Source organism: Synchiropus splendidus, chromosome 15 (assembly GCF_027744825.2).
Source record: "Synchiropus splendidus isolate RoL2022-P1 chromosome 15, RoL_Sspl_1.0, whole genome shotgun sequence".
Taxonomy (NCBI): Eukaryota; Metazoa; Chordata; class Actinopteri; order Syngnathiformes; family Callionymidae; genus Synchiropus; species Synchiropus splendidus.
This window is the reverse complement of record NC_071348.1, coordinates 8,812,229-8,953,728: the sequence shown is the minus strand read 5'-3', so window position 1 is coordinate 8,953,728 and position 141,500 is coordinate 8,812,229. Positions and strand designations below refer to the sequence as shown.

The following is a 141,500-nucleotide window of genomic DNA, read 5'->3' as shown; positions in this document are numbered from 1 at the left end:
TTTAAGGGACAAAGAATACAAACAAAAGGAAGAGAGAATGAAATATTTTATTTTTTTTTTTTTTTGCTGTGACTCCAGGAGGGATGATCTGCAAAAGACTCAATTTTAAGACGAAGTCTCACTTCCTAAAAGTCATTAAACTGGCAGAAAAAGTTATTTAGATGGTTACGTCTCTCCACTAGGAAACCTTGCTGATTTTCAATGAATAGCTTTGTACACAAAAGCATATTTAATAAGTACTAACAAGTGCTTGTCACAGGTGTGTGTCGTTCATCACCCTCAACTTGAAGATTTGCATGGAAAAGCTGCAGCTCCAGGACCAACCAGAGATTATCTGGTGGCAACACGTGTGTCTGCTGGGCAGGACATAACAACAACAACATCAATCATAAAGTCATCTACAACTTCCAGTGTTCACTGCAGAATAAGAGTCTTGAGGAGCAACCTTTCTTTTGGTGGCAGGCGGGTGAGACAGTCTATCTCCACCCAGGTGCATCATGGGAAAGCCAGGGCAACACCTCCAGATAAAGAGAATAATAAACAGGTAAAAGACCAAGAATGTGCTGTGAAATGATTTAAGAGACTTTTCAGCGCCAACATATCTGCTGAGTTACCTCAGCCGGGGGTCTCTAAAGCAAGACATGACTAATCTGTTTCCTCCTTAACCCTGCCTGGCTCTGACCCGTCAAGCGTCCCGGTGCTCAGATATGCTGATGAACTTGAAAGGGCAACGTTCAGGTGACTTGTCTCACTCATGTTGGTCCACTATAAAGCTCTGTTGGGTGTTTGTGGCTCCCCTGCATCCACCTGCTGGCCCTCTCTGCCAGCTCTGCTCATAAGATGAGGTGCTACTTGGCCCAGGTGACGATGTTTTGGGGACAAAAATAGTTTGTTGACGTTGGGATTTCATCAAACTGGTCCCTAAAGTTGAGTCTGAAGTTGCAGCCTTACAGAGATGCCCAGTGGAGGGTTGACTCTCCTTTGCCAAAGTCTCTTGAACACGTCCAGATTCTGACTGATAAACTGTTGTAATATTCATGGTGGAGGACATGGTGAACCACAGTATTTTGACAGCTCCATCCACTCAATGTAACAGGTGTTGTTGCCCTTAACCTGTGTCTGGAGCTGAGCACATACAGGGAACATATATTGGTGTGTTCCTCAAGCAAGCGCTCCACCAAGCAACTCCACTTGAGAAGAATGAAAAGGGGTATAAACTAAAAAGTGCTGCCGTTCATTTACTCTAATCTTGTGGGGGTATATTGCCTATTTATTTTTATTTTATTTTTGGTTAAAACACTTTTCAAAAATCATTGATAGCATGGAGCCTAATGGGACAGTAGGTGGCAGTAGCGTTCTTGCTTGCTCAACACACAGAGCAGGAGTGAAGGAAGAACCAATGTTAGATGAAGTTAAAAAATAAAAACTCCTGTGTTGGCAGTTTTCTGGACTGTGTGCCATGTTGACTAGGAAATTGGATTAGGACCTGCCACGCAAAGCTTCCGTCACAAGGTCGTGGGCTGCCTCAAAATTCACCGCTCAGTCATGAAAGATAACTCGGTGTCATCGCCGATCATCACTCTGTCTGTCTTCTCAAAGCCTGTAACTCCATTTATGCAACACAGAAGCCTGTGTCATGTGCTCAAAGCCCCGGCAGCGGCTTGGTTCCGACCTCAAACTGATTAGCACGGCTTTTCATTCTATCCTTAGCTTCCCGTGCAGCTGATTAGCAGCGGGGCCCGCTTCTGCAGCGAGACTTCTGGACCGGCCGCTTGTTCCTGCTCCTGCAGCAGGAGCTCCATCCTTCTATCTCTGGCTGGACTTTTCTGTCTTTCTCTGGAATATGGCTGCGGATCATGTGAGTATACAGGAACTCTTAAGCCCAGTTACAGTGTTTGAAATGTTCCGACTAAATATGACTTTATACTCACCTGTACCTGCACCTGTAGAAATACACATATTTGTATTACATTTAATTCCTCAAAATGTGTTCTGTGAAGTCAAATAATGTATGTGGCCCTAACCCAGAGCCAGATAAGTTACTGGGACTGTTGTCAGGGTAATCTTTTTCATGATAATAGATACCTTTCTGAGGAATAATGTGAGTCATAGATTTATAAATATTAGAAATACCTGTACATGGAATAAAGAACTACTTGCAGTGAATGCAGGGAACAAACTAAAAATAAAAATAAAATAAATAAATAAATAATATAATATATAATAATATAATAATATAATAATAAATAAATATAAAAAAAATAAAATCTTGCTCAAAGATCAATAAATCAAAATATAAAAATATTGGGAAAATAAAATGTAAATTCTCAAGTTTCTACAAGTAAAATTCCAACACATTTTTATATGGCAGAAACGGGGAGCGAAAAGTGGAATTTACACTAAACATTGGTGAATGAAGTATAATACTATTTATTTGTTACACTGGCCAGTGAATCTCACCCTAATATTATTAATATCTCAAACACGTATATTTTAATCCGCATGAACAGTTACTAAACAACAAAAATACAACAAGCCAGGTTCCCCACAAAATATATAAATATTCCGGTCAGAAAGGTTAAAATTATGTTGACAAAAACATCACATTTTTGGCCATTTTTGTTTTAATGCTATTATGCAAGTACTGTTTACTGGCAACAACATATATAATCCATAAGTAAATTGGACAATACTCTGGGAAAGTGTTCTTAAAATAACTAAAGTGCTTACCAGGAAGAGAAAGCACACCATGTGTTTTCTATCCCTCACGTGGATGTAGATCAAAATCCCAAACTCCATCAGACAGAATGCAGCGTGACACATCATGATAATCTGAGTTTAGACTGAATTAACAAAGAAAAAAGGTTTAATCTTGGAGAAGAATTAAGTCCTAACACCTTGGTGTGTTCCCAGCAGTGTTTAGAGGACGAAACATTGGCTGTAGCCAAACATGTTCTTTATATGTGTCAGTCAGGATTATCCTGTTTTACCTCCAAATTTGCTCCAACCTGGATCTGCTCAGTCTGAGAAGCAAATGTGCTTATTGCACAGGTTTCCTCTCTTTTGGAGCTAATCCCGGCATCATTGATTACACCGACAGTGTCCACTTTTACTTGGAGCAGAGTCTTAAGCTTGTTATTTACAGACATGTGCAGGGTTTCATTGTCACCGTATCTTTGGGATTCTGTCTTCATGTACTGTTCCATCCCTGCAGTGGTCTCTCTGGAGACTGAGGGGCGTTCCATCACATCTCACCAACTCAAGTGTTGGGTTTATGAGCACAGCTCGCAAAACATACATGCTGAAAACATGACTTTTAAGACCAAAATAGCAATAAAATTATTGTCCAAAAATCAAATTAAACCTGCTTTCGTTTCAGATTTGCCGACATGGCGATGCCCTCGGCCAAACTGCACCCAGAGACCCGTGAGGGAAACATGGCTGCCCTATGTCAATATTTGCTGAGCGGACCCCCTCTGAGGCTCAACTGTTGAACCAACAGGGAGGCCGTCACAGCACCTGAAGATGACGTCCTACAAGCAGAACTTCCAGTGCTTCAATTGCATCGCGAGCGACTGCTCCTTTCTGCCGCAAAAGTTGCACCCCATTCGGCTGCCCCACATCCCCCAGCACGGCCTGGTGGGGCACCATGACCCCGTGGAGCAGTGCTGTCTTTGCGCTGAGTATCGACACGCGCAGCTCTTGGAGTCGCATGTTTCGTCCATGTGCCACCCACCGTGTCACCAGCACCTTCACCATGTCCCCAGGAGACCCTCGGGGGCTGAGGAGCGTGTGGTGCACGGGAGGCACCAGCACAGGCACAACAAGAGGCTGGTGCTGGTGAAGAACAGTGACCCCTCATTCAGGAAGACCATCTCCTTGCACAGCAGGGGTCTGCCCAGTTTGAGCTTCTTTCTTGAGGAAGTGTCTGAGCTAATGGAGTACAACGTCAGGAAACTGTACACAGTGGAGGGCCACAAGGTAACTACAATGTAATGATAATGCGTGGAAATATTAAGGGAAGTTTAGTTCAACAGTTATGTATGTGTGGTAGTACGAGAAGAAGCATAAAGGTGAATGGTAGAGCAAAGTTGTGACCGCCAGCTTGAGGAACAAAGTAGTCCCAGCAAGATTATTGTCAGTGGATATTGAAGTGTAAGCAACACTGAACAAATTTGGCAATACTATGCATCACTATGCTTTTCTCACTGTGTGGTAGTACTAGCCCTCTATTTTTCCTTTTGCTCTCGCTGCACATGGGGTGACCGTTGATGTTGCAAGAAGTTCAAAAAGTGTGTAATACTTGGAGCGTATCAACAGGGCTAGCTGCAACTATAGCAGCAATAAATCAGAAAATATCCTCCTTTTTTTTCTCATTATATTTCAAGAGGAATTAATATGAATATATGAAATAAATATATATGCATATTTTCCCCGTGATCTTTATTATTGTTGACTACTTGAATTATTGCATTACATTTTGGGGAACTGAATGATCTAAGTTGTCTTCATAAAATGATGAAACTTGCTTTGAACCTCCAATTAATTGCAATAGTAGTGAATATATAATTTCGTCAAATTCAATAGCTGAGCGTTGCGTCGTTGAAGAGGTTAAAAAAAAAGTTTCAAATGAGAAAAGAGCGGGCGGCTTGAAATAGAGGACTCTAGTGGCCAAGGAGGGTCACTGCAGACCTAACGCCACGTGATTCAGCAATGTTGCAGCAAACTTTTATGTTGGGGTGAAAAATGACTGAACGCATTGACAATAAGAGTGAAACAAGATAAATCACTACATCAAATACATTTATCGCAGCAAGGATGAGAGCAGGGATTGTAAACCACTGCAAAATTAAATCAAAACGTGGCTGTTAAACTCAAATAAAACGAAATTCTGTTGCACAAAAACAGGAAACAACTTCATCTTGACACCTACATATAGCAATGATAGACTACTCATACAGTAAACTTGCAGGATGACCAGTTTAAATACACTAGCTCCTATCTTAAATTTCTAATTCTAGCTTCATTTCTAATAAAATAACCGAAGAACAAATGATATCTATCTTGTCAGCGAGACTATATGTTATAACAAATTGTTATTATATTGTTCCCAAACAGAGCAGGTTTAAGTTTATTTCTGCTCGGCAACAGCCCTTGGATCTTATGGATGACCGTGGTAGCTCACGGTTCAGGAGAATGCACCGTCATCTGCTGGAGTTGTCAGAGATTATCCCAGATTAGGACATTTATCTCGTTCCTGAGTCACTGCTTGGCCCTCGGCCTTCTGTTGGAGGGATTTAAGATGCACACAGGAGGGAATGCCCTGACCTCTTTCTGCGTTTTAGTGCATCTGTTGCTCGTTCAGACTTTCTCATCACTGGTGAAATGCTTTTCCTCTTTATAAATTCTGACTTTTTCAAGGGTTGTTGCTTCATCGTGCTAGAAACCAGTTGATCTAAGTAGCCACTGCTAGTTCCAGTTTAGAGCAATGCAATTGAGGTAACTTTTCTTTGGATATAGTCACTTTTTAATCCTCAATTTATGCCAAACCTGAAGTAAAACATTTTTATATCCACTGAGGGATGACTCTCCAACCCTTCATCATTTACTAAACTCAAGACATTTTGTAAAATATTTTCTTCCATATGACAAGGTAGACATTTATCAGTGATCTATGGGAAGGTGGGAAAGAAGGGGCAGAAAGAGCTGCTTCACTCCTTTGGAAAGGTCACACAAATGTCAAGTGTACAATGTAATAGAGATTAAAATAAAAAATGTATTCATTCATCACTTAAGGAGAGACCCAAACCCGACCTGAAACATGCACCATCAATTTGGGATGCAGTTTGATCAGCTTTGAAAGGAAATATGTGCCATTGTTTGACCCACTTAAGCTGTTTTGAATGATTTCAGATTGAAAGCCTCCAGAGTCTGATGCAGTGTCCTGGTGTCCTCATCTGCATGGGACGTGAACCTTCTCACCCATCTATCATCAGTAAACTGAGAAAAACAACAGAGGACAGACTGCCAAAGCTGCATGTGAAGACTTTCCGGGCGGACTGCAGTGATAGACAAGGAGGTAAAGAAACACACGTGAAAATGGTTGTTGCATAAAGTTGAACTTATTCCTCCTCCTGAAGGTCGTATGTACTTCAGTGGACTTGGAAGTTGTGCAGCCATCATGCCTGAGCTGACAGCTTGCTTCTTTATTTCCAGCTGCCAAGCCTGACACCGAGTTGAAATCCAGATCCAACAACCAACCTCAAGACAACCCAGTGTCTGATGGAAACAATTCTCCAGAGGTCACCTCTTGCACACCGAGTCAGGAAGACATCACAAGGGACGACATTGAGAAAATAGTGCGTGTCAACAAGGACGGCAGCTTGTCCATGGAAATGAAAGTTCGCTTTCTGCTGCAAAATGACGAAACACTGCACTGGTCAACGAAAGTCAGAAAGACCTCGGACAGGCTCGACGAACTCCGACCAGGACCTCAGTACTTCTCAGAGGTCAACGACAGAAGCTGCTCCCATATGGGAAGAGTTTCGCCCTTTGAGGCGGAAGATGTCACTCAGCGCTCGCGGGAATATTTTCACTGTCCACACTGCTGCAGTCATTGCAAGGAGTTTGATCTCTGGAAGCCTGGTACACACTGGGCCAGTCGAAACATTCACACCTCCAGCTCCAGCGCGTCAGCACACACACTTGTCTCCAGGAGAACCATCACGGAAAGCAGACAAACCACCTTAAAGTCGAGCGACGCAGAACAAGTCGAGCAAGAACTATGTGTCAAGGCATCAGAAACCCTCGAGTGTTGCACCTTCATGAGTGAGACTTGCACTCCGAACAGCTGTTCAAAAGACCAGGAAGAACCAAATGATCAACAGGAAGGAGTGCCTATAACTTCCTCTCAACAGGTCCAAAATGAAAGGCATGAAAGTGCCACACAAAGTGCTTCTAGATCTTCATCTGTGAGTTGCAAAGTAGACATGGAGACTACAGAACCTGTTAGAGAAGAGTCATCGACGAGCCTTACGGAGAGCGTATCAAGTTCAGGCAAGTCCAGGAAGTCCAAGAAATCCTACAAGTGTCAATGTGGAGATGAGACCAAAGGTCAAGACCAGGAGGAGCTTATAAGAGAATCAAGTGCCATGTCTGTTAACTCAAACAAGTCAGCGAGGTCGGCTAAATCTGGGAACGCAGAGGATGCAGTAGATAAAGGATCTAATGGTGCCATGTCAGTTGCTTCAGATGCCTTAGATGTTCCTGCTGAAGAGATAGGGAAGGATGAAGAACCAGACAGCAGACCTCCGAGTCATTTATCGGTCAAGTCCAACAAATCAATAGGGTCAAACGTGACTGAGGAACTGGCTGAGGAGGTAAATAAGCCAAGAACTAGGAGTGCCATGTCATCGATGTCTAGAGGAGCCGCTGCTGAGCCAAATGAAGAGGGAAATGACCAAATCTCTGACGAAGAAATAGATTCAGTGGTTGAGTCAGTCGCGTCGAATAAATCTGATAAGTCTTCTAATTCAAAAGCCTCAAACAATTCCAAGCACAACGCACTGGCTGGTCAAAAAAGGTCCGGCAGCGGGATGTCAGTGAAGTCTAGGGCCACTGAAAATGAAGATTCTGTGAGAGACGCGGACACGAGTGCAGCATGTGCTGAGGAAAGTGCCACTGAAAATAATGAGGCAAGGCTGTTGAGCCCATCCTCTGGAAAGTCAGTCAAGTCAAAATCCTCCACTCGTTCTAAAGCTTCTCGAGATCATTCCAAAGTAACTGATGATGAAACAACAGATGTAGAAACCAGCCAGCGATCGCCCAGCTGCACGTCTTCCAGAACAAGCCTATCAAATTGCCAAGAAGGATCGGAAGCTGCTGAGGCCGATGAAAAGGGAAGAGCCAGTGTGCTGTCCGTAAAATCGGCAAGGTCAAATATGTCGGTCAAATCTAACGCCTCCAATCCAAGTCATGTTTCCGCTCAGGAGAACGCTACTGACCATGAGGACGTTGAAGAGTCTCAATCTGTGAAATCTCAGGAATCAGGGGCTAAAGAGAGGTCCACCTCCTCGATGTCAGTGCAGTCCGTAAGGTCTAGTGTCTCCGCAAGATCTAGTAAATCCACATTGAACTGTCCCGCTCAAGAGACTCAGACCGAGGCTGAAGAAGAATCGAAAGAAAGAGCAAAAAGCCGCTCATCGATAAGATCAGGAAAGTCCAGTGTTTCTACGAAATCTGCAAAAACAGTCACGTCTGAAATTCCTGGTGAAGAAGGAAACGTAGCTAGAACCATCAGTTCAATGTCAACCAAGTCAGCTGTTTCTCAAAGGTCCAGAAAGTCAGCTCCGAATGGTTCAGACCAAGAGGCGGACATCAGAGCAGTGAGCAGAACTTCCATTCAGTCCGAGAAGTCATCTAAAACAAATGCGTCTACCACTTCAAAACGGTCCAAGATGTCAGAAGTTGAAGAACAAAGGACCCCCAGCTCCATGTCAGTCCAGTCAGTACGATCAAGCGTCTCTGGAAGATCAAACGCTCCCGATCAAGAGACATCCGATGTTCAGGCTGAGAACGACGACAACCAACCAGGTCGAGCAAATAGCTGCGTGTCAGTGAGATCAGCAAAGTCTCATGTCTCTGCCAGGTCAACAAAGACCGTCACCTCTGACGTTTGTCCTGACATAAACACCACAACGTCAGGTGATGGGGACGATCACAGAGAAGGAGGTAGCAGACCAACTTCCGCTAAATCCTCTGCCATATCGGAGAAGTCAGAGGTCAAAGTAGAGGAACAGGATCTAGATCAGGAGGTCAGAGCTGTGAGCAGCTTGTCGAGACAATCTGGAAAATCTTCAAAAACAAATGCTTCTACAACATCGCAGAGAACGAAAGTCTCTGAGGTTCCTTCCCAAGGAGAACCTCGTGTCGCCAGCTCAATGTCAGTCCAGTCGGTAAGGTCAAGTGTTTCGGCCAAATCCAGTCAGTCAAAGGCAAATGACTCCTGCAAGGTTGGCAAGGAGAATGATGATGGTGAGCAACCAGCGAGAGCAACCAGCTGCATGTCGGTTACATCTGAGGATCAAGTGTCTGTTTCAGATAAGACATCACTGACGGAAGAAGAGACAAACACTGTAGACCAGGAGGTTGATGTCAGAACTCATAGTAGCATGTCGAGTCGATCTGAAAAATCTTCCAGAACAAATGTTTCAGCAATGTCCAAGCGGTCAAAGATCAGTGAAGCTCCATCAGAAGACAAGTCAGAACATCGAACCGCCAGCTCAATGTCAGTGCAGTCAGTCAGGTCAAGTGTCTCCGCAAGATCTAGTCAGTCAAAAGTAAATGACCTTGAGCAAGAGCGCCATAGTGAGGTTCAGAAGGAGAACGACGATGACCGACTGGAAGAAGGAGCGAAAAGTTGCATGTCCACAAAATCGGGAAAATCTTATGTTTCCGCCAAGTCAGCAAAAACAGTCACCTCGGATGTCGGCCCAGACCAAAATGGACTCGGTTCAGAACATCGGCCTCCCAGTTCCGTGTCTGTTCAATCGGTGAGGTCAAATGTCTCTGCAAGATCCAATCCCTCGGACCACAGGACACCAAGTGTGAAATCACGTGCTTCAACGAAATCCAACATAACTGATTTATCAGAAATGTCTAGTGCAGTGGTTCACACAGGAGATGGAGGAGATGAAGCGGAGGAGAGAAGTGTGATCTCAGTCAAGTCTGAAATATCTGGAGTCTCAGAACAATCGGCAGAGGTCACTGAAGGCCACGTGCAGAGAGCACCAAGCAATCTGTCAGTGAGCTCCGTGAAATCCACCGTGACCAATGTGTCGACAACATCCAAAAGATCTAAAGCTGTGGAGAGCAACGACCGCAGATCCAAAAGCTCTATGTCTGTCCAGTCCATTCAGTCAAGCATTTCTGCAAGGTCAAACAAAGCAAAGGAGAATGTCCAAACAGCTGAGGAGGAGCCAGTTGAAGAGCGAGTCATAAGCAGCATGTCAACAAAGTCACACGTTTCAGAAATATCTGTCAAGTCTTCTGAGAGACCTGCAAGCGCCTTGTCCACAAAATCAGCAAGGTCGCATGTTTCAACCCAGTCGAATAGAAGCAACGTCACTGAGAACTGTGCCATGACAGATGAAGGATTCCGTGGAAACGAAACTGAGGAGATAGAAAGTTCCGTTCTGTCAGTCAAATCTGAAACATCTGAGAAAGTCTCAGAAATAGGAGAAGAGAGAGCGCCCTCTTCAAGGTCGGACGTGTCAGCGTCCTCTATGACCATCCCCGGCAGTGTCCACACTCATGAGGAGGCAGATGAAGTCCAGGATGGGAAATCAATCAGCTCACTGTCAGTGGCGTCTCATAGATCCTATGTCTCAGAAACGTCAAGTGATGCCAAGTTTTTAGCCGAAGAAAGCTCCATCAGAGCCAAGTCCCAAGCTTCAACGTCCTCTGTGAAATCCAGTGTTTCAAGAGCCAGGTCCAACAATCACAAAGAAAGTTCAGACAAGGCTGAGAGTGTCATTTCTGTCAAATCGTCCAGCTCAAGAATTTCCAAAAAATCCAATCTGACAGAACTAGAACCTGCAGAAGACACGGCACTTTGTGACGCACAAAGATCAGGAAGTAAGATGTCCCAAAAATCTTCAAGATCAGCAAAGTCCTCCAAGACCTCTGAGCTCTCAGAAATAACTTCAGTGCACAGTACTGAAGTTATGACAGAGGAGAGAGCCAGTGTAGTCGAAGATGATAAAACTGAGGTATCAAGGAGCTCCTCTGTAAGATCCGTGGGGTCACAATCCAAAACCAGGAGTCGGGCATCAGTCAGGAACTCAGTCACTCCTGAGGAAAACACAGAGGTAACTGAAGGAAATGAGGTGCAAAGTGTGATATCAACCATGTCAGAGGTCATTGCAGAAGAACTAGAAGCCTCCTCTGAAAATGGTAATGAAGAGGGAAGTGAACGCACCCTGCCACAGAAGGACTTGCTACAGAGACCTCAAAGCACCTCCTCAGCAGCGTCTGCCAGGTCACTGAACAGGAACAGAACCAACAAGACCGAAAGACTACAGAGTCCGGACGTGACTACATTTAATGGAACAGACATTCCTGCCGTGACCGTTGAAGGAAGTGAGTCGCCACGATCGGCAACGGCTTTGTCATCTAAATCGACAAACTCAAACAAATCGGCAAAATCTGACGTGAAAGAGGGATCGAAAAGCTCCCTGTCCGTGAAGTCAAACCAGTCGGTAAAATCGAGTAAATCCAGAAACACTGATAAGAAGTCTGGCAGGACTGAGCTGACAACACCAGCGCCTTCCGAAGTCGAGGTCAAGACAAGCGAAGACAAGAGTGAAACCGAGTGTAGCTTGCAAAGCAATGACAACAAACAAGAAAACTGCACTGATCCATCCATGACGACCATCACAGCGGAGGGAGAGGAACAGACAACAGAAGAAGCGGCACAAACTCAGGGAGAAAAGCCTGTGGTATCGTCTGCTGAATCGAATGACACCGATCTGTCCCAGGCTTTATCCAGTTCAGACAACGTCCAAGCACAGTGTGAGATGAACAGAGAACCAACAGACATCGACAATGCTGAAGACAGAAGCTGCACGTGCAGCATCGCAGATGAGGTTGAGCTGGTTCCCTCCAGTCTCCCAAATGCCTCCCCCACCGAGGTGGTCAACGAGTGGCTGAAGACCATCCCAGCTGACAGTGAACCATACGATATGGAGGATTTTAGCGATCACACTGAAGGACATATGCAAGGCAACGGGTTGGATTTTGTCGAGAACAGCTCCGCTGCTGAGCAGAGAGATGAAGCCTTGAAAAGTGTCGATAGAACAAGCGATGAAAATAAGATCAAAGACGACAAGGAATCCAAAGTGTTCCATTCCTCGGTTCAGGTTATGAAAGTCCTTCTCAATCCAAAGCCTGACAGATGCCACAGTTTACCAGAAGTCTCCCCGGTTTACGGACGGAAACTCAGCAACTCCGCCCGAGGGTTTCTGGATTGCCTGGTTAAGCTTCAGTTGATTGACCACAATCCCAAAAAAGCGAATGAAAAAGATGAACGATACAAAGAGTTGATGAATATTCTTCAATCCCTTTGGTTCTCTGGTCCAATAGTAAACCAGCGCCTCTTGAGGAAGAGGGAGAATGACATGGACGATGAATACAATCATGGGTCGTCCTCAGGTGTGGATGTCAACAGTGGATCCTCCGGGAAAAGCAGTGACGGTCTTAACGGTGAGACCTCTCAACCCGAGAACACTGAAAAAGAAACAAGTAAGGACGAGGAGGTCCCAAACGGAGATGAGCCAGCCACAGATGAGACCATCAGGAGCAATGGCAGTCATAGAGAGCTACCTGAAACCCCACCGTCTCCAAACAAGGCCTCAGAAAATGAGAACAGTGGACAAAACCCACAAGAAGCTCCAAAAAGATTCAGCGAAGAGAGCGGCGGTGACAATCCGGAAAGGTTTGGCGCAAAGATTTCACAAGACCCGGACCCGATATGGGTCTTGTCTTTGTTAACCAAAATTGAAAGGCAGTTCATGGCACATTATGTGGACGCCATGAAGGAGCTGAAAGTTCGCTGGAACATAGAGGACAATGAACAGCTTAACACCATGATACATGAACTTAAAAATGAGGTCCACGCAAGAATCCAGAAGAGTGTCTCCAGGGAAATGAGGAAAATACAATACAGAGCCGGCGTGCCAAGGCCTCCACAGGAGCCGAATCGGCAAACCGAAGAACGGAGAAAGATTCTCAAAGCAATATTCCAACAATCCCAGGCAGAAAGTAGCTACGACTCTGCGACAGGAACATCTTACAGTGATCAACGCAGCCAAAATGACGACGAATACTGCCCCTGCGAAACATGCGTGAGGAAGAAGATGAGTGCGGCGCCACCTGTCCCAGCCAAAGCCCACAACGTTGCTCCAATCGTCATGGACTTTGACTTAAAGAGGGTTCTTCAGATGAAAAACACAGATGCTGTTGATGCCCTGAAAGAAGCAGCTGCAGAGGGTGGCGAGTCAGTTGCAGCCGACGACGAAGAAACGTTGGTGGGCAGTGAAGAACTGTCAGAGAGAGAAGAAGCTCCCGGACACGTGAATGATGGAGTTGTGGAGGAGGATGCTGAATGTGGAGAAAGTGAAGGTGTTGAGACACTGGAAGGTCACCCGATGGCTACAAAAGGAAATACAGAGCTGACCATGGTAGAAGTAAGAAAAGAGGGGTGGTCAAAGTTAAAAAGGCGACTGCTACCAACAGTGAGAATTGCTGTGCAGACAAAACTGGCAATGAGGCAACTTATTAAAGCTGGAGATAGAGGTGAAGAAGAGGGTTCGAATGAGCCAAGTGTGGAAGCCGAGAAAGAGGAGCCTGAAGGTGCGACCGCAGAAACCTTTGAGGAGGAGGAAACGTCCACCCAATGTGTTGATGAGTTGGCGGAAAAGGCCACTGAGGCTGAGTCAAAGGAAGACAGTCTTGAGGTTGAAGCCACGGATGTGGTGTCTGAGTCTACACATGCATCTGTCGAACAGGAGGAAGTAAAAAGTAGCAGCCCTGTTGAGCAACCGGATGAGGAGGAAGAGATGGAAGTGACTGCCAGTCATGAGTCAGCAGAAGAAAGAGCAAGTGAGACGGAGGAGAGCAAAGACGCTGGAGACGTCACTGAAGTTGAGGCTGCAGCTGCAGAGCAAGGGGGTGATGAGGTGACTGATCTCCAGGAAGGCTGCATCTCCTGTCCTGAGGAGTCGACTGAAGAAAACACAGGTGATACTGCATTAGATAAAGAAGCTGGTGAGGAAGCAGATGAGAACAAAGAAGAAGACATTGAAGAGGCTGTGGCTGTCTCTGCTGAACAATCTGAAGAGGATAAGTCAGAGCAAGATCATGAGTCAGCAGTAGAAGAGCCAAGCGAGACGGTGGTTAAAAAAGACACTTGTGAAGACAAGGAGACAGCAGAGCAAGCTGAAGAGGAAGCTGCAGGTCCTGCAGATGAAACGCCAGAGGAAGATGCAAGTGAAGCTGCGGGGACAAATGGAAGTGTTGAATCGGCAGAGCAGTCTGATGAGGAAGTGACAAACAGCCAGGTGGATGAAGACCCAACTGACTGTGCTGAGGAGGAGGAGGAGGAAGAAAGTGAGAAGCATGAAGTCGCACATGAAGAAGATGCAGCAGCTGTGGAGCAATCTGAGGAAGAGGAGGAGGTTGAAATGATTCATCATCAGGATGATCAAAGTCATGAGCCAACTGGTGAAGAAGAAGCAAATCCTGAAGAGGAGACCGTTGACCAGGAAGAAGAGGAAAGCCTTTCTCCATTTGAGGACGAGTCTGCAGCTGAAAATGTAGACGACGTGCAGCAATGTGCAGAGCAATCTGAAGGAGAGTTGGAGAAGACAGATGATAAAAGCGGCAGCATCCCTGAGGAACAATCGGAGGAGGAATGTGACAGGACTGCCATGTGTGATGAGGAGTCAGCGCCAGAACAAGCTAGTGAGACTGAGTCAAGGAAAGACAGCGTTGATGCTGAAGGTGAAGTCACACCAGCACCTGAAGAACAATCTGAAGAGGAAGAGGAGCAAGCAAGTATTGATGCCGCAGATGCTGAAGATGAGATGGCAGCTCCACCTGAAGAGCATGAAGATGATGAGGAGGAGGAGGATGAAGAGCAAGAAAACAAGACTGATGCCATAGATGGTGAAGATGAGGCAGCAGCTGCACCTGAAGAGCATGAAGATGATGAGGAGGAGGAGGATGAAGAGCAAGAAAACAAGACTGATGCCATAGATGGTGAAGATGAGGCAGCAGCTGCACCTGAGGAGCAGTCCGATGAGGAAGAGGAGGTAGAGATGAATCATCATGAGGACGAAGAGCAAGTAAGCAAGACTGATGCTACAGATGCTGAAGATGAGGCTCGATCTGAGGAGCAGTCCGATGAGGAAGAGGAGGTAGAGATGAATCATCATGAGGACGAAGAGCAAGTAAGCAAGACTGATGCTACAGATGCAGAAGATGAGGCTCGATCTGAGGAGCAGTCCGATGAGGAAGAGGAGGTAGAGATGAATCATCATGAGGACGAAGAGCAAGTAAGCAAGACTGATGCTACAGATGCTGAAGATGAGGCTCGATCTGAGGAGCAGTCCGATGAGGAAGAGGAGGTAGAGATGAATCATCATGAGGACGAAGAGCAAGTAAGCAAGACTGATGCTACAGATGCTGAAGATGAGGCTCGATCTGAGGAGCAGTCCGATGAGGAAGAGGAGGTAGAGATGAATCATCATGAGGACGAAGAGCAAGTAAGCAAGACTGATGCTACAGATGCTGAAGATGAGGCTCGATCTGAGGAGCAGTCCGATGAGGAAGAGGAGGTAGAGATGAATCATCATGAGGACGAAGAGCAAGTAAGCAAGACTGATGCTACAGATACTGAAGATGAGGCTCGATCTGAGGAGAAGTCCGATGAGGAAGAGGAGGTAGAGATGAATCATCATGAGGACGAAGAGCAAGTAAACAAGACTGATGCCATAGATGCTGAAGATGAGGCTCGATCTGAGGAGCAGTCCGATGAGGAAGAGGAGGTAGAGATTAATCATCATGAGGATGAAGAGCAAGTTAACAAGACTGATGCCGCTGAGGAGGAAGATGAGACAGCAGCTGCATCTGAAGAACATGAAGATGAGGATGAAGACCAAGAACAAAAGAGTGATGCTGCTGAGGCTGAAGATGAGACAGCAGCTGCATCTGAAGAACATGAAGATGAGGATGAAGACCAAGAACAAAAGAGTGATGCTGCTGAGGCTGAAGATGAGACTGCAGCTGTGTCTGAAGAGCATGAAGATGAGGAAGAGGAGGTAGAGATGACCCATCATGAGGATGAAGAGCAAGTAAACAAGACTGATGCCATAGATGCTGAAGATGAGGCTGCATCTGAGGAGCAGTCTGGTGAGGAAGAGGAGGTAGAGATGAATCATCATGAGGACGAAGAGCAAGAACACAAGACTGATGCCACCGAGGCGGAAGATGAGACAGAAGCTGGGTGTGAAGAACATGAAGATGATGAAGATGATGAGGTGACTGATAATCAAGTAGATGATCCCGAGTCACTGAAGAACAGCGTTGAGGCCACAGATCCTGAGATGGAGGCAGCAGATGAGTGTGCAAACCAAGAGGAAGTGGAGTGTGAAAGTCCTCACCTACAAGCTGATGAGTCAGCAGGAGATGACAAAGCTAGTGTGTCTGAGTTAGAGGAAGATGGTGATGAAGCTGTAGAAGGGGAGACGCAGGACGTGTCAGCAGAGCCATGGGACAAGGAAGAGGAAGTGTCTGATGATCAACCAACAAGTGAGACTGAGGTGAAGGCAGATGGTGGTGCTGCAGCTGCAGATGGTGAAGAGGAGATAGATGGAAATGCTGAGGAAAAAAGTCATGTGGATGATGAAGATGTCCATGATGATGAAGCCAATGATATGACCTGCACAGATGCTGGTGATGGAGAGGACAATGACGTCACCAAAGACGAGATGTTGAATGATGAAGTGGCAGCGACTGAAGATGAGTCGGTGGTTAAAAACGGCATGTATGCGACCAGTGAAGATGAATCAGAGGATCACGATGAGGAGTCTGACAGTGAAGCTTCCAGTCAAGAGCAATCGAGCAAAGATGAGTCAGTGAAAGGAGGAACCATTGATGAAGGAGATGGAACTGCAGACGACGAAGAAGAAGAAAAACCTGGTGCAGGTGATGTGTCAGATGAGACAGACAGAGAGGAAACAGCAAAGGAAGAGGGTTTTGTAGATCAGGAAAATGAGCAGAGTGAAAAAGAAGAAAGAGAAGAGGAAAGCTTTGAAGGACCTGCAGGAGAAGATGAGGATTCAAACGTTGATGAAGACGAGGGAAACGCGGTGGAAACTGAAGATGATGGTGGCAGCAGGGAAGTTCCTTCTGAAGCAGACGCCTCGGAAGATGCAGCCATTGATGACAGTAATGACAACAAGCATGCAAGTGACGATGAGGAACATGAAACTGCTGGAGATCAAGAGGCGTTGGAGGAATCTAAAGATGAGTGTGTCAAAGAGGAATCAGAAGAAGAGCTCTCTGAGGCTGAGCCTGAAACTGCCAGCGCAGAGGAAGAAGCTGACTGTAGCTCTACTGAAGACAACACATCATCGAGAGAAGAAGCAGGTGAAGATGAGGATCGTTCAGAGGCAGAGAAGACAGGTGAGGATGAGGAACATGTCTCAGATGACGACGGGTCAACACTGAAAGAAATCGCTGAAAGTGACGGTGGAGACCCAGAGGGAGGAGATGTTGAAAGTGGTGAGACAGGCGGACTAAGTGAACAAGATGATGGACAAGATGAAGCCACGGAAGAGGAAAGAAATCCTGAGACGGATGAGACTCAGGAGACGCTGAGACATGATCAGTCAGGAGGCACTGATGAAGTTGTGGAGCTGGAGAAAGAAGAGAGTGAAGAAAAAACAGACCATGACGATCAAAAGTCAGAGAAAGATGTAACCCATGGCGACTCCATCAACGTCACGAACGAATCCCTCGTGAAAGAGGAGGAGGAAACAAAGTGGAGCGGAGACCAAGGGGAGTCCGCGGATGGAGAAGATGAGGCTGAGGAAGAGTCATCCGAGGAAGAGGTCGACGACACAGAGAAGCAGTCTCTGCCAAGCAAGACGACCAGTGCCGTGCCGAACGATCCCGCCACCGTCAACAAAACAACGTTGATTCCCATTATCAAAATAGCTGGGAAATCAGAGGACAGCAACTTTGCCGATGTCGAAGACTCCGAGACTGAGGCGACCAAAGATCAGGTTTAAGTGAAAATGGCTGAAATGGAATGAAAAGGATTAACGCTTATTGTGCTCATCCACAGGTGACTTTTTGCAACAAAGCTAGTGTTTCGCCTCCAGTTACAATAACAAAAACCCACTCGACAACTTTGAAATAGAGGTGCTAAACAAGATACCAACAAATTCTGGCCAAGACCTGCCGCTGGATCATGAATCGTCCAGCCAAAAAGTCACCTTGGCTGTGTACCATGGTGTACGGAACACAGAGAAGACTTGGCAGCTAATACCTCCTCAGACTGAAGTCCACCTGCTCACAATATTGGTTTTCTTTGACTGGAAAGGAAGTGAAACTTGAAAAGTGAATGTACTGTATATCTAACTTGTCTGCAGTAAACCCTATTGAAGTATTGAACTACTAAATGCCACTTTAAAATGCACTGTAGATTTACTGGCTGTGCTGCAATGCAATGACACCAAAATCCCTGTGCAATATTTATTGTACATAATTTAATAGTTATATTTTTCTAGTATATATACACATATTATATGACTTATTTTATTATAAATTTTCCTCATAGATTTAGTGCAACTGTGCAGAGAAGCTGTATGACAGCGACATCTTCACCATTTCATATTAATGCATATTTTAGAATAGCTGTCGAGTTTAGGAACAAGCGCTTGTTGTTGTATTTATGAAAGTCTTTTATTTTCTGTGTTACACAGTTAAAAATATTTCTTGCTCATTTTGTTTCCAAAAATAAATGATGTTGAAAAATTGATGGGGTTCTTTTTGTGTAGAGGATTTCTCACAGCTAAATGGTTGTCATATATGCAATAATATACACATACAAACAATTGATCAAACAGAATATAAAGTGAACTTATAAACAAATGCGAGATAAATAAAGGTTTGCTAACCATCTAGAAAATAAGTATTTTCAATCACTAAAACTCTGGCAACCACCCGTGCGACAAAAACATTCCCCTAAACTCTGGTTCCTCTCTAAAATACAGATTACAGTTCTTTTTATTTACAGTTATTTAGTTACCACTTTACTTTAAGCGCTCATCTGTAATGCATTACTATCACATTCATAAGCGATCATAATGCATTTATAGGGTTAGGAGTGTTTAGGAGGGATGGAAATCTATGACAAGGTTTAGAAAAAAGACTTTATCCAAATCTTTAACACTTGAAGTAGCTACACAGTATGATGTTATTGCAGTAACCACATTCTCTCAAATTTTGCACATTATAATATAACTTTTCTAATATTGCATTTAAGATGTGACCTCAATACAAAGCGTAACCATTTTTTATCTATTCATTCTAATTTTTAGTACCATTTTTAATTATATTTAACTGTGCACCTTTCATGACAATGCTGACAAGCAAGAGGTGGAAATTTCAAAACATGACTCCAATTCCATGGTGTTTTTTGGAAGTATTAGCTAACACTAAGAAGAAGAAAAAACACCCAAATTAGTCTGTACTATAAATAAAACCCAGAGGTCTCCTCCATACAACCAGCTTCTTTGAAACTCAGAGAAGCTGGTCTTCAGTCTTCATCTACATGGAGCCCATTAGCAGCAGCTGATGGATGTGGCCCTGTCATGAGAGAGTGGCTCCAGCCTTCCAGGGGGCAAGTGACACGTATAATTGGTGTCACTCTGATCGACTGCATGACACCCCTGTGAGCTCAGGGCCTCTGTCCATGAGGAGGACATGCAGCCTGAAGACCATCTCGATGGATAGGCTACAGGCTTCACACAAGGCAGGACACATTGTGAAGGTAAAATGTATTGTCCTGTCATGTCATCTGACTAGTTTCTCAGGGTCCAAATGACCCATTCTCTCCTGCATCTCATAATCCATGTGTGACTTAAAAAAAAGTTAGACAAAATATATACACTTAATGGCACTTGCCTCCTCAAACACTCCTCTCAGCCCGTCTTTCCATCTGCATTAGAGTTCGAGGAAGCACCTGCTCCCTGGCACTGAGTTATTTCCATGAAAAACAGTGGAGGAGTGGGAACGTCATCCGGAGCACAATAATCAAGGGGCTTCCCCTCAGAGCAGCTGTGCTGATACCATCGTTGAACTTCGATGTACGTAAGCAAACAAGGCGAGTGACAGGTAGCATGTCATGTGAGAGGCTACTGGTGCTGCCTATTGTGGCTGAGACATTCTTAAACTGACGGAATAAGAGGCACCTTTATCCAGCCAACTGCATGCTTTTATTTAGTGCAACTGCGCAGTGCTAGTAGAGACAAGTTCATTCTGTACGACAACAGTTACCGCAGTAAAGTAAAGTCAGAAAAAGTACAAATCCTAGGCACAAAAAGGAGTCATTGGAGACATCATGACCCAAGTGTAGTTCCAGGAAGGAATAACTTTACTCACTCCTGCACTGTATATTCAACTGAAGTAAACAAAGGGTCACTTTTCCAGTGACATAACAAGGTGATGAATGAGATGAAAAATGGAATGGAGGATGAGAGTGTGTAGTTTGAATGGAAACTGGTAAGTCAGCTGCCGAGGAGCATAGAGGAACCACAGTGGTGTCCTCTAAATACATCAGGGAGCTCAATTGTTCCCTGTTTATTGACAGAATCTGTATCTTTTTGAAGGTGAATGCAGGAGCCACAAGGACAGAGAGGTTCCCACACAGACAGGAAGCTGGCCAGGGGCCTCTGGTGATGAGGAGGGGGCTCAGGACTTAAAGGTTCTAGTCAGTGGATGTGTGTGGTGCTTCTGCTGTGTTATATTAGTCTAAGGAAATGATGAGTTGCACATAAAGTACATTTAAGTGCATTACATTATGTTGTCCACCCTCTGGTGACAAGATGCACCTTTTTCATTATTAAATGCTGCTTCAGATCATTCCTTCAAACTCAGTTTTACTGTACAACTTTCTGGGTAACTTGCTGTGACTGCAGTAAGAGGCCATCAAGCCAAAAGAAGGAAACTGGAGAAGATGTGATGGGAAAACTTAACTGAAGCAGAATGTGCATTATTTAATTGGTTATTGTGCATTAAAAAGCCATAAAATCTTGGCAAAAAATATGACTTTGAAGGGATAAGAAGTAGTGTCAAAATGGACAAATGAAAAAAGACAAAATATAAAAATAATTCTTAAATTTAAGACCGTTAAAAATCTATATTTGTACTTCACCTGGGAATGAAATATAGTTGTCGGTCAGAAACATTTTTATAGTTTTGCTCTGAAGTACAAATAAATGCAGGCAAAGGGCCGCACTTTTTAGATCCACAAAAAGATTAACGCTGAGAGAGAAAGCATGTACAGACTACTGCTTGTGATAGTATCGCCAGTGCATCCTAGTCATAAAACTACTCATTGAACGCAACGATGAAGACTTGAAAGTATACCGTTCCCTGGATACTTCCGTTTATGTGACGTAATATATGAAGGGAGCGTTCAGGCCGTCCATACTTGCTACCGAGCCTCCGGTGAAAAGCTTTCAGCCATAAGCTAAAGTGGAACAACATGAGCACTCACCTCCACTTCACTGGCTTCTTTGGCCGACTAGCTCAGGACAGTGGTGAGTTTGGTGCTCAGATGTGGTAAACACTGGGTGATTCCTCAGAATGAAAGGCGTTTTATTAACCTGTCATTTTGCTTGAAATTATGTTGTATTGTATTGAAGGTTGTTTATTGTATAAAAGACACCTTATTGTCTGGTCATAAAATGAGTAAATAAGTGCCGTGTTGCCAAAGGAGACCCACCGTTGTTGAGGTTTATCCTGTGGGTCCACTTATGACCCTCCAGCAGGCAGGATGCAGCGCCTGGGGACCCCGGCAGAGCCGTACACAAGCATCCGCCCCGGCCTTGGGAAGAAAAGAAGAGGCTGATGGAAAACCAGGAGAAGGGAGCGCAGAGAGAAAAGGCAGCCGGCAACCAGGACGCCCGAAATAACACTCACTGTGCACCTGCAGCCAGTGTGAGTGTGTGTGTGTGCGTGTGGTTTTTCCTTCAGAGGACTGAAGCACAATCCCAACCCTCTCACAAACACAGGTGGTCCAAACAAAAACCTGTGAAGTGTTGCCCAGAGACTAATATCACACGTAGTGTGTTGTATAAACCCCCCCATAGGAAGCAAACACTTCCGCTGCTGTAAGATGGATTGTTGCCTGCGCCTACAGGTTACCACACACTGAATTATTTCTTCCTCCTAGATTCTTTTCAATCTGTCACTATTGGAGGACGCAAACCACAAACAAAAGCCTCATAGTGAGAAACGTTCAACTTCTGAGTATATTGTGAGTTTGAAGTGCTTCATTTCCTTTGTGTGGGGAAGAGAGTGAAGCGGAGTTTCACTACGTGATGTGAAGTGAAAACAAAGCAGCGTGTCTTTAAAAATAGTAAGAAAAATAGTCCACTCGATTTGCAACCGAGTCACATTTAAGCAAGATATATATGTATTGTGGATGTAAAATAAAGTAAAACAAAATTATAAACTCCTGAAACAATAAATAAAGTTGTTGAAAACATAAAAACCGCAGATGCCAAATGAGCTGTCAATCATCCAGAGTGCATACGGTGTGATTGACAGCTGAAATGAGACGAAAGTAAAGGTTTAACGGCAGAGCGGCGGATTGAAAGTATCTTTAGTGGGACTTTACTCCCCTCTAGTGCCCACTTGGGGTACGTCATCCGAGAGAACTTTTTTTGGAATATGCATGGGGTGCACCATGAATGTCTTTCTTTTTGAAGTAAGACGAACAACAGTCTGAAGATGAGGACAACGTGAATTTTCTGGCTTAAATCGAGTTTGCTGAACTAGTCGAGCAGTGTGAGCTCAGGAGAACCTGGTGCTTTCACTGGGTGAGGGGGGGTGATAGTGTCACCCTCCTCTGAAACTCTCATGGCATGACTGCAAGCCGCAGACGCACTGTCGGGTGAGAACCACATCTCACACCACCAAGGAAGTATAAACACAAAGTAACATGGTTTTTTTTCTTCTCTCACTCGTGATCTAAGCATTTCTTCTCTCCGCGCCACAGTCAAGAAAGAAGGAGAGGGTGAGGGAGTGAGAGTGAGATAGAGGAAATTCGAGACATTTTTTCATCTGGGATATTTCAAAGAAAGGCTCGTCTCATGAGTATGTATTTTTTCAATTTTACAAAAATAGACAAATGACATCAGGCGATGAGTATGCGGCATTGCCGGAATTGTTAACTTAAAATTTGAGATTTATTGCTGAGCTAGGAACCACTTCATTTTACTATTATTGTTACTACTATTATGTTTATCTACTTAACTGCTGTGAAAACAAGAACAGACTGAAATGCCTGTTACAACAAAAGCCTTTTTTTTTTTGTTAATTTCCTCTTTCTCGCATGTATTTCTCAGAAAACATAAATGAGAACTTGAAGATAAAAATAACTTCAGCGCTGGGCATGAGATCGACTCGCCTTTCCAGCAGCAGGAGCAGCTGAACTTATCAGGTAATTCAATTGTAAACCAACATACCTGTGAGCCTCTCATATGCATCCTACTCAGATTATGTTGAATTTTGTTGTCATATATCGAATCTTTACAGACGTAAACCTACCCTTGAGTACTATCACGCAGTTGTCACACACTACATATCTACAGTGATTATATCTAGCATGTGCGACAAGTGGATTAAAAGCGAAAGCCATTATCATTTCAGTGAAAATGAAAACATCTTACCGTTATATTTAACCCTTTTTAATAGAAAATGGTCTAATGGTCTCTAATGATCTACTCAAATCATTGTACAAATCAGTCTACATTTGAGAAATTTTGTTTTGTTTATTTTGTTATTTTATTACAGCCGTTTTTCTCCTGTTGTTTTGGCCTTTTTTTCCAATTTCCCTGTGTTTTTTATCCATAACAATCTGCACCTATTGCCTATCTACACCTTTTAGTCTTTAAAATACTTGTTATTACTATGATTTTTGGAAGAGAGTGGGAAACCTTTTTTTTTTTTAATGCTCAGGATGGGCTGCAACTGCAGTGGTCAAAAAGACGACGTCAGCTCAAACACAAACACAGTGAGTGGACTCTACAGTCAGTTTCTAAACACTCTGCTTGCTTTATTTCGACATGTAATTGTGTATTCTTTGTTTGAAGGGAAGAACTGGAAACACCTACTCCGGTGACGGTAAATGTACTTCCCTCATGAATGTTGTACATCAGATTGATTGGATAACATTTTAGCTTCTAGTATTTGGATTTCCAAGTGCTAGTGTGTGGTGTGATGGCTAGGGACTTGACAAACAAGAGAACTCGGTTAAGCAGGTGGCAAAGCAGATGACGTGAACCACAGAGATGATTTAATTCAACCTCCAGTACACACCTGCACACACATATGCAGTACATAATATCACATATCCTTTCAGCCCTCAACATTGTGCTAAAATCTTTGGCCCCCAGCCTAAGTTTGACATTATCAAAGGAGTATTTCGAAACGTAGAAAAACCCGAGACCTGCGTCGCTTTTCAACTTTTTACAGCAGAGGTTATTTTATAGAATATTATTTAAGGACAATTTCCAACTCCAAAACAATTTATTTTAATAACATTGACCGAATGAGGAACCGCAGTTGTATTTCAGTTCATGTTTTGATGCCGTGGTTTTAGTTTTGTTGCTGTGTAAATCTTTTGAAGTGAGGCATCTTGTTAGCATTTAAAAGTGCCCCACCTTTTGCTATCTGTGGCTGCAGCCGCCCATGACCCTGTTGAGGGAATAAGCAGATGGAAGTTAAGTCAAAATATCGCTCTATTGCTTCAATTACATTGAGTTCATTCATGCTTTTCCCTTTCCACAGAGCTGTAACTTGACGTAAAGAAGACATGTAAGATTTCTCCTTGTGCCTCTTGCAAGTGGATTGCGTGCACAAAGAGAAATTTAGACCATTCAACAAGATCTGGCGTGTTTGAAAAGCAATGATAAGAAGAGGAGGAGGCCTCATTCGCAGATAGAAATCTGACTTCCTCTGTTCACTTCTGAGAACAGTCTGAGAGAAATCTGTTACCAAAATGTGTTTCTCCAAAACCTAGTGATTCGACCATTAAAGGGCTTTTTTATTGTGATCGTGATGTTAGTCTTCAGGAACGCACTCAGGAAAGCAACCTATCAGAGCAGGAGACAAGGGGTGAGGCTTTCAGGGGCTTTGCTGTGACCTTGTAAGCAACGTCTTACTAAATATGTGCTGCGTTTGAAAGTAGAAAACCTGTAAGATTAAATTCATTGACTGTTCTACTTCCTGTTAACGTTCGAGGGAAGCCATCTTGGATTGGGTGCTCATGGCGGTGAGAACTCTTTGAACTTTGCAAGTTGAAAATAATAACTGGGAATTCCCGAAACGCACCATTTGAGGTGATGAATGAATTGTTTCCCTCACTGTCAGCATCAGATGGAGACATCTTGTTTTGAATCAGGGAGTGGCGGAGGTGATACTCTAGGACTCTCTTCCTTTGTTGACAGAATAACTCCAAAACAGACACAGTTCAATAAAACATGAGGGGCAGTGGTGGCCGATAGCGTGAGCTTGACTTATAAACACAACATAATAAGCTGCCTACCTGTCTATGTGTGTTGTGGGAGCTCCATGCGAACACTGCCACCTGTTGTCTGGCTCAGCTCATTGCACTCTGAATATTTTTGACGCGAATTATGTAGATAAAAGCAATAATATTGGGGCACCCTTAGAGAAATTACATCCTCACACCATGCTAGCGTGTTGCGAGCATACTGACAAGTGTGACTTGGCTCCTTCATTGTTGCCTGTGTGTGCTTGTGTTTAGACGAAGGCGTGTTTGTGGCCCAGTGTGACTTCAAGTCCACCAACAGCAGGGAGCTGTCCTTCAAAAAAGGAGAGCGATTCAAGGTTTTGCACGAGTATGTGCTCTAAATAGCGGCAGTATTTCCAGATTGTATCTCTTTGCTAAACAGTGTCTGTTCTGCGTTGCCCTCCAGAGATGGAGAATGGTCGCTGGCTCGAGGGCTGGCTGAAGGGCGCGAGGGTTTCATTCCCAGTAATTACGTTGTCAGAGCCAACACACTGGAAGAGGAGAAGTAAGGAACAGCGACAAGTGCGACTGCTTTAGTTATCGCTGGTCGTGTTTGAGGCTCTTGTGTTTCCATCCGCAGGTGGTTTTTCAAAGATGTGACGAGGAAAGAAACTGAGCGGCTTCTTTTAGCACCGGGAAACAAAGTGGGGGCTTTCATTGTCAGAGAGAGTGAGACCAGTAAAGGTTTGTCAGCGGGAACATCAGCTTCATCCCAAAATTCTGTTGTCAAAACCAGGAAGCTGGGCTTGCCATGAATAACTGAAAGTGTTTTGGTCGACTCAGGGTCCTACTCGCTGTCCATCAGAGACGGTGACCCAGAAAGGGGAGACATAGTCAAACACTACAAGATCCGATCTATGGACAAAGGTGGCTACTACATCTCCCCATCCACTCCCTTCTCCACTTTGCAGGAGCTGGTGAAGTACTACTCACGTAAGTGCCACCAGAATACCGGGACGAGTAACTATTTTCCTAAATCAACCGATATTTTCAGTGAAAAATTTTATTCATAAATTGAGGTGGTTATATTGCAGTCTTGCTGATGTTATCAGGATTTGCGTTCATTTGACCTTGAGATGGTCAAGGTCAAATGTTATCAATAATAATAACAACAACAACAACAATAATAATAATAATAATGAAAGTGTTATGTAAATATTATTATTATTATTATTATTATTATTATTATTATTATTATTATTATTATTATTATTATTATTATTATTATTATTATTATTGTTATTATTATGACTAAAATACTGCATCTTTTTTTTGTCAATTATTGTTTACTTTTTTAAATTCTGGATCTTGTAAGGTAATAAAATACATCTGAACATCAAGTAGTTACCCCTCGACAATGCTAAAATGATTGATTTCATTGCAAATACATTTTGATTTATGTGCAGTAAAACATACTGATCAACATCTAGTTTATGTTTAAATTATAATTCTGTCATTAAAAGTGTTGTTTCATTTAGAGGACAAATATACTTGTTACTTTTTCAAAAGTCTATTCTATATTAAGTTAAATGTCATTTCTATGCATTTTAAACTAAAGTTAAACACATAAAAAATGAATATATGAACTGTCACATTTTTTATTTAAAAAAATTTTTTATTTAACTTTTTTTAATCTCTCTAAGATCTTTTTTCTGGATCTTATAAGCCAATAAAATGTGTGGATTTTGATGATGATCACACACATTTGTTTTGCATTTTTATGATTCATTTTTTTTATTTTCATTTTCCCTATATTTATGACGCAAGATGCAAACATGGTAGTTCATATATATGTTTGTGCAATAAAAAAATGAAATTAATTTACAAATGAATATAAAAAATGGATTTAAGCCCAAAATTCCATTGCTATTCTTTCAAAATCCCATGTCGTATTTTGTATTAGATATGACCTCAACTAACTAACTACTGTTGCACGACTGATGGTGTTTTCCTCCTCTGTTTCACTGATTCAGTGCTGAGAGCTGAGTGGCTGGCAAATTTAGCTTTATAGTTTTTGTCCCGCTCAGGTACTGCGGACGGTTTGTGTCAGTGCCTCGCCACCCCCTGTAAACCTAAAGCGCCCCAGAAACCCTGGTCACATGACGAGTGGGAGATTCCAAGAGACATGCTGAAGATGGTGAAGAGGCTGGGAGCCGGCCAGTTTGGAGAGGTTTGGATGGGTAAGGCAAAGATAACCGGGTTGGCTCGGTCAGTCCAGATGAAACAGACTCTGGCCGTCAGGTTACTACAAGAACACGCAGAAGGTTGCCATCAAAACGCTGAAGGAGGGGACCATGGAGCCCGAGGCCTTTCTGCAGGAGGCCAACCTGATGAAGAAGCTGCAGCACGAGCGACTGGTGAAACTCCACGCCGTGGTCACCAAGCCGCCCATTCTCATCGTCACCGAGTTCATGATCAACGGTAACAGATTTGTTTATCTCTCTGGAGAAAATGATTGAAAACACTATTTGGGTGACAGGAATGTTTGTGGGACTCCTTTTCATAAGAAACGATGCAAAACTTCCTCTGCAAAATCTAACTAATAAACTCAACCATAAGTTTTCACTATTACTTGCTACAAAGTCTGTGTTTTCTTGCATCAAAGGATGTCTCCTCGACTTCCTGAAGACTGAGGACGGGACGACGTTAAAGCTGAACAAGCTGATCGACATGTCGGCTCAGGTGGGACCCTTCAGCTTTACTAGCACAAAGTTCACCTTGGCATGTTGCTGGAGCATTTCATTTCTGCTGTGATGACTGATGTCTTTTCACACACTAACATTTTCACATGCTCAAACACATGAGTCGTGTCGCTAGCTGCTCTGTGGCTTCAGGCTAGCACCCAAAATTATTCACATCCGGTCAGGAAATGGCGTGTTATTTTCCATCCACAGTGAGTTTCCGCCACAACCTCTCTCACTTCCTGATCAGTGACACACTTTGTTTCAAACCTTTCCCTTATTATCAAACACACATAAACACAAACACTTCTTCAACTGAATTGAATTATGATTTATTTATTTTTCTCAAATATATTTACATTTATTTTATGGGATTTTTAATTCAATTCCATTTTTTTTCAAACAAAAAACAAAAAACAAAAACAAAAAATGGATCAAATGGAATTTAAGCTAGTCAATCCAAAATTCTTGGTTTACTTTATATTTTTTGTCACAATGACATTATTATGTTGACACAGAACCACAGTTAATTTCCCATTATATTAATCTTTCTCTAATAATAATAATAATAAGTAAATTGTCATTCCATAATATATATATTTATTTATATTGGTGACACTTGATCAGATTGAATCCATCACTGACAAACTGGAATTGGAGTTCTCCATGTGCATTTAAAAGTGTTGCTTTCTTGCGACAGATTGCAGAGGGGATGGCGTTTATCGAGTACAAGAACTCCATCCACCGAGACCTGCGGGCTGCGAACATCCTAGTGAACGAGACGTTACACTGCAAGATAGCAGACTTCGGCCTGGCTCGACTTGTCGAGTCGGAATACATTGCACAAGAAGGTTCTTCTCTTTTGTCTCTTAAAGCACTTTTCATTTTAACTTTATATCAGAGTTCGCTCAGTACTGAAGGATCAGTTTTCTCCACACGGGGGCTCTCTCTCTCTCTCTCGCTCTCTCTCACGGCTCACCTTCTGTCTTGCCACCAGGAGCCAAGTTTCCCATCAAGTGGACAGCACCTGAAGCGATCAACTTTGGCACGTTCAGTATCAAGTCTGACGTCTGGTCGTTCGGCATCCTCCTGACGGAAATAGTTACCTATGGAAGAATACCGTACCCAGGTGAGGACACTCAAAGCCGAAAGATATCTCCATATTTTCCACATTCAAGATGTGATTTTATTTTATTTTATTTTTAATAAAAACATATTCTCAGGGATGACCAACCCAGAGGTGATCCAGAGTCTGGACAGGTTCTACAGAATGCCCCGCCCAGATGGTTGTCCAGAAGAACTCTATAACATCATGACCCTTTGCTGGAAGCAGAGACCTGAGGAGCGGCCCACGTTTGACTTCCTGCAGAACATCCTCAACGACTTCTTCATCGCCACAGAGGGACAGTATGAGATGCAGCCCTGATTCAGACCAACATGGATGGATCTTTTTTCATCACTTTTAAGTCATTTTCAGTTTAAATGGAATATTAATAACCAAGTATGGAGTGCAGAAACAACGACTGACTTGAAGCATGCCTGAGTGTGTCTCGAACTTCCTCTGTGAGTTTAATCTGGAAGAAAACATCCTCCAAATGACATTTTCCCCAAAGACCGACCGATCGAGGTATAGCATCTTCACGTTCTCAGCCCCAACTTCAACTGTTCAGTAGTCACACATGGAACTTGGTCTAAAAATATATATTCTTCTGAACATGAATTCCATCTCACTTACAAGAGAAACCATAATGTCCACATTAGACGTTTGTAAACATTGGTATCTCTCAGTTACTATCTATTATGGAATGCTATTAAATGACAAAATAAACATGTATCAATAGGCCAGTCTTCATTTTTACATGTAGAAGTGGATAGAAATATCATGGTGCATTACTGTAATTATATTATAGTTTATAAATATAGATATTTATTATTTATGTCATCTTTGTGGTGTTGATATGAGTGTACAAATTTCAAAACAAATGCACAAATTAAATCATTCTTTTACTGTAAATTAAGTGAGTAGAAAATTTGTATTTTTTAAATTGCATTTGTGCTGACACAGCAACAATGCCATGGTTATTATTAAAAATAAAGGAATATGTTTTTCGTGATGCAGGATGTTCGCAAGCTCTTTTTTTTCTGTGAATTTCTATGTAATGACCTTGAATCAAGGTCATAATCCCTCAATGATACCTTGCACTATATTCACACTATTTTAATTGGATGGAAGACGCAACATGTTTTTTTTATACCTGTTGCCCTTCACTTGGTCTCAGAGCTTGTGTTGTCTCATACCTTTTGACCTGCAGAAACAGATTTCCATCCAGTTTTACGAGTGTCTGTCAAAGGCTCCAGAGAGGAGGTGAGTGTTCCTGTGTGCATGCAATGGTTGTTTCAGAATAAGAGTCATACATAAACAGACTCATGGTCTTCTGGGCCATTATTTTGATGTTTATCGCTGCCTTTATGACGTGAAGAAGTCAACATCTTAGTTTCACTGCAGGAAGGTGCTCAAACATGAGCCACAGGGACTGTTTGGGACTGACTCACGTCTTGTTGAGGCAACTGAAACCACCTTCCTTCTGAGGCCATTTAGTTTGCTGAACACCTCGGTTTTACTAAATACGTTATATCTATCTATCAAGCCCCCTAAGAATAAACGGGGCGTCTCCTGGGAAACAGAGGGACCCACCCTTCTCGAAACGCTTCCTGGTCCCAGAGCGTGGCAGATAACGAAGCTGGCCGTGTGAGAGGTTCAACGCTGTCTCTTCCTGAATGAACAGGAAACAGGAAGTGTTGGTCAGCATTCCTGGAATGTCTGACGTTTGTAAACACCACAAATGACCAAAATTTGTCGCTATAATTTTCCATATTTTTGCTTCGAAAGACAATCCTGCGCACACCCACGTACACACAAACAATACCCCCAATGTCCTGCAGAGGTCGGTGTCTCTTAATTTAAAAAGAAACTGATCCTAAGTGCAGCAACAGCAAGACAGTCGGGGGAGTGCAGTCAGGAATGGTAAGTAAAAAGCGAAACAAACAAACAAAAATGCAGCAACAAAGTGAGACCAATGTTTATCACATCCTGTCATATGTGTCATTTCCCCCAGTTGTATTTTATATAAACATGAACAGACAGTGACAGTCAATCAGTAATAATAGAAGGATAGGAAAACTTACTGTAAACATTTGGTTATTACGGAGGCCTGGATGTGACATGCATGACTTTATTTTTTTTTTTGCCCGAGATGAAAATTATCTCGAGATACAAATTATCTGGAGATAACTGTTATGTCAGGAGAAAAAAAAATAAAGTCATGCATGCCACATGTGTACAGAGCCCTGGAAATGACATGCATTTGTTTATTTTTTTTTGGATGTGACATGCATGACTCTATTTAGATAATTCTTATATCGTGATAATGTGTATCTTGAGATCACAGTTATCTCGGGATAATTTTTATCTCAAGATACAATCGTAAATGTCAGCGCATGCGTAACTGCCTCTCTGGCAAAGCATTTTGTATACGTTCTCCTGGAACCACTATATCTCCCATGGCTTTGTAACTGTTAGTCAACGTTGTCAGTCACTGTCTGCAAGTCTGTGCCTTTTTAACAGTCTGATCAAGTGCCTTCTACTCAAAATAATACCATGTGTGGCTAAGCTACACATATTACGCGTCCCTGGAAGCGACATGCATGACTTTATTTTTTCTATCCCGAGATAAAAATTATCTTGAGATACAAATAATCTCGTGATAACTGTTATCTCGGGAGAAAAAAATAAAGTCACGCATGCCACATGTGGTATTATTTTGAGTAGAAGCCACTTGAGCAGAGTGTTAAAAGCGCACAGACTTGGCCGTCGGCAATATTCTGACTTGCAGGAGGTGAATGACAACGTTGAAGAACAGTTACAAAGCCATGGGACACAAAGTGGTTACAGGAAGTCATCGTTTCTTGAGATAAAAATGATCTCGAGATAGTTGGTATCTCGGGCAAAAAAAAAATAAAGTCATGCATGTCACATCCAAAAAAAATAAACCTATGCATGTCACTTCCAGGGCTCCGTACACATGTGGCATGCATGTCTTTATTTTTTTTCTCCCGACATAACAGTTATCTCCAGACAATTTGTATCTCGAGATAATTTTTATCTCGGGCAAAAAAAAAAAAAACCCATGCATGTCACCTCCAGGCCTCTGTAGGTTATTGACCCACAACGTTTCATATGATTGATGGAACAGTGCCACCTTGTTCCACAGATGTGATTAAACATCTCGCGTCTCTTGTTTTGTCCCTCAGGAATCTCATCGGCGGACGATTCTCTCATTAGCATGTTTGGTGGAGAAGACTGAAATGGAGGCAAAGCAGGGAGCGGCTTTCATCTCCTGCTAATGTCCCGGCCCTCGCTGGCTTCATGCTGCTAATAAACTCATATTCCCTCCCTGAGCTTTCACGTCTATAAATTAATGGGCTCCATCCATCACCTGTGTTTGTTCTACTAGATGGTGCAGCTCCCAAAAGTGCGACAATAGAGGGATATTTTTAAAGACAGAATCTTTGTTGCTGTGTTCTGGCTCTAACAGCTTTACCTCACAATACATCGCTCATATATAGACCTCCCTGGTCAGAAACACCGTCCTCCTTGAAGTGAACAAGATGCCCTGATGGAACCTCATTCTGAACTTGTCATATTGTTATATGAATATAAGTGATAGAACCCAATGGGACGCTCAGTTTAATGCATCAGTCAGATGGATTCACCAAGTTTAATGGTGGGAATATTCGTCAACAATACAATGACATGAATTGGAAGACACTGATCATAGCAGTTGCTGGAATGGATAGCACCTCTGGAAGATCAGGTGGGTCCAGAAATGTTGATGTCCTAAACTTCTGTAACAGACAAAAGTCTGCAATTTCACCTCCCCGATCTGACGTGTTAGCATTCTGCTAACTTCTGATAACCACCTCCTGGAAAATGAACCAACTTTTTTGATGGAACTTTAGACTCGCTTTGCTGAAACCAGCAGCCACTCTGGCGCGGGAAGCAGAACAAGTGTTGCCAAGTTGGATCGTAAATTCAGAGGAGCAGATCCTTTCCTTGATATTTTAGCACCTGTAGCATGTCATGTTTCCTCACAGAGACGGCGAAACCTAGTGCTCAGTGTTCAGAGGCGAATGTGTATTTCACTTTGTGCCTCTAACTAAAGCAGAATTTAGTGTCAGCGTTTGTTTTTCCGCAAAGAAAAACGGGCATGCCTTCTCTTTCAATTGAGTTCTAGCTCCACCTCGCCTACAGCCACGATCCCTCGGCTGGAATTGACTGAGATGACTGAGCGGAGGCGAGTCTGGCCCCGACCCAACACTAGATAAGTGGTCCGTTTCCTCGACATCATCCTTCTGAACGATGACATGAAAAAAAATAGAAGTTTCTATAAAAAGATCATCATGGAGAGTTTATCTCAAGCTACCAAGCAGCATATTAGATTAGTTCCAAAACGCAGCCTACAAAAGCCACTTCTCCTAATGGAGGTTTCCGCGGTGAAGCCAGCGACAGAGATGTGCACAGATGCTCTCGATTTATGGCTTCCTGCTCTCTTCCCATGAAAGATTTAGGCGACCATCTGCGAGATTAATATTTGACTCTTGATATATGAGTCAATGTCAATTCATTTAGCGCAGGAAGTCATGACGTCGCCAGTCCCTGTGTCTGGTTGATGGGCAGCGGAGGCGCTCAATGGTGAGTGAAGGACAGCGGTAACTAGCAGGAAACACGATTACATATGTGCTGGTGCGGCAGAAAAATCCTGGGGATAACATGGTCCGGTGTCAGGAGGGATGAAAAGCACGTCACGTGAAAGTGGAGATTCATGTGGATGAATGGTTGAAGCGCCTCATGAACCCTTCATTCAAGAGTGAAGTACTGAACGTCAAACAGAGACACGCTTTTACGTGAAGGTGATATCCTGTCCGGTGGATTCTTTATTTATTCCTCAGTTATCTACAGAAACGTCACCGCAACGTAGCATGGAATATGAGAAAGAATGAGAGCATCTTTTAGTTCAAAGTTCAACCAGTAGTACGAGGTGAGTTCATGCAAAGGATGGTGGGAACAATGGTCTGGTCATGAAGCTCAGAACATTTTCAAGGTTATTAGTCCTAGAAAGTAAAATGAAATGCTTATTGTTTGTGTATTTCCGTTAAAAAATGCATTTCCAAAATGCTTCAAATGAATTATGAACTGACTGCTCAAATCTCACTGACTGCAGCAGCAGAGTGTCTTACAGTCTCCAAGTACGTGAGAGATTTTGTACATGCTCGGTCACATATTCACCTCTCCACCTATTTTCTACTTTCTTATTACTTCTTTGGTTCCCCAGTGCGCCGCACTGTGCAATTAACTTTGAGAATCTCTTCCCCGCCGCAGGGGCTATTTTTAGATTTGTCCGTGGAGATATCCTGAAGAGGCACTTTCACATTTTATTAAAGTTTATTGCGTTTATCAAGCAGGCATATCGCCTCACCACTGGAGACCCTGAAGAAACCAATGTACAGTCTGTCAACTGTCTCTACTGATGAATGCAAATATGAATTTATCATCAGGACTGAAGCATAACACTTGAATTTTGTTTTTTTTTTAATCCTGACACAGCATTTGATGCATGTTTCGTTGTTGAAGATGAACAGATGACAGACAGCATAACATATCTCTCCGATTTAATGCTAGTGTTGTCGTTGAGACCACCTGACCGAATACAACTGAATACAGAAGCACAAGCTAGTGATATAGACACATACAGTTTTCATTTAACAGTAGTCACTTCTCTAGAATAAAGAACTGAAGTGGTTCCTTCGTGTACATCATTTGGTCTCGGTCTTGGTCACACTGGTCTCTCTGGCCCTCAAAGTATTGTCTGGATGCTTTGGTGTCGGTTTCAGACCAGTCTCGGGTTTGGTGGTCACCACCACAACACAAATTTCCGCTTTCTTTGAAAGAGCGTAGGTGCCGCAAGTGAAGCGCAGCATGGAGACACTAGCTACTGCCCCCTGGTGGAGACGCAACACATGCAGCGTTTCAGGGCTGTGTGCCACTTTGCCTTGCTGTATACAGGAGCGGATTCTTTTTATGACTCAAATCATTTCCGGCATTATAATGCATTGTAAATTGTTCCACACAGCCTGAGGCATTTCCTGCACTGTAAGTAAACTATCAATAACAATGCTGTTTTGTAAATTACTGGGAATGTTTTTTGACATTGACACGATATATTTGCTTCCTAATTTATCAAAATGTGGTTTTCACAGGAAAATATTTTTTTCATACTCAGATTTAATTTATTATTATACAATGTGTTGATTCAGTACGTCAAAAACTCACTGTAAATTCACATGGCTGAGGTTGTGAGGCCGTTTTTAAAGAGAGATTTGAAAGTAAAATCATAAAAGGAACAGTAAGTGAAGTTACTTTTTAAGGGAGTGATGAGTAATCCGTGTATGTCAAGCTGCTATGAGTTAAAGACAGCATTTAAGACTATTTAAAAGTGTGACAAGCGCTGGCCACTCAGATGATGCAGATGTGCTCTTGGCAGTTTTGCACAATGTTTGTTTTTAACTTAATTGCTTGGCTCCACCACGATGTCGGGTCGGCGCGGTGTCACAGGAGGGAGGGAGGTGATTCATCTCACAGTCTAACTAAGATGTATGAGCTTAAACACCGGCGTCCCAAGGCAAATCAGGAGCGGATCTATTGTTTCTGCGCTTCACTGACAGTGGAGCGGGAGCGAACGCTGAATGAGTCGCTAATGTGGTGGCGGTGTGAGTTTATAAACTTAAGTTTCAAACTGGTTTTAGGACGTGTTCCTCTTCCACTCTGAGTGGAAGGATGCTTCTAACTTGAGGGTCGTGCCCCCGAGCCTTGCGTTTTTCACCTCTTGAAAGGAAAAGATTTTCACAAACATGTAAAAATAAGACGCCAGTTTGGCTTTGACCTCTGTCAGTGCTGCTCTGGCCTCCCTCCCAGGCCTTTATTCTCACCTTTTCTCTTTACATAATTCTGTCAAGCTTGCAATCTTTCAGAGTAAATTATGGAGTGACTCGAGTCGATGAGAAACAGACAATTTACGACTCATAAAAACTTCATTATTCTACAATTTGCTCACCAATTAATGACACTGAGAGGAGACGATTTAAGAGTTTCATTGCTCAGTGACTTTTGCTGACTTTCACGAGTCACATCAAGCTACACAGAACTTCCTCCTTCAGATTAAGAGTTCAAGAAAACGTCTTAAAATTAAATAAATAAATAGAAATAATAAATTACATGCATGGAGAGTGATAAGTGTTGTCTCATGCATCGCATCCTTTGGGATGTCAACAGATTGTAACACAATTATCTGATTTTTCGAGTCAGATTGTGTTTGTTGATTGACTTTCTCGAACTTTATAAGGGGGAAAAAATTATGTTCGCTTGTGAACATTATATATCAGTGTTATGAATCTATTCGCCAAAGCAATACTCAAAATATAATGAAATAAAGTGCGCAATAATGTGAGCTGGTTGTTTGATCGCTCGTTTGTGACCGGTGCAACAGCTTCATCGTTTGCCCACGTGACCGGCAGCAACTTATCAAAGTGACGCAGATAACTGGCTGCAGTCATCTGTATTATAGATCGAGGTGATTCTCCGTGAACACATGGGCATTGGACCCGGACACTGCGGTAAATAGGGGAACCAGGTGAGCCGCTGCCCATCTGCTGTCACGTGACCGAGACGGCCTCCCGCTGATTGGTCGCGGGAAAAAAAAAGACGTGAACGAACAAACACGCTGAGGTTCGAGGATCCGAGCTGGAGCTGGACCCGACTCACATCGCGCACCATGAGAGAACCGCCGGCCGTGCTTTCAGAGTCATGAAGGACGATGGACGGATCCTCTCTCTCCGGAGCGTGACCGTGAAGGCATCACCGCTCACAGACTGATACATGAATGGAAGCAGCGCGCAGCAACATGTCGCACAGATGAGCGGTTCCTACTTCTAGTGATTCTCGACATCAACCATGGCCCGACTGCTGCTTCTGATCAACTCCGTGCTCCTGTTGCTTTTCGGCAGCGACGTCTTCTTAGTGGGAGCAAGTAAGTGAACGTCGCATTACAGGTGTTTCTTCTGTCAACCACACGTGCGTCAACCGCGGGATTCTCAACTCTCACTTTTGCAACATTTTTGCTTTTAAAACAGCTGCTTTACTGTTCTGTGAATTCAATCCATCCTGTAATCCAGTGGACATCTAAAAAATAATTTGTAATTGAGTGAAGGAATGACAAATTTAACAAACAAAAAAACTCATTTAAGAACCATGTTATAAATATAAACGTCTATCTACTTTAAATATTGGTGTTATCTTTAGTTAAAGGTGGAAACTGGTATTATATACTGCTGCATAATAGAGTATTTCAATTTGAGGGTGACAGAAAGGACATTCTGAGTTGTGCAAATTATATACAACCGCCATGCTTCAGCAATTTATCATTTTGTTTGGTGGCTGTGATTGTATTTATTATTAATGAATAACTAGATGAGCCATGAATTGAAGGAACGCTAGTATGACTGAAGCTAGAGTTGTTGTGGAGGAAGTGTGATGGCATCAGGGATGTGTGGCGTGTCCTCTGTGAAGGACAGAGCGTTCAACTTATCTTCCGTTCTGCCCTTCAACTTCCCAATCTTGGATTACAGTGGCAAAAGAGTGTGAAGGCACTGCAACTCAAAACTTATCTGCCCATTTAAATCCCCCAAAAATATGTTCAGATGCTGAAAGATTATTATTTAACATGCTATATATACAAATGCTTCCCACTGTAAAGCGATTCTCAGGTCTTAGGTGGTAAAGCAGTTCATTTAGATTGAAAACACTAGAAGTTTCATTGGAAAACTTTAATTCTTCTAGGACAATACATGTATTTCAGCGTGAAAAATGGCTCCCTTTTTATATGCCAAGTTTTGCATTTCAACCTTTTGTATAACAATTGGGAAGGCTACCTAGGACTTTAAATACAAGCCTTGTCCATGGAATTTCACTTGTCTGTGGAGGAAATTTAATATATTTCCCTCAAGTTTTGAAATTTTAGGTGGACCAGTGATTTGAGGGGCGAGATTTCGTTGCAAAAAATGGTTGAGGCACTGCTAAATATCAATCACATGCTGACATCAGATAAATACTTCACACTTGTCAGTGGTTGCCACAGTCAGTCAGCATCCTCCATCTTCATCCTCCTCCTCCTCAGTCATGTCCTTATTTACTTCATCCTTCACTATATGTGAGCATATGTGTCACGATCTGGCGACTAAATTTAATGTCTGAAAATATGATTTTCTGAAGGTTTTCAGTTTTAATTTAACATGAATGAACTAATGGTAAAGTGATTTTGATACCAGTGTGATTAAAAAAAAATAATAATAATAAGGATGCGCTTTGATGACTCAGCAAAACATTTGAGTACAAGATGACTACAGGACTACAACTGTAGTTGAGGTTTCTATGGCACATTTTGCCCACATGGTAAGTATCTGAAATATATTTAACAATATAATAATAATATAGTAATCTGTGTGAGGAGCAGGTTGCTTACCTAAAGAATTTGAATGAATAATTGAATTCTTATTTTTAAATCAAGTTGCATTTTTAGAACTCCTCAAAAATGTTCATTGCTGAAATGTTATGATTCAGAATTAAACTAGAAATTTTCATACTAAAACGCTAAAATAAAGTTTTATATTGTAATTTGAGTGCTATATAATAAATATAATTATTTCACCACAAGAAATTTTGTTATCTCAAGCTTCTACATAGGCTCCAAGGTTCAATTCTGAAGGGCTCTATCATCATAAGAGCAAGTGAGACATCTGCTGGGGAGATTCTTAAAATAACTGCCTACATGGACTTTGCTGGCTAATTTAATCAATGCAGATCTATGGTAATCCCATTTCCAGCAGCGACTATAATCCCCAGGTCTTCTCCTCCAGTCCATCCATCACACTTCCTGCTGAAACCATCTTCCCTTTCAGCACCTGCCGTCCTCCATCACATCCTGGCACAGCCTCCTGGGAGCTGCTTCCAACGTGTCACGTTGCCTTCAGAGAGCGGTGCGGCGCGGGGGCGCCTGCGTCAGTGTTGGTGTAAAACAAAACATCCGCAGCTTTTTGCCTTGTTCTCTTCTGACATTTCTCTGCAGAGGGGTTTGAGTGGCTGTCAAAACCAGAGGCGCTACTGGTGTTAAATTACAGCTGTGTCAGAAAATCACATGAAAGATTGCATTATTTGATGCGTTCAATTCATCAGACTGGAAGGTTTGTCCCTAAAAATGCCTCTTTTTATTTTAATTTCTCTTTTATTCATCATTCATTTTGGAACTTCTTTCCAGTCTCCTGTTGACTGAGAGTGGCCTTGTCGATTTTAATATGGTCACTGGTATAAAAAATAATGGTGGTGGTACTCTGAACCTGTCATACTGGGTTGTGGCCAGTGAGTTTTTACGGCTAGAATATAGTGTATCATTGTTGGCCTACCCAAAACATTTACAATCACTCGTAGCACTTGCTAGCTCGATGAGATGCTACTGTACCAACCACCCTGTGCTGGATGGATGAAGAAAACTGTATTGCTCTTTAATGTATTTTGAATCATCGTAGTTATGGTTTTAAATGATTAGCATTATACCCCTGGAATGCTACTATTCACAATGAAGATGCCATTTGGATTACATGCAAAGTGCCTGAACAATGGTGAGCTAGCCAGATTTACTGAAGAAGACAGTCAAGTGATGTGTCCTTGTGGCGTGCAACTGCAATTCCTTGCTCTTCTTGTGAGCGAAATCTAATTTAGGCTCCTGTAAAAGAGAATCTGAAACCTGGAGGGAATATTTCTTTTCCCGCTGAGCATGGGCAAGTGCCTCCATCCTCATGCCTAATGTGTTAGCCGCCGCGGCTGACAGAAAGCGAGCGGTGTGTGTGAGCTGAATCCAGGATTGCAGCCAGGACTGCCGAGCCACTCCAGCACGCGACGGTCTGCGAAAGGTCGAGGAATTAAGCGCTTGTCGGAGGGGAATCGAGTTAAGCGATGGAACAAGGGCGAGCTGTATTTTCACCCGAGGAATATTTGTTTTCATGTCCAAAACATTTTTCAAAGTGTCACTGAGTGTCCACCTCACAAGTGGTTAGAGTGATTAAGGAGGATTACTTGACAAGTGGCCCTACAAAGTGTCGCCCTCCTGAGAGTGATCAAGGCTGAAGGATGATCAATAACACGACGGTTCTTCACCTCGCTCTGCCACTGTGTTTATGCTGTCAGCGTTCAGAGTGATATGAATCACAGCCTGATGGGAGTCTAGATGTGTTTAATCTGTGGTTGCCATGAATGTTGATGTTGATCGTGGATCGATCCGTGGTGCTGTGTGCGGCCACGTAACAAGCTGGCACAGTATGGCGTTATATTTGTGTCAAAAAACTGAGCGTGTAGTTTGAGATTTTGAGTAGTATGAAGATGTTTTGCACCAGAAAGCAGAAACCTCTTTGGTGCCCAAGAACTTTGCCTTTTGCGCACTTGAAAAATGATCTGCGATCGCTCAGCCTCATCTCTGGGTTGCGCAGGTTTTCTTTTTAACACCTGCTCAACTTCTGGCACAGCGTTATGGTTGTGCCAAAAAGGCAACGAATCACATCGTTGTTCCTGACTGGCTGTTTGGTCTCCAACGGCAACCTGCGACGTTACGTGACGAAAATTGTTGCCTTCAAGTGCACCGAAACACTGAACAACAAGCAGTCTTATTGTGAAATATGTCGAATGTACAACAGCAGCAGTGTGTTAGCGTGCTGTGGAAAGACATTATAGCTCCTCAGCTGCGACGCTCAAGTGCTACATCTACCCGCAAACTAGTGTCTTGTTAAGTATGTTGCCAACTTTAGCCTTTGTGACATTTGACAAATGTAGTACTTGAATGCCGACTTCAATGTTCCGGTGCACTTGAATGCAACAGTTTTCCCGCAGGTTGCCGTTGGAGACCAAACAGCCAATTACCAACAATCTTTGTCTGAGCGCTGTGATTCGTTGTCTTTTTGGCTAAACATAAAGCTGTGCCAGCAGTTGAGCAAGTGTAAAAAGAAAACCCGAGTGCGCACACAGAGATGAGGTTGAGCGCTTACAGATCATTGTTCAAGCACGCAAAAGGTTTATTGAGCACAAAAGAGGTTTCTGCTTGCTGGTGGAAATGTTATATTCAAACTCACACTTATGTGTGTGCAAAACATCTTCATACTACTCAAAATCTGAATCTACATGGTCTGTTTTTTGACACAAATATAACGCCAAACTTTTCAGTCCCCCTTTTTAAAACCTATCCCACATGGCTGGACCTTTTAAACACCACTTCCCACTTTCTCTTAACACAAACTGCAACTAACTATATATATATATATATATATATATATATATATATATATATATATATATATACACACACACACACACACACACCAACTACCATCTCCTTTCATGTGTACAACATTGTTTTGAGTGGACCTCTAAAACGGCTTTTTCTTTTTTAATCACAAAAACATCTGGTGGCATCTCAAGGTCTACAAACTGTTTTGTAGCTTCTGAATTTCTTCTTTGCAGTGACCTTCAGTTGCTGCCTAACTGACACCATTTTGTCCTTCCTTTTTCAAGCGGGCAGCAGGCGGCTCAAGCTGGCCACTTGGGATGTGGATTATACTTCTTTCTGTCAAAACTTTCAATGTGTCCTTGTATTTAAAAGAGATTTCATCCTTCAATAGCAATGATTTACCAAATAGCCGAGACATCAGGCAGCTTTAAACACATGAATGGGAATTAAGACCTTCTTTACTGGGGCGGGGGGCGGATCAGCTGCTGGTACAGAGTGACTGGTCTGATCACATGCATATTCCACTGACCTTGAGCTGCAAGAGTCTAGTTCTCCATGTTGTTCCCAGCACGGCATTTGGTCGAGCAACGCTGTAGTGTCAAACTACGCTGTTTGGTTCATTGTCCGAAACACAAAAATAAAATTATTATTATTATTGTTATTATTAATGGGATTATTGGTCATGTTCAACAAAGCTTTCAACTTTCATGTTGAAAATACACAATAGATTATTTCTATTCTACTTCCTGCTTGCAGCATCAACAGGCCTAGCAATCCATCTCTATCTAGAGAGGCATGGCCACAAAACAAATCTCATGGTTTGGCAGCCGTGACAGCAGCCCAGTATGCTGAACTGCTGCCTCCAGATACTTGACTTGCAGACTGAATGGTTCAGCAGCATGTTGTCATCATTCCAGATAAGTGTTGCGCTGAATGTGCGAGCTGCCTGAATATCAACTATTCTCATTGTCTTTTCAACGATCAAGCTGGATTCATAGCATCAAGATATTCGTGTTATTCTCAAACTCTCATCGCAGAAAGGGTTTTCTTGTAAATAGCTGAAAGGAGAGCAACCATGAGGTGTTAGTGGTGACTGTCAAATGAAAATGGAAGCAGCTCTAAGCTTCCAGCAGTAGCTTGTGGTAATAAAAAGACGTGTGGACAGCCTCCACTCACATCACTTCAGCAGTGATAGGAAGTGCCAAGGATTCTTCCGCTATATAATAGACATACAAACACGCCTGAATGTGTCTAAATGAGTCTTCCAGGTTTATACCAAACGTCGGAGCTGAGATGCCGTCTACCTCCGGAGGGTCTCCCCGCTCTCCGACCTGCCATTTCAGCTCAGTCATTACATAACAAGCGTTGGTGGCGGCGGGGGTGACAAGCGTGTGCGTCGGGGGGGGCGGGCACGTGGCCGGCTGGAATATTGAAGTGTCTGCACTGACATTTATCATAGCAGACGGGAACATTGCAAGCAAGACTTTGTTTAGCACATCAATAAATAATGGTGCAAGCTGAGCAGTAAACACCAGCAGGTATCTGCCTCAGACTACACGATGAAATTTAAAAACCAGCTGTTCAATATCGACATTTTATGTTGATGAAACCTTTTAACTCCTTGGTGTATCCTGGGTTTCTAACTTTTCTACATGAGGGGCCTCTAATGTTCTAGAACCTTTTCGATCTCAAAGCCCAACTTTTCCAGAGCAAATGGGGCCGGGGCCCATTATAGGAATAGAACTCATTTCAAATAAGTAACCTTATTTAATCTACTTGCACGTGAACAAACCAAAACCTTGTGAAATGACATGAAACCATGTGATCATTGCATTCATTTGTCATCTGCAGAATCAGGTGCAAGTCATATAATTTACAAAGGAAAAACAGAAAAAAAAGCTGTTGTGAGAATTGGAAAAACTGTAAGACATGAATAAAATTCTGAGTAAAATAAATATTAAAAGAATGTATGAATATTGTGAAATAAGGATCATATATTTTTTTCAAAATATAATCTAAAGAAGATACGAGCAAAGTGTAAATCAAAGTATGAGCAACAAAAGTGCTTTCATGAACAGTATTTACAGTTAGGGGGCACCATCACTTCTTCACTTCACTACCATTTTTTCTTTTCAAAAACCTCTTCATAGTTGTTTACATCACAGATTTGCAGCTGTCAAGTCAATTCAATGACACACTGCTGCCACCATACCATAAATGAAAAGTGTATTAAAACTGAGCATCTCACGGCCCAGAGGTGTAAAACAAGAAACTTTAAGCGCCCCTCTAGGAGGTGCTCGGGGCCCAACCATGGGCTTCGGCCCTATGGTTAAGAGTCACTGGTCTAGAAGGAACCAGCAGCCAGAGCTCCTCTTCCCAGTGACTTGATGGGATTTTCCTCTTCAGAACTACTGTTTTCATAAGCTTCAGGGTGAAGTGGCCCCCATTCTTCCAAAGCCCTGTGGTCAGAGGAAACTGGTCAGGCGAAGCACACCTTAAAACTGATTCATGTCTTGGCTCAGCAGGAGAGTCACTCGCTCCATAATCAGAAGGAAAGCCGCAGGCAATGAATCATGCCCCTGGTTTCTGTTTTTGGAGCCAGTGTGGAGATTCGTAACCTCCATTACTGAAAGGACAATGACTCCCGGCCTCACGAGAGGGTAATGTGTTTTAGATTGATGTCTCAGTGCGTGTTGACGTGTACTGACGGACCTGCGGGCAGTAGCTATTGAGAGGTTTCTTTGGTGCAGTGGATGCCCAAGAGTGGAAGTGAAGTTTATTTGTAATAGACCAAAAATGTCTCAAACGGAATGCACATTTTAAAAGCAAGTGAAATCAACAGGGTTTAAATTTGGGATTGCTCACCAATGAAGGCAGTGGCATGGGTACCTCCCCCTGCTCCTTGAAGCCACGCCCCCTACAGGTTGACGTTACATATTTTATTGTTTATAGTATAGCTCTGAAGGAAACCCACCCTCATCTTGGCAAACTTGGCCAAATGCCTTCAGTGGCTCACAGGTGATTCCGCCTCCTATCTCTACCCTGTCCGTCAACGTGACCAGCCATCCTCTTAAAAGCTGGCCATGTCTATTTCCTGTCCACCTCTGGTGCCCTCTGTCTCTCAGCAGCGATCCCTCTCCACTTGCTGGATTGTGCAGCGACACAAAAGCCCGGACAGAGGCACAACAGGTCGAACAGAATGCTTTTTACAACCACATTCAAGTCAGCGGAAGCAGTGGGATTGCTTTTCTGTGCGGCGTTTTATTCCTTCAGGTTTGATATCTCTGGAATCAAAATAGACGTCCTTCCAGTCATGACAGCATCATAGAGTCAGGTATTTGCCCAAGTCAAATCTTCTTGGTTTTTAGAGGTCAAAGAGAGCAATGTACTTTTTAGACTTCAATTCCCAAACTACGCCTCCCATTTAAATGTCGCACTCTAATTCCCATTTGCCCCTGGCAAAGCTCTTTTTCCCAGAAAAAAAGTCACTCACTCTTCTCGCCAAATTGCCATGTGACTTCGTAATCACCCGCTAAATATCCCTCTAACTCAGTGGCATATTCAGAGCGTGACATTTTGTCCTCTGTTTCCCTTTAGAAAAGGGCACTTCACCGAGCCATTTTCTCCACTAAGTTATTCTCCTTTTATCTCCTTTGTATATCTCAGATAGAAATCACGCTGCCCTCTGTGTTTGGGGGCCAGAGGTGCTGCAGGTCAGGTGTACTGAGCAACGCGGTCTTATAAATGAGAATATGAAAAGTGGCGTTGGATTTCTCGAGCAGAATGGAAGAATTATTTTGAATTCTGTTTCAATTTATTCCTTTGTAAACAGCTTTCATTTGCATTCAAGGCGCCAGCTGCGGGAAGTTTGTTATGTTATGAAGTTATTTTGTTTTGCTGACACAGCATCTTCACAACTGCAGTGATGTCTGGAAACACAATCACTAGAATGGCAACAAACTGTTCAAAACAGTAACAGTCGAATATGAATGATATAAATGACCGTAACTTGAATGGGAGAGACGCAGACTTGCTGTCGAGCAACTGCACTGATGATGATGGTTTCTGCTTGTGCTTCCATCCAGACCGACCGCCCGCTCCCGTCAACGTGTCCGTGAAACATCCACGGGCCGACTCCGCCACTGTGTCCTGGGACGTCCCCGAGGGTGACATCATTATCGGCTTCTCCATCTTACAACAAGTAAGTCTTGAGATTGGCAGTCGATTCATCTCCATTTACACTGCGGATGTCCACACGTGCTTCGGTTTAACAAAGAGGAACGCTTCCCCCAGAGTCAGAATCGCAGTCAGAATCACACCCGATGACCTGAAGTGTTCACGCGCATGAATGCAGCCAGTTCTGACATTATACTGTAGTTACCAGGCTGCACAATCTCAACTGAAGATTTACTGTCCTTACTTTCCTCCCCCTTCTACTCTACATTGTTTTCTTTTTGACATTATTTTCTTGAGGAAATAGTAGATCACAAACTCACTGATATAGGGTCATCAAAGTAGAAATATGATTTGGACTTTTGGAGTGACGCAAATCTCGAGGTGGCAGGAAGTCAATGTCAAACAGGACAAGAGAGCACCTGCAAACTTCTTCACGGCGCTGGCGAAACTCCTCCAAAGTATGTTAATATTTTCATAACTTTACCGGCGGAAGGTGATGAATGCAATTACGGAGGGTTTATATAAATGGCAGTTTAATAGCAGTCCTAATTAAAATGCATCGCTGGACTTAAATCTTGGCGATGACTCTCATCGCCACGGTAATTACAATGAGTGGAAACTTGGGATTGTGAGGAAGCGTTCCAGGGGAGATGTGAGCCACAGAGGACGGTGTAGTACACATGCCATTCCTGCTGGTGGCGCTCTATAAGAAACAACGTAGATGATAGTCAAGCTTGCGCTGTGTTGTCGTCGTAGATATGTCTCAGAATATGTCTCAGAATATGTTCTGCCAGTTTTATTTTGGGGTTAATTTTGGGGGTGTGAGTGAGAATGACCCAGTAATGCTCTTAGATGTTTGTAGCTTCATGCTAACATTGGGAGCAGCTACAGTACAAGGCTTATTCTAGATGCTGGTAAACAGTTGAAGTTCTTGTTTGATTCTGAAAAGTTATTATTATTATATTTAACGTGTTTTCAATTGACTTCCCTTTGCATGTGCCTCCTAACTCATTGTCATAACTCATTGAATTTGTGATCAGCCTTTGTTGTTTGTGGGTTATTTTATTTTATTTCATTTATTTATTTATTGTATTTTATTTTGTTTTATTTATTTTATTTTTATTTTATTTTGTTCGCAGCACTTTATTCTTTCCTAGTTGGTGGGATCCCCACTGACCATGGCAACAACACATTTGATTCTGATTCTGATTTTGCCATGCTTCCGTATTGTTATTATCAAGCAATTGCCAGTCATTATAACAAAAGAGGTAGCAAATATGTTGCGTTAATATTTCCAAAAACATCAGCAAACAATGCAGTGATGCCCATTTTTTTGCGATTAACAACGAAAACAATGGCATCACATTGAATACAATTAAAACTGCAATACATAAATATATATATATTAGCTCAAACAGAATCACTATGAATAACACAATTTTAAAAATATAGATTCCAATGTAAAACTTTTACTTTCATCCTAATTCTGTTTTTCTTGCTGTAAAAATAACTTGGTCTTTGATCAGAAAAACCATTTATTTCCAAATCTTTTGAATGATATCGTGTTCGTATCTTAATCCATATTGTCCACATTAAATCTGTGATATCATCTGTATTCTAGATGTGCGACAGTCACTGAATGGAAAACATTGCTGAAATGAGTCTTTATTTTAGACTCTGCTAGAAATGTTTTCTCGGGTGATGATGTCTGACACTCGACGTTTCTCTCCTAATCTGATGAAAATTCCTGAACACAGTGTGTGTTTCGGTGTCCACCATTTGTGTTTAAGTCTCAGTTCAGAAGCAGAAAATGTGAGGAAGAAGAAACTAGCGCTAACATTGTCACATTCATTTGGGGAGTCCTCCGTCTCTGCTCCGGGCTGCAGGGAGTAAACAATGCAGCGATGAGACAGCTCATCTTCCTGCCAGGATGCATGGTATTTCTACAGCAGGCTAAAAATAGAAACCAGAAAGTGCGTTGATTGCTGGTTTATGCAACAGCGAGGTGTAGCTGCTGCTGACAGGCCGGAGAACAACGTGTTCATGTTCATGAGGAATCGCGACGCGTCAGCTAATGTGGCAAGTGATTCTGTAATCATCACATTACTTGCTGCGCCAGAAGGAAATGCGGTGTTTTAATCAAATTCGGTGTCGCGAACACACATCTGCAGATCCAGAGGAGTTTGAAAGGAGCCTCAGCCAGAACCTCCCGGGGGAACTGCGAGTCTCAGTACCTTTGAAAGAGGTCAAAAACAAAGATTGACTCCAAATTGTGCCCAGGACGACTCTGTGAATTTTAAACAAGGATCCGCGTTTGGACCCTGCAGCTTTTCGCTTTCCACTCTGGACTCCATATGGCGGAAACAAGGCTCCAACTGCTAGCACAATAAAAAGCGCTGCATGCCGCTCAAGCACCTGGCTCTCTCACCTTCGCCTGACCTTCACTCCATCACAGGAACCTGGCAGGTCTCGCACCCGTGTCCAGTTTGCCAGAATATTTGAGTGTCATAATTACATTTTAAATTTCCAAACACATGTCCTGAGGCACAAACAAATCCATAATCGTGATCAAACTTCCACTGAAAATCGAAGGGAAAAAAAGTACAAACCAGGTAGTTTCATCATTGACTAGTCAGCAACCACCTAGACGACTAGTTGACCAGCATTTAGCATGTTACCTTAAAATTGCTCAAAAAGTGCTTTGTAAGGTTGTGGCCTTTGATGTGTCCTTGGTGAAAAGATCACATCCTTTGATGTTATGGGTCGCGATAGTCCAGTAGCATTAGCTTTATGAATTGGTCAGTGATTGATTTAAACATCAATTTCACTGTAGTCGACAAATCGCTTCCTGAATTTTTTGCATCTGTATATCTCGTAATGAGTTCAGTCAGACTACAGATGGCAGTGTCACGGCGCTCCAACAACACATGCAGGAGGTTTGCTTAGAAGAGCGATGCAAAACTGTTGCACTTATCTTTCACTGATAATTGCAAATGTTAAGGACCTTAGCTGTGACCGCAAGCTCTCGCTTCCTACAAGATCAAAGGTGAGAGAAAGAATGCATGGAGTGGTTTTGTTTTTGTTAGCATCTGTCTGCTAGCAAAAGCACTCAACTCATTCCTACTGTTCAAATGAAAACTACAGCGAAAATAAGAGAGACAAAAGTCAGATATGAATTTAAGAAGGTTTTTGAAGAATCATCGTCGTGGGACGTCAAACTGTTTTTATGTCTTTGTACATTCATGTTACGTAGAAGGTGACTTTTGGTACCAAATACTTCGTCCTCACACAGAGACAAGATGGACACATGCAGCGCTTCATCCGGGAAGTGAACACCACCAGTCGCTCTTGTGTTCTGTGGGACCTGGAGGAGGAGACGGACTACGTCATCCAGGTCCAGTCGATCGGTCTTTATGGAGAAAGCCAAGCCAGCAAGAAAGTCCACTTCCGAACCCTGAAGAAGTCCGACCGGTTGCCCTCCAACAGCTCCAACCAGGGTAGGAAGCTCTTATCACACGAATGGTGCCATCAATGTGTCGCATATTGACCTCCAAAATTGACTCCAAAAATTCTCCAGTATTGGGGATCAATTGAGTGGTCTGTCCCTGAGTGCTATTTTGAGACTTCCTAGCATCTCATCTCACACCCTGCCTGCATTTAAGACGTCCATCTGAAATGAAGCGCTGCTATATTTAGCACTGGAGGTGAAATGTCAAACAAAGAGAGATTGTGTTTTTCTTGACATTCACAGCTTCAAAACAACACAAACAGCAGGTCCGACAAGTTCGCTACAGCGCAGGGTGCATTTCCTGCATCGCTGCTTTTGTGAAGACTTGACAGGTCAAACCTGCCATATATTTAGAGCCACTCTTTTCTGTATCGACTTTGATAATAGCCTTTTACATTTCCCTTGGACAGTTTGAGTGACATTGTTCCAGAGTAAATTCACTCATTCATCCTTGGATAACAGGAGTGAACAACTTTGTCGTGAACAATGTGCAGGAGAAATGCATTGATCATTGAATGAGAAGTGTGTGTACGCTACATGCTACGTACGGATGTCTGGCCTGTGTGTGACGTGCCGGTGTATAGAGGGGGTCCAGTCTCACCACTTGGTGAATAGATTGAGATTAGATCCAAAATGTAGTCCGCTATGCAAACAAAAAGAACACAGAATGTTCAGAAGCCTGAGACAAGAGGCGGGGCTAGTCAGGACCTAGCTATGGATGCGATAGTCTGGCGATGACCTTCGTTTCCAGCCTTTATTGGACATTAAAAAGAGAAGAGGAAAAGGGAAAAAAAAGATATAAAAGAGGTGGAGGCGGTTTCAGGAAAGAAGAAAGTCTGGGTCTGTTAGCTTCAGCTGCTGCCCTCGGGACCCAAAGTGCAAATGCAGCTGGTGCAGGGATGATCATGTTTGAAAAAGGTTTCTTAAGATAGTGGTTCTTGTTTTCCCACCTTGCTTTTGGGCAGCACACCAGTCATGAATAGGTCAGATTCAATTCTAAATAGCTTTAACCATCACACCCTCTATTTACCTCTCAAAGCAGTCTTAAGTGTCAACTTCCACAAAACCCTCTTCAGACTCTTTGGAGCTTTAAATACTCTCACATGGCCAATGAGGACGGAGCAGAAGAGCAACTAACAGGACGCCATCTGAGAGGCTCACTGGAGTCTCACGCTGCTCCTTCAGAGGTCTATCTTCTCCCAGACACCTTATTTCTTATTGACATACTCCTCAAGTGTAGGAGTCTGGCAAATTTATGCATCTCCATATCAATCTGGAGCCTTATCGGGATTCCCGGGCACACTCTGGCGCTCAGCTCGCAGCAGGAGAGCGTAGCAAGCACGTTCCCAGCTGGTACCAGCATTGTAGCATCTCTGCTCTGAAAGGAAGAGTTTCATTTAACACTTAAAAACTATTGAACATATGTCAAAATCTTCAGTTCACAGTGGAAAAAAAGGTATATTACGTACTCAAAAGCACATGAGAAATGATCTGTATTTCAGTAATTCCATTAAGGGGAAAAAAGTTTTCCGTCTAAACTATGAATTCGATTTTATGAAGTCCGTAAATAATGGAGGGGCACTTTGTGATACAACACTGCTATTCATTCACCTCTGGCACCACTAAACTGTCCCCCCATCCAAAGGAAGAGAAGCTGTGTATTACACTGGTTCAAGTTTGTCACTCTAAGGTCAAGTCCTGGTGAGAACAGTGACTGTAATATTCATATTTGGGAGGTAAAAACATCATTGCCCAGAAGCACCGCTCGAACAGCTGCCAGGAGCAAACCTTTAAGTTCTCCCAACATACCATACAGAGTCCGTGGATGGGACTCAGGTGTGCGTGCGTGTGTGTGGTGGTCTGTCTACTGTGATGGCCGAGTGACCTGTCCACAGTGTCCCCTGCCTCCCTGTTATAATGGGACGATAATGAATGAATGTTTATGTGTTGTGTGATTCTGTATATTTTTTAGCTATTAAGGTTAGAGATAAGATTATCACTCAACTTGTATTTCATTATTTATGTTATATTGTATGTGATATTATTCATACTAATGTTATAACACATTATGTATATATTGTATATTATATGTAATATTATAAAATATATTATAATAATATAATATTTTTCACACACGTATGTATACACACACACACACATACATAGATATGTGTTTTTAAAATATTACAGGAATCCTAAATCAAAGTGACCAGCGAATCCCAAAAATCAATCGCGGTGCTTAATATTCAACGAAGCAGGCAGCTAAAAGAATGGAACTGCATTAACGTATAGAAGGTACATGTCGAGTAATTTGCCATTGGTTTCCTTTGTAGCGTGCGCCGCAGATCGATGCTACCCGTGTATTAGAATTTAACCGTCTCTGGGGGTTTCGTCACAGATCAATATTCCCTTTTAAATGTTCAACTTCATCAGTTCTTTGGAACCCTTTTAATCAGAAGGAGCGAGAGCTTCTATTCGCCATGCTTTCATGTGCTCAGAAGGAATCTGTGGGCTGAGAAATATGGATTTTTCTTTCCTTCCTTCAAAGAATATCGGAGGAGTCAAATGGAACGCTGAAGTCAAGAAACAAAATGTGACTGTTAAAGCAAGAAGCATACGACGTGAAAACAGGAAAAGGCTTTTTTTCTGCCGTGGTCAGAGCGAGGCACTAAACATGCGAAACAACAAAGGTAGAGAAGAGGAACAGCAAATGAATTTCATGATCATCACAGCCAAGGTCTCCTGGCTTATTAAGCACATGGGTGATGTTCTGGTCGGAGGGAGAAAATAATTATTTTCGTTTTTTTAGTTCGTTCTGCTTTCACAGCCCACTGTTCTTTTCAGTATGTTACTCAAAATGACTGAGTTTATGGCTGTTAAAAAACTGTTTGGGGCCACTTTGAGCCACTTTACATATTCATAAAAAAAGTTCAGGGGATTTTAATTATTCTGTTTTCCTGCCATTTCATGAGAGCAACATCCAGGTGTTTCTCTAGTGTGGCTGGGTCTGAGCAGCCTGGTGGTCTCACTTTCAATGACAGTTATAGTACGGTTATGAGCGAGGCTGTCACGTTAAAAAAAAACAGAAACAACACCCCCAAACTTCCTTTACGAACTGAAAAAAATAGCTTTCCCACTCACTTTTCATACTTTCAGGAACTATTTTATTTATTTCAAGAGCCAACAATTCAGTAGTTATTGTAGTGAGGAGCCCACAAAACTCTTAAACCGTGAGGCTAGGCGCACAGGCGGACTACCGTAACCGTGATCACAGTCTTATCCAAGCCTTTCCCAGTCGAGTTAAAAATAGGAGCAGAAAGGACTTTTTTTTTTGCCCTCAGCATTAAAATCTGACGAGGTAGGCGATCCCTTGAGACTCAATTAGCGTTTGATACTTCAAACAGCTGAATCTGAACTCCCCCTTTAACGGTGCTCAGTCACAGACACACAGCAAACCACTCTCTTTGTGGAGCCATTATTTCCTTAAGAAAGTTTCACTCTCTATTATTCATCTGCTCTTTGCATTATTAAACCGTTTAAAGTCACATGGTTGCGGACATGGTGGAACCATATCTCAGCCGAAGACTGTCCCACTATTCTCTGCCTCTCTTTGCTCCCCGGAACAGTCTTTGCCTGGTGGACATCTTCAGTTCTGAATGACAACCATGGCCTCTGCTATTATTGCGGGCGGTTTCACACTGCCGGTTCTGTCTTGGAGTCCGATTCGCCCCCTGCTGTGCAGCCTTGCACCTCTTCGCCTCAGCCGATTTTTTTTTCCTCAGCTGGTGGCGCTCTGCGCAAAATAGCTGGTTTGTGACCCACGATAAAGCACGTCTAAAGGAAGTCACCATAAGCCAGGCGACAACCTATTTACCACCACCGGCTTAACTTCCTTATTTTTCTGTCAGTTCTTAACATTATGAGTCGTCCTCGCCTCAGAACTGAACTGATGACGGAGCTCCGCCACGGCTGTAACAGAATGTGGCGTTTCACAAACTAACCAAAAACTAAACATGAAAGAGTCTTGTCGTGTTTATTTTACAAGGAAATAGCGGAAACAAGCTGCGTAATACGGAGCATCTTGACTGATCCGTGCTGCCCTCACAACACGTGGAGCGATGTGATCGAGAAGGTTTTAGTCAGTGAAGTCCAGATACAGACATCAGAAATGATCAATGAATAGTCTGGTGGTCTTCAGAAACTTTGTAACATTTTGCTACATTGGGAAAAATCTGCGTCTTTCCTCTTCGCTGTTCTCCTCATGCAGACAGCAGCAAGATCACAGCAGTGAAAACAGTTACTGAACAGCAGAGCATTATTCATTTAAGCAAATCTGTCTGTCAATAAAATCAGGTGTTTACCTGCCCTATAAAGGCGAAAACACGTCGGCTATCAAACACCCGCACACATCACGAGTCCCGGACTGCTGCGCTCCCGGTCCCGAGCGCAATTTTCCTGCAGCTCCCAGCTGCACACCTCAGTGTTCTGAGAGTTTGTGAAGTTGTTTTTGCCCTGCATTTATCATGTCTGCGTGCAGTCGCGCTTTACTCGTAGTTTTCCAGCATCTAGCACAGAGTCGCCAGAGGTGAAAAGCTCACCCCCCCCTTTTGAGCCAAACGCACTTTGTCTCGAGACAGTCCGCAGTTGGAAACCGCCCAAAAGCAACAAGCCTCTGGTGGACTCAGCGCCACCCGCCCTCACGAGTCCTGCAACGCTTGTAACGTCCCGTGGAGAAACGGTGTAAGACTAAATTCATCTTTGACGGGGCAACAGCCTCCCCGGTGGTTAATACACAGTTCACCGCCATAAACAACGCAACAAGAGACTTACTACGAGCAGACGGGAGGTCACTAATTATCTCAGTCACCTCCATGAGCTGAGAATGAAAACTGTGTCTGCACTCACTGGTGTCGGCGAGACGGCAGCCGGAGTCGGTGGTGAAGAATTTCAAATGGATTTGTTGAATAATGAATCCCCTCATCAAATATGCATCTTCATTTACGTAATATCACAAGCACATCTGTCTGTCCAGCCCTTATATGACTGTGATGGAATACATGTAGTTTACAGTAAATCTGAAAATGATCTTTGATAGTACTGAAGTGACTCAGATGTAGTGAGAAGTGACCCAGTCACACTTAAGTTAACAGTCTCGTGGTGACCAAGATGTGAAGTGCCAGTGAGGAAGGCTGACTGGTGCACATCTGGTGCAGTTTCTTAATAACCTGACTCACTATAAGAGCCAATTGGGAAAAGTGCATTTCTGGAAGAGGTCCATGTCTTTATGAGACGGTCCGGAGAGTGGGAACTGAACCCTCCTCAATCCACTTAAATAAAGATTAATGCTGTGAGATTGGTATTTGGTGAAGCATCACCGCCGACAGAAGTTTGGTTGGAAAAGTCGCGAGTGATGGATGGATGGCTGAGTCCGGTCATTCTCTAATGCTGAAGTAGAAAACATTTGAAGGTGACGTCAGAGGGATGGAAATGGCTTTTGCGTCGTGTGTGAATGACATTGCGCGTCTGTCCGCAGATGACCCGGCTGTGCAGGGCCTGGACAAAGCTCGACATCTACAGACCGGAGAAATGATCATTATCGTGGTGGTCTTGGTCATGTGGGCAGGTGCGTTGACGACTCACTCACCAAACATAATCTACACGACAAATCCAGCCGATTTGCTTGCAAAGCCAGTGTATTGCCACGAATACTTGCAACATACTTTCCCTTCGGTGGCCAAAAGTGAAGTCGTGTTTCGCTGTGAGCGTATCCAGATTCAGGCATGGAGGTTCCACTTTACTGTCTTCGTTCAGTGGCACAGCAAGCGATTTGGGGTCACCAAGTATGTCATTCTTGGGTGAGGTTTCATTAAACAGTGTCCTCCACGTCAATTCTAGACCAAGAGCGCCATCTAGTGGCCTCTGAAAATAAGGACACCGTTTCATCAACCCTGCGAACCTGTTTCATGATACCTCACCTATCGCTACATCTTGCTGTTCAAAGCAGATGAGTCCGAGACAAGACCGAGAGATAGAGACTACACAAACATGACAAGTCACTTGTTACGCGATTTTTCAAACCATTTTTGGTTTATATCTAATTCTGGAACTTTAAAATTCCTGAGTCCAGTTCGTTGGGAGACCAAATGCACTGAAGTCTGAGACCTTGAAAATGAGCACTATAACACTAGTATAGCGTTGTGATGCAAGTACAGATAATAAAACGTGAATGTATTACTACGTACTTTACGATCAGTAAGGAGAAACGTTTCTGCAGTTCCCAGCCAGACACTGTGGATCGATAACATCTTAACATGCCAACAGCTATTGTTTATTGTTCTCACGACAGAAGACTTGCTGATGGACGGACTCATCTTTAGCTTTGCTGACAAATTACATAGCCATTAATCATTTAAAAAAGGGCCTAGAAATGATCAGATTCATCCAGAAGTCATGAGGATCGAACTCGGATAGTGCAGTTGACCTGCTAACCCAGGTCTCTCATGACTGATTAAAACATTCTGGCATCAATACGAGGTCGCAGCGGTCAGTGACACGGTGATGGAAGTGAAGAGCAGAACAGTGGCCTTTGTGGCTTAAAGTCCAACCAGAGAAGAAAGAGTTTATCCCTCACTTCTGGAGATCAAAGGCGAAAGATGAGATCGAGGAGACAGTCGGTGAGTCCAAGGGCGGACGTTCCAGAGAACAGTCCCAGTTCTGTCCCTTCGGTAAATAATAAATTCCCCTGGTTCACTAGGTAAATCCAAAATAGAGTCCACTTGTTTAAAGTTAAGTTCAAATAGGTAGCTCTTGATAAATCACATGCCAAAAACTAGATCAAAGACAGTGAACTCAGAGGCACCACTGAAGTGACTTCACATCAAAGTCGGGTGGTGTGGTCCTATGCATGAACCCTTATGAACTAGTGCTTCTGTCTCAAGCACTGAATTCTTGAATTATGCCTAGTCGTCTTTTTGCTGTGTTCCCATCCCCACCTGCAGCCGTCATTGCCCTGTTCTGCCGGCAGTATGACATCATCAAGGACAATGACTCGAGCAACAACAAGGAGAAGGTGAAGCCGTCGTCGGAGAGGAGCACGCCCGAGCACCACGGTGGAGGTCTGCTCAGGAGCAAGGTGAGGGGCGGGTCAAAAATACTGGAAACCATGAACTTAAAATAATAACAGAAATAATGCGAAGTCGTCTGATCCGTTGTGATGCGTTTGTTGTGCGGGACATTTGACTCAAACTACGTTCACAGCAAACATGACTGTCTTGTTGTGCTACTCGCTCATGAGTTAGTCCTTGGTTTCAAGCTACCAAAGTGACATCCCCTTGCCTCTAAACTGGTGTTGGCAATTGTGTAGTGAAAACCATCCCTGAACAAAAGCAAACGGATGCTTTTGTTTGCTTTTGTTCAGCGATTCCTCATGTTTGTTGTTGTTGTTCTCATCCTAGCTGCCACGTGTCTTGTGCATCAGCGTGATCAGAGGACCAGGAACTCCTGCACTTACAAAGGTTCCCTGTTGTCTGGAGAGCAAACTGTTCAATTAAATTATGTTTTTGTTGTTGTAGTTAGTTAAGCATAATAATGTTGTAATTAATTAATTGTAATTAAAGTAACTAAAGTCCCACCACTACTTTTTACGTCTTTGCATTTGTCAACGTAAATTCTGGGCTCCAATCGGTTGACATGCGTCAACTTTGTCGCCGGTATTTCTGTTGAAGACGCACCAAAGCTGCGACCGCAAGTGTCTCACTTCCCTAGGTACATACTGTATGGTGTTATGACACTTTGTTGCACATAGTGTAAAGCGGTTCATCGCATTTGGTATGAACATACAAAAGACAAACACCAGATAAGAGCAACAAAAGGCCAGATCCCCTGAATGATGCAGAGGAAACCATCTTTATAACAGTGGGAAAGATTGTACCTTCAAAAGGCTGGATGTGTAGCTATTGCTAATAAAGAACGGCTCAACAGAGATGCACTTTTAGGTCCTACCACCCTTGTTCTTTTTATCTACCGAGTCCCTTGTCACTGAAGAGATTTGTGATTAAAACCGCAGTAAATCAATAACCAAGGTCATCCTGATTGTGCTGGTCGACCTCGGGCTGCAGTTACCGTCACTGCGTATTGAGTTCTCTTGTTTAAAGAAGACGAGCAGCTGATGGATTGAAGTGTTTCTCACCTCTTCCTGTCCTCATTAGTGGCGTGTTGAGTTGATGCATTTGTCACGACAACAATGACACATGACTGTGTGAAGCAGAAAACAGGTCCTGATTCTCTGTCTGTGTGGTCTCTTTTTCAGTACCACCCTTCGGTGCCGTCCATCAACATCATAGACGTTTAAGAGGAAGAAAGATGCTCTCTCTTCAGCCATCAGTGACTTCATCACGGACGCACCAACTTCGGAGTATTGATTCTGACGACCAAAAGACACCTCATACAGGGTCATACAGGGTCTTTTTTTTTTTTTTAAGGTCGTCATTTCTGTTTCAAAAATAGCACAGTTATGTGCTAGAATAACCTCCATTAGGTGCAGCCCAATTCAGGGAGTCAGGTTCAAGCCTGAGAGCCAAGTCCCATGTAGAAATTTTCATTTCTAAACTTCATTTGGAAAAACAAACAGAGGTTGACACAAAACTCGCCACCATTTCAGAATGAAGTAGAGTGACCAGAGTGTGGGAATTGATTCCCTGTCCATGGTGCTGAACGCCATGTTGTGGCTTGTGTCTCTCTGAACTCACTGTTCTGCTAACCAGGAAACACACTGTCTCTCATTTAAATATGCCCAGTCCGCAGTGGTGTTTAAACCATGCTAGATGTTACCTAGCTTTAACTGTACAACACATTATGGTATTGACGGGAGCTCAGCCTGCCCAAGTGGTCGGCCATATTTGTAGTTCTTCTTTCTTGGAAATCCGAAACATGTTGGTGTCCATTTTAAAACAGTACATTGAAAGACTCTTCATGATGCTAAAAACTATATAATACTATATAAAAAAATACTTTAATTTGACATTGTGTAGTTTCCTCGTCACTGTGAATAAGTTGAAATATGTAACTCAATTATTACATGGTACAGGAGGAGATCTAACATTACACACCACGCATTTCCATGAAAGGACGTCTTTCTTTCTCATGATGAAAATTATTTTTGTCATACTACAGATTTTTCTTTTGGATGGTAATGTTATTTTTTTCTTGGGAAAAAATTTGCCTTTCATCGCCTTCAATTTTTTTTTTTCAATTTTTTACCTGTTAAATATGTTTTTAAGCTTCAGAATGTCAACTGCATCATATAGGTTTTATTGTGTACAGTGTAAACTTTCCCTGAAATATCAATGTCAGTCCTTGCAAAGCCATCTTTAACTCGTGTATTTTTCCAAAGATACAGTACTTTTGAGTACTACCTTGACCCCTGCTAGAGTCGAAGCTCCTAGGACAACTGAAACGCTCTACTCCGCTAGCATATGCTAAGACTATTCAAACTGCTGATAAGCTTCTCATCTTCACTCATCATTGATCTTCTCGAAGGAAGCTAGACATGAACAACGGAGAAGCTCATGAACATCAGATGGACATTCATGAATGCAAGTGTCCTCGTGAGCCACAAGAATGAGTCGACATGTGGAATATTGAGCTGAACAGCTAGCCTGGTTGATGTTGACTCTGCAGGTGCTTGGTAAATGGCAATAGACGTCATGTTCAACATGCTTTTGACCTCTTGCCTCCAGCTGACTGGCTTCACTCCAACAGCCTTACATCACATCGCCAAAATGCATATTAATGGTATCATTTCCGACATAGTTCCTTATACTGGCAAACTAACAAATGAAATATTTTAACTGCATGTGTGGACTTGTTAGTCGTGCTCTTTAAGTTCATTAAAAATATTGTTTTTCTGCCTCTATTTTACCTGTTTCAGTATCGATTTTAACATTTGCTTAACCGGACAAAAATAAACCTGTCTTTTGAATGTTCCAAATAAAGTTGCAATAACAAACCCCCCTGTGTCTGGATTCTTTAAAACAGCTGCTTCCTGAATGGCTGAACTAGTGTCACTGAGGCACCATAAACGGAGGTCAAGTCTGGGAGAACAGTGCCGCGTCGGCAGGAATGAACCGCCAAGGTCCTCTGAGAAAGTGCCTTTAATTCTGGTATATATTAGTTCGAGGATCTGGGCAGGACTCCGGACCGAACTTTCGATGGAACCGTCAGTGTAACCACACAGACTGAGTGATTCCATGAATTAAAGACAAAACTGCCTTCATAACTGCACATTTGTTCAAAAAAAGCTTTGGTAGCTCATTCAGATTCCTTCTTCAACAGAATACCTGCCACAGTTTCAGTGCAGATCAAACAGACATGCTTGAATTCTCTGAAGAAATACTCACTCTCCCACCTTGTCTGAAATTTTCTGCACTCACTTTCTACCTCTCGCTTCTTTGGTTCTGCCATTTTGAGTCATTTGAGGTACATTTCTTCTCCGATTTGCTGGAGCAACTGCCTTGATCAACAGTCCCCCTGGTGTTAAAACTAAGAAGTGACTGCACTCAGGCAAAGCTTAAGTGTGGGCCACATTCTATTTTTTTTTTTTAATTCTGGGGCCGCAGTTGGCCCGTGGGCCATAGTTTGGACATCCCTGAGTATAGATAATTTTTTAAGGTGATTAATATCACTCAATATCAGCTAAAACGCATGAGCATTTGATTGTTAATGGGGCTGAGGTTCTCGCTTCTTTAGACGGGTAGAAGATGAAGAATGCTGGGAGCGACTCCTCAGCGGTCCCCGAGTGTAATTCATGGCTGATCATTTATGTCACACGGACTCAAAATACATGAGGGGTAATAATGCTCAAGCGGCCGTGTCTCTACACAGTCACAAAAGTCTTGTGCTTATTTAGGGCCTGCCTCTGATATATGTCGCTCATAAACGCAGCTGAAGCAGGGAGTGAGGGAGAGGCTGTGAGCGTCACGCATCTGTTGTTGCCGTCAGGCTGTCACAGTGCAATGGGAGAGTTTAAGCAACTGCTGTAGCAGAGCACAGTGCTGTTATACATTGGATGATGGTCTCTCAGGGGCTTTAAAATATTACAGTACAAATCTGTAATAATCATGATCAACAGTGAGGTGACACAAAATATAGTTTTTCAAAAACTAGAATATTAGATTCCGTCTGTTTCTACTGCTTAGTAGCCACTTTGAAGACCACAAAGTAGTAGACATACTGCATTAGAATATAATATATAGACTCCAAGAAAATAAACTCATATGTAGGTTTAAGAGAGAATAACAAAAGAGCATGAGCTATTATATCGTGAGCGCGACATATGATGCACTAAGTGTGACATATTACAGTACAGGTGGGAGCATACGCTTAAGATACTTGAGATACTATGCATGCCTCAAATAGTGAGAACAATATATTGTGCCGTGAGCATGAAGTACTACATAGATAGCACTACATAGAAGATACTGCATAATACTAGTGAGCATGAGACACTACTACTGTGTATTTAGATATAAATAATATAAATATAAATATACCTATGTAGCAACTGCAAGTTGGAAACTGAGTATACATTGAATGCAAGATACTATGCGGTAAGCACTGTGTACACAAGTGAGCATAAGAGTGAGATATTATCAAGTTAATACAATGAATATACCGCAAAATAGTAGTAAGCATGAGTATCTACATAATTGGAGTGACATGCTACTGTATGTGGTGAGAATGAGATACTGTCTCGTGAGTGTGAGCTATTTAGTGAGCGCAAGATCTTGTGAGATACTACTGAGGCTGAGAAACTGCTTCATGTAGTGCATGCAATACATTATGGTGTGGCTATGACATTGAGATACTACTCTAAAATTTGAACGCGCAATACCATGCGAGATTCCATGTTGTGGTCATGAGAATGAGATACTATCCAGTGAGGTAGATACAATACTGTATAGTGAATGTGAAGATCTTACTGTATGAACTTAACTGTAATGAGAACAAGACTGACTAGTGGTGGTGAAGTCTCTGGTGAACGCAAGATATTTTATAGTGAGCATGACATGCTATGGCATTAGTCCAACAAGCCATGTACATATTATGTAGCATGAGATTGAGATACTGTATGTTGTGAGCACAGCCACTGTTACACATCAACAACAAAAGGACAAGACTTTGTACAAAGTAATTTTATTGTACAGAAATATGAAACAAACGGAAGCGGGAACAAAGTTTGAGGAGGGCGTCTAGTGTTTTAATGCTTTTACATTGCAAGGTGGCGGGAGACCCAAGATTATTGCATAGTTGATAAATCAGCACCATTTTTCGATGGGTATTAAACATAATAATCTTCAGTTACAGGTTGAGGAAGAGGCTGACGTGAAGAGCGCGGCAACATGAGCAGGGCCGTTTAACAGGTCGATTTATTTCAAATTAAAAGCACAAGTGAATTACTTTCACGGCTATAAACATCCCTCACGTGAGCGTCACTCCACTCCAACTCGACACACCTCTTCTTCAAGATGATGGAAATTCTATCCAGGCAGTAGTGAAGTTCCAGTTGGCAGCGGTTTGTGTAGTGTCTCTAGTTTGATGGGCTTATACGTCCTCTCTTTGTCCATTGGTCTCGCTCGAGCAAGCATCCGTTCAGATCATTTCAGAGCGATGCAAATGGCTCTAAATTGAGAATCATTTTCCTGCTGCTACTGTATGAAAACTGTCATGATTGAGATGGAAAAATCCCTCCGCATTGAAGATTGATTCCTCACCTGACCTCCGAAGTAAAATATTACCAGATAAATCCAGTGTTGGCAAGGTGGCGCTGCAGCTGTTGACCTTTACTGTCACTAATAAAACCTGCACATCTGATAGCCTCTAGATGAGATGGTGGAGCAGATCTTCAGGGATGACAGCATCATCACGCTTTACAAGATAAGATAACCAAGTTATTCTGCAGCGGGTGTCATGACAACAAGACACCAGCATGAAGTGAGACTCAATTTCTCTCTCGGCAGCGACTAAAAGTCACTGAGCTGAAGGCTGGTGACATTTCTTACTTGGAATCCCACTGAAATATCCAAGTTATTCATAAAAAAGACAGCGTTCAAGCACTTCCTTCCTGCTCAGCCTGTGTGAAGCGAGTAATGTGGAAAAGGGCAATAAAATAGGAGACAGAAAATGACAGATTTAGTTCACGCTTAAAAATGTTTGTGCTCGAGGTTTAATTCACTCAATTCTGTCAGAATAGGACGGCATTGTAAATATCTGAAAGCCGATCTTAACAGCTGAACGTCAGAATTTTTTTGCTTTCAATAGAATCACTTTTGATTGAAGGAAACTGGACAGTTCTAGACCAGCATTTTTTTTGTAAGTGTGAGGCCTCCCCTAGGGGGCGCCAGCGAGAAAAGATTAACGTGGGGAATAAAACGTAACCAAAACGATGTTTGAAGCCACAGAAAGATACTTAATAAATGTCAAACACATACACAGATGTTGAAAATAATCTTAAAAAAACACATCAAAACCATTAAAAAATGTATCTGGGCACATACTCATGATGGAAATGGTTCCTAAAACGTCCGCCTGAAGCGCTAACATTAATAATACATGAATAATTATCATGAGTTCTCTCAGGTCAGACTCGCCACACTTTCATAATAACATATCTAGGTGCAGTGAGGCCAGTTTAGGTTCAAAAGTCACGCATAATGAAGCAAGAAGATACATATAAGGCGGCTCTTTGAGAGTCCGTCAGAAGTGTTCCTTTGATTTGTCCTCACATGTGATTTTCTGACACCTTTCTGACACATTTCCCCTTTGAAAATGGAGCTCGTGACTCTTTGGTGAGACCAACGTCGTAGTTTTAAACACTTCTGTGCCCTCGTTCTGCAAGACGCGCTATCATGGAAACTTGTGGAACACCACCGCCCCCTGGTGGCAGTAGGTCTAGTAAACACGGCCCTACTTGCTTTACTCAGACCTGCCGTTATAGAGACAAGGACGTTTAAGTAGTCAGTTGCCATGTTGGAAAACAACTGAAACCCCGTTGTTAACAGTGGTTGTTAGCTAATGTTTTGCTTTGTAGACACAACGGTGTTTGATTTAACAATTATTTCTGGGCTAGTGTTCATGACCTGACAAGTCAGCTTTGAAGGTCTTCCAGCAACATTCCTTCACTTTCATCTCCTGCCTTCTTCTGATGTGGCTCCAAACATGGCACCTGATCACAGGCACTTTAAAGGGCTTCATGTTTAAGCATCTCTGCGCCACTGCTGGACCAACACAAATGAATCTGAACCATAAACTTGCCACTGTCTGCAGTGCCAACGTCGTCCAGATGCAGCGTGGAGCGTTCAAGGTTAAGATCAGGGTGCTGCATACGTACAGCAGAGGCGACAAAAAACACGTCGACAGATATGTGGATAGAAAAACATCATGACAAGTCATTATAGTGCTCATTTAAAAACCATGCAAACTGACATTGCCTGCTAATTCAGTGGAAAATCATCAAAACCTTTGAGTTTCAGATCTGTTTTGGGATGATAAAGTGACAACACACTGTTGTGCCCAAATGCATGTCATCACCTGGACATAAAGAGTTCTAAAATAAAAAGAAGTGCTTTTTTCTCTTTGCTGCTGTCGTTCTATCTAAAATTAACTTTGTATGTACAGTGCAGAACATTGGACAGACGTGACAAAGTCAGCTGAGACAGACCAAACGTCTACTTCAGCAGGTCCCACCGGAGGCTGTCAAAACAAGAGTTTGCTCGCCAAACTCGTCCGTGAAACCAGTGGACGTGATCCATCAACATATGAAGGTTGTCCAAAATCTGACCCGTGTGAGCCTTGATATTTCTGTGGACGTCTGATTTAGGGTTCAGACAGACCAACACGGTGAGAGCAGAGAGTCAGAGAGTCAGAGCTAGGCTGGACTGGGCCAGCCTGATGGGACCCAGATGAAAGAATGGAAGAAAGACAGGTGTTAAAGATAAATGTTCTGGGATGTCATACCAGGATCCTCCATGTTGCTGCATGTCAGAAGAGAAAAGATTTAGGTTTATCTGTATATATACTTGGACCAGCACTAGATAAAAATAACTTTTGAAACACAACAACTGCTGTCTGTTTTTTAGCTTCTAATCGATGCACTATGCATTGTCAAGCAAGCATGAAGCAGTTACCTGGGTGTAACTCCAGTTCTACGAACCCAGCAACTTGTAAGTTTTGTAGTGTAAAACCAACAATAAAGGCAGTTTGAGGTGTTTGCTTTATCAAGCAAACACACTTGATAGAGACCCTCATTCATTTCAGCTTCTCACATTGTTTAACCTTGAATATTTATACGGTTTGTTCTCATGGTGTGTAGGGATTCTACATATGTACAGTACACAGTCCTCAACATAAACAACAACCATGCTATTGTTGGAGTCAGAGTATGAAGGTCACCTTGAGCATGGATCGTCCAGTCCATCGTCCACGTCCTGGAGAGATACAAAACATGTTCATGGTTTTCAAGCTGTTCAATAAAAGTAATGACATAGAAAATTCAGCTCTTGCTATGTCAATTTAAACAGCAACAGTAGCTTAAAATAATACAGTTATTATTGGGTCTTATTCTCGAGGAAGGGACACGTGTATTCGGTAAATACTAAACAATGTGTGAGAGTTGAATTGTTGCGAACATTTGAATTAATAACAACGTATATAAATTTGGAGCGGATTCTCGTCACCACACTCACCCAGGAGTCGTGCTTGAAGGTTCTTCTCTTGGTCGGGTTACTGCGGGGTGAAGGGGAGCTGATGGACGAGGAGAACACGGGCCGACGAGCTTTCTGCTCTGTTGGCAGCTGTGATTCTGGAGGGGCAGAAAAAAAGAGAAAGATGAATTTGCCAAAATAATAAGTTAATACATGTATTGCATGACAACACCTTCTGAAAGATTGAATGTGCAAGTGTTTGGTTTTTGTTTATTGACAACCTTTTATTATCATGTTTTTAAAATGTACGATTAAGAATTTTATGATTCATTTAATGTTCAGAGAAAACACGTCTGCGTAACCCGGACAGCGGGGGGCGCTGTGATGTGGCGAAGAGCGATGGTGAAGACAGACTACACAGTCGCTTTATGGCGACATGAACAGAACGGTTTAAGGTCATGTGACTGTGTTTAGAAAAAAATGAATGAATTACAAATGAAAACTAAATGCATATATATTAATTTGTTTGATTGTAAATGGCAGTAGTTTTAATTTAGTAAACTTTTTTTTAATAAAAATCACACAAAATAAAATGTATGGAAAAAATGTGACAAAAATTGAATGAATACGACAGATTTTTTTAAAGGGTGTTTTTAACAGTAAAGTGAAATGCCATGAAAATAATGAATCATAATAATGCAGTTAAATGACTAAAACAAAACAGTGTCCAAAGAGTAGATCCCTACAATTACCTGCACAGGCAGCCTGAGTCTCTGTATTCTCCGGCTGCGAGTCGCTGGCCGTGCAAGAACAGCGACTTCTTCCCTTCTTGTTTTTGTCTGATCACACACACATGAGAATCACACACACAGACATTAGATTTGGACCAAAAAAATGGAGCGCAGGACCAACCTTCCTGAGCGATCTCCCACAGATCAAGTGCCACTTTGAAAGCCTGAGCCACCGTCAGTGTGACAGCCTGAGCCTGCAGAGAAAATACTGTCAGGCAAAACATTTATATTCCTCCCAGTATGTTTCTGTTAGACCCTTTTTTTGCGCTCATGACAAGTGGTCACAGATAATGACAAAATGATATTATTTACTACATTTTTCCATCACTACCATGAATGTTCAGTACACAAATAAAACTATTTTCCTTTTGGTATTTAGTGAATTTATATTAGGTGTGATGCTATAAACGGCCACAAGATGGAACTGAACACCAACCCCACCAGTTCACGTGAGAAGACCTCTGCGTACTTACGATCTTCCTCTTCTGGCAGAGAAAAGCGTGGCACTCCAGCGTCTCGTTGAATTGACTCTGAGACACGTAGGCAAAGACTTTGTCCTGAGTTTTATCCGCTGTGCAGTAAGAGATTCTGGGAGAAAAAGCAGCAGAATTTAGGCAAAGCTACATGAGGGGCTTTACATGAAAATATGATTAAATGCACACCCCTGCTCATGATTTCATATTCCAGCAACCTTTATTTATATTTGTAATCTCTAATATTGTCAGAGTCTGAGTGGTCATCACAACGTGACCTGAACGGGTCAATGAGTCGAGCGATGTGCGACTCCCATCGCTGGTCTAGAAACAAGCATCGATCCTGCTGAGTGTGGGGAGCTCAACGCAGGAGCATTAACAGTCTCTTCTGAGCCCAGTCCAAACATAAGGAGGAAGTCCAAGCCGACAGTAACCTTCAGCAGTCGCAGCATCTTTGTATATGGAGTGTGAGATGAACAATAGACAGCCGACTGAGATGTTCCAGGCAGCTCTAAATCGAGAAAGTCTACTCCGAGAGGTTGCGTTGAGGCGACTTGCTCACTGAAACGCACTGCCGTCACCCAGTGTATTGTAAAAAATTTGCATCCTCACTTCAAAAGACCAGTAATTTATTCACACAACAAGCGTGAAATAACAAGCTTCACGTCGTCCCTCAGATTGTTTGTCGACTGGCACCATCGATGCGTGACCCATATAGCAAAGCCCAGGACGCCTTCCCCACCTCTTCCCCCACACTTCAACTTACATTTGGGTCTAATTGTAATAAAAAATAGACATGTATTGACCTATTTCATTGTTGAAGGCGGGGAATATCAGCCGCACAACGACTTGACGGACTCATTGGAGGTGGTTAGAGAAAAAGACAGGACTATAAAGTCTAAAAAAATGGATAAACAAAATGGAACAATGACACACCAAGATAAAAACAAAACACTTCTATAAGAAAAACATAGTAAGACAGACACAAAAGGAAAATTAAACGACAAACCAGAGAGCAACACAACAAAATACACACACATGAAGATACTTTTTCAAAAACAAAACTCAATAGCCAAGCCTCTCATTTGCAACTACAAACCCAGTAACATTGCCCTCATTTATCAATATAATGTTTGTTAAATATGAGCTATTGGCTCAAACCGACAGCAGATGGCAGTAGCGCTTAGGCGCACCTGGCAACACCCACTAAAATGACATATCCAATCATTTATTTGTTATTCAATAGTGCATCCCACTTAAACTACAAACCTGAATTAGTGATATGATTAAAAAAAAAGCGTTGGGGTCAACAATAACATCAATAGCCATCATGGCTCACTTGTTGTCCTTTCATTGCACCAACAGAGAGCTTTTCTGCTCCTGAGGCTCCACAGGTTGAAGAACAATAGGAGTGAATTGACAGCAGGTCCGGGTCTTCAGAGCGCAGCAGCAGCAGCAGAGCTGCCAGGCTCTGTGACATCTGCCAACACTTTCATCTTCACCTCAACTATACGTGTCACAGGAGGGAGGCTCAACTCCAGTTGACACATCCCAACATAAGCCTACACCGTCAACAATCTTTTGTTTGCATCCACCTTTTGTTTTTAAGCAGTCGACAAAGAGCTGTTCGCTTTCATTGATACAGCAGCCATGGCTTCACATATATTATTCAGTCCAGGTTCAGAATCTGACTGATCTAGTGATTGATATTCTGGTCTGTTGTCAGGACATAAAACAGGGAACTGAATATCCCCTCTCTATGACAGCATCTCGAAAAAAAATGGAAAATTTCTTTGGGATAAACTGACGGCACTCTTTAAAGAATGTCAAAAATATATTTTTGAAGACCTTATACAACACAAAGGTTGTTATTTTAAATATTTTCCTCAGCATGCATGAAAACAATGTAATAAAACCATTAGATTCCTCCTAAATCATTTGCAAGCACATATGAATAGCTCTGCCCATTTTACAAACTGTTTAAACAAACCCCTGATCAGATACATCAGAGATTAAAGGATTCAAATTTGGTACAATATGTGCAAGACATAGTAAAGACAAGTAAACCAGTGGCCTCAAATATTGAATTATAACATAAATTGCATAGCTGCCTCTGGGGGTCAAGTGTAAAATGGTGAGAGCTAGGGTCCTGCATCAAAATGGTATGAAAAGCCAGGCATTTTAAAAAAAGGCTCACAGTATGGATCCACACAGGCAGACTCTAATGATCTGGATGGGAACATGAGCCTGTGAGCGGTGCTGTCTATCCGCTTTCCCACGGATTGGCTTCCGAGTCGAGATACTACTAGGTCTCAGTGGGAGTCGGCTCTCTCGACACAGGAAGAGGAAATACAACAGTATGATTCGGTGAAAGTGGAGTGATAAAACAGCTCTTTGAATGTCAAGAAATAAATAAGTAATAAATAAATATATAGCCGAGGAACACATGACATGATGCTCTGTTATAAGATTTCCAGTTAATGACTTTTGCTAAAACTGAGCAAATATCATTAGAAACCATACACATACACAGAAAACCATGCATTTTTTGTGTCACTGTTTAAAATTCAGTCCGTTTTATTTACATACATCATCGAGTGAGGTGCTGCTTTCAAAGATTAGGACAAACCTGCCTTAGATTTCAACTATATTCTCATTTTAGTCTGATCAAAAGACAAAAAACTATGAAGCAAGGTTTCCATTCTCTTTTTATAGAGCTCAGCTTAGTTTCCAGAGAGCAAGGCGTCCCAGCTTCCAGTAATAACACACAGTAAATAATCCAACACACACACTGCTGTCTTTAAAAACCCATTCAAGTAAAGCACCATCCCCGAACAATCTCAGCCATGCAGCCATTTTTCAGCTGTGATTTCCTGGCTAATAAATGTATTGGACTGAGAGAAAAAGAGGGGCATACTGGGGGATCTCAGGAGGTGAGAGTGGGGGGCAGGGTTGCACCAATGAGGAGAGGCAATCCTCAGCAAGAACGGTCCGAGGTCTTGTAATAGCACTCAGGGGGAGAACCGCTCAGACTGACTGCTCTGATTCAAAGTGGGCAATTAGCCGAGGATTCAAGTCCAGATTTATAGCTTATTTTGTTGGCGTCTCAGTGTGTGTGTGTGTGTGTGTGTGTGTGTGTGTGTGTGTGTGTTCAGACTATATTTGGTTAAAAAAATGCTGTTTACAAACAGCAGAGAGAGAAAAGGAGTTCAAAGACAGGGCTCAGACTCAGAGGTCGGAGGTCTGGTAGCAATGATAAGCTGGATCTCACACACTCAGGCGCGCGCGCACACACACACACACCACAGAACAGTATTTACAAGCACTTTCCGGAAATACAATTATTACAGCGTCTGCAAAGAGCTTTGAAGTAAAATTTGAGACCATCAATTTTTTTCGATTTTTACGACACTCTTTCTCTGGTTTTCAGAAGACAAAGTGAGCTGGATGCCTTGGATCTGAGTGTTGTGTGCTCAGTGACTCACAAGACTCCGGAGTTGAACTCAAGTAGAGAGCCAGCTCCACGGAATAAATACTTATTTAAACAAGTGACTTATGATTCATTAATTACAAAAAAAACATGTTAAAATATTTAAGCATTTAATCCTTTTAATTTAACAGTTTGCTCTCCAGACATCACAGGACGTTTGTAACAGCGCTTTCACACTGCGGGTCCTGTCTCGAGAGAAAGTTCTTTCGGCTCAGAAGTCCGAGATTTGAATGCAAGCGAGTCGGGTTTTGGCCGCGGACTTGATCCCGGCTGGAGAGCAGCACTTTGTCTCGGAAAACTCTCAGCGGGTGGTGAGCTTCTCGCATCAGGCGACTCGGTGCTAGATGCCAGAAATTACATGTACAGCACGACTCCACACAAACATGATAAATGCTGGGCAGTAAAGGGTCTGATAACTGTCTGGCCGTTGTTCAAAAACAACTTCTTAATCCCCCAGAACACTGAGGTGTGCAGCTGGGAGCTGCAGGAAAGTTGTGCTCGGGAATGGGAGTGCAACGCAGCGGTCCGGGACTCGTGTGCAGGAGTTGCTGGTCCTCTGATCACACTGATGCACAAGACACGTGGCAGCTAGGATGATAACAACAACAACAAACATGGAGGAATCCCTGAACAAAAGCAAACAAAAGCATCTGTTTGCTTTGGTTCAGGGAGGTTTTTCGCTACACAGTGGCCACAGTTTCCACTAGTCTGAATGGACTTGAAATTCTTAACCAAATATTTTCAAGACATGAAAAGAGCTTCAGTTTAAATAAGGAGATATAAAAACTTGAATATAGCCACCATCGTGATTTATTGTGCTGTTGTCAAACTGATGCAAAATAAACAATTTTTGTTGTTTAAATGTTTGTATGGGTCCATCATTTGATTCAGTATTCTTCACACTCTTCTTGCCTTCACTAATAAGCTGTGACTCGCCACAGAAGCTTACCTGTATATGGAGACGTTCTCTATGAGGTCGGTGCTCTCTGTGTCTGTGATGACGATTCCTTTCGGTGAAACGGTAAGAGTGACTTTGCGAAACTTCTTGGCGCCGGCCCTGGCCTATTGAGTCAGAAATGAAGACCAGTTCAGATAAAAGCTTGAGTTCCTCTTATGAAGCAATGTATACTTAAACTGAGAACGGCCGCATCGACACTGACAAGGACAGGAATGGTGTCAATCTTCGAGCCCCAACTCAGCCGGGATGGTGAGCGTGTTTAAACTGACAGCACTTGAAACACTCCACTGCTGCTACTGTTGTTGACTGATAACAGCCACATTTCCACACTTGGAGACCGAGCGCTCTGCTTTCAGCCTTCCCCCTGGGTCGTATTATACTTGGCTTAAAAACATGTCAGACAAGTATTCAGTCATTGAGGTTTCCACGGTAACTGGGGGAGACAACTATGGAAATCAATTGAAGCGTAATCCCACTATTAGCTGTAATTGAAATCTGGGGGTTTGCGAGTGAGTCGCCTTTTGTGTCAGCAGTGAAACGCTTCTCGATGGAGCGTGTCTATGTGAGCGACAACTTGGGAAAAGGACCAGATGGAAGCAAACTTCAGGTGACCGAACACAATGGTTGTCAATGTAAATGTATGTAAACGTTTTCTTTTTTTTATATCTTCCCTCATAAATCCAAGCAGTGGACTACGTCTTGGCTGTAAATTTCTGACACTTTTGCTTTCTCTACATGCTAAAATTGCATGACATAATTTATTTAAAAATATTCTTCTAAACGACACAGACAGCTGTCACTACGTTATGAGGGCAACATCAAGAGCTCATTTGCAGATGCATTTCTGCAGATATATTCAGCTGTTTATTCCCCTTCATAACCCAGAAACTTCATTCAGCAATCATTGAATACTGAAGACGAATATAAAAAAAGGCATTTTAGCCTGCAGTCATATGTTTGCTGACAAAGCGAATTTGTGTAAAAGTGAGGGCTGACGTCACTTTGCCGTATAGCATCTCCACTGAAGAGGCTTTGTTTTTGCTTATGTTTGTCTGATAGATAAATAACTCAGTGGATCTGGATCCTGGAATCTTTTGAAATATTTGTTACAACGTGCTGCGCTCAGGAAAATACAGGAAATATGACTCTGTATAACCACCTAAAGTGTAAACGGAAAATATGCTGGGAGAAGTAAAAAACAACTTCATCTTAAAGAACTCTGTTGTACAAAAAGGAAATGTTAGTATCAAACCTGTCAGAAATGCAGCAGCATATTAAAATATCTACATATTAAATATTGACATAGCAGACGTAAAATATCAAGACGATATCACACAATCATGGATTGTGAAAATTCAGCAAAATTATGAATATAATGTTGCACACTCAAGTATCGCTATATTTGAGCATATCAATATTTTCTTATACCCCTAACAAATATTGATAGTTGCATGTAGCAACATGACTCATGCTTAATATACTACGCCCTTTTCACTAGTTCTCCCCACCACACGAACCAAACAATTGTCCAAAACACCAAGTCATCCTTTCCATGAAGGTGAACAGAAACTCACCGTGGCAACAATCCTCCGAATGGCAGCAGCGGCCATCTCTTCTCCTTTGGGCTGGCCCACCATAGTCATCCCCAGGTACTTGACGTTAAACACCATCCCCTCCAGGAGAGTCTCCTTGGTGTCAGTCCAATTCTCTGGGAGCTCTGAGGAAACCCAAGAGGCTTGTTAGTAGATAGAAAATCATGTTCTCCCTCAGCAAGGCAGAGTGCGAAAAATGTCCTCAGAACAAAGAAAACAATGGATAATGTTGGGCTGGAAGGCAACATTTCAACCAGTTTAAAACTTCACCTTCACCTTCACCTTTTTCTGCCGCTTATCCGGGGTCGGGTCGCGGAGGCAGCATTCGGAGCAAGGAAGCCCAAACTTCCCGGTCCGCACAAACCTCCTCCAGCTCCTCCCGGGGGATCCCGAGGCGTTCCCAGGCCAGACCGGAGACATAATCTCTCCAGCGAGTCCTGGGTCTTCCCCGGGGTCTCCTCCCGGTAGGACATGCCCGGAACACCTCCCCAGGGAGGCGTCCAGGGGGCATCCGGATCAGATGCCCGAGCCACCTCAGCTGGTTCCTCTCGATGTGGAGGAGCAGCGGCTCCACCCCGAGCTCCTCCCGGATGACCGAGCTCCTCACCCTATCTCTAAGGGTGCGCCCAGCCACCCTGCGGAGGAAACTCATCTCAGCCGCTTGTATCCGCGATCTCATCCTTTCGGTCACTACCCAAAGCTCGTGACCATAGGTGAGGGTGGGAACGTAGATCGATCGGTAAATCGAGAGCTTCGTCTTGTGACTCAGCTCTCTCTTCACCACGACGGTCCGATACAGCGACCGCATCACTGCCGCCGCCGCACCAACCCGTCTATCAATCTCACGCTCCCTTTTTCCCTCACTCGAGAACAAGACCCCGAGATACTTAAACTCCGCCACTTGAGGCAAGACCTCTCCACCAACCTGGAGAGAGCAAACCACCGTGTTCCGGTCGAGAACCATGGCCTCAGACTTGGAGGTGCTGATCCTCATCCCGGCCGCTTCACACTCGGCTGCAAACCGACCCAGCGCATGCTGAAGGTCCCGGTCCGATGAGGCCAGCAGAACAACATCGTCCGCAAATAGCAGAGATGAAATTCTGTGGTTCCCGAACCGGATCCCCTCCGCCCCCTGGCTACGCCTAGAAATTCTGTCCATAAAAGTGATGAACAGAACCGGTGACAAAGGGCAGCCCTGGCGGAGACCAACATGCACCGGGAACAGGTCTGATTTCCTGCCGGCAATGCGAACCATGCTCCTGCTCCGGTCATACAAGGAGCGGACAGCCCCTAGCAGAGGGTCCCGCACCCCATATTCCCGGAGCACCCCCCACAGGACATCGCGAGGGACACGGTCGAACGCCTTCTCCAAATCCACAAAGCACATGTGGACTGGTTGGGCGAACTCCCATGAACCCTCGAGCACCCGGCGGAGGGTATAGAGCTGGTCCAGTGTTCCACGACCGGGACGAAAACCACACTGTTCCTCCTGGATCAGAGGTTCGACTATTGGCCGAAGTCTCCTCTCTAGTACCCTGGAATAGACTTTTCCAGGGAGGCTGAGGAGTGTGATCCCCCTATAGTTGGAACACACCCTCCGGTCCCCTTTCTTAAACAGGGGGACCACCACCCCGGTCTGCCAATCCAGAGGCACTGTCCTCGACTGCCACGCGATGTTGCAGAGACGTGTCAGCCACGACAGCCCTACAACATCCAGGGATTTCAGATACTCCGGACGGATCTCATCCACTCCCGGGGCCCTACCACCGAGGAGCTTACGAACAACCTCGGTGACTTCGGCCCGGGTGATGAGAGAGCCATCCGAGTCCTCAGTCCCCGCTTCCTGAGTGGAAGACGTGACGACGGGATTGAGGAGACCCTCGAAGTATTCTTTCCACCGCCCGACAACATCACCAGTCGAGGTCAGCAGTCTCCCACCCTCGCTGTAAACAGCACTGGTGAGGCACTGCTTCCCCCTTCTGAGTCGACGGACGGTTTGCCAGAACTTCTTCGAGGCCGACCAATAGTCCTCCTCCATGGCCTCTCCGAACTCCTCCCAGACCCGAGTTTTTGCCTCCAAGACTGCACGGGAAGCGGCACGCCTGGCCTGCCGGTACACGTCAGCTGCCTCAGGAGTCCCACAGTTTAAAACTTTTTTTTTTAAATACATAGAAGTTGCTCCAAGACCTGCTTCAGCCAAACAAATGTGTGAAATCTAAATAACAAAACACAGTGTTGCGCGTCTCAGGATTTAATTTGTTTTGCTCTCCACTGTGAAGCTAAATGTTAGATGGCTCATTCTGAAATTCTTTGTTGACAAGAGCACTGCGGTGCATTTTCGTGTTGTGTGTCCAATATGGAACGACGAAACAATGAAAGACACCCAAATTACGGTCTCACAGTCGCTCAGGCTATGGAGGCATGTGAAGTATATGGTTTAAAGGTGTGCATTTGGAGAGAAATTCGGGACCTGAGGACACGTCGGCGTGATGCAGATGGACAGGACACAAACAAATCCATGAAGAAATACTAAAACTTTCATTGTTTTGTGAGTCAGTTTGAGCCCCATATCCATCAATGGCAAACACAAGTGGCAGCACGTTCAAAAATAGCTTTTGATCCTCTAGTTCTAGAGTGAAAGCAGCAATATATTTTGAAAGTGACAAATACCGTTATTTCAGGCCATACTACCCAAGACAAGAGTACTGTAGTATTGAGAGAACTCTTTCCTGTGCTTCCCTCAGCTGCCCTCGGCTAATGGAGGACTGTACCAGTGGAGCTAAAAATACCCATGAGCAACACAGAGGCATCCTCCAGTGGAGCAAAAACAAGTTACAGCTTACTTAACTATTCAATAGACATGAAGGTAAGGGAGTACCAGACCTTAAAGGACCCACTGAAAACCGAAGAAATACAGGGATCAGAGAAGAGGAGCAAAAGATGAAGCGTATTAGAAACATCGATTATCAGTGTCCTGCTTGGACACGCTGGTGCCAAACCGTCCACATGGACTCGGCCATCTGTCACTGGCAGTCACATGCAGCTGTGAACAGCATCCATGAGTCTCCAATAACTGAATTATTAAATCCATTTTAGCTTCACTCTAGGGGCATTTCCAACAGAGAGACTTTGACATTTTGTAGATCGTAAAAGTCTGTTTATTTTTTATTATTTTAACAATTTCCTCTGCAAGACGGAAACTAGCCTCGCAGCATGCGGATGCTAGTGCTTCTCCTCTCTTTATGTCAGTTTTGGAGTTGGAAACAAATTTCCTTTCGTCAATATATATTTTTAATATCTTAACAAAGTCTTGTTTTTAATGTTAGTGTTATTTTTTCCCCATTTTATTTATTTTGCATGGTAATTATCTGGAGGAAAGACAAGTTTATACAATTTTTTATACAATAAATTATCCTATAAAATAACTGTTTGACTGTACTTCCAGATGTACTTCCATCTGGATCCAGCAGGGCTTTGAGGGTGCCACGCACTGGCTCAATTTAAAAATCTGTTAAGATGAAGTTTTAAGGCTTAAACATTTGTAGAGCTTTGACCGTTTGCAACTTAAACATGGCAGTGTGGCGGCTAGCGTTTAGAATTCCAACAGCGGCCCTGACAGGATTATTCTTTGACAGAAGCCAAAAATTAAACATGCTAACATGTTTAATCTACTTACACGCAAACAAAGCAAAACCTTGTGAAATGTTATCATCGCAAAGATATTTATTTGTCATCGAAAAATCCAACCGGCAGCAGAACCAGGTCTAAATTTCATGAAATAAAAATAATGTTTTATTCTCCTTAGAAGATATTAGTGTTAATAAAAGTATCGTATATAAAATGTTCTCATGAATTTTCAAAACTGCTTCTACAGATGCGTTCGTTTTACTTTCTTAATAAAAAAATCTTTTCTTTTCAAGAACTTCTCCATAGTTGTTTACTATCACAGATTTGCAGCTGTCAAGTGAATTCAGTGACACACTACTGACACCATATGCGGCTAAGCCGCGAACGGCTCCTAGAGGGCCATGAGACACTTCAGAATCACTGCTATAGACAGTACAAAACACATCAATAAGTATTGTTCACAATATTAATGGAATAAACCAACATATGTGACAAGAATGATGTGGATGTGTAAAAGCAACAACCAGATGAAGAAGTTAAAAGCCTCGGTTACTGTAAGTGTGGAATGTTTACAATGAGTTGTTGCAAGCAAACAAAGCAAAAGTCACAAGGTTTGAATCATGAATTATTCATTTCACGTTCTCCCTGCTGTGTTTCCAATACATTTACCCGTCTAAAAGATGAGCTACTTAATTTTTAATAAGCCCTGGCTGGCGGAGGGACGCGGACTGACAGCGTTGACAGGATCAAGCTAATGGGATCTAAATACCTGACAACAACAAAACTGCTGGGTTCCGTTGCTTCAGGAGTGGATTTGCTTTGATGCAAAAATGAAAAAATATATATTTGTTCAGAAGAAAATAAACCTGTTGACATATTATAACTATGAAAAGTAAAATAATTTATTTAGTTCATGAACTTCTGAGGTGTTCGGCTTTTAAAAAAGTGAGGTGCATTCTGAGACAAATAATGGATAAAAGGAAATGATCATGACGATCAGAAATATAATGTATTATTATACAGAACAGATGGATTACTGCATGAAACTATGATGGGGAAATTGATATATGAGGAGGAAAATGGAACAATATGAGAGAAAAAACAATTAATATTGTAAGGAGAAACCGGTTTTATATTATAGGAAAATTATCGATTATTATTATTATTATTGAGCCCATTACAATATTGTTAAACTTAAAAAATGGATGAGATATTGAAAGATAAAGAGGAAAAAATATGGGATTTATCAGAAAAATATGGAATAAAGAAAGCTGAAAAAGAGGCAAAATGAAACAATAACATAGAACTCTAGTAGGCTCCTCCCCAACATGAAATTGGCAGTTGAAATGTTACATGTGTATCTATTTGCTCTAGTTGCTACTGAGGAAAACGACCAGGAAACAGACTCTGAAGCTGGAATCGATCCACTAAAGGTTCTCTAGCTAGTTGCCAGTTGGACTCGGGCGGGCTGAAGTTGGTGCTGACCCAATACTACATAATATTCTGTCTGACATGAAAAATGCTTTGATCTTACTATCACAGTTGCAGATGAATATTTGGCTTTGATCACATTCTGGTACATAGAGTTGTATTTTTTCAGGATTTATTCATATACAGTAAAACACTTTCCAACCTATCTTTTCATCCGTGTTTTCTTTATTATTTGTTTCTCATACTTCAGAAGTATTTTACTAAATAAAAAAATCTGCTGAGGACTGAGAGTTGTGATGCACAGACCTGCTAGTTTTGCTGTTTATCTGCACAAATGTATGGAAACATTATCCGATTCTGAAGCCTGGAACAAGATCAGGGAGCCCCCAATGACATTTGGGTTTTGATGGAGGAAGAGAGGAGATGTCTGTTCCACCTGATTCAATCGAGTTGAGAAAAGCTGGGAATTGTTAGAAGAATCACGAAGCAGCTAGCCGTACTTGCCACTGTAAAATCCACTCACTGTTGGATTAAAAAGGCAGGGAGATTGGACAGACTTGAGGAGACGATATAAAGCGTGCTGCCGGCGCCTTCAGCAACACGCGATCACCAGCTGTCTCCTTCAGCTCCGTGCTCGCTGATTTCATTTGCAGGCGGATGTCAGAATTGCACCCGGGTGCATTCTGCCCGACACCTACACAGAAGATTAATTAATAACTTAAACAGAAGAGCTCAGACGTGCACCAGGGCAGGATCTGAAGCAAAGCGTTGTGAGGGGTAAACACCGGAGCAGCCCCGAGGTCAAATATTCAACCGTGAAATGATATACATACATTTTTAATACGGCTGGGAAGCTGAAAATGGAATCACATCCTCTCAATCCGACAACAAGGTTCTCAAGGTTGGAGGTGAGATTCTGAGTCAGTTTCTGAGGGTCTTATTCACAGGGGGAGGGAAAGATGGGGGATTGCAGGGTCCTCAATCATTGGTCGTGGTGAAGAAAGAGCTGAGCCAAAAGTCTGATCAGCCAGTGTTCCTATTGACTTTCCCCTGCACAACTCAGCGAGGGAGCTCAGCCATCTGGGAGAGACTAGAACAGCTGCTCCTCCACATCAAAAGAAGCCAGTTGAGACCCCTTTTTAGGCCAGACTGAGGATATATCTGGGGGACAGTTTTGCCTGATAGCACAGGGAACTCCTCAATATTGTCAGAGAAATCTAGATTTTTATATACAAAAAAAATGGGACAGGTTTGAAATTACAAGGTAAAAATGTACCATGACACAGCTGCCCTTAGAGGCATCACTCTGAACCAGGGCATGGATTTTGAGTCATAGCTAAGATTTAGCTTTAGATTGCCTTTGTTAGAAGCAAGATCTTTGATTTACATAGACAAAGGCATCACTTGTGAGAAGCATCTCGGATGTTTTAACAGCTTTTCACTTCTTGTTTATTCCAGCTTACACACTGTGTAAGCACAGTGAATAGGGCGGGAAGTTTTTTTTCCCTTGTCTCAAACATGAACAGTGTGAGCTCTCGAGGCTCTGGCATATGTGAACGAACATCCCTGTATCCCAGACATAGTAAAAAATGATGTCAGATGTTTGTATGAAGCAAGAAGTAAGGCTGAGTTTACATAAAGGTAATCCCACAGGAGAACAGCGAAATGAAAACTACACAAAGGGCAGAGTAGGGCCCCCTGTGCTCTGAGGTTGACCCCATATCTTGGGAAAATACCAGCGTAGGAGGAGAAATCTTCTCCTGTGACTCGCAATGTCAGCGCTCCCTCATCTTCTGTTGAGTAGGACTATTAAGGAGGATTAAGACAGATGTATGAATTTGAATACTTTTTTTGTCCTGAACACCTTTAGAACCCTTCTGAAAATCAACACAATGAGGTGAATGTCCTGTGGAAAATGTACGCTTGTGTGCTCAACAACATCAAAACTATTCGCATTAGCCTACTCACTTGGAGCCCCTCCCCCCACACTTGCATCATGATACATACATCCCCAGCCATCACCGTCTTCTCCATCATCCGTCATAAAAAAATCTCTTTGCATTTCTCTTTAGCTGATCTTGGAAGCTTGGAATCTGGGACGGCACCTTGACAGGGAAAATAGGCCACTCACTCCATGGAGCTGGTGGGCTGAGAGAGTGGGGGGAGCAAATGGTTTCCGTGATTGTACCTTTCAAGCTCCCGCTGTTTCTACACTTCTGCTCACCCTCTCCAGGTTTGAATATCTGCAGGACGTGAAAGGGTAATTGCTGACTCAGCCGCTGGCGTTGCAAAAAAAAAAAAAAAAAAACCTCATTGAATAGAATTTCACAGGTGGAAGTATTCATTTACATTTCCTTCCTTCATATACACAAATTTGGGCACTGCGCTTCTCCAACAACAGCTGAGTTCCACAACATAAAAAAACACTGATGTGCCGTAGCCACTTCAAGTCTTGTTTGCCGATTTGAAACTCACACAAACAGGCTCCAAATGCACAAAACCAGCCTCCACTGGAGCCTTTGCCTCCACATCTTTACACAGACTGTGAGAAAACAATAGCAGCCGCATGCTGTTGCTGAAGGTGAAGATGGAGTCATGGGACCAAACAGCATGTGTTGCTAAGCAACCCAGCAAGAACGCATCGCAGCAAACCTGGGAGGGCTGGTGAGTGTAAACGGCATTACTGAGCATCTTGGCTCAACATCACAGGACAGACAGGAATAATCACGGCCAACCTTGAGTTACACTGTGACGACTATCATCGGTAAAATCACTGCTGGCTCCCAAAGAGACTTTGAACTGCGCATGTGTGAGGGTTTTCCAGCTGAAAAATACAAGTTTGTTTTTGGCAAACAAGAGAGTGACCAAGTGTCCACATTTCTCCTCTCTTTACTGTATTTTATTCATTTGAACAAAACCCCTAAAAAGCACATTTGCTCTAGAATTGTTTTTTATCTTCGTTACAAAGGATTTAAAGATAAGCATAATTCTCTCCATTAAAATTATTATCAAACAAAGGGGATTACACCAGTGTCTTCACAAACAGCAGTCTTGTCATGTCTGCTGAAGACAGCACTTTTTGTCCTGACAAGTGTCCGGGCATTAAAGCGTATTAGAGCTGAGGTTACTTCTACAGGAGCTCAATACTCGGAGCGCCAAATTAAAAGTCAACATCGAGCTGTGTTGCTGATGACGCTGTGCTTTTATATTTTCATCAGGGGTTCCATCATATTAACTCAGCTAATATCTCTCTCTCTCTCTCTCTCTCTCTCTCTCTCTCTCTATATATATATATATATATATATATATATATATATATATATATATATATATATATATATATATATATATATATATATATATATATATATATATATATATATATATTCTGGACCAAGAGAGAGATATTAGCTAGATATTAGCTGAGTTTCTAGCATTGTCAACCTCACCGTTGGTCCAGAATAAACCCTGATTTTCCACAGAACACAAATCTATTCTGAACAAATCATGACCACATTTTGCATGAATTGGATAAATTGCTGCTGTGTCTACAAGGAAACAAAACCAGAAGGAGGCACACAGTATACCCCAGGTGGTCTTTGTGTTATGACTGATCAGACTTATGCCATTTTAAACAAACACTTGCCTGCGTTACATAAATCTGGGGGTTACTTCCTCATGAGGGAAAATAGCTTTATGCAGAGCAGGAACCTGAAAAACATTCCAAACTAAGTCACGTAATTTCTCAAGGCCATTTCTTCATAATCACCGTTCCCCATCACAGGATTGTTTTCATTAGCAATTCAAACAAGTATTTCCCTGCTGATAGCGATCCTCTCCCACTGCAGGCCTCTGCAGCTATAAATAGCTTGGTGAATTAAACCCACACATTTTAATTTCAAAGGATTTAAAGTTGTGAGAAAAACACTTGCAGGAGCAGGTCACCTTTAAAGGGCTGCTGGTCTCTTCCCAGACACTCGAATAGATGTGGGTGTCCCATAGGAACCCACTCTAGTGTAGAGGAGCACTTCCCACTGAGCGATAGATGATCACCAGGACCTCAACTAATAGCGCCCATATCTGCTGAGGACCTGAGTTAACAGCTACACAGCTTCTCAGGCCAGTAGGACAATCAATGTGATTTTAAAAATTCAGTCTTTCGAATAGCAAAAAAACAAGAGCTTGATGATGAGCGAGGGAGTGAGATTGAGGGAGAACAGTGTTGAGGAGCCAGTTTTAAAGTGTTTAATAAGTCAGAAAATGTATTGGAAAATAAATCTATTTTAGTTAGGAGCTTAGTTGGGCAGTGCTCTTTCACAATTTCTACCGAAAACCATTCTGCAGCAGTCAGCAAGAGCAGGAAGACCACCAGGCTGCTCAGAGCTACAAGGTGAAAACTAAGCCGTCCTCCCTCCAAAACTCTTCACCCACCACAGATGTGTGCTTACATCAGACGCTTCAATGTGGTCTGACCAGAAAGGTTCCAATAGTATATTTAATATTTGCCTTTGTTAGTGAAAGAGTTGCAGAAACTATTCAGAAGATGGCTTAATAAAGCATCGCGTGGCACAACTGCCTTTCACTAACACATTTTAAGGATGATAAAGTTAGGAATGGATGGTAAAAAAAAAAGGACAGGACAGAAACAGCTTCCTCACGTGTCACACAGGCAGAACTCGTTTCAAGGTGGATTTAAAATCTGGTTCGTTCTTCTGTAGCTCTGCTATTCAAAACCAACACCTGGAGAAAAGTGATAAGTCAGACATGGAAGAGTTGCAGCCATGGTCCGTTAGCTATCGCACCGGCACATGTTCGACACACACTGCATCCTACTTACCCAGAGATGTCTGTATTTTCCATTTACACAGTCCTGGCACTTGAGGGTGTGAGCAACACTCACCCCATGGCTCTTCAAAAGTGCACTACCATTCAAAAACATTTCCAACACGAGCATTCGAAGAGAGAAGACCTCGGCCAAACCACTCATTTCCACCCATTAAACTGTTCAAGGGTTGAAATATCTTTGATAGCAGCTCACAAGTACTCACATACGGGAACCTGAGGAAAAAAACGCATGCTTTGAAGCACATGAATCATTTAATTCTGAAACACAGACTAATATTATGAGACCAAAGTGTTCATAATTCTTAGTTCTGCCGTGACAAAATGCAGCAACAGCAGTTTTCCAGAGTTATTTTTAGAGAGTGTTACTTGGCTCTTGGTGCTGTGCTGCGATAAGAACATAAGGTGTCAGGAGAGCTGAGTGGAGGTTCACGTTTTCCTCTGAGGAACAGGGTTTACCTTCCAGCACGGCTCTCACGCAAACAGGAGAGCGGCTTATGGGAGAGTTTTTAAAGCAGGTGAGGAAGGCTGAAACTAAATAACCATCTGTAAAGTGACCATGTGGGAATTACAAATGTACAGACTCGCCCTATAACTTAAGATTGAGTTGAGAATCCTTCTATCCACTGACTCTAATATTAGCTATGGAGTTTGGAGGCAAACAAATAAATTGGTGTGTTCATAACCAGGATGAAATCACAGCAACAACAGCTGGAATAGCAGGGTGAGAAGTGGTTGATAAAACATTCAAAGTAGACTATGGTTTGACACATTTTTACTTATTTTCACTGTTACAGAGGTGTGTTTCATCATGTTCACGTATCACACACAGTTTCCCTTAGTAACATATGTCAAATTATAGAGCAGATTTCATCATCATATAGAGGTCTTATGCGGCATTTTATTTCTAAGCTTGGGCTGCTGAAGTTGGCCAATGGATGAGACACAACTTCATGTATTTCGTGTACAATCGTGCAGTTGTTTTGAGCTGTACGATGACAAGTAGTGGATATTCTGAAATTAAAATTACTATCATAGAGACAGGGAGGAAAGAAGGCAGAACATTGAAGTGGTCTATTAGCGAGTGGAGTGGGTTTTGAACGTTTAAAATATATGAATATAACAACAAAAATATATCGTTTCTACAGGGAGTTTTTGGAATATCACCCCCAAAATTAACAAAAACAGTTGCTTTAGCATTCACATTAGCCTCAACACCAATCAAATGTATACAACCAACAGGAGTCTAACACCGAAGAAGCAAAAGATGTGATCTGAACAGAAGCAGGGCCAAATTCAGGAGAGTTTCAGACACAATCCTGGCATGAGTCAGAGACAAATCTTTGTGAGCAGCCACACACAAATGTGTGCAACAGCAAACGTTCCTGCTCACGCCAGAAGCTCTGAGCTTCAGTGAGAAATCAATACTAAAGCAGTTATTAATAACTTGCGGTGGAGACTGTTTGGATCAATACTTGTGGAGCCGGAGTGTTGAGAAATATAAACTTGCTTTTAATAAACCACTTCATCACAGTGGAAAGTGTTTGTGTTGGTTTTAAAGGGGCCAGCCTGCAGGTACAGCATCATGAACAAGTCAAGCATAAGGTGAACTGAATGACTGTTTCCCTGGAGACAGGTGTGTGTTTGCTATTCTAAAATGGACTTGACCTTGTCTGTGTGATATTGTCCTTCTTGCCAACTGTAGGTGGAGGATGAGGTAACCGTGTGCAAGGCTCAGTTTCCTCAGATACGTATGAAGAACAATCAGAAAGGAGGATTTCCTCAGAGGTCTGCTTTCATCAAAGTCCAGAGTCCGATCAACGTTTCTTAAAATAAAGTGTGTTTGTGTGCTGGTATTTCAAGGAGACTTTCCTCGACACAAAGGGGATTTCAAGCATTAATTCAACAAGACTCCAGCTAAGCTTTTAAACCTCCGACGACAGAAAGTAAATAAAGTGTTCCATTAATATTGACAACACCTATCGCCACCAACAGGATTAGAGTCAAGTGTGAAAGGAGGCTTGTTGAGCATTCAGGGTGGGTGGAAGCGTTTTCATCTGCCCGATTGAGACACATTTATATACGAGTAAACAGTTAGGTAACACTTCACCTGAGAGGACACACAGTCAAAGCCTAAAGCTTGTGCTAATGCTAACTTACCTGTTAAATTGACCCAAATATGTTCATGGAAGCTGGTCTGTTTGATCAATTTTAGACATTGGAGGCCACTAGGGGGCACTGTTTGAGGCTTTCTCAATCATTCTACTGCATTGGAAAAGCCAGACACCTGGAACAAGGGTGAACGGATAAGGATTTATTTGCAGTTGTGAGAGTGACTTTGTGAGTTGAGCACAGGGTGACGCAGAAAGTTGGTCCGACTGTGTTTGACAGAGAATCCTCCCACAGTAGACAGGAGATATGAGTCACTCAGGCTGTTGACAGGTCTACCTTCCTTGTGGGAGTGAAACACAGCAGCACTTAGACGATAGGTGTCACTCTTCTGCTTCTGAAGTCATGATAAACTTCCTCCGACAAAAACAAGGAGTACTGTTTATTCCTATGCAGCCTGGTGCCAAAATGAGATGCCAGAAACCCAATTAAAAAACATGAAAACTGACAACACTTGAGCAAACATTTGTCCAGTAGGCTACAAAAATGTGAGGATCAAAATCATATATTTTCACATAAAAACCGGTTAATAAAAAAACAGAACAAATGCTAATCCTAATTTGAAAATTGTCAGTGTGAAAGTCATACAAGAGTCTTTTAGAATTGTTCAATGTCTTGATCATTACTGGGGCATCCACTAGCGTCGATGTAAAACAATCTACAACTTTCTAACCTTCAGAAACACTTCAATTTGACATTAAATGTGCAATACACAGTACATCAAGTTAATCCACAAAGGAAAGGATGCACCGTACGACGGAAAAAAACAATGGTTTCAGTCACAAAAATGGCCAGTACGGTGTTAAATTTGTAGTAATTACAAAAAAAAATCATATTTATTATTCATAAAAAGTAATTTATATTTACCTATTGACTCAAACAGCTTCCAAACAATTCATTTACTGTATTTTTCATATGATATGTAGCATCACTTTTTATAAATTCTGGACTCATGGAAGTGATCTGACACCATAAGATTATTGGGGCGTTCACATAATTCATGATGACTTCCAACCAGCCCACACTGGAAAGTAACACTGTGTACTGCAACACACAAGGCTCCCTCCCCCTCACCAGCGTGAAGAGCCTTTTAGAAATACATTAATCACATATTTATACATCTGTAGCGTGACCCAACTATTCTCAATCTTAGGCATGAAAAAGTACTACTTTGATTGTCACACAATTTTTCATCCGTTCTTATTCAATTAATTTTCGAGTTTTCATTCCACAGCGGGATTAAAGCCTTGTGTGTGGCCATGCGCTTCAGCTTGTGATCTATTGATTATTGAAGCCTGGTGTGTGAATTTATGTGCCTGCTGATCTGAAGTGAAAACAGCCATTAGGCTCATTCCTCTCCTCAAAGAGCGTAGCATGAAATCTCATCTACATATCAGCGCATCAATTCACAAGCTCCGAGGGAAGTGGAGTAATGAATTACAAAAGAAATTCTGCATGAAGGAAATGCGATAACTTCCGTGCATAAAGGGACTACTATAGAGGAGTTCAAATTTTCAGGAAATTTCTATGTATTTGTCATGATTCTGCTCTTATTTTGTCACGTGAGTCCTGTTTTTGTTTTCTCCCTCCGTTTCTTCTTTGTTTCCATGAGTTCGCCTCATTGTTCCCTGTGATTTGACTTCTCTAGTTTCTGTGATCGACTTCTCTAGTTCCTGTGATCGACTCCTATTGTTCCCCCAGATGGACTTCTCTAGTTTCTGTGACGCTCTCCTTTGTTCCCTGTGGTAACACCTCGTTCTCTTGGCTCTCCTGGTTTGTTCTCTCGTTCTGTGCACTAGCTAGCTCATTTTGATTACTTAGTCTGAAACCCTGGTGCCTGAGTTGGCGTTTTGTTTCTTCGTGTTTCCTGGTTTCTTTAGTCACTATCTCGGCTCAATGTGTTTTTGTCAATCTGTTTCCAGATTTGTGTTCGTTTGTTTCTCCCGGTTCAGTGACGTTTTCTGTTTGGACTTTTTACTCATGTTTATGGACTTCTGCTAGTTTTAGTTACTCCGTTTGCACTTTCAGAGTTTGCTTTTGTTTCTCCCGGTTCGGTGACGCTTTCAGTTATGGTTTTATTGTTTGTTAAACATTAAAATCATTTCTAACTCGCTCCTGCCTCCTGTGCCTAACACCACCGCGCTTGGGTCCCACTCCCGCGTCGAGAACCTTGACAGTATTGACAAGAATCTGGTGACAGACACGGACTAAATAGTTGTTATATATTATTATATATATATATATTATTATTATTATGTTACATGTTATTATTATCAAATGTAATAATTAATACTTCTTATATCATGTTGTGTAAGCGGCCATTGTCACAGAACAGAACAGTACAACTCCGTCTATATGTGTCGTGTACAAATGTAGCAGAGGAGATACAATCCATTGCACGACTGCAAGTACGCCAATATGTCTTGACGTTCGTTCACAATAGCCAATGTTTTCGAGAGAACAATTCAGAGGAATAAACAGCTGCCACAACGTACAGATAGGTCGAAAGTTATATGGACCGGTACAGAATATGAAAATGCGAATTTTGTCCAAAATGGACTATTCACGTTCTGGTGCCAAGATGAAGAAAAAATAGGGGTTCTTACGGGGCTTTATAGTTAAGATGTCCGCCTTGCTTGAAGTAGGACTATCACGACATCAAAACCAAAATAGCAGGAACGGAGAAAGCAGAACTTCCATGCCTTCATCCCACCTACTTTGAGGCGGTACCTATTTCTTCAGGGGACAAAGTCATCCAATTCCACTGCGTTCCATAGGGCACTCTTGTGTTCTGGGACTTATAACAGAGAAGCCCCATTAATGTCCCTAATACATTCCACTGCGACAGTGCATATAGGAAAGGCAGGGAGTGAGGAGTTCAGTACTACACTACTTGTATCAGTAACCATAAGTCAGTAGCAGGAGGTTTCCAAATGCTAAATACAGAGACAGTGAAACTCGGCAGTCTCTGAACACAGATCGTTTTACGCCGGGTGGTCTATGTCGAGGCTGCTCTTCATAATAACGCTGCATCGGAGCGAAACACTTCCCCTCTGGTGGTCTTATCATAGCAGCAGCATCCTTTACAGTCATCCTTGACACATTCCCTCCATCATTATCCACTCCTCACTCCCCACCCTTCCCCCCGTACAACTGTCTCAAAGCTTCCTCTCGCTTAACAAGCAATGGAGGAATAATTGCTTCCGGAGGCGACGGGTTAACTGGCACGGCCGACTTCGGCGTTCATCCACCCAGTTATCTAGGAGTTACAACTAACTAGTCTCATGTACAGAGAACATAACCAAATCTGAAGCCAAGAGCCGACCACAGACCCAGCCTCGGCAGATTACACGGCCAGTGTCCCACGGTGAGCTGATTTTTAATGGATGCTGACTGAACAGCACCAATGTCCTTGGTGCCAAGGGCAAGTGTGACTTCAGAGATATAGGAAGGTCTGTTCTCTTTCAGCGTGATGAGATGCAAAGGGATGGATAGTCTCCAAGGCGCATGCTGGGAGAGCTTCATCCTGCCTGGGGCTGTGACCTTAGCAGACGGCCATGGGTCCTGGAGTGGGTGATGGGGATAAAAAGTAGGACTGGCTCTGGCCAAGTCACAACAAGCGAGCAGCGCCTGATAGTTTCTTTTAAGTTTGACTAAAGCATTTATTTCTTTACAGCTCATGGGATGTGAGGGAACAAGACTCAACTGAGAGAGAGCCAATGCTTGGTTTGACCGTGAAGGCACACAGATTCAGTTTCACTGCTTTAACTATGACAGGCTGGACAAATAATGAATCGGTGGTTTCAAATATGCATTGTGAAAAGACAATGAAAGTTGGGGTTCACAAAGCAACTCCCTATAAAGTCTCAGAGGGACCCTGTTGTGTCTCAGTTTGACACAAGCAGGGGCGCATCATACGCCCTTAACATGACATTACAAAAAAAAAAAATCCCAGTATCGGGCCTTCCCTCCCTCTCGGTGAAGTTAGGTCAATATTGGAGCCGTTACAGGTGAGGATTGTTTTCTCTCTGACTAAATTTGGTGCAAAAACATTCCTCAAGGCTTCAAGTGAATTTTGCATATCTTCCTTTCACTTATCTTATACAGTTCCAGGAAGCTGGTTTAACGTTCTCTGGTGAGTAATTTCCTGATCATCACTGTGTAAGCAAACAAACAATCCATCATCATTCCATCCGGTAATCACCCCTAATATGTGTGTGAATATGCACACAGCATCTGCGATGTTGTCTTATTTGCATCCTGACAGCCAGTTCCGACAGATCACGCTGGCACACAGATGCTGTCCTATCTAGCATCCCACCTTAATGCAGTCCCCGGTTTGTAAGCTGCTTTTTGTAACCCTAACCCTCAACATTGGACTTACCTCCTCATAGAATGTGAGGTTATAGCATGGACACCCAGTTTTCTGAAGAAAATCGTACATGAATGATTTGCAGGTGACCGACTTATTTGACAAATCCCAAACATATAGTGGATACTGGGCAGACATACGGATCACATACACTTCAGCTCTTTTAGGTCATTCATACTGCAATGACGACAAGAAAGTTAGTTCCAAGTCACTTCAACTGAAGCCTCCAAACAGCACCTAGTAAAACTGCAAGCTGGAAAACACCACGGTTGTTGGAGATGGAGTTCTGAGCTGAGCTAGAAGGGCATCTACATAATCTCCCTGGTGTTTGCATGAAAATAAAAATGGAAAATCTCTGTGCTCTTGTTGGGTGTTGCTGGTCATAAAACAAAGCAAACCCTGGCAGCACCACTTCACGGAGCATCCTCTGGTGTTACCACCTTTGAACACGATGCCACAGATCTCCATCAAAACTCAGCACAGATGCGACGCTAGTTTCATCAACGCCTGATTTAACACAGAGTGAAACATCTTCTGTGTCCATTCCATAGTAACTAAACACTACAGCATCTTGGTGAAATCACCACATCAAGAAATATTAACATAAGTAATAATATCATTCAGGTGAGGACAGATATTTACACACACACACATATTAAAAGACTAGTAATAAATAGAATTAAATGAAGTTTCTATAGCGAATCTTAATTAAAAAAAGTATTAAATAGAAGACATATTACACATGGATTGACATGAATTTCATAAAACACATCGTGGTTTCTTCTTGGAGGTTTTTTTCAAGATATGTATGTCATATTCTTTTCAATATTTTCTTCAAGAAAGATTCCTTCTTAACATTTTTTTTTGTCAGCAGAGAAAGCAACACAGAGCATGCTGAGGTTTCTTCTGATCCAAACAGTTACTTCGTGTAAAATGAATTTTTAAACACATAAGGAGATTGAAAGAGACTTACTCTCATGCTTGGAAGTTCCCCATGTGTGCCGCGGGACTCCGGGGCTCTTGATAATCGCTCTTCCGGCGGATTTCAGGGCGTCCATCCCTCAGCCTGCCCGCCAGGTGCTTCCTCCGGTGGCAGCCTCGGTGTGGTCCGGAGCTCCGGAGGGGAAACAATAAGCCGACAGGAGCTCCACTGTGTCCCGGGTTCGAGTCGCTGAACGCACCGTACTTCAACTCAGTGAAGCGGGCGACGAGTGACAGGCAGGGCGGGTCCAGGTACCACGCCGCTCCGGAGAGGATGCTCTCGCTACCGTAATAACGGATATAAACGAGCATCAGAAAATAATTTCCCCCGGCGGTTTCATCTTGTTCCTCATAAATAGTCGTTCAGAATATTTGTAATGCTTTTTAAAGCGGATAGCAACACGACTTTTAGCATACAGTTGCACATATAGCATGGTTTTATACGTTGCAGAATGTGTTTACTAATATAACTGCAATAATAGTTTTAAATAAAGTGCCAATAAGAGTGTCATTGAAGATTTAGTTCAGTCAGAATGTATTGCGATTATTGGTAAACAACAATAAACGTAGTCATGGTGATGTTAATGCGGCTATTCTGACTTACCAGCTCCTTAAAAGTTGCAGTACAAGGAACGATTGGTCTATTGGATAGTTTTAGCTATGTTGCATCGAGTTTAAGCAAAATAGTACCAGTCGTAGTAGTAGTAGGAGTCGTAGTAGTAGCTGTACATACATACATACTGTACATTTTCAGTTAACCACAGCTTCGTGCCAAATTAAATATAACCTGACGTCTATCGCCCTCTATTGGTTTCTTTGTTATATTACATCATCGCCCTGGGTATCCGTGAAGTTTCGAATTTAAAAATGCAAAATGATCCCTTAGGATAGCTTTAAGTGAACTATGAATAGTGCCTAAAATTATAACATTTAAATTTGATTATTTAAATTTTGTTGCATTGATGATAATTACACTGACTTATGTGTGTAATAATGTTGAGACTTCAATGACCCCTACAGGCCATGAGAGCTCATTCTTTGAGTGTTGTGGAACTGTACTGCCGATAAATGTCAAATGACTCTCGTGTATTGTCGATTTGGGGCATTGTAAATCATCAAAAGACGATTCAGATCTCAGTATTTTCAGTAAATTTAAGAAAAATATTTTGAGAGAAAGGTTCTTAGATTAGAAAGTATTTAAAATGTATAATGACATATTTAGAAACCGTAAAAAAAACCCAAGTATTCAAATAACACAAAAGGAAGTTAAGAGCCGGAGCTATTTGAAATGATTCCTAAAGGACACACAAAAAACACGCACATTCTTTGATTCATTTTTGGGAAGAATATATTTAATTTCTAACAAGAATTTTGGCATGTTAGATTCTTCAGTCCCTATTAGACGCGTCATGCGGACCAGAAGGATGTCTTTTTAAAGGAGGGTGGAGGTGAGGTCACTAGTCAGAACAGTCCAATAAGGAAGGAGGAAAGGTTCGGTAAATAGTCCAAACAGAGGGTGAGGACATAGAAAACACTAGTTAGCTAACATGCTCTCCGTCACCGCTCTGTCCTTCCGGCTTAACAAGTCTCATGCTAATGTTGCACACCTGACCGCCGTTTCATTCACTTGCGACTTCGGTTGAGGCTGGAGCTAGAAGGCATCTGGTGGGAGAAGCAGCAGGTGACCAGCGCTCGACAGGCCAAGCCAGTGAGATCTCCCGTCACGTATTGGGATTGCTATCCGTGAATGCTGACTCAAATACAACAGGACTTCATACGTCGTCTATGTCAAAGACAGGGTAGGCTGAGACGTCCTCTCTTTCTCTCTTCTTATGCTCCTCCTCCTCTCCGTGTTCCTCGGGAGTTCCCCCAGGGGCACACAGGTAGTCTTGGGAACGGGACAGCGAGTGTCTCAGGGAATCCACGGACAGGCTCCGGCTGGAAAGGATGCTACTCAGACTGGACTGGCGTGCTCCTCTTGGGTGGCTCTCAATTTCCACTTTTACTTCAATGTTGGTACCTTCCCTAAGAAGACGTGAGAGGGATCCAAATAAATATTGAGATGCACTTTAAAAATCTGTAATAAATAAGCTCTAGTGTGCTGCATAAACTGATATGGCCGGCCAGATTTGGCCCACAAGACTTGAGTTTAATACCTAGAAACAACCCCCGACTTCTCAGGGAAAGGTCACCTGTCCTTTTGAAATTATAAGTCATTTTTTAACCAACCAAAACACAAACTGTACACCACCAAAGACCATTACTATTCTTGACTTTCAGTCGAGCAAATCTAATTCCTTGTCACATGAAATATGAAGAAGCGAGGGGTGACCTTTACCTCAAAGATGGAGCGTCGCTGAGTTTTCTCTCCGGGGCGACGACTACCTCACAGTCCGACGGGTCGTCCTGCTGAGCGACGCCATGACCTTTAGCTGTCTCGTCCACTCCTTCGTAGCTGTGTAGCACTGGTGGTGAGGCGCTTGTACTCGGGACAATGCCCACTTCCTGTACGCTGACTCTGACTTCCTGGACGCTGTTGTCACTGGGCGGTCGACTGTTTTGACCGGTCCAGTGGTCACTGACTACGTGAGAGAACAGGAGATCTGGAGGATAAAAAGAAAATGACGATCACTGATACAGATCATTTGAAACAATATAAATAAAGGCACATACATCCTGCTAAATCCTCCAGCTGAATCTTATGCGTTTCAGGGGGTTCGCTCTGCGGTCGACACCAACCATTTCTGCACAGTGACATGGGCACGACGCCGTAAACGTATGTCAACATAAGAGGCACACCCACACCTGCAGAGAGACACAGAAACTATTCAGATTGTTGTGGCAGTTGAACTCACGAGCTCAGATTGCGACAAAATTTCATTCTGCACTTCCATCAGAGCTCAGTAGATGGCGCACTCCGCTTCACTATTAAATGACGATAGTAGAGCAGAGAGCGCCATCTAGGAAACCTATCTATCTATCTGGTCACATCTTAAACACCAATCTGGATTTCTTCATATTTTTTTTGGTGGAATTCTAAATTTATCTTGAATCTTTTGCTCAAAGCCTGGTCATCTTTTAATTTGCATTTGAAAGACAACATAAATCACTCAGAAAACAGTCCTTTTTCAGGTCCTTGTGTTGAAAAAAAAAAGATAAAGAGCTCTTCCCTTCATTCCATTTTCATTTATCTCACAGGAAATAAATGAAATAAAAACAAAACCCTGAAATATGGTCATTCTCACTGCAAAGAGCAAAACTTTGTACAGTGGTAGTGCAACACGAGGTTGACCATGATTCTTTTTTTTTATTTCCATGTTCTCCCTGTCTTTCGTGCAAACAGCGATCTTAGTAAATCAGCCTCTTAGTGCGATGACCATTAGGAGGAATTTGGGTTTGCAACAGAGAGTGGAAGTGGTGACATCATCACCACAGAGGGAACAACAGGCCACTATTGACGCAGAGATGGGGTGAAACCAGGGCAGCAGGAGCAGCCTGGCAGGGGCAGCACGTAGAGTGTGCTGCTCAAAGAGACTCTGTCGTTTCATTTCACAACCCGTGCTTTTCTGCTGCTTACCTACAGTGATGGCTGCTATAACCGGCGATACAAACACCGACATCATAACGCCACTCGCCACAGTCAAGTAGTGTTTACTCCCTGAGATACTGTTTTTCATACAGCGGCCATGAACCTGGAAGGCAAAGGCAGATAAGATTGTTATCGGATGGCTGTGCTTTCTATTCAACCAAGAGCCTTGCATACCTTGCGGCCCATGTATATAGGTATGCCCACAATGATGACAGGGATGGCGAGGCCCGCTATTAGTGAGATGATCACCGGTGCTCCCAGCAACATGCCCACCTGCCACAGAACCTTGCGGGTTTGCGACCATGGCTTCTTACCCCAAAAGGTACATCCTGAGGGACTGAGTACAAAAGTAGGGTGATGTCCATCACAGAGCAGAGCTAACCACTGTCCTATATCTCTAAGAAAAGAAGCATCTTCACAAGTCGACAAGTGTGTGATGAACAACTGTGGGAAAGCGACGACAACACGGGAGATGTGTAAATCACAACACAGGGAGCTGCAGAGGCACTTCCTGACTGCACTGGTTTGATTTGCAGCCATTGATGAAGCAGAGTGAATGGAGGAGGGGCGGCATGAAAGTGACTCATCCGAGGAAACACAACTCGGTTTTTCAGCTGACACGTGCACTAACGCCGATCAATACCAACATTCTAATAGTGACTGGAAACAGAGCCAGACTTTTGTGGTCTTTGATCTTTTATCATTTCTGAACAAAAGACTGAGAACCGATGGAAACAATGTTCCCCACTGATGTCATGGAACAGGAAGGATTCTCCTGCTACTGGAGATGGAGAGCCAGAGGGTGGGGGTAGTTGTGTCATCAATATAGATGCTACAGCGGAACACCGAACCATAATTTAAGACAGACGACAAAGAGGTTCAAGCAATCGTATTTCAGCGACATTTCCTTCATAGACACAGTAGCTTAGCATCCAATATGCTAAGCTACTTAGCATATTAGATGCTAATATATATATATATATATATATATATATATATATATATATATATATATATATATATATATATATATATATATATATATATATATATATATGTATATATATATATAATCTAAATCAAAATTGAGCTACATTAAATAAGGGTGTAAGAAAATATTGATACCCTCAATATATTGTACTATGATACCATGACACTCATACGTGATGGCACAATACTGTGTCAATATTTGATGGTCGCTACATCAATATTTAACTAATAAATATTGAAACACTAAATGCTATTATTTAATAATTAGTCAATTTGCAAATTTGACTTAAATTTAGGATTCTTCGAAGCATATATATCAGTTTAAATTGAGACTAAGCTAGGATTTGTTGCCTTCTGATTAGAAACAGTAGTTTAGAATATATTTGTTTATGTCCTCTATATTTCAGGAATCTTGAGTTTGAGATTTAAGTTTTTATTTCTGAGCAGAGTGGTCCATCTGTGATACAACAGAGAATAGCAGGGTCATGTGTTGTGACATTATGTCATTGACATATAACTGGACTGAGTTCTCGAAGACTTTTTATTGACAGTACTTGATTTTACACCCATAAAATTATGCCTCCTGTTACCAAATAGTTGTCATATACAACATCGCATTATATTCTTTCACCACTCCAGAATTTGAGATATGAATCAAATCGCCAGATTCCTGCTAATAAACTTGAAAAATAAAAAGTTGTGAGAGGTACTTCATGACGCACATTTGAAAGTCATTGCTCTATAAAGTTGAGAGTCACAGATTTTTGCATACAGCATATGACTAACGTTGAGCCCTTTTCACCTCCATGAGACTCTGTTTCCTTACCTGAGGTAGTGCACATCGGTGATCTCCTGCATACACAGCCAGCAGAACTGACAGGCACACACAGTGCAGTTCATTCGATTACAGCTGCCGTCGTTGGTCTTCATGATGTAGGCGCCGCAGCGAGGACACGCCTTGATCTCCTCTGCATCTGCGCCACCATATGAATACGTCACAAACCAACTAGCAAAAAGCCGCACTCTCCGGGCCTACCTCCTCCTGGTTCTTCATTGAAGACGTACAGCGTGGAGGCGTCGTTGCTGCTGGAGGTGTGGCGGGCCCTCTGACGCCGCGCCTGATCGCAGGTCTGGTTGGGGTGCCAGAGTTGCCGACAGTGGTAGCAGAACTCGGTGTCACAGCCCTCCCGACCACAGCTCAGTTTGGGACACTCGGCACATCCATACGCAATGACGGCATAACTGAGGAGATATGCATTGATCAAGGTTAAGTTAAGGAACTCACTATAACGTTTATTATCTTTACCAAAATGACTATGTTTTAGCTGGCATTTATCTGACTTGCAAAATTACTCCAAAAGTTATGAACTGATTCTGAGGATGTTTTCAGGATGCAATCGTAATGGGACAAGGAAGAGGTGATTCGATTTTAGTTTGTGTACCAGATTACCATCTGGGTTCCAGATTCTCTTAGAGCACTACTTACTCTCTGCCAACAGAAGAGAAGACACACAGTAAACAGAAAAAAACACACAGTAATAGAACCCCCATATCATGCTAAAATGTGTTATTACAACTATGCTTGAGGGGCACTTCATAAGGTTGGCTATCAAAAATGCTTCAAATACAACATGGTAATGATATTTTTGTTTTTTCTTCTCATAACTCCGACTTCTTCTGAGTCTTATCAAAGGAGCAGGAGTTTTTTTTTTACACTTTATAATCCGCTGTTAATCCTCCTCTCTTTAAGACCAGCAGGAATGTACTTAAGCTGAACATGAATATTTTTAGAGTAAATATCTCTACATATTCAAAACCCACAAAGCTACTAGACTTCCTGCTCAGAGGCCATCGAAAATGTAATCCTCATCATCCAGCATCAGCAGTTCTGTGAAAATATTGCATAATAATATGATAACATTAATATTGTAATAATATTTTTATTATATTCGAGATGACATAGATACCAAATATATGATGTAAAATAGGTGGAAGATGAGAGATAGTTAAAAAATGCTCTGGTTATTACTTAAAAAAAAGCATTTTAAATAGTGACAGTCGAAACGTGTGGGAAGACCAACTTGAATCTGTATGTTAGGTACCTGCAGTCAGGGGCAGGGCACCATCGAGTGTCTGGATCTGAAGCCAGAAAACGTCTCAGCTGGTACTCCTCGAAGCGCTCCAGCAGCACCTTGTCATCCAGGATCGTCTGAACATCCAGCGGCGACAGTGTCTCGTGACACTGTGGGCAGGCGATGCTTACTCTGCTCTCCGATATCTCGATGCGAAGGTACTGTCTCAGGCAGTCAGAGCAGGTGCGGTGGGAACAGGAGGTGAGTCGTGGGAAGTGGCACCGAGGCTGACTCAGCAGGCACAGCGGACACTCCTCCATGTGTTCATCCAAAAGCTGATCCTGGCTGGAGGAACAGAGGGACAGCAGGCCAGTGGAGCCGCTACTGACACCGCCAACACATTCAGCTGCAGCCGCGCAATCCTGGACCGACTCGGCCGCTGCCGGTGCACCGCCTCCTTCTCCTCTTTCTGTTCCAGAAACTCCTGATTCTCCAACCTCTTCTGCTGCCTGAAAACAAGGGGGAAAAAAGAGATGTTCTTTTAAACGCATGCTTGTTTACTTTGTAACAGCAAGGCCAAGGATCATGAAGTCAAAACTGGATGATGGCGATGGATAGTTTGGTATACAGTATGTTTTTGCCGGTGTCTTTTTGCCGAAGTTGTGACGACAAAAACAACATGCCCGTCTCTCAAGTTACCAAGTTACATTAAAAAAGTAGGTCAATATGCCAGGGGGAGGGTCTAAAGTTGGCAGATCGTAAAGGAAGAAGAGCAGCCTACTACTGAGGAAGTATATTGTGTATTCACCCGTTTCACTTCTACTCCTTGATGAATGTTCCCACTCTGACTGGTTAATGCGGGATAGGTCCGCGTTCTTTGATGCGATGGATGTCACCTGAAGCTGCAATCCTCTCATCCTCAACTTCTTCTTTCTCTTTCAGCTTCTCTCTTCAGGGGTGGCCACAGTGGACCATCGTCCTCTGCTTCCTCTACTCTCAAAGCTACAAACCTCATGTCCTCCTTCACCACCTCCATAAATCTCCTCTTTGGCCTTCCTCTCCACCTTCTGCCTGGCAGTTCCAACCTCAACATCTTCCTACCAATGTACTGGCTCTCTCTCCTCTGTACATGTCCAAACCATCTCCATCTAGCCTCCCTGACTTTGTCTCCTAAACACCTGAGCACATGTGCTGTCCCTCTGATCCTATCCATCCTGCTCACTCCCAGAGAGAAGCTCATCTCTGCTACCTCCAGCTCTGCCTCCTGTCTTTTCCTAAGTGCCACTGTTTCCAAACCATACAAACCCTGTCATCCTCAATGTGTTGTTCAATTCCCTGGTCTGTTCTTTGAGTGCTTGAGAACTGCTCAGATGTCTAAGATGTCATGTACAATAACCTGCTGTTTAAACCTGTTCTTTTTTTATTAGTGCTTAGTAGTATATATTATGCATTTATTATTATCTGTGAATACACTGTAAATACAGTTCAGATGGAGCTTTTTTATTTGCGCCTAGTCGTATATATTACGTGTTTATTTTTATTTTTATCTTGCATGTTTGTTGAGTAACGTTCTATGTTACATACTCTCTCTGTTCCTTCATTGCTCTCTTGTTTTGAGCAGGAGTTGTGGTTGTAGCGAAAAGCAGTTTTCCTCCAGATAACTGGACTGCCAGGGCCTGATCACCCCCAGCTGGATCCCTCACAAGATGGTGTCAGATGTGTGAAGTATCACACCCCCCCCTCGGTACATCACTGACAACGTGTCCAGATGCACCACCCCACTATTAAATCCGACCATAATAAATAAAATAAGTGGAAACATGACTTAAATATGGTCTTTTGCTCAGTGGTGGCTTGACAAATAAGACGGTAAATCTCCATCACAGGGGCAAGTGGCTGACAGGGAGAGGGGGTACGTTTCTAGGCAACATCATTTCTAGACGCAACCGAGGAATTAAATAAACAATCTAATGGGTCTGAGCTATTACAGCATGGAAATAAGCAACAAGATGGCAAACACATCAGAGGTTAATCATCAACAGAGTCTCTCTGCCTCTCACGCATGCAAACATCGGGTTCGGTTAAACCATGAGGTGCAGCTAAAATCTCCAGATTATGTTACCTTTAAAGCAGCAGAACTGGTAAAGCCTTCTCACCTGCGGCGGATTCTCGCTTGGAGTCAAGGTGATGGCCACCTCCTCCTTGGCTCGGCTTTCTGCGGGCTTCTCGGGACGGGGCTCCGATTTGGGTTTTCGGGTGAAGAAGTTTAGGAAGCTCAGGGGCCCTGTCTGCTGCTTGGGCCTCTTCATGGTGAGGAACAAGTGTGGAAGCAGAGGAGGACAGACCAAGGACCATGAGCAGGAAGTTTCAGGAAGGAGCTGATTGATCTCTCACTGATCCGCTTGTTGGGGATGGATGGCTGCTCTGGCGGAGGAGTGAGGAAGAGAGAGAGTGATGAAGCGAGGGGTGAAGGGGAGGAGGGAATTCCTGTGGGAGGGCAACATCACTAATTTAGACTCTTTAGAACCAGAAATCTGGTCAGATCGCTGTCCTCTTTAAAGCAGGTCTTCTTTAAACTTGAAGGTGAAGCTTCTTCGTTTTTGGTTTCCCCTCGCCGAATCTAGAAGAAAACAAAGTCCACTTGTGAATCTGTTTTTGACTGAGTGGCGATGACTTTTAGTTTTCAGTGACTTTGAGCTGTCATTTCAGATCTCACCGCACCACAGCGCAGCATTTGACATCATCACCCTCGACATGCCACAAGACTCCATTTAGCAGTTAACGGTGCCAAAGGCAGCAAACCAAGCAACCTCCGAGAATAGCAGAGGTACATTTTAGTAGTAATAATTTAGTAGTACTACAGACCAGAGGGTTTTAATTTTGTATTTTTCTAACTCAAAATACAAAAGAATGACAGCTTATATTCAAATTTAAACTCTTGAGCCTTTGAATGAAAGATCCAATGACAAGAACACGACATGCATGGACTCTGACAATCTGTTTTTTAGTTCTTGAATCAGTAAGGGGACAAGAAGACGGACTTGAATTTGTGCCTCTTGTTCGCCCGTCATGGCGCTTCACACATGAGCAACGAGGTCACAACCTCGAGACTCGAGGAGCAGATGGACCTGGGACTTGTGAGTGGGTTGACAGACAAGATCAGGGAATGATGTAGGCGGCGGAATGATAGACAGCACAGACGACGCGTTGTGCTTCTTTTAAATGACAGCCAGCTCCCTAACCAGATACAGAGAGACAAACCCCGCAGCAAAGAGAGCAGGCTGTCTGTGTTCGGAGCACATCAGATGGAGAAGAAACATATTGTGTCAACTAAAACAACTGTATCTATTGCGCATCCTTCAGTGTAAGAGTAACATCAACGACAGACTAAGGGGAGTGATTATGGATTTAGAACTCGGTTTCAGGCAGTCGTGGGTGAACTAATCAAGGTGCAGCTGTGTGACGTATGTGAGATTAATATTTCATCAAATGGTACAATTCTGGAGAGGGAGGGACCAAAATAGACGAGGAGCTTAAGGGTAGAAACTGTTGCCAGTTCAATGCATATAGACAGCAACCTACACAGTCCAACCTCAGAGCTGTTTAGAATAGAAACTGTTTTTGTGTGGGAGGAAACAGTGTGCTTCAAGGGACAACAAAGAGGTTCCCACTATGCCTAGTGTTTTCTCAAGGTTGAAACTTCTAGATAAGGGTCACCACTTCACCTCTGCAGCGGAATTTGAGTCAAGGTTTTAAAAAAATAAAACTTTTTCTGTTGAATTATAAATAGAAATGATTTTTAACATTGTGTGTTCTGATGATGGTGTTAGAACCCACAGCAGGTCACTGGTCACAACTGGCACTATGGTACTTAAAGCGGTGCAGAGAGTTAGAAATCTGAGCAAAAACTTAATTCCTAATGGGTTTTTCCTTCAGCTTCTTCTTTTTTTGACTGCTCCAGCCATCTTTCAAAAATAACTCTTCAATAGTTTAGAAGCACAGGCTTGGTTTTTGAGAAGGAAAAGCTCAACAAATTATGTCCTTAAAATAAAATAAAATAAAATGCTTAATATAAAATGCTACAACAATTTGTTTGAGATGTTATCTCACTGATTTGTTATACACTTGCTCTAGTTACAGTTGCAGCGAGCCTGAACTTAAAATGTTTTGGGTCACAACTAACTAAATACTGCTGCTGCTGTATGAAGTTAAGAATATGAAGCTTCTACGCTTTATGTATCAAAACCTCTGGTGGATTTACTAATCTTACTTGCATGTTGTTGGCTGTTCATTTACCTCCACCAATGATGAAAGATTTGGTCTGCACCTGACTGTGTGGATTTTGCAAGGTTAGGGTTAGTAATAAGTCGTAAATATAGTAACAAAACAGACAGTGTTTTGAGGTTGTTTTATATTGCGAACTGTTTTTGACTTGATGTTTACATTGTTTTTGTCACACCTTTCACCCTTTCACCTGTTTCCTTGTTTACATATTATATTATATTATATTATATTATATTATATTATATTATATTATATTATATTATATTATATTATATTATATTATATTATATTATATTATATTATATTAGATTAGATTTTCTGAATTGGGAAATTTTACTTCACAGTAGCAAACACTAAAGACAACAAAAATAATAACAGAAAATACAGTAGTTCATATAATGCAGACATCGTTCTGTTATTAAATACAGGTTCATAAACACCCTAAGCTTTGAAGAATAATTCCAGTACAATTTTAAAATACATGTCACTGAAGCATTATGACAGCCGCACCCCTGGTCTGAAGAATATAAGTGATCAAAAGTCAGTCCTGACGGTGTTTTGACATTGTCAGAGAGGATTATTATGCAAGCTGCATCTGGCCCAAATATCCAGCTTCAGATTCTGTAACCTTTGCCTGAACCATATTGTTAATTCCTAGGACGTGACACTTGTAAGCTGGGAGGCTGAGGGCTAATAAGAAGGAGCAGTAAGATCAGTTTCCAAGAGTGTTCCTGCTGCTGCTGCTGTCTCTGCCTGGGAAACCTGATGATCCACCCTATTAAGTGTCTCCTCACTGGACCAGAGCCCACATCAGCAATGCGGGCTGCAGAGGCAGAAGTGACCTCAGCGAGCCCACGCGCTCCTCATCCCTTCTCTAGACATCCTCCTCTGGAGCCATGTGGTGTCAACTCCGAGTCAGGATGCTGCAGCAGAAGCACCTCAGTGGACTTACAGATGTACGGCGCTTTTCTTCCTCGATATTTATTCAACCGAACAAAGCTCGCGTTTTGAATCCAAACGCTACAGCAATACTGTAAGAGTTTGGCGGTGATAACACGGATAACCTGCGTGCTGGATGCTGGGCAGCATCAGTCAAGCCTCAGCAGTAACAGGGAGTGTCACGGGTGACAGGCTGTGGATTCTCCCACACGGACCCGCCACCGTCACCAACACGAACATCGCAGGCGTATAGACGTCGCCTGGCGTCCGCTACGGGATTGAAATGAATAAAAAAGACGCAAACGATTACGTAAATGTCTTACCTCTCAGCGCGGCGCGTTCTCTTTGCAGCGTAGGACCAGAGTCTAGCTCCGCCCCCTGGAGGAGACGCAGAAGACCCCCGTGGCCCACCGCCACACTGCTCTCAGGAAGGATGTTGGAGGGAGGAAGGGAGGGAGACGGAGGATGAGGGGGGATACTTCCCTGGCAATGAAGGAGCCAATGGCATGACGCACTTTCCCGGCAGCTCCTGCTCAGAGACGGCGTCAAAATAATACATTAAGGACTCGAATTTAAGGAAAGTAGGAGCTTAGTTAAAATGCACATAAGGTAAACGAATGCGAAATCTATTATTTAAAAGGATTTTCTTTGTCATGTACTGTTGTTGTTGAATTTCTTTTGAACAGTAGGGGGCACTGCAGTCCCGTCTGCCGTTTATACAGGTGAGTTGCCATTGAGGTCAGAATTCCCATTAAAAAAAAAAGGATTTCATGAAAGGCGCATATGTAAATTTTCTATATTATAAACACACAAGTAAGTAAATAAAATGAAATAATGATAGTTGTAATAATAGTAATAATAGTTGTAATACACACTGACTATTGTGTCTTAAATATCTACCCGCAGTTCTTACGGACTGCTTTGTGCCTACCAACATAAATATAGAGGAAGGGAAGCACACATGTATTCTTTATCTATAAACCAACTTGTACTCATTAACTACATCACACTTGCCTACATACATGTAGACAATGGGTGTGTTTGAGGACTGCATCGGTAGCTAAAGTGTACGTATAGATATGAGTAATGTCGGGATAATATATAAATCCTCGACAAGGCGTGTACAGAAATAGCCATAGGAAAGATAGCTACAATGTCAGTGGGAAAATACGTAAGTTTTGGAGGGAAATGATGACGAAATGTTGGAAACGTGTATATTATATGTTAGTTATGCATATGAATTACAAATATGCAATAAGTCAGATACATCACGGTCGGTTTATTTATTTATGTGAGAGATTATGTAAATTGCAGCAACTGCAATTTCATCACACAAACGTAATCTAAAACGCATGAATTGGAAAATGTGTTCGGAAGTCAAATACCTCCCCAAACGGGATTCTTATAGCCCTCTAATGGGCCTTCAAAATAAAATCAAGTATATTTTTCCTTATTGAACCAAATTACAATTTGATATATTTATTAGGAGTTACGTCGGGTTTCAAAAAGATCTTAAAGCTGTGTGTTTATTCAATACGAAGACTAGTATCCATTTTAACCATTGCAAGGGTAAGGAAAAAGACGGATACTAGTATGAAAATTAAATGCACCAAGAATAACATACAAAGCAAAGTGTATGCGCATTTACTACTGGAAATATAAGCAATGACTGTACATTCTGTTTGAACGCATATATATTATATCATTAGTAGAGATTACCTTTGAGCGAATTCAGCAGTCCAATTTTATTTTGAAGTTCTCTACCGGAAGTAGCACTGGCGCTGCCTCTGGATGACAGGCGAATCAGAAAATCAATTAAGTTATGAAAAACAGCATTAATTGCCTTTCTTTGTCGCCGCGGCTCACCGGGAAATGGCGGAGCTTCAGTCGTCGTTTTGTTAAGGGCCACAACCTCTGACTCGATGGAGGGTTGGGAGACACCGCTCGCCACAGTCACTGACAGGAATTACATCCCATTTTAGGTAAGTTAGCAGGAGGTGGACGCGGCTAACGTGACAGTTGTCATTCAGGAGCCCGCTGTGTCGTTTGGAATCCTCCGCCTTTTCTTTCAGCTATGCTTTGTACATGTGGTCAGTCATCTCCTGCGTTGACTTCTGTCTCCTCGGACGCTCTTTCTCGAAAACTGGCACGCCGTGTAGTAATAACATAGCTAACGTGTTAGCCACTATGCTAAAAGAGGCGGATAGTTTAAGGCAAACCGTTAGTATTCTGAAACCCCTGTGTTCTACGTCGGATGGAACATTTGACCCTTGCTTGTGTTCAGTAAGTCCTGCGTGAATACAGCTGTTGTGATATACCCGGTTTTGGAAGATGCATCTGGGAGTCGAATACCTTATTGAGCAAAGCATCACTCATTGAGCTACACCAAAACAATCGGATAAACTGAGGCTGTTGAAGTATATTCAGACAGTCGAAGTAGGTTTTATCTTTGTTCGTTTTTGACAGCTCTTTCAGAGAGCAGTGATCTTTGCATATCTTCAGTGACTAAAAGCTTCATAAAGTGAATTGCAAGACCGAGTAGTCTGTCTCAGATGAGATTGTGGCTGTAAAGTTTGACTGGTCTTTGACCCTGGCCGAGTATCGCCACAGTGAGAAGACTTGGACTGAAAGAGTGAATTGTTTGGTCTGGTCGTAAAAGCATCATCTATAACCTCTTTTAAGACGTCCACATGTGTGGGTGTTTGACCTTTCAGCACCAAGGTGCTTCATTTTTTTGTTCATATTTGTGGACAAATAAGTACTATTAAATCGTGTCTGTTAATTTGTTTATGATAATAATGTTCCAAGCCTTCAGTTATATTCATATATTCGTTTTATTATTTGAAACCCAGAACTCTTCAAGGATAATTCTCACAGCCAAGACTGAGCCGATGGTTCCGGACGTCTGTGAAAAGAGCTATCGAAGCAGCGTGAGGCTGACTGGAAGATGCCAAGAAAAAAACAGCAGAATCCACAACCAGTCAAGTGTACGTATCTTTTCTACCAGTTACTAACTTAACTAACCTTAATGAAATGTAGCGTTTCTCACGTCCTTTTGTGGGGCTCAATAATGGTTTTGTCAGATGTTGCAATGTGTCAAGAACAAAGCAGTATTGTTTCACAATGTGTAAGCTCAAAGCCAGAGCATGGCAGAGGTCAAACCAACAAAGAGCGCCTGCCTTCATTCTGGAAAGGAATTTTCCACATGTATTGTACCTTTCAAGTTGTAAACAAAATGTTCTCTCTTGAGAAAACATGTACAAATTCATATAGTTTTTAATGGAACATTTTTCTTCATGTTTCATCTTGCGTCATACTAAAAGTTTTTATTTTTGTTTATTTTTTAACTATTGAGTGGCTGCTCATTAGAAGCAGTTTTAGGGGTTAGTCTGACACATGTATTGCTCTCCACAAAGTGAAACACTGGTGTGTAAATGTGACATTTGGAGCGGTCATCTTCTCCTTTCATGTGAACCACGTCCAGTTAAAACATGTGTGTAGTAATTTTGTATCAAGAGAAAAAAAAAATATTTCAGTGCTTCACTGGCAGCTAGATCCATCAGCTGCAGTTAAACTGTCCTTGACTTGACACTGATGGTTCCTGGAGGACAGACAGCGCTGTAGTTTGATTCCCATTAAGCTGCAGAGAAGAGAGGAGTCAGAATTCCAGGCGTCATTAACTGAGGCTCCAAACGAGTAAACGAGCTCCATCTGTCGGTCATTAGCGCATCGTTCTTTCGTCAATGTTGTGCAGAGATGACGCTTCCAGCCTTGATCGGCTCGTTCCAACTGTCGCGCGGTTATTTAAGTGAGCGCTAAACTGCCGATGGCCTGACTGATTGTCGGCGTTGCATTTAAATGAGTTTGTGTTCTTTGTTGTGTGAGCGTTTAAGAGCAGCAGGCTCATTAGCTAGGAATCACAAATTACAATCGATTAAACCTGATGGATAAAGCTGTTGCACTTCAATGACGTGGTCCTTGGCGGCGGGGGAGGTGGAGTGTACCTGACCATTGGCAGCAGGCAGCTCGGTATTTGATGATGACGATGATGAGTATTTGATATTATTGTCAAGTTCGGTTTGAGGTGAAGGAAGTGAGTAGAAATGACTGTGTCAAACTTATTGCTTGTGACATATCATGATCTTTTTGGGGTTGATGAAGGACTTGGGATGCTCCGACCAGGAGTTTAGCTGCCGATACCGATCACATGGATTGACAATGCATTTGTGATCAAAATGATGAGACCTGTGTACATGTGAAAAAAATGAACCATAAATCATTTAAATTCAGACATGTTTTTATATACTTCTTCAAGAGGAAAAAAAATAGTAAAACCTTGCTGCATGGAGCAACTATTCTGTCATAACTGAAAATCATGGAATTTGATGTGAGACGTTGCACTTTGGTGAATCTGTTGAGACTTTGCTATGTTTACATACTGGCCACTTGCAGCGGGAAATTAATCATTATGTCTTGGGCACTTTCCTTGGCATTCTGAATGTCACGCTCGGGCCGGCGGGTGTTGCTAAGCGGTAGCTGCCGCTGCTGATTTGAACTAGCGGTCTCACTTTCATGAGCCCCTAAAACTTTTCGTGCTTCATCAATTGCTGCCGCTTTAAATGGCGTGCACAGCATTTTCCCGTGCATGTGCAGCAGGATGCCAACTTTACATGACAGATTGAAAGAAGCTCCACAGCAGACTTGCTGCTGCCGAGTGAGCAGCGAGTCTGGAGGAGTGGATGCATCATAACCAGCGGGCTTCATCACTGTCACACGTGATCAGTTGTTGTGATCGCCATTGACATATCCCGCTGACATCAGCCGATCATGATCGGTGACCGAACGATCGGAGCGTCCCTACAAAGGACTTTTGCGACCCTCAATTTTGGCAGCTTCTTGTCTTGCCATCATCATGGATCAGAAAGTAACCTCAGTAAAATGAATATAGACCGTTATAGCACCCATTTCAGCTGTAATAAACTCTAAAACATAGGTATTTCTTGACACACATATTGGCCCATTTTCAGTAGTATGAATAACATCTGAAATCTATTGAAGGGTGAAGTTGGTATTGCAGTACTACTGAGTACACAAACCAGATCCTGACTAAGAATTAAAACATTATGAAAACATAAATACATTGGAAAAACTAGGAGAGTCCAACTGGAGCCTGTGTGGCTGCAGGTTTTTGTTCCTGCTAAACACGCAGCACAACACTAGTAACAATTCAACCGATTACTGTCTGTAGTCACCTGACTGGTTAAAACGTGTGCTCTCGATTGGCTGGAACAACTACTGGAGGTAGTCAGGGCACTTAATGCCTTAAGAAATAAGAATTAGCAAGGTACTTTTAACTTTGTGTCGTGTGTTATGGCTTTATCCAAAATATGTCTTGGAAGACAGATTGCAAATTGGTAATTTGCATGCACAATTTCGCACAGCGACCGAACCGTGAATTTACTAAGAGACGTGCTTGTTGAAAATGGAGACATTCTGGTGTCTCTGTTTAACATATGGCATATGGCATTTTACTCGCACTGTGGATTTTGGAGTTGTCACTGAATAACATAGCAACAATAGCAATAATATAGATGAATTGGTGGAGAAATATCACATATTTACAAGTACATGTGTACATCCTGACCACTCCTGACTGTTGTATTTATTTTTTTTTTTTATTATGAGTAGTAGTAGCAGTAGTAGTAGTGGTATCGTCATCTGTCTGAGCAGATGGATTTCTTTTTGCACTGAACAGATTTCAGTATCACATTGTGATACAACAAGATAAATGTTTATATTTTTGCTGACACCCATACTACCAAACAGTACATATACTGTAAATGTACTATAAAGTAAAATCACTATTTTTCGGATGGAGGAGCAGCTGATCTAAAAAAGGACAGTGATCAATAATGTTGTTAAAACAGCATTTTGTCCAGTTTTTTTTTCAGAACATTGTACATGGACTCATGAACACTAATGGGCTGCTTATCTCCTCCTCAGTGGATTCTGAAGATGGTCTAGCCAGCGAAGCTCCAGCCAACCTCACCTTAGACCCAGACTTCCTTCTCGAACAAACCCTGGATTTTGGCGATCCTGATCCGGACAACAAGATTATCAGCCTGGAAAAGTTCTCAGGTTTGTTGTCGTCATTTTGAGTGTTTAGGGATATTTATGTTTTTCCAAGACTCAAAGCAGAAACACATTTGTGTGATGTTTAAATACATTTTCAAGTTGAAACTATTTTGAAATGATTACCAATTGTATTATCTTCAGTTGAGGACTTTATTGTTTTTTAAGTTACATGCATAGATCTCTCACTGAATACGGTTTTTTATTTCAGCGTCCGTAAATCTGCGGACATTTTATTTGATTCTGTACTCGCTTTGGGAGGAGTGGGATGACTGAGCTGGAGCTTGTTTATTATCATGACGCTTGGTTTCATGATCAGACCTTGAGTTAATGTTTGCATCAGATCAACCTGACCGCAACAGGGAGTGACTCAGGGATGAGTGTTGATGGTGGCAGTTGCAGTGATGGATAGTATCTAGTTTTCATTTACGTACCGTTAGTGTCGACATACAGTTTATGTGGCTTCCTGCTGCAGTGTTGATTCAAGTTTTATCAGCTAGAAAGACTTTATTCATCAGCTTTCACCATCAAAAACACCTTCAAAGAATGAGCAAATACAGTTTGAGCTGTCAACTTTGCGACCGGACTTTTACCTCTGAGTTAATGATTACCAGATGATGAGAACTTGACAGCTGCAGGGAGCAACTCCCGGTTGGATGATGATGATGATGATGATGATGGGCCTGGAAGGAAAAAGTTCTTGGCTGAGTGAAGGAAGATTGAGCTATTTTATGAATAAATAATTCTGTTTTGTCTTCCGTTCATATTCATCCTTTAAATGGTCGCAACACCAACTCTGCTTCAAGTTCAGTTTGGTTCTGACTGGAATGTAACTCGCTCAGAACTGCTGTTTTTTTTCCTATATTGCGCAGTTATTTCTCGACGGAACAGACTTGGTCAAAACAGAGAACTCGGTATGCTACATAACATGATCTTATCAGGGTAAGAACAGAAAAAAATGATTAAAAAGTAGAAATAGAAAAGAGAAGTTGACCACAGTGAAGTAAACTTGATCACAAAGAACCATGTTTTTCAGGCTGGTTATAATGGTTTACTTTTGTGTTTGCCATAACGTTTCTGTTTAGTTTTTCTTTAATGTGGGTACTTTATCTCATTTTTCAGAACAATATTTTGCATAGGACTTAATGTATTCATGATGTTGGTGGTCTACTACATAAGATGAATGCACTCTTGTGTGTTATGTGATGGTGGAAGAGAAACCAGTCAACTGCTACGCTGTTGTGCCGACACGTACTCGTGTACAGCTGAAATAATGTAATTAAATTTGATTTTTTTTTTACAATGATTTAATATAACTCCTCAGAGGAGGCAACTGCAATATTAGTATGGGGTGGAATATACAAACCCAACACATCATCATCATTGCAGTCTTGTCTAACAATAACAGGGAAATTTTACCCACTGAGGTCTTTGTCTTGGGTGAAAAAGTGAAAGCCCTGCTGTTCTAGAAAAATCATAAAAAAGGAAAGGAAACCATTTTAGGAGATCATCATCATCACTGTCTCCTCCACCTCATTCCCACTGCCATTATCGTTTCCCTTCCTCATCATCATCATCATCATCATCAGCAGCAGCCTCGCCATTACAGTCATCATCATCATCGTCATCATCATCATCGTCATCATCATCATCATCATCATCATCAGGCCCAGCAATCATGTGTGTGGGGGGTCTGGGGGGGCAGGATGAAGGGGCAGCCTTTCTTCTCGCTCTCTCTTTCTGCTGTGTGAGACTGCGGGCTCCTTCAGCTCCAGCACTGAGCAGCGAGTCTTCAGCAGGACACTCTCACCTTTTTCTTTGTCTTAGTGACTGACTTCAGAGTAAAGTGAGTACCTATCTTTGCTGTGAAACCTTGACTATTTAGAAAGCTCTCTTTAAGATCAGATGGTGATGCTAAAGATACAGTTATGTGCAATGTTCTTCAGAAATAATTTGGCAAATGTTGTTTCTATCACTGTGTGTTCATGTAACAACCGATTTTCTTGACTTTAAAAGTAGTATTTAAAAAAAATCTTATATCAAAATAAGACTTACAGCTGTATTTAAAATGGTCACTGTGATTCGTATGGCTCTTCCTTTGCTGAAACATGGTTGTCATTTGCTCTTATGATTCTCTGCAGTAGCATAACACTGCTTCTTTATCCATAGCTGAGTTTCATGTATTCCTTCTCACTGTCATGTTGGGAGAGGGTTTTGGTTCTCTGCATGTTGCTTTATGGCAGGAGACGGACCAGCACTTGTGTGTCCTTGGGTATAATGCAAAACAATCACCAGCAACTGAGGAATAATCGCTTGGCTCTCAAATTAACTTGTCCTGCTCGGTAATCAGGTCAAAAGCGGAATCATCCACGAGATGACTAGCATTAGCCAGTGCTGACACGTTTGATGCCATTCTGAGGAATTCGTCCCTTTGGATTGCTGTGTGTTGAAGAGTCTGCTCTCACTGGTTTGAGTGTTACTCCAGCTGTTTTTTTTTTTGGATTGTGGAAAATACAATGGATTTAAAGGTTTTAAAGGTGCCCTGTTGTGTTTGGTGCTTGGTTTGCCCCTTTGAGCGAATGTTAAAAGACCAGAGGGCCCTCTCTCCCAGGGTTAGGAAGAGCTTTCCTAGTTGGTGACTCTGGTCATACACTGGGCTCCAAAGATGGTGACGAAGCCATTCTCTTTCCCTCTCCCACAGAAGTAGCAGCTGAAATTGGGTTCTCGGTCTACCCTATGGGTGATGAGGAGAGCCCCGCCTACAGCCACCTCAGCATGGAAAGCGAAACCGACACCTCCCGCAGCACCACTGACACCACCAGGGAGGACGAGGGCCGAGCCTCCCAGTCCGAGCTCAGCTTCCCGTCCTACCTCTCCTGCAGGGGGTGTGGTCAGTTGCGGGACGACCCCTTGGGACCTGTCGACCTTGTGGGCCCTTACTGCCTCAGGTGCTGCAAGGCCTCCAGAGAATCCAAAAGTTCAGACTTTGGTTTTGGAGGCATTGGTGGGCTTCACACAGAGTCCCAACAGCAAGAGGACGATGAGATACAAAGCGACAAAGCCATGATGCTGGAAGATAATCTGCCCAAGCTGCACTCGTGCCACCTGTGTGGTTTCTCGTCCCGCTATGCTAACCACGTCAAGCGTCACATGAAGACTCACAACGGGGAGAAACCCTACAACTGCCCGCTGTGCTCCTATGCCTCAGCTCAGCTGGTCAACCTGCAGCGGCACCTGCGCATCCACACCGGGGAGAAGCCCTACAAGTGTGAGAGCTGTGCCTTCGCCTGCAGCTCCCTGGGAAACCTGAAGAGACACATGCGCATGCACGTGCCATCGGTGGGGGCGGGACCCGACGCTCCGTTCCGGCCTTCCAGCACACCCAGCAGCCTGAAAACTCCAGCAATGGAACAAGGACCCCCTGAAGAAGATCTGGATGCTTCAACTAAGGGTGTGTAGTGCATGGAAATATGAGCTGCTGTTCTGTTGAAGTGCCATTCGTAGTGACACTGTCTCTGTTTCAGAGGTCGCCAAGGCGTCGTCTAATCTCAGCTTGGGAAGTCAGAACAACTACCTTCCCGCATTCAACAGCCTTAAAGGGGCGTCGCCACAAACTGCTCCCGCATCGAATCCAGCCCCTAACTCACTGGAGACGGCCTCTACCCGCTCATCCAGAGGGGGGCTGGGAGACAGTGCCACTCTGCCCCCTTCACTCTTTCCCTTCACCTGCAGGCTGTGTGGAGTCGTCCTGGAAGACGAGGACGGCTCCTCTGCTCAGATCTGCTCCAAATGCACTCTAGAGATGCTGACTAAAGACTCGTCCTCGTCCCCCGGGAGCCCCAGCGAGCGCAGTGATAAGGTGTACACGTGCGCCTGCTGCCCGTTCCTCACCCACTACCCCAATCACTTGGCACGCCACATGAAGACTCACAGCGGCGAGAAGCCCTACAAGTGCCCGCAGTGCGAGTACGCGTCGGCACACTTCGACAACCTGAAGCGCCACCACAGAGTGCACACGGGGGAGAAGCCTTACAAGTGCCACCTGTGCGACTACGCCTGCGGGAACCTCGCCAACCTTAAGCGGCACCAGCGCGTGCACTCCGGCGCCAAGCCCTTCCAGTGCGCGCTGTGCAACTACAGCTGCAACCAGAGCATGAACCTGAAGCGGCACATGCTGCGGCACACTGGGGAGAAACCGTACCGCTGCCAGGACTGCGGCTACACCACCGGCCACTGGGACAACTACAAGAGGCACCAGAAGAAACACGGCCTGGCCACCGACGGCTGGGTCAAAGTCCCCATGACTGGCCACCAGGACGAGGAGGACGAGGAGGACGACAACAACGAGGAGGAAGAGGGGAGAAAAGGGATGGGGGTGCAAGCGCCCAGAAAAGATGATTATGCAGTGTTCGTCTGAAATACCTTTCCATGCTGCACATTTGATTGTAAAACATGACTCAGCAGAATTAAGCTACCAGCAACGTTGTTTTTCACAAAGCCTTTATACCCTGTCTGTTTTTTATGTCATCTTAAGATGCCTTTGGGAGCGGACATTTGTGCCAACGCTGCGTCTGAATCTGTTCCACATCAGGCCGTAGCATCTCATCCCAAATACCAGACGCTATTGCCCTGCTATGTACACGAGTAAGATAAAGAGGTTCCTCGTCCTGCGGTGTCTCTGCAACTTTATTTGTACTGGTTGGAAGCACCGCGGCCTTTTGAATCCTCTTCATAAAAACATATACTAGGGGAAAGATCATATTCACTGGCCAGATCGTCGGTGCGTGCTGTGACTCAAAGGTTTGAAGTTTGGAGGTGCCAACAACTGACATCACATCAGAGGGAAAGTTGTCATTCTGGTCAAAGAATTAAAAACTATTTTCATCAGATTTTAAAGCTGCACTGTCTAAATGGAGGTCACTTTTTGTTTTCATATGAGCATGTGCTGCAGTATCACTCGTACTACAAGAGCCTTGCCGGGTACCAAGACTTACCTTACTCCTGTCACTGGTACCTCTAGCAGCTAGCACAATTGCTACGAGTTCTAATCCATTGCCTTGAAAGTAAAAAAAACAAAACAAAACAAAATATAACGGTTATATTATTACCACAACATACTACCAATAACTTGCATGACTCAAACACGCTTAGTACTATATGAAATATACACCATTTTCCGACAAAGATTTAGTGTTAATAAATGCTATTTTTTGCTCATATGAACATATACATATATGGTAACTTCTGGACAGCTGCTATTTTTGCCCCATTAAATACATGTTTGAATATTAGCATAGGAATAGGTGTCTGAGAAAACTAGTCTAATGCTAGCATCTTTTCTATGCTGTTATTATAAAGAGGTGGAAATATAATGGATATTATTTATATGAAATACTTTATCGATATTGCTTTCCCTCTTGTTCCACAGATTTCATGAATTCAATTATGAAGTTAACAGTGCAGCTTTAAAAGCTAACGGCTCCAAGGAAAGTGTATTCATCACGAGTTTTAATGTGATTTTTAAAAAAAAATCTACATATATAACAGAATGCATGTATTTCTGGCATTGCTTTTTATAAAGAAGCACCAAAGTGTTTAGTGTTATAAGGGGGAAAAAAAAATGCTAGTTTCCCCCCCAAAAAAGGAACATCTGCGCAGGGGGGGTTATGTTAAGTATATTTGATAACTGTGAAATTAGGCCATGTTTGTTTTTACTTGAAAATGTTTCATGTGAGTTTTCATTATTATTATTTTTAAATGTGATTGTAAACACTGTTAATAGCATTATTCCATCGATTTGTTGCTGGTTATTGATCATGTACAAGTGGGGGATCTTGTTTTTCAGGGTGCAGCTGAGTGTCGTGTCATCATCCGTCTGTATGCAGTGTCTCAGAAATGCCTTAAATAAATGTGATGTTTCTGTCAGATATGTCAGACGCACGCGTTCATTCCCCCCCCCCCCCATTTCATTTCGTGAATCGAACCGTAAAAAAGGTTGCCCACTGGATGGCGCTGTCTCCTCGCGTTTCACGCATGTTGAATTTAAGTGTATGTGTAGTCTGGAAAGTCGGCACTGGGTGGCGCAATCTGTGCTGCCACGATGGTCGGACGGAGAGCGTCTCAACGTCTCGATGTGACGGCGCATGCCCACAACAACCCAAACAAATTCCGTTTCAGAGTTTATTTGAACATCAGAACAAATGGAAGACGGTCGATTGTGATGATCAAAACGTTGTGGAGGAGTAAGCACTTTGAGAATTTTGGCATCTACACACGTGATCAGCAGCACTGAAGCACCCGCGAGTCTCACGAAATCTCGCGCCACACAATCGAAGCCCCTCGACGAATGGAACGCGGGATGATTGGCACGATACACAAAGCGTCGTCATGTGACACCAGACCCCAAAAAACGGAACTAAAACAAGCTGTAAACGTTTAAAATGTAAACAACAATTTAAAGGTTTGTTCTCTACAGCTCAGGTTACATCTGCGATTACAGGTAGCTACAGATTATTACACTTACGAGTCGATAATACTTAATTACATGATATAAAAAAGTGACTTTTCAGGTTTATTCTGTGCAAAATGCTTTAGTAAACTATAATTTGGCATTTTATGAAAAACCTTTTTTTAAAAAAATGGTTAAAAAATAAAACCGGGAATGGATTGGAAAAAGCCCCGTCCCCACCGGAAACATTCGTCCTCAGCCGGGATCGTGTGCAAAGAGATCCAGATGAGAGGAGGAGGAGGAGGAGTTAAGGCGGTGGAATGTTCCTGAAGGCAGCATGAGAGTCTTCGCGATGGAAGGGGATGATTTGGAGTGAAACTGCAGCTGTGATCAGGAGTGATCTGCTGGGCGGTCACTAGTGTCCGGTCCAACCTTTCTTCAGTCATCCCTCCGTATGACAGCCGCAGGTGGGTCAGTCCACCAGTCAGGTCAAAGAAGCCATGATCAGAAGTGAGTCGGAGGGGGCGGAGCTTGTGGCGAAGGAAGCGATAAGGCAGAGATTTGTGGACCGAGGATGCTACAATCGTGTGTCCACTCAGCTTCGGCTCACAGTGGAATGAAGGTGGCGGGGGGGTCGAGTGGCAGGGACGGGGTTCTGAGCTTACAGGTCGTCATCTCCGATACCTTCGAAAGCATAGTTGCCGTGGAAATCGTTGCCGCTGATGTCGTTGGCCGAGTTGGAGGCGCTGATTCCTCGCAGGGAGACGGAGCTGAGCTTGGTCTGCGGACAGTGAGAGGGACGTTTGGAGGGGAGGGAGAGGGAGGAGGGCAGGGTCAGCTTACTCACCGACAGCTTGACGATCTGCTCGCGGTTTGAATCCGGAGAATCCTGGGCGAAAGAATGAGACCGTCACGTGTGTTTGTTGTCATCGCGTCAATGTAATATCGAGCGCTCACCAGTAGAGGGGGGGATTTCACAGCTTGCTGGGAGTCCAGTCGGTGTGAGGAGCTGTTGAGTCGCTTCTTCACCATCTGACACGAATCATACCCACAAATTAAAAATCACCCTGGACATCAACCACTGATCTGAGTGAGTTTCCCTGCGACTGCTAATAGCAGTGGACGACGCTGACCTTCTTGATGCTTCCTCCGGACTTCTTCACCATCAGCTCATCCACCATGGACTGGAGACAGATGCTCATCATGATGGCCTGGAGTCACAGCACTGTGTGAGCTTCTTTACACGACTTTGTGGGGACCAATTCTTGACAAAGCACTTTCCTTGTGGGGACCTTCTGCCCTCGGGTCCAAATCTCAATTTGATGATGAAGACTTCAAAATAACCAGGTCATTACATTCGGGTTTCAGTTTGGGTCAGAGTCGGGACTCAGTATACATGCCGCCCTGGCATTGCTCCATACCCCCCCAGGAGGAGGACTGGGTTACAGCAAGGAGAAACCTCACCATGTCCCCACAAGGATAGCAATAAAAGCGTGTGTCTGTTACCTGCTGACTTGTGATGGTGACCCACCGCAGACGATCTTTGCTCATGAGATACTCGAAGGCCAGCTCCAACTTCACCTCACACTTGGAAGAGCTGCATGGGGTGGTGGTGCCATTGGAGAGTGACACTTGCTGCGGGACCACGTCAGAAACATCAACAACAAAACCATTGTTGTCAATTCTCCATTTAAAATGTCACATTTTAACTCCTTCCTTCCTTCACGATGATGGCAATAGCAATGCCGTCACAACATCAGAAATGTTGTCTTGATGCCCGTGAATCCAGGGAGAAGGGGGCGGACCAGACTATTGCGCCCTCAATGAAGTAATGACAGTGTGTTTGGGGTGTGGCCCTGCTGCAGCAGTTATCTGGAAGGAAGCCGAAGATCAAGATGTCTTCATCTATTTTGGGACGTGTCACCATGAATCATCTCTCCTACACGGGAACAAAGCTTCTTTTGGTGGGACGGACTTAGAATCATGTGACTGGAGGTGGTCCAGCTCAGAGGAGGCGGCGGAGATCAAGGTCCCTCTGTGACTCGGCACAGTTCTCCGGACTGGACTCACCGAGGACGTGACCCTCCAGCAGCGCATGCGTGTGACCTTGAAGCTGCCCTCCTTCATCTGCTCGTTGGGGAGCTTGACGTGGAAGTTGAGCTCATTGTTGCCAGCACTGATGATGACCTGGCAGCCGGGCTCGGGGAAGTCCGTGACGCAGGGGTCGAACTTGATGTAACCGTAATACTTGAGTGTCTGCGCCAGGTGGATGAACTAGAGGAGGAGGAGGAGAGGAGAGGTGAGGTGAGCCCCGGCAGAAGATCTCCACGGTGCCACTCACTTCTTTCTTGGAGCCTTTCTCTTGCAGAGACTTGAGCTGCCGGTGCTGGTCCTTGTTGACCAGGATCCAGCCGCGCTCAATGTCCGACAGCGTCTGTGAACCAAGGACAGACACCACGGGCTCATATCTGGATGGGGAACCGCCGCCGAGGTGACACTAGAGGGCAGCACGTGACCGAGTGTGACGGCTCACCTGAGCATAGAGCAGATTCAAGCCCACCCTGTTGTCCATGACGTCACCGTCGTAAGACATGTCCCAGTAGCTGCAGAGACACCCGCCACAAAATGAAGAAGAAACTTGAGCAAAAAGACCAAGAAAAAAAAAAAATCATTTTTTTTCCAACTCCATCGCCATGGTAACAGCTATTTCTGTCACTCATTTCTTATTCATCAAGTGGATGGAGCCACACTTCTGTCCCCTCTTCATGAAATGTCTCTCATCTTTCCTCTTAAGCTTCTGTCTACTTCCCTTCCTTCAGTTATTCTTCCACCTCTCCCTCCTATCTTTCAGTGCCCCATCACGGCATCCTTCCCTTCCGTTTGGTTCAGTCAGCAACTCACCATTCAAACACTGCGAGACGTTTGAAGGAACATCGATAGTCTTGCTCCAATATTGATATTGAAGACGTGTGACAGAACTGTATTTGACTTTGTTAAATGTCCTTGACGATCGGGTGTCTTGAGGAAAATAAAGCAGGGCTGTTGGACACACTGGACCCCCCCTCCCAACCCTTCAGTGTCCTACATCCACAGAGAAAGTAGGTCAGCCGGACCAATATTTTCCTTGGGGAGCAGAAGAGTAAACATCCTGCGCACCTCAGTTCATCCAGTATTTTGTCATTTGTTGATCAAGTCAAACTTAACCTTAAGTAAACTATCATTCAGTTTTCCTTCTTCGTAAGCCTGTCTTTGAACGCCACAGAGTTTCAAGAGCGGAGAAGTGATCCCTCAGCAGGGGTTGAACTCCACCTTTTATGCTGACTGGACAAGAGACTTTGCTGCGTCTGCTTTGTTGACTGTTGCTGTTAGCGGCCATTATTAGAAGTTCATCCACTGCACTGTTTTCTTTTCACCCACCAGCCTGCTCCCAAGCAAAACATTTGAGAGACAGATGGGAGTCCAGGCAAGATCCCCACTATAGCTAGCATTGCTACTAGCCAACTAGCCAACCAAGCCAGGAGGAGATGAAACTGCATGAAACTGGTGTTGGGTAAGAATCTACATGCAAAATGTATGTCAGATTCCACTGATGTGCAGCTCAGGTCATGGATAAATATAGTCCATCTCATCGGCGGGGAATGTTGCCGTGGTAACATCAGGGTCACCGCCGATCTTCTTCACTTCCTCCGTCTTCTGACGGGATTCTCGTTGACAATAGAACCAGGCGGTGCAGTGGAACACGGAGATAACATGAGTATAATCAGTGGCCAGTACCTTTTCCGCAGGAGTATGTGGAAGTCTGAGGACTGCAGGCTGGTGATGGAGACGTACGGCAGCTCAAACTCCTGCAGCTTCCGCACAACTGTCACAGAAAAGAGGAAGAGTGAGGCTGACAGGGGAAGCGCAAGGCCAGCAGTTATTTGATCAAGCTAAACATAGTCGGGGTGCAATGCGCACAATCGGACAGCAGGCGCTCCGTCAACGCAAGAAAATGTTCAAAACGTAGGTAAAGCCACCATGATTTGTTTGGCTTGTATTGAGTTGCTTTAGATCGGAAGTGATGGAAATGCATGTTTGTAACCTACAGAACGCCACCAAAATCCAAGTTCTATGGTTTTATTTAAACATGTTCTGGATCTATTTTCTAGATGCCAAAATCTAAACAAAAACTAGAATTTGAAATGAGCCTTTATACATTTAAACTGAAAACTTCAGTCATGTGTCGACCCATCTCCCTCCTTGCGAAACACACCGAGGCTAACACGGCAATGCTACATTCATTTTACTGCATAGTTTCAACTGGTAGTTTATGTTTGTGTGGTGTATTTTGTGTATTTATGTTGCGTATTTTGACCCTTTAGTCTTGTGTCGACACGCAACACCCGGGAACAAAACCCACAGAATTCAATTCACAATTCAATTGCAGTTTATTTTAAGGAAAGCCTTCCATGCCAACACAAAGTTAACTGTGTAACTCACCAGACAGGACTAAAAAGAAATGGGGATAAACAACCTTGTTAAGGGAAGCAGGGAGCTATGACGAACTTATATTTGTTTCAGCTTGACCTCTGCGGATTTCAAGGACGCACCACGCAGAAGCAGCAGACGGTACATGACATGACACTCCAGGCAATGTGATAAGAGGAGAGCGTTAACAGGAAACGCTATCAAGCTGCTGTCAAGGAACAGCACCTCCATTTGATTTCCTCATCCCCATCATTTCACACACAGTTTGGAGAGAATGTTAAGGGTTGGGCCATGACACAGTTATTACCATTTAAAATGTAATTAAATCTGACACAGAAAATGGAAGAACGGTTTGCTAGTGTGAGAAGGCACGCACACACTCACATGTTAAACCTCCGTCGACATCTTCATGGACCAGGAAGAGACTGAAGAACCCGGCCAGCTCCTCAGGAAGGTCCAGCTTGGTTGCCACAGCCTGCACACACACATTCTGTCAGTTTCCCCTCTTTCATAGTTAAGCAAATCTAATGCCAAGTGAAACATCGCAGATTATTTTATCTCAGACTTTGTTTATTCATTTACCCCAACAGCTGCTCATTACTGATCTCCACAGAAACACCTCCACACTCACCTCTAGCACGTCCTCCGTCTGATCTGAGGTCAGAATGTCGGCGGAGATTTTCTGACCGTTGGCCAGGCAGATGTCGAGAGCCACCTCCTCAGTGGGGATCTGCTGCGTCTCCTGTGAGAGCAGAACAAAAGTAGCATCGATCAAGTCACAAACCTGGCGAATGATGTCAATATTAAATGTTCAATATCAGCTCGTACACTGCAGGTGACAAGGCGTGATGTTCACATTCTCCAACTGCTTTTACAAGACCAGATAAAAACACATTTATTCAGTTAGCTAGAGGGGTGAAGGGGTTCAGACTTTTAAGGCACGACGTTAAATACATACAGGCCCCGCAGACTAAAGGCAATCTTATTTTATCTAAAATGTTGAGATGAAATCTTAAGACCTGAATCTAGTACTGGAATTACTCCGCTCAAATTCCAACGATTGAGAAGCACTTCTTGTTGAACTTCCTCCCAAACATTCTCCTGCTCCTGAGGAGCTCAGAGGTCAAGCTCACTTACTGGTTTAATGTCATGATCGGATTCCATTTTATAATGAGGACGACTTGCCCACACAAGTAGGAGACTCCAGACTGACTATTTTTTCCCTCCAAACATAATGAACAAAAATGACCTTAACCGAAGACTCTTAACTCCACCCTCATTTACGATTTCATACAGGAGACATTGAACACATCGACACCAAAAACAAGCATCTTCTTCAGTGCGAAATCAAACTTTGAAAATCAATTTCCATGAATTACAAACAAATGCCATGATTTCAAAAATAAATAAGGACGACAGATGAATAATTTCAGAGAAACTAGGCGTGTTGCCCGCGTGAGTCATTCTTCGCTTTAGTTTTGGCATCATGTGGGTGAGCTGCTGACTCACTGCAGCTGTGAGCTGAGGTGTTCAAACATTACATTTAGATCCAAACTACGGCATTTTTTCATAGTAACAAACATTTTTTTAAAAAACTAACTTTTTTTTTTTATATTAAACTGTTCTCATGGGGAGTCATTTAAATGAAGAGTCTTGTACAGTGACTGTAGCCAGATGAGCCTTGACTCGAGCGTCAGTCCTCCAGCGGCTGCCGTGATTTATTTCAGACTAAATCTGGCCTTGAGAGCAGTGTTGCTCTGTTGAGTGGCATATATCTCCAGTCCTCAGGCGAGCTCTTACCCACCGCTATGCTGCTCCTGTGTTGCCTCACTTGGGGGTCTGTCTTGTCAGGCATGGAGCTAAAGGTGCAGATGAAACAACTCATTTTCCATTCTGCACCTGCTGTCCAACAACAGCAGGCCCTTGATGACTAATGAGAAGGAGAAGAAGCAGTGGGGGGAGCGGAGCGGCGAAGGCTGTCGTCGGATGAATCGCAGCGTGAAGGTTATCAGATTTATTGCCCAGCACGCCAGGAACGATGAACTCACCTCGCTTTAACAACCAATTTAGTTTCTGAAGAGGCCCGTGACGCAACATTTATGATTTTCCCTTTGGCTCTGAGAATCTCTTGCACCGCTCAGGCGAGAAAAATCGAAGTTGTTGAATCACAGTCTTGCCTGGTATCAGACCAATTGAAACAGCAGTGAATGAGACTTTACATGTATCAAAAATTTTGAGCTGCCGTCATAACTGTGCAGTCGGGTAGAGAAAAGACGTCATTAAACCATGAGGTTCGATTTCAGGAACATTAGTTGCAGTTGTTCCCAAAAAGTCAGCTCATCTGACTGATCAAAACCTCATGTCCTCTTCCCACGTCCATAAATCTCCTCTTTGGCCTTCCTCCCCACCTTCTGCCTGGCAGTTCCAACCTCAACATCTTCATCTACCAATGTACTGGCTCTCTCTCTCCTCTGTACATGTCCAAACCATCTCCATCTAGCCTCTCTGACTTTGTCTCCTAAATACCTGAGCACATGTGCTGTCCCTCTGATCTACTGCTTCCTATCCATCCTGCTCACTCCCAGAGAGAAGCTCAGCATCTTCATCTCTACTACCTCCAGCTCTGCCTCCTGTCTTTTCCTCAGTGCCACTGTTTCCAAACCATACAACATTGCTGGCCTCACCACCCTTTCGGACACCTTCCCTTTCATCCTTGCCGACACACTTTTGTCACACATCACACCTGAAACTTTCCTCCAATGATTCCATCCTGCCAGCACCCACTTCTTCACCTCTTTCTCACACCCTCCATTGCCCTGGACAGTTGAGCTTCAAGTACTTCAAATCCCCACCTTCTTTATCGCTACATCCTGTAACTTCACCTGTCCAATTGGCTCCCTCTCATTCACACAGATAAAAATAAAATAAATAAATAAATGAGTAAAAATAAAAATAAATTGACTAAGCACATGAAGGCCAAGGAGAAAGCACTCTTGTTTGGAAACATAATCCAATTTCAATTCTGTTGTTACAACATGTATTTTGGACTGCAGATCAGATCCACCCACTGGCTATGACTCAATGAATCGTGATACTCCTTTGTGTGAGGGAAAAAAGTGTCAACCGTACTGTGTTGTTGTGCCACGTGAGATTACATTTTCATTTACTAGCTTAAATACAACAAAGCTTTTAGTAAATAAACCGAAATGATGCTGATAATATTGTTGAGTGTTCCAAGTCGCACAAACCTGCTGTGCTTTTCTTAAGAAGCTGTTGAACATCTCACTGGCTCCAAGCAGGGAATCCTGACGTACTGCAACAACAGAAGAACACGACTCAAGAGAACTGAAATCTATGAAATCAAGCTAGCAACAGTGAAAAGAACCATAGACAAGTAAAAAAATATATCTCATTTGTAAATGGGTGACACTACTGACTTTCATAGCCTTTGAAATGTGGCAGAAACTTCAAAGGAGACTTGATTTGGGTGCAGCAGAGAAAAAAACGAAATTTATAAGAATAGTTAAAAAGGCAGATTAAGTGTTCCCACGTGCACCAGACTTGTTAAAACAGTTTTCATTATCTTGTAATGGATGTAATTCAGCACGTCATCCCGCACCTCTGACTGTACAGTACTTCAAAGCGCCTGCAGCCTGCAGCGTCAGGGCAGATGGAGTTTGTGACGCCTCATTTTTTTCTCAACTATGTAAAAGCCATGATGTAACTGAGGCAGCGAGTGGCCAAGAACAGCCTGGGCGCTTATGCTTCTGGACTATGAGCAAATACAGAGTGGAACAACGCCTCCTTGTTCTCGCGGCACTGACGCTGCCAGAGGATTAGACCAGCCGCTTCAGCCGCTTCAGCCACTTGCATGCGCCCATTTGAAATCTACTAAATACAGACGTGGAGGTGAACATTTATACTTTGTTTTCTTTCTACCCAGTTCATCGAGATAAAACTAGACTTGTATCAAAGCAATGAAAACCTCAGTGGCTCTCTCAAAGTTGAGCTTGTTGCGGCGCATGAAAGTCATGAAAATAACAACCTCTCAAGAAAATACTTGAACAAGATTAATATTCTCTTTATAAAAACATTATTCATAGTTGGAACCCATTCTTTGATTAAACACCATTACAAGAAGCATATATATATATATATATATATAATATTTATGAATATATATTTTGTATTTATTTTATTTATTAAGAATCCCAAAAACATTTAAAATGCAAGGGGAAAAGGTAGAAAAGTATAAGCTATGACAGTAATGTGTACACATACATAGACTGTACTATACTCATACAACATACTATAAACTAAAAACAAGACAAATACAATTCATATTGTGCAGATTATATGGCTTAAAAGTTGAGAGCTAGGTCTTTGAAAATGAAACTGCCAACCAGAGAGCTATTGGATACAGATCCCATTGTCATTCAGAGTTATGCAAGGTAGATCAGTGAATCATGGATCAGTGACCTGGTACTCTTAGTAATATAACAATGTTGACAGAAATTGTCATGGAAAACTACAGTCATATTTTCAAAGATTTGATCCAACATCCTCATAGAAATGGCATCCTCATAGAAAAAAAGACAGCACCCCACTTGAAGATAGCATTTTCCAGAACTGGAATTTTAAGTCAGTGGAAATGAAGTGAAATACAAGTCCAGCTGTATGCGCGCACCGCGACGAACTCACCGGCCTGCATGTATTTCTCCAGCTGTTCTCGTCTCTGCTCTACCTCGGCGGGGGTCAGCGTGAAGAGCTTCTTTGGGGGAAATGCCGGGACCACGTTGCTGCCATATTCTTTTTTCATCTGAGGGTGAAACACACAATGAGTAAAAAAAATAATTACCGATAATAACCACTTGTAATAACACAGCATGTTCATTCTTGGAGAGAAATATTTGGGCCACGTGAGATGAATCATAGGGTCAAATCGGACTGCTGAAGTTTCCGTGCTCAGTGTCTCTAATTTTTCTTCCAGCTTATTGACTCATTTCTTCCCATTTGGAATCATTTGAGAGCAATCACACACCCAATTTCATAGGTTTGTCTCTGAAGTGTGGACGTCAACTTTTGAATTTAAACGGTCTCGCTCAATGCACGATCGGAGGTGAGCATACTTCAGCATGTGGTTTGAGGGGATGGACACGTCAGCAGGTAGACCTGGAGTCGACAGCAGAATAGTGCTTTCATTAAGTTGGATATAGCAAAACAAACACAGCATTTGAGGCTGGTGAGGGGGCAACACAAGCAGCGATGGACGCGACTTGAATCCCAGGAACGGCACATGGGGTTTCCCTCAGGAAAAGCTAACTTTTGGATGCCCCCACCCGCATGCCCTTTCTTCAATCCTTTAGCAATCAGATCTCACAAACTCCTGGAGTAGCTTGGCAAGTTAACAAAATGGCCACTTCACTGAAAGAGCCTGTTGTACACAGGAAGAGTGACAAGAACTACAAAAACGGCCGACACTGGGGGTGCAGGACTCGGTGTGTTTCAGTTGTGCTCCCTTCTGAAATAACCCGGTGACGTCACTTGATAAAGGATTTTCCAAGTCCGAGAATCTTCACCACCCTGAGTATGCAATCCAAGATGGCTTCCCCGAATGAAAACGGGAAGTAGAAGTTTTGAATCAATAAAATATGCAGAAAGAAACAAACATTCAGCAAATTGTGTTTCCTCTTTATCCCGCGTTTACTGGCAAGTGAAGTGTTTTTATCAGGAAGTTTTTGTTAGTTTTGGTTTCAAGTGATGAAAAATAGCTAAAACTCTATTATAACAGAATGTGACGGCAGTTGGGTGGAACTAGTCAGATGTTTTGTGGCATCATGACCCGAGATGTAGGGAGAAGGGCTCAACCGAAAGTTTTCCGCAGGACACTTTCAATCCTATACAATCGAAATAGCCTTGTCGTCTCTCAATAAGTAAGTCACATGGGACCCTGATATAGCTACCGATCATTTCATCTCAGAAGCACTAAATAGAAAACACACACTATGCAGTTCACCAATTAAGATAAGAGCCAAACCATGGTGCCTGAATTTTCACTTGGGTTTTAGATAAGCTTCAGAGGAATATTTAAAGTCTAGCGGAGGGATGAAGAGATGCGTCAAAAGAACCCTAAAGACTTGTAAGTCTGCCCCACTCTGTTGCCAGGCGACAGCGACTGTCAGTCTGTAAGTTTGCTTCTCGCTTGCTTATTCATTCATGTGTGGAAACAAGAGGACAACCGCTGTAATAGACGTTCAAAAACCAAAGCCCCTCTGCCCGAGTCAGAGGCTCAAATGAGTTTTCTGAAAACAGAACACCAGCGTAAACAAGGCAGCCAAGGCTGTGACAGACTTTTGGTTAAACAAAGATGTGGTGGGGTGGGGGGAGCCAAATATACTCCAGCGACGCCAACACTTTTGCTTATCGACACGCAAACACTTCGGGAATGAAAACAAGCAGATACCCAGCCACTGTGTTGATGCTTCACTGTAATGAAAGGCTGCAGGACTGACCAGACCACAGACACAGGGAAGGTCACTGCATGATGATGATGATGATGATGCTCACACTAGACCACACATGAAGGGCCCTTCAAGTCTGCCCTTGACCACAAAAACAAATTAGAAAGCCATTTATTTACAGCACTTACTTGTTCGTGTAGGCCGAGAAGTTGACTGTAGCGGACCCGGCAGTGCAGCACGCCATTGACGTGGATGTTGTAGGCCTGTGGGTGGGAGGAGGAGGGGGGTCACAAATTACTGAGTGCATCATTGTGTTCAAAGAAAAACACCTTTGCTGTGGTCAAATGTTTATTTGTTGGCACGTCTATGTGGGACTTCCAATTTGTATACAGCAGAAAAGACTAGCTAGCTAGCTAACCTTTTTTTTAAGCTAGCCAGCAAGCAAACATTCTTTTTAGCTAGCCAGCTAGCTAACCTTTTTTTTATATAGTAGTTTAGATAGTTTGGACAGACAGACTTCCCACAGTGGGGAGAGGAGAGTTGGACAATGCTGGTAAACAAGATCTGCTGACGACTAGAGTTAAGAAGGCAGAGAAAACAGGGATCACAACAAAGCTGCCAATATGTCTCCCTCCTCCAGGCCACTGGTGCTGATTCTGGACTTCATCAAGAGCTCTGCTACACTCAGCGCCAGGCTTTGAAAAAGGTCACGGATGCTGATTTACAAGCAAGGACGCCCCTCTGATCCTTATCTTTGAGACCAACGACACACAGAACAATATCACAGCCACTGATAACAATGCGGCTTCTGTAGTTTTGTGAAAAAGTAGTTGGCATAAAGAACCAATTAAAAACCAGAGACAAAAATGTTTTTGGAAAAACATCACTGTTTTTCATAAATTAAGCCAGTAAGTCTGCAGCTTTGGCATCCGTCGGTCATGCAACGGACAAAGAGGCTCAATTTTCACTTCATTATTTGCTGGCTTTTACCACAGTTCTGGAGGCTTCGTCCCTGATGCACGTTTTTTTTTTTTTTTTGTAATCTATTTTGTAAGATTCAACAGCCTCGTAGTACTGAAGCACATTATTTTTCCGTGATAACACTTCCTTCTTTGCCAACTTAATTCTCTCAACTAGTAAATCCTTGAAGTATTCATAGTTCTCGTTTTGTCTGGGTGGATATTTATAGTCAACAATGGGATTAATCTGTCGCAATAAAAGAGTCCAGGAGATTCTGAACCACATTCCTGCACAACTGCCTCCAACAATTAGTCATATGAAAACGGTGAAAAAAACATACATGCAGATGAAGGCAGGAGGGAACAAGTGTGTACAGAGTGTGTCTGGAACTTCACAAAATCATCGGAACGTCATAAGTCGCAGTTAAAATACACATAAAACAAAAAATCTTGAGAGCAAGAATGTGAGGAAACTAATAAACACACACAAGCTTATGCACTGGAAGACTAAATCAACTTTCGACCCAAAAATAGTTTTTATATTATTATTATTATTATTATTATATATAATAGTAATAACAAATAACACATTTTTAAATATAAGGCATGAAACTCTGTGCTATTGAAAATATACTTAACACTGACATGCATATTCAATACATGTTTAAAAACATTTATTAAATGTAACTTTCATCGGACAACTTTTCATTGTATGTTGGAAAGCAGAATCACAATGAAAATATTTGATCAGGCTCTGATATATTCACACATTGAAAGCCAATACAATATTCATTTTATTAATGAATGAACATCTACTGTCAAAGATGGTGCATAATCTAACGTGGTGTTTGGTGACAAAAACTGAAAGAGGGGATGAATGAAAGGAGAGATGTTGAAAGTTTACCTTACCTTATGTAAATATACTTAATCTTAAAAGAACTGAAATGGGGTAAATGAGAGGAGAAAATGAAGAGCGTCACCGACTAGGCAATAGCCCGGACTGGGGATGAAAGAGGTTTTGACCAGGATAAATAAATAACCCACCCCCCCATCAAGTTAATAATGTCTAACTGCATTTTTAACTTCTCAATCACGCGCCACTGTCTGCAAGACAGAGGGAAGTGCAATGGTTCTGTTTACTCTGAAATAGTGGCTCACTAAAAAAAAATGCAACAATGGGGATTTGACACAAACTCAGTGCAAACTCAGCAAATTCTGTCACACACTGGTTCCAAGGTTCACAGCCCATCTCTCAGCATTACAATCAAGCAAAGTCCCTTCCTGTAGGCTGGTCACCAGAAGGTCAGGGTCAGCCACTGGTTGGGAGGTGAACCACACGCTTGTTTATGTCCGCTAAGGAGTCAGATAAGACCCTGCGGCAGCTATTGACTGTTATTTATAGCAAAGTTCAAAGCTCAATTTTTCCGCGGCTACATCGCCGTGCACATGGAGTCAAGATGGCAAGAGATATTCACAGGTGGACAACACTTGTTCTTTGACTAGTATTCAGGCTGTTTCCATGACCCAGAGGCAGCTGACGCACAAGGCTGAACTTTGTTGGATAAATATTCAGTGGAGGAATATGAAGTCAAACAGCACAGTGTATAATTTACAGACAAATATTAGGCACCTGATATCAGTAACGGCACAGGGCCCAGAGTCACACAACCTTAACAGCAAAGGAGCAATAAACTATTGTCGTCAAACAACAAAATAATATGATAATAAGTGCTCTTTTGTACAAGACACAAACACAGTGCTTGTATCGCTATCCATAACAAGAGTAGTTCAGGTCAATTTAGTCTTGTGCTTGGAAGCGGTGAAAAACTCCACAGCATCTGGTGTGTTGTGTATACTGGAATGCTTAGTATTGTCATCAAAAACATGTTTAAAGGCCACATATTATGCTCCTTCCAAGGGATATTAGAACCTGAGAAGCTCCTTCATTTTTGTAATTCTTCATAGCTCAGCACCACAACCCCGATGGCTACAGTAACAGAAGCAGGTTGAGGAAAGCACTAGATAGTTGAATGTTTGAGGTGAAGCAAGACGTTGAATGGTGGTTTAAAGGTGAGAGTATTAATGGAATTTAAAGAAAGAGGAAATAGATTTTGCTGAAAGAAATGGTGAAGTATTACTGTGGCATAATATTTCTGCCCTTATAAGGTAATTAAACAAAAGTGGGATTCAATTGGCCTTGTTTATTTATTCTTCTTTCAGGAAATGACAGTGGAAATTAGTTTAACAACTTACAAACATCCTCTTTACAGCAACAATGTTCCTTAGGAAATTCACACGTTCTTTAAAAACTTTACATGAACAGTGCAGAATACATCTACAAAATCACAACAAACTGATGGACCAGTACAACCTGAATCAATGGAGTCACGTTTACAAAAACAAAAAGTACAATTTTTGAAAACGAAAACGCAAATGTGATCCCGATTTTGCAATTGTGTTTCGGTAGCTGCACTTCTGTGTTTGTAAATGAGATTCTATTTTTATCAATTCACAATGTAATTATGCTTTCGTTCTTTTGAATTGTGCATTTCTTTTGTGATTTGTAGTAAACTTAAATAAATAATTAAATAAATAAAAAGTCTGCAATTATGGCCTTTATTTATCAGTAACAAAAAAATGCAAGTGCTTTTAGAAATTCAACAGGTAAACAACAGTCGATATAAAGGGTCAAAAACGATCTGGCAAAAATGTCATCAAAAATTATGTGGGGATGATAAGACGCCAACATTATTGGACAAGATCCATACTGAAGAGTAGCAGAAGCAAAATGAAAAATCTAAAAGTGTAACTTTATCTCGGCGGTAGAATCCTCTAAAAGCTTAGTAATGCAATGGAATTGTCACAGCATCGACCGATTATCGGATATGTGGTCCACAGTGAATACATTAATGCGTGACCTTGTGACGTAAGGCTAAATACCTATAACACTCTCCAATAAATCATGCGCAAACTCTGGGTGCAATGACGTTACCAATGTCAACTTGCATTCCCAAAAATAATGCGATGAAATATGTGTTTCTTAAGGTGTTGTGCAACCCCTACTTCGTTCACTTTAAAGCTCCTTGCAAAACATGTCGCTCTCGTTAGAAAATGTGTCAAAAATATGAATGTATATACTTACCACATACGTTGAGCCATTTTCCCCCGATCGAACCTCCGTTTCTGGGATGGAGAAATGCATTTTTTGTCCTGCAGACAGTTCCCCAGACCAGACTCGACGATGAAGAAGTCGGAATCTCTACAAAAGTCAAGCGAGGGTGTAGCTGGACTCTCATCCACCAGTGAGTCCGAGTACAGCGGTGCGTGGTTCGGGGAGACTGCGATAGTTTGCACGGTCTCAACTCATGGAACGAGCTGCCGCAGTAGTTAAACTTTTCTAACTCCCCGTTGGTGCCATGTCGTGTGGTATAACAGCTGATTCCCAGCAGGCGTCTTTGCACAGCTTTGGCTAAGTTTTGAGGTTTCACCACGCAAAACAAGAGTTTCTATGCTAACACACAACCAGGTGGTTGTAATGAGAAGTCGGTTCCTGCAAAGCCCGCAGCGTCGATGACAAACCTTGCAAAATATTGCAGTGGACAGGCGAGTTTGGTGATTACTTGGCTTGGAGTCCTTCAGCAATAAAAGCCAGCGATTTAAAACGACATCCTTAAGGCAATAGGAGGATGGCGATGGTTAAAATGCCGTTAAAATCGACTCGTTCACAGTGTTGTCCTCTCTTGTACGTGTATCTATGCAGTGGCTCTTCAATAGGCGAAAGAGGTGGTCTAAACCATTTCCACCGTGGGGGTGTCTCGGCATTTATAGCTACTAGAGAAGAAACCAACCCATGTTTAGTTTGAATTAATATATTTTTTGACTATTCAAGGGAGTCTCTGTTGTCTGCTGTACATGTTTGAGCTCATTTCTGTCAATAAGCGTTACCAGATATCCCTACTTCTTCCCTGATGGTTCAATCCAAAGTGACAGCCGACAACGTAGTCCAACTTCAGACAGCTAAAAAATGCATTTTAAATATAATAGGCGTTATTTTTAATTCGTTTTTATTGTCTAAATAATTAAGGATATTTAATTTTAAATAATGAAAGAAAAAAACAGGTTTCAGGTTTGTTTGTTTTTCAAAGACCGATATTTTATCATTGTTTTCAATGCTTTATATATATATAGGAAACGTAGAGAATAAAATAGTGAAGTAGCTCTTTTCTTGTCATGTAGCTTCATTTCATGCACTCTGCGCAACCCCTGGAAAGACAGGAGCAGCTTCCTGTCACATGGCAGCTGTAAGTGGATCATGTGACTTCTGTCTGTGAAAATGCAAGCTGGGGGTGTCCAGCTGAAATGTTTACTCTTTGTTTTCGTCGTTTTTTTGCACATTCTTTACAGTAGTTCCCAGCTGAACGAGCTGCAGGTAAGCCCGATGGAGTTACGTTAGATGTTTATGTTTCGCTCCCAGATTGTGGGTCAGCTATAACCAATATCGGTGTGTGTCGTCATGATAGGTATGTGAGCGGTGTACGGGGAAGGTCCCCAATTCTTCCGCAGTGGGACAGTTCTGCTCCTCATCCGCTGGTCGGATAAACAGACGTTGCTGCGTCAGCAATGGCAACGCTGGTGACCCTGAACGCATCACCGGGTACATTGACTTTCACGTTTGTCTGTGAAGTAGTTGGTCTGTTTTTATCCTGAAAGTTATTTTAGGTCGCCATTGCCCGTTTTATCCTAAAATTGTATTGCTACATGCGCATAAATATAACCCTTATTTGGTTTTGTAATGAGCGAGTAGTTACATCCGGTTTCTACAAAGGATCAATATTGTCGTGCTGAAAAACAACACGCAAGTAATCAATAGTAACGTTGACACAACTTAAAACTTTATTTTGCTTGGGCTGTTCAAGGTTATAACAACCATGTAACGATTTTATCCTTGGGGTCTCAGGCTGGATTTGTCCAATTGTTCGCTCACTAAAGTGGAGGGTCTCCAGGAAGCTTCGACTGCAGTAATCCTGTGAGTGTTGTTTCTTGTTTTCAAACCCAGAAAATTATAAAATATGGGGCCGCAATTTCCCAATGGCAAGGCACACTTATACAAACACTTGTGGTCAACACTTTCTCCCCAGGGATCTGTCCGACAACCCCATTGTCAACCTGAGCGAGTCAACCTTTCAAGGCTTTGTGATGTTAAATTATTTGTAAGTACATGGTTTGATAGACCACATCTTTTTCATGACATGAGGGTTTATAAATTCTTATGAAAACAAAAATGCCATACATTTTTTTTAAATTATGATTCAGAATCCTGCCACCAGATGTAGCTTGTCCTGGAGGGGATGCATCCTGGGACAGGTTAGAGAGTAACAACCGCAGTCGCCTTTGTGGGGGCCAGAAGAACACATGCAACCAGACAGGACAGCTGTGTAAGTGTTGCCACTGCTCAGACGCAAACATGCATCCTTGTGGATTTAATTCAGAGCACCATGTCTGCACTCTCCAGCCAACACCTGTCCAGAGTTCTCCCTCTGTGAGCCCAACGGCCCGGGCCTGTTCAACTGCAGCTGTGATGAGGGTCACCATGGCTACAAGTGTCTGAGAGAGGTCAGTGCTGCACGGCGTCAGTGTTGTGAGACAGACTGGGTTTGACACGCCTCTGGATCCTCAGGGCGAATTCCCAACTGTCCAGGTGTTCGCACCTCTGGGAGCGTCTACGGTCGTGATCTCGTTCCTGCTTTGGGTCAGTCAACGACGAAAAGTCAAGTCCATCTGAGGCTGGGTGCACAGATCTTCACCTGATGTTACTGATTCTGCACTGACTATTTTAAAAGGAGCTACTAAGTTATTTGTTTTAGTACTGTAATGCACATGTACATTTTGAAAACCTGCCGTTCCAATTTTGGATCAGAAATCTGTGTTGAGATAAATCCACATTTTTAATGTTTTTAAAACATTGTAAGCCAAGGTTGAAACTCGATCGTGATCAAGGTGTTTATTATTGCAGCCTAGTTGTGAGGTAGATTGTATCTGATGTTGAACAAGAGGAGATATGGTGCAATATGGAATCATAAAATGACAGCTTCTGTCATGCATTCCTGAGGATTTATCAGTGATTATTCCTCTATACTATACTGTAGAGGGAGGTGTAGGCCAGTGTGCACTAAAAAGATTTCAAACAGTTCATCAGTTTTGTTTATGTTTAAAATTTAAAATTGCTGACTTCATAAAATGACAGTTTCTGTCATGCATTCTCGAGGATTCATCAGTGATTATTCCTCTATACTATGCTTGCCAGTAGAGGGTGTAGGCCAGTGTGCTATAAAAAGGTTTATAAACGGTTTATCAGTTTTGTTTATGTTTAAAACCATGAGATTTATTCGATTCCGAACTCAAATAAGTGAATCATAATCATTTTATTCTGACAAGTGATCATCTGGTGGTGGTCCATATTTTGATGATTTTTATTCCTCTTTAGTGTGTACATTTGAAATGGTACCGTTTTATAAACTGTAACTGACATGTGTCCTTTTTGCCTTTTCATTTTTCAGTTTAAACTGAACATATGGCTGTGGCATAACCACCGTATCAGTTGTGGAACCATGTTTAGTCCGTCATTTACTTGTTTAAAAATATGAGCGTGGTATTTAATTGATATTTATCGTTTATTGTACCGCCACCTGCAGGAAATGACACGCACAATGAAGTGGGTATATTTGGGATGATAAGATTTATTTGCATGCTAAAAGCACCGCCTTCTTTGCACCCCTCATGCTCACTGGTCAATGTTCTTCACCCGGAGCACCACCGGCACCGACGTGCACGGGATCATTCCAAGATCGGTGATGACTAGGTCCACAAAGTCAGGCGGCGTCACATCGTATACCAGGTTGAGGAGACCCAGTTTGGGCACAGCCTGCCATTGCTGCAGCTGCGTCTTCCCTTTGCGGGTCACGATCAGATCGTCGGGGTCATCTAGAAAGATCGAATTAAAGTTGAACACCATCTTCTCACGACAGAGCAATGTCGACATACCAAGTTCATTGGAGACAAAGGAGTCCGTCTGCACCCGATCACAGAACTTATACGTCTCACAGCAGACGAGTACAGGCACGTTGAAAGCTTTGGCCACCAGAGCGATCTGAGACGTCCCCACACGTGACATCACGTAACCGTTGGCCAGCAAGGCGTGAGCGCCCAAGAACACCTTGGACACCTTCCAGGAGAAGATGAAACCATCAGGGTAAAAGGTCAGAATGACACTGGTTCCAGAATCCTAACCTCTGGAAGGATGTAGGACACAGCTGAGATGAGGACGTAGGTGCAGCTGATGCCTCTCTGGACAAGGCGCCTCAAGGTCTCTCTGCCTTCCAAACGCGGCCGACTGTCAACGACTATCACTCGGAACTTCCTGCTTTTCTCGAAGGCCTCACAGAGGATGTGGTTGACCAGTGATGAGCTAAGGAAAAATTCCAGAGAGTGAAAAAGGACTGCATGTTGCAAGACTCGGGAGGTAGCAAAACTTTCTTATTTTTCTTTAACTATATTTGGCCATATAACATGAGCGACATATCCTGAAACAACCCCAAACCCCTGGCTGACCCCTGTGGAACGCCACGCTTAGTGTAAGAAACATAATAAAAAGAAAACATGAAGAGATTTCAAACAACTGATGACTGCAAAAACAAGTGTACCATGTGACGCACATAGTCCGCATTGCCAGTTTGTCACTGTCCAGCAGCTGTGCTGTAATTTCCTGCCTAGATATTTGACATGTTTTGACAACTTTCGCTCTGAATCACTGTCTACAAAGTTTATACGTTTGAAGATTAAAATGTCTGTAATAAATACATGGTCACTTTGACCTTGACATACAGTACTGTGTAGTATCAAATAAGTAGCAGAAATATCTAAAAAAAAGTCTGAAACATAAACAAGCATCAGACAGGTGTGTAAGCAGGGTACGTGTGCAGCAACATCATACTGTCAACTGTCAGGAAGTCAATCTGAATTGCTCACGATTAATGATGTCCACCAACATACATTCATTATTGACACCTACCATCCATAAACCAGGATGACGTCTCCATCACTGATCTTCTCGATGGAGTACTTGGCTATAGCTTTTGCAGCTAGGACGATCTTCTCATTAATGTAGCACTCAATGCAGCCCAGCAGTTTGCTCTTGGCCTGGAAAACACAAGGCCCGCTAGTGTTTGTCAATAAGAAACCTGCTTGTCAACACGGGCTTTCTGCGACATTCACCTCGTCTTCTTTGGACTGAGAGGGAATATTGGAGATCTCCTTCTTGATGTACTTGATAGCATTACCCATGCTAGCAGACAGAGGGCGACACTGGTTCAAAAAGCTGTAAAAAGAAATGACCAGCGTTGAACAACTGACAATCGCGTCCAAAGTTTATGACACAAACTACAGTCCACGTTTAAAACAATGGACAATGATATTCACAAAGATTGAACCTTTTTTTTTAAATTCAACAACACTTAAAAAAGAAAATAAGACTGACGTTTGAAGTGGTGAATGACAGTTGTGTTACCTGATATAAGGTTTTAGCTTGTTTACCAGGTCTCTGGACAGTTCTTCATTTGGTGGAGTCGTGTAGTCCCTTATTACCTGGAGGAAAACAGATCATTATTGTACACGTTTCAGTAGTGCCGATGTTTTTAACCCCAATGTTGTCACTGCAGTTCATCACCAATGCTTGCGATAATAACCCAGTTACACTAACTGGTTACAGCTGTTATTACCTTCAGTGCCACACCCAAAGACGTATTGGTGCTGCAACTGGTACTGACTTAATTGTTAAGACGTGCAGATGTTGTTTTAGCATCATAGTTTTAACTGCATCAGCCTTCCTCACACAGAATATCTCACCAAATGACATATTGCAATAGAAACAACACCAAAAAACCCCTCCATAAAAGCCATTTAAAGGGGCTGATAGGAGAGATATTTAGGGTGATGAACTGCATAATACTACTTAAGTACCTGTTGGAAGGCATGCAGTAGAGCCACAGAGCGGGCGTTGGACCCTGCAACGATGCCCTGAGAATACTGTAGACCCAGTCGCACAATAGCAGGATGGATGACTGAGGAGGGAATGCTGGAAGAAGCAGCTCATGAGCAAGGCAGGAAACAAACTTCAACTTCACAAGTGCTCGCTGGTTTACAGCTCACCTGACTTGTTGTGTTAAAGGAGCTTTCCGACTGTACTGGTGAAGGTGAGACACCAGGCTGACCTTGTAGCCGTAGTCAGCTCGTAACGGGATCTGAAGAGAGTCCGAAGTGAGCACATTAAATCATGCGACTTAACTGTGATACTTGGTTCTGGCGGCATAAAATAAGTTTACCATCACACCTTCATTTGATCCAGACTCATTGTGAAGGCCACACATCACTCACACACTACAAGACCAATGGATACTCTGAAGCTCCAGGTTATAAAGCAACAAAACATAGACATGTATCAGAAGCTGTCGGTGTAAGTCCTAATTTATTACGACAGAAAACAAATGCACAGCAAGCAGTTAATGTTAGGTGATACTGAGATACAGCTCCCATCTAAGGAGCAACAGAAAGATGATGGACAGTAAAGGGAAAAGCAGCGGAGTGGATGGATTCTACCTGGTTAGACGCATGTTGCGCTGGACTCTAAAAGGAGGGTTATCAGCACAATCGCAGGTGCACTGTTGGCTTATTATAATGAGCATTGCCTCAAACAACACAAGCATTCATACCTCATGAAACAGAAAATACTCTACCTGCTGTCTTTCCAGCTTCTTGGCCACCTTCTTTAAAACATCTGGGTTGTCTGCCTGGATGTGTTCCGGGAGACGTTTCACGACTGGAAACAAATGTACATTTAGCCATGGGAAGGACTGGAGCAGACTGAATTACATAAAGAGGTGGTAGACAAACACTGGTCCAGTACCTGGCTGCAGCTCGCTGGTCACTGCTTTGGGTTTGCTCACAGCAGCTTGTTTGGAAGCTCGCTCAGCCTCTTGTCGCGCTCTCCTCTCTGCTTTCAGCTCTGCTTTGCTCTTGGCTGGTTTCTCTGTGGCAGCAGGAGCTTCTGGTGCAGGCACTGGGAGTGTTGCAGAGGCAGGCACTGCTGGGGGAGCTTGTTGGTCAAAATAGAAACAGAAACAAAAAATATTTGAGTGCAAGTATAATACATGGATGTGTTCCACTTGAATGCGTTTTGATGGTATTTATGTTGACATTTCTTACAAACATTTGTCTTATCTATGTGAAAAGAAATTGAAAGTAGGGTTGAAATCATATTCCAATCTGTCGTTACATTACTTATGGCTTTGGATAAATGCAAACAAAATGGGTAAATTGGTGACTAATATACACATAAACATGCATGAATAACTATTCAGCATTTACACTTCAACACAAGAACACACAGGCATTAGATCTGAAATCGGTGGAATGAGGCTTGAAAAATGCGCAAAAACGCAATTCACACAAACTCCTTACCATTTTGGGAACCTGGTTGCGAGACAGCAACACTGGTTGTCGTCTTTCCCTTATCCTCTTCCTTTCCATCCTTCTTCTCTTTGTTTTTCTTCTGGTTCTTCTTCTCCTTTCTCAGCCTCTGCTTCTCTTCTTTAGTCAACTCTTTGCCTTCATTCTGATGTTCAGCACAGTCAATTATAAACAAAAGAAATGACGCCAAATTTACATCATTTCACTTCACGAGATAGAACTACCCAGGCAGATCCTCACCTTAACACGTTCGATAAGAGCCTCCTTCTTGTCATCATCTGTAATTTTAACAGCAAATATCTATTAAACAATCTCAACAGTACATGCAAAAACTTTGCATTAAATGCACATTTGACAGGGGATGACGCAACATTATGTTTCTAGTAGTTGCTAGCTTTAGCGACATTAGCCAGGGTCAATTTCTAGCCAAACATACTTTCACAAACGAAAGCTATGAAACAGACACATGCCCGATTAAAACACCATATTATATAATGTATGTAGCAGACACGTGAAGGACAATCCAGGTGATATACACACCACACACTCACCTGTCACTCCACTGTCAGCCATGTTTACTACGCGCTTCACTTCCGCCGCTTTAGCGCTAGACCGCGATTCCAAATGATTGTCGATCGCCCTCTGTAGGCTGGAGTAAGTACTGCAGCTCACAATCCTTTTGAATAGTCTTCAACTCCGGTTCTATCGTTCTTTCTCCAAACCAGAGATCATGACAGGTTTCACCACTTTCCCATGATGCTTCCCTCTCACCTCAGCTGCTACTCTGTTATCACGGAGCAAAATCTCCAATCAACATTAACATTTTTTTGTGTGCTCAGAACACACATGAAAACAATAAATAAACAGTGCTATTTGATAGCTCTCTATCAACACAAATGTATGTAAAATTAATAATGGAAAAAGATAAATTACGGACAAATTAAATTGAATAAATATTCACACAATGTCAACAAAGTATACAAAGTCTCTATCATTTAAAACATTTACAACAAAAGCAAATTGAAAAAAATAAATAAATAACAAGGATTGCCTTCTCAAATTCTTAATTCTTGTAATGTACTTTAGTTCAAACCCAGTAACAATAACTGAGTTATAATCATTTATTACAATGTTATTATCAGACTTTCTCTTACTCTTCTTTATTCATCATTGCGTGTACGTGTACTCTGGTTAATAACTTATATTTTATTTTTTGTGATAGCTATTTAAATTCCTTATCACCTGTAGCTCCTTACTACAGGGTATAAATCTTTAAGTCATTGAATCTCATTTATCACCAATAATAAGGAAACAATGAAAACATAAAGATGTCAACAATCTTATTTATTAGTTGTTGTCCCAGAACTATTTTAATAATGAATAGTTTCCAGTTTCCACTCTTCAACATAATAAAGTAGTCATACGACGCTAATTGTCACAAACTTGGCTAATAGCATTATAGAAGAAAATATACTGTCAAAGTGTGAGTCTGTCATCTATTTGTTGTCCATGATCAAACATGGACAGCCAACAAAGATTGAAAATAAAATAAAACCAACTTATACTTCTTTGCTAGCTCTATCTAGCTTGCTTGATAGATAGATAGATAGATAGATAGATAGATAGACAGAACGATAGATAGATAGATAGATAGATAGATAGATGATAGATAGACAGAACGATAGATAGATAGACAGACAGACAGACAGACAGACAGACAGATAGACAGATAGACAGATAGACCGATAGATAGACAGACAGACAGACAGACAGACAGACAGATAGACAGATAGACCGATAGATAGACAGACAGACAGATAGACAGACAGACAGATAGACAGATAGATAGACAGACAGACAGGTAGATAGATAGATAGATAGATAGACAGACAGACAGACAGACAGACAGATAGACAGATAGATAGACAGACAGGACAGACAGGTAGATAGATAGATAGATAGATTAAAAAAACCAGTCAACATTATTAGTTGTTTTTTATTTATTTTTCTTCAAGACAACAAATGAAATTAAACTTGATTCAAGGGAAAACAATCTCAGCACTTGAGAAGTCTTTGACTCCACGCTGGTGTCTGCTGACTGTATTCACGACGCAGTAGCTGGTTGAAGGGGACCAAACCTCACAAAAACACCTGACTTGGTTCCGTTTGACCAGCCACAGCAAGGCGTGTTGCTTCAGCAGACCTTGGCAGCGCAAGACAGAGAGGGTTGTAGATGTAGAGGATATTACAAAAGGGGGGAATAAAAGTACTGGTACACGTGTCCCGTCCTCTTGATCCTTACCTATAAAACACAGAGAGGACAATCATCAATTAGTCTGCAGAAGTATGTGGGGGATGGTGATTCATATTCTGCATGGTAACCACATGGAAACTCAACTCAGATCCTATTTTTGGGACAGGCGTGCATTGGAATGGTTTCCTTTCAAATCTGGCCAACACTAGCGAAACCTTCACTGACAGCTCCTGCCCTCCCCCTATTCCCTTCATGAAAGTCCTGCGCCTGCCATAGAGGGTGACAGCTGTGCTCCGTCCATCAACCTTGACTGGAATGTTTCGTCAAGACCCAGATCAGGAGCTGGTGGCGTAACGCTAACCGTGCATGTGTCACCTGTTGTCCTGAAGCACACAAACTCATGAACCCCCCGACACCCCTGTTACTCCTGAGGTGTAGCCAAACAAAGCCATGTTAGGACCTGGCCAGTTGTGATGTGGTCCCCTTGAAACCACACACTTCCTTACATTCCATAAGTAGTGTATTAATATGGGGATATAAGGAAGCATGTCGTCACAAGGGGTAGCAACTGTTGTCGGGACACAAAGCAGCTTTTCAGGAGCCAAGAGCGGGAAGTGGAACCACTGCTGTGATCATGGTTTAGGCTAACAAAGGCATCTTAAAGTGTCAGTGGATATATATTTCAAGTCAATATTAGGGTACGTCAACCCTCATTTCTTAAGTTCCTGCACACCACGGTCTCATTTGCTGGTGGTATAAAAACTAGCTAGCTACTGTTGTGTTCACTTTCTGAATATATTATCACCCAATTCAAGTTTTCACATAGACATGAGATGTAGATGCAGTTGAAGTGATGTTGAATAGCGGACGGAAAAATCAAGAGACAAGTGAAAGAAACTTCAAACTTTTACTCACCGTTCTCTTGGTCTCCCCTCAGAACAAGTGGCTTCTATCTAAAGCAGCGACCCCAGGCTCCCTGAGCCACTTGATGAAACCACATGGTCAGCCCCTGTCTCACACCTCAACTTCCTTACCACCTGAGGGAAGCTTCACACTGTGCTATCAGCTACTTTCCCTTTGCACTGACAAAAAGTGGAAACAAGAAACAGTAGGCCTCACTATTGACGTCCCAAAACTGAACCTGGCTCTAGAACATCTTTCCCACTTCCGCAACTCTTCTTCTGCCTTCAGCTCCGCTGCCATCCTCCTTCTTCGTCCCCGGCTCGGTGGATTGTGCCCACAACAGGCCTTGCAGATCGGCCTTTTCTATCCCGCCTGGGAGGGTCCCCCCTCCAAAGCGGCCTCCCACCTGTTGGTGTCCTTTAGAAGCCCGGGCCTCTCCTGCGCCTCCTGTCCGGCCCAATCAGGACCCTGACAGTGGGGAGCCAGCCTGTTAAATCACACCTCTCAGCTGTTCGCACTGGGCTCGAGACACCCTACACCCCCAACCCACCACCAGAGTTTTATGTCAATGGATACTTTTTGGATACATATTGCTAGAAATAGGGATGAAAAAATGAGTATAAAAGACAAAGAAAGTCCAAAATTTACACACTAGAAGAAGAGTTTTGCTCAGAATTTCCTTCCACTCGTGATACAACAATCCTTATTAAATTTCAGATACTCTGCATTTACATTTTTCCTTTAATGTTTAAGGTTTCATTGCAGTTTTTATTATTGAATTGTTTTGTGTTCTACATATTTTGTGAGTTGTTTGATCAATTTGAAATCAAATAGTGGGCCAGACAGCAGTAAAACATGCAGTGATCTTAACTACACAGGAGCCCATTAGCATAGATTCTGTGGAATTCCATGTCACACTTCCCATTTCTTGTCCATTTCTAGGCCAGTGTATCAATAAATGCACCCAGAGAATAGACTTCAGGTCGAACAACACACCAATAGGGCCTTGCGTGGTGACGATTTGATTTGAAAACGACTATATTATATAAATAAAAGAGTGGTGAAGACCATTTATTGTGCAATGGTTTTACCATATTTCATCTACCGATGATGTAACACCTACCACCAGGCCTCACTTCCTCCAATGCAACCAGCCTTACACAAAGCAATCTACAGAGATCACACCAATGATATGTTTGAGGAATTGACTTTGAGACATTGTTGGACATGTTTGAGGCCAGAGATAGAACAACACCTGGAACTCAACAAGTTCATAAGAGGAAGGAAAAAAAAAAACATAACGGCACATTTTGAGCATGACTATATGATCCATGATAAAAACAAAAAATAAAAATAAGGTTCATTTATTTCATGATTTGGGTGCAAAAGATGGATCAATTGAAAATATAACTCCATAATCAATAAGAATTATTTTAAAATATTTTTCTCAATAACAATAATCACTTTGGCTTTGCGTTGCACTAGATAGCAGTAGTTTTCTGTGATATATATTTTTATTTCATGGTCAAGTTGCATATCCCATAGACTAAAAACATCGACAGGTTAATTGATAACTTTTTGGAGACATAGTTTTTGGATAGATATTACTGAAAATCGAGGTGCAAAATGAGTATAAAAGGCGAAAAAATTTTATGATATTTGGTGGAAGGGTATTCTAAAACTACTACTCTCTGTATTTCAACTGTTGCGATGTATCGGAATTTCATATGCGTCTGCACTGGTGAGTCCAGCCTTTGAAAACCTGCTTCCATCACAGTGTGCGGAATGCATATACAGCATGTCCAATATGTGATCAGGAATGTGCGTAAGTGTGTGGTGCGAGCTTTTGTCAAATAGTTT

The 141,500-nt window shown here is 42.7% G+C and overlaps 9 protein-coding genes across 16 annotated transcripts; 5 read left to right on the top strand and 4 right to left on the bottom strand.

Annotated features, from left to right (window-relative positions):
• Window positions 1-1,661: 1,661 nt before the first annotated feature.
• Window positions 1,662-18,556, top strand: rp1l1b (rp1 like 1b). The gene is made up of 4 exons (XM_053843689.1): window positions 1,662-1,858; window positions 3,380-3,981; window positions 5,914-6,079; window positions 6,217-18,556. The coding sequence occupies exons 2-4, from the start codon at window positions 3,526-3,528 to the stop codon at window positions 17,850-17,852; spliced, it is 12,258 nt and encodes a 4,085-aa protein (XP_053699664.1). The 5' UTR covers window positions 1,662-1,858; window positions 3,380-3,525; the 3' UTR covers window positions 17,853-18,556.
• Window positions 18,557-22,757: 4,201 nt separating this feature from the next.
• On the top strand, window positions 22,758-29,905 carry blk (BLK proto-oncogene, Src family tyrosine kinase). Its single transcript, XM_053888286.1, has 14 exons — window positions 22,758-22,950; window positions 23,202-23,296; window positions 23,815-23,869; window positions 23,949-23,979; window positions 25,625-25,718; window positions 25,797-25,895; window positions 25,971-26,074; window positions 26,174-26,323; window positions 27,418-27,570; window positions 27,632-27,811; window positions 27,996-28,072; window positions 28,772-28,922; window positions 29,069-29,200; window positions 29,295-29,905. Exons 3-14 carry the CDS (start codon window positions 23,816-23,818, stop codon window positions 29,495-29,497), a joined length of 1,428 nt encoding a protein of 475 aa, XP_053744261.1. The 5' UTR covers window positions 22,758-22,950; window positions 23,202-23,296; window position 23,815; the 3' UTR covers window positions 29,498-29,905.
• Window positions 29,906-36,772: 6,867 nt separating this feature from the next.
• On the top strand, window positions 36,773-59,189 carry fndc4a (fibronectin type III domain containing 4a). 2 transcript variants are annotated; one of them, XM_053887718.1, is made up of 6 exons: window positions 36,773-37,214; window positions 45,599-45,714; window positions 48,982-49,186; window positions 54,731-54,820; window positions 56,196-56,329; window positions 57,506-59,189. In XM_053887718.1, the coding sequence occupies exons 1-6, from the start codon at window positions 37,139-37,141 to the stop codon at window positions 57,545-57,547; spliced, it is 663 nt and encodes a 220-aa protein (XP_053743693.1). In that variant the 5' UTR covers window positions 36,773-37,138; the 3' UTR covers window positions 57,548-59,189. The 2 variants fall into 2 exon arrangements, with proteins under 2 accessions (XP_053743693.1, XP_053743694.1); XM_053887719.1 differs by lacking the exons at window positions 36,773-37,214; window positions 45,599-45,714 and adding an exon at window positions 48,513-48,735.
• A 2,236-nt stretch (window positions 59,190-61,425) lies between these two features.
• On the bottom strand, window positions 61,426-89,840 carry si:dkey-71h2.2 (low density lipoprotein receptor adapter protein 1). 2 transcript variants are annotated; one of them, XM_053844198.1, is made up of 9 exons: window positions 89,614-89,840; window positions 72,182-72,324; window positions 70,599-70,711; window positions 66,160-66,274; window positions 65,808-65,880; window positions 65,648-65,734; window positions 64,938-65,053; window positions 64,645-64,679; window positions 61,426-64,226 (listed from the first exon to the last, which is right to left on the bottom strand). In XM_053844198.1, exons 1-9 carry the CDS (start codon window positions 89,696-89,698, stop codon window positions 64,181-64,183), a joined length of 813 nt encoding a protein of 270 aa, XP_053700173.1. In that variant the 5' UTR covers window positions 89,699-89,840; the 3' UTR covers window positions 61,426-64,180. The 2 variants fall into 2 exon arrangements, with proteins under 2 accessions (XP_053700173.1, XP_053700172.1); XM_053844197.1 differs by having other exon boundaries at window positions 61,426-62,121.
• A 1,126-nt stretch (window positions 89,841-90,966) lies between these two features.
• On the bottom strand, window positions 90,967-104,627 carry si:ch211-278j3.3 (E3 ubiquitin-protein ligase RNF19A). 3 transcript variants are annotated; one of them, XM_053887251.1, is made up of 13 exons: window positions 104,520-104,627; window positions 103,362-103,451; window positions 103,215-103,282; window positions 101,819-102,024; window positions 98,429-98,892; window positions 96,303-96,781; window positions 95,237-95,442; window positions 95,027-95,174; window positions 93,385-93,547; window positions 93,199-93,313; window positions 92,295-92,426; window positions 91,960-92,224; window positions 90,967-91,646 (listed from the first exon to the last, which is right to left on the bottom strand). In XM_053887251.1, the coding sequence occupies exons 5-13, from the start codon at window positions 98,579-98,581 to the stop codon at window positions 91,394-91,396; spliced, it is 1,914 nt and encodes a 637-aa protein (XP_053743226.1). In that variant the 5' UTR covers window positions 98,582-98,892; window positions 101,819-102,024; window positions 103,215-103,282; window positions 103,362-103,451; window positions 104,520-104,627; the 3' UTR covers window positions 90,967-91,393. The 3 variants fall into 3 exon arrangements, with proteins under 3 accessions (XP_053743226.1, XP_053743225.1, XP_053743227.1); XM_053887250.1 differs by having other exon boundaries at window positions 103,362-104,412; window positions 104,520-104,611; XM_053887252.1 differs by lacking the exon at window positions 104,520-104,627 and having other exon boundaries at window positions 103,362-104,505.
• On the top strand, window positions 101,908-113,560 carry znf513a (zinc finger protein 513a). 4 transcript variants are annotated; one of them, XM_053887254.1, is made up of 6 exons: window positions 101,908-102,104; window positions 102,182-103,477; window positions 104,348-104,482; window positions 107,499-107,633; window positions 110,329-111,078; window positions 111,152-113,559. In XM_053887254.1, the coding sequence occupies exons 3-6, from the start codon at window positions 104,443-104,445 to the stop codon at window positions 112,042-112,044; spliced, it is 1,818 nt and encodes a 605-aa protein (XP_053743229.1). In that variant the 5' UTR covers window positions 101,908-102,104; window positions 102,182-103,477; window positions 104,348-104,442; the 3' UTR covers window positions 112,045-113,559. The 4 variants fall into 4 exon arrangements, with proteins under 4 accessions (XP_053743229.1, XP_053743228.1, XP_053743231.1 ...); XM_053887253.1 differs by having other exon boundaries at window positions 101,908-103,477; XM_053887256.1 differs by lacking the exons at window positions 101,908-102,104; window positions 102,182-103,477 and adding an exon at window positions 103,536-103,585 and having other exon boundaries at window positions 111,152-113,560.
• A 36-nt stretch (window positions 113,561-113,596) lies between these two features.
• snx17 (sorting nexin 17) lies at window positions 113,597-129,702 on the bottom strand. Its single transcript, XM_053887257.1, has 15 exons — window positions 129,105-129,702; window positions 125,192-125,266; window positions 123,244-123,361; window positions 121,791-121,855; window positions 119,174-119,284; window positions 118,927-119,017; window positions 117,850-117,937; window positions 116,609-116,678; window positions 116,417-116,509; window positions 116,146-116,349; window positions 115,582-115,710; window positions 115,209-115,286; window positions 115,033-115,107; window positions 114,923-114,964; window positions 113,597-114,856 (listed from the first exon to the last, which is right to left on the bottom strand). Exons 1-15 carry the CDS (start codon window positions 129,162-129,164, stop codon window positions 114,737-114,739), a joined length of 1,419 nt encoding a protein of 472 aa, XP_053743232.1. The 5' UTR covers window positions 129,165-129,702; the 3' UTR covers window positions 113,597-114,736.
• A 552-nt stretch (window positions 129,703-130,254) lies between these two features.
• Window positions 130,255-133,758, top strand: atraid (all-trans retinoic acid-induced differentiation factor). Its single transcript, XM_053887675.1, has 7 exons — window positions 130,255-130,391; window positions 130,483-130,616; window positions 130,920-130,988; window positions 131,101-131,172; window positions 131,276-131,397; window positions 131,475-131,575; window positions 131,640-133,758. Exons 1-7 carry the CDS (start codon window positions 130,296-130,298, stop codon window positions 131,742-131,744), a joined length of 699 nt encoding a protein of 232 aa, XP_053743650.1. The 5' UTR covers window positions 130,255-130,295; the 3' UTR covers window positions 131,745-133,758.
• eif2b4 (eukaryotic translation initiation factor 2B, subunit 4 delta) lies at window positions 132,660-137,083 on the bottom strand. The gene is made up of 13 exons (XM_053887674.1): window positions 137,035-137,083; window positions 136,724-136,761; window positions 136,475-136,628; window positions 135,921-136,109; window positions 135,751-135,833; window positions 135,167-135,258; window positions 134,978-135,092; window positions 134,526-134,602; window positions 134,234-134,336; window positions 134,031-134,158; window positions 133,250-133,427; window positions 133,004-133,184; window positions 132,660-132,943 (listed from the first exon to the last, which is right to left on the bottom strand). The coding sequence occupies exons 1-13, from the start codon at window positions 137,054-137,056 to the stop codon at window positions 132,744-132,746; spliced, it is 1,560 nt and encodes a 519-aa protein (XP_053743649.1). The 5' UTR covers window positions 137,057-137,083; the 3' UTR covers window positions 132,660-132,743.
• Window positions 137,084-141,500: the final 4,417 nt, after the last annotated feature.

What these genes read in the sequence shown, in the direction of transcription:
- rp1l1b (XM_053843689.1), top strand. Translation starts at nt 3,526, where the DNA reads ATGACGTCCTACAAGCAGAACTTCCAGTGCTTCAATTGCATCGCGAGC. An exon ending in ACACAGTGGAGGGCCACAAG is followed by an intron (nt 3,982 to 5,913) that starts GTAACTACAATG and finishes GAATGATTTCAG; the next exon opens with ATTGAAAGCCTCCAGAGTCT. An exon ending in CTGCAGTGATAGACAAGGAG is followed by an intron (nt 6,080 to 6,216) that starts GTAAAGAAACAC and finishes CTTTATTTCCAG; the next exon opens with CTGCCAAGCCTGACACCGAG.
- blk (XM_053888286.1), top strand. Translation starts at nt 23,816, where the DNA reads ATGGGCTGCAACTGCAGTGGTCAAAAAGACGACGTCAGCTCAAACACA. An exon ending in GCTGGTGAAGTACTACTCAC is followed by an intron (nt 26,324 to 27,417) that starts GTAAGTGCCACC and finishes TGTCCCGCTCAG; the next exon opens with GTACTGCGGACGGTTTGTGT. An exon ending in TGATCGACATGTCGGCTCAG is followed by an intron (nt 28,073 to 28,771) that starts GTGGGACCCTTC and finishes TTCTTGCGACAG; the next exon opens with ATTGCAGAGGGGATGGCGTT.
- fndc4a (XM_053887718.1), top strand. Translation starts at nt 37,139, where the DNA reads ATGGCCCGACTGCTGCTTCTGATCAACTCCGTGCTCCTGTTGCTTTTC. An exon ending in CTCCAACAGCTCCAACCAGG is followed by an intron (nt 49,187 to 54,730) that starts GTAGGAAGCTCT and finishes GTCTGTCCGCAG; the next exon opens with ATGACCCGGCTGTGCAGGGC. An exon ending in GGTCTTGGTCATGTGGGCAG is followed by an intron (nt 54,821 to 56,195) that starts GTGCGTTGACGA and finishes CCCCACCTGCAG; the next exon opens with CCGTCATTGCCCTGTTCTGC.
- si:dkey-71h2.2 (XM_053844197.1), bottom strand. Translation starts at nt 89,698, where the DNA reads ATGGACGCCCTGAAATCCGCCGGAAGAGCGATTATCAAGAGCCCCGGA. An exon ending in GGGAACTTCCAAGCATGAGA is followed by an intron (nt 72,325 to 89,613) that starts GTAAGTCTCTTT and finishes GGGTTTCCTCAG; the next exon opens with AGCTCCCAGAGAATTGGACT. An exon ending in TCTGCCAGAAGAGGAAGATC is followed by an intron (nt 65,881 to 66,159) that starts GTAAGTACGCAG and finishes TTTTCTCTGCAG; the next exon opens with GCTCAGGCTGTCACACTGAC.
- si:ch211-278j3.3 (XM_053887251.1), bottom strand. Translation starts at nt 98,581, where the DNA reads ATGAAGAGGCCCAAGCAGCAGACAGGGCCCCTGAGCTTCCTAAACTTC. An exon ending in TGCCCTGCCCCTGACTGCAG is followed by an intron (nt 95,443 to 96,302) that starts GTACCTAACATA and finishes ATATCTCCTCAG; the next exon opens with TTATGCCGTCATTGCGTATG. An exon ending in TATAGCAGCCATCACTGTAG is followed by an intron (nt 92,427 to 93,198) that starts GTAAGCAGCAGA and finishes GTCTCTCTGCAG; the next exon opens with GTGTGGGTGTGCCTCTTATG.
- znf513a (XM_053887256.1), top strand. Translation starts at nt 104,443, where the DNA reads ATGCCAAGAAAAAAACAGCAGAATCCACAACCAGTCAAGT. An exon ending in GAATCCACAACCAGTCAAGT is followed by an intron (nt 104,483 to 107,498) that starts GTACGTATCTTT and finishes TCTCCTCCTCAG; the next exon opens with TGGATTCTGAAGATGGTCTA. An exon ending in CAGCCTGGAAAAGTTCTCAG is followed by an intron (nt 107,634 to 110,328) that starts GTTTGTTGTCGT and finishes CCTCTCCCACAG; the next exon opens with AAGTAGCAGCTGAAATTGGG.
- snx17 (XM_053887257.1), bottom strand. Translation starts at nt 129,164, where the DNA reads ATGCATTTCTCCATCCCAGAAACGGAGGTTCGATCGGGGGAAAATGGC. An exon ending in TCTTAAGAAAAGCACAGCAG is followed by an intron (nt 119,285 to 121,790) that starts GTTTGTGCGACT and finishes CTGCTCTCACAG; the next exon opens with GAGACGCAGCAGATCCCCAC. An exon ending in CCGGAGGAAGCATCAAGAAG is followed by an intron (nt 115,108 to 115,208) that starts GTCAGCGTCGTC and finishes GATTCGTGTCAG; the next exon opens with ATGGTGAAGAAGCGACTCAA.
- atraid (XM_053887675.1), top strand. Translation starts at nt 130,296, where the DNA reads ATGCAAGCTGGGGGTGTCCAGCTGAAATGTTTACTCTTTGTTTTCGTC. An exon ending in GCTTCGACTGCAGTAATCCT is followed by an intron (nt 130,989 to 131,100) that starts GTGAGTGTTGTT and finishes CTTTCTCCCCAG; the next exon opens with GGATCTGTCCGACAACCCCA. An exon ending in TTTGTGATGTTAAATTATTT is followed by an intron (nt 131,173 to 131,275) that starts GTAAGTACATGG and finishes ATTATGATTCAG; the next exon opens with AATCCTGCCACCAGATGTAG.
- eif2b4 (XM_053887674.1), bottom strand. Translation starts at nt 137,056, where the DNA reads ATGGCTGACAGTGGAGTGACAG. An exon ending in GGCTGACAGTGGAGTGACAG is followed by an intron (nt 136,762 to 137,034) that starts GTGAGTGTGTGG and finishes TTAAAATTACAG; the next exon opens with ATGATGACAAGAAGGAGGCT. An exon ending in CTTTGTCTCCAATGAACTTG is followed by an intron (nt 132,944 to 133,003) that starts GTATGTCGACAT and finishes CGATCTTTCTAG; the next exon opens with ATGACCCCGACGATCTGATC.